Genomic DNA, 144,179 nt, shown 5'->3' with positions numbered 1-144,179 from the left:
ATTCACCACTCGTACCGTTACTGGTTGAGGTAGCATAACCAGGGGTATTGCGTGACGTTGGGCGAAGGCAGAAGACATAAAATTGCCTTCCGCCCCAGAATCCACGCAGAGCTCTACCGAGTGGGAGGATGAGCCAAAAGTTATTGTCCCCTTAAAGGACAATTTGGAGGCAAACGTCGCCGTGTCTAGTGCACCTCCACCTACTACCACTAGACGCTGACGTTTCCTCGACCGCTGGTGACATCTGGTGGCAAGATGTCCTGACTGTTGGCAAACATGGCAAACCTGCAGTGCACGAGCGGTCCGGGACTTAGATCCCGCTCGAGACACTACCTTAGGTTCATGGGACTCAGGAGCCTGGACTGGAGATTCCAAAGGTTTGGCGAAGGTGGGAGCCAGCCGAAACCTCTGCCTACACTGGGCTCGCTCTAACCTCCGCTCGTGAAAACAGAGGTCAATACGAGTAGACACTGTTATTAATTCTTCCAGTGTGGCGGGAATCTCCCTAGTGGCCAGGGCGTCCTTAATGTGGTCAGCCAGCCCCCTCAAAAATATAGGCATAAGAGGTTTATCCGACCACTCCAGCTCAGATGCTAGAGTGCGGAAGCGGACGGCAAAATGGCTGACCAAGGACGAGCCCTGAGTCAATGCCAACAGTTGGAGCGCCGTATCATGGGTGACACAAGGTCCTAAAAAGACCTGTTTCAGAGTGCTCAGGAATAACGGAGCACTCTGCACCACATGATCGCCACACTCCCACAGCGGCGTAGCCCACTGCAACGCCCTGTCTGACAGTAAAGATACGATAAAGCCCACCTTAGCCCGCTCTGTAGGGAAACGAGAGGCCAGAAGCTCGAGATGTATTGAGCACTGACTCACGAAACCCCTACAGGACTTACTGTCACCAGAAAATTTCTCTGGTAGCGGGAGGCGAGATAGCGTCGGTACAGGGGCGGCAGTGGACAAGGTAGCTGCAGCCACACTTGCAGCCTGAACAGCGACAGCAGTAACATCCACAGCTGAGGTTGAACGCTCAAGAGCCGCCAACCTTCCCTCCAGCTGCTGGATGTACCGCTGTAAACGCTGATCGTCCGTCATTACTAGCCAGACCTTGGTGCTAGTATTCTGTTAAGGACCGGCGGAACGCACCAAGTATAGATGATATGAAACTAGGTGTGTTCGCAGTCCGAGGTCCACCGTGCAGGTAAAAGACCCTGCTGCTAGTAAGACGGACTATATGGCGGTACTAAGAATACACACATGGGTTAACTTCACCCTGCGTGAAGGAAGCGATCCTGTTGTGTCACAGGAGCGCAGTACCGCACATAGAGCGCGAGCAAGAAGTCAGCGAACTCAACCCCTACACAGCATTGAAGTCCGATTAGACACTTGCTGGCACAACACCGCAACTGGGTGTGTAAGGAAACTTATTAAATAGAATCTATAGGCACGAGAGTGCGTGCGGTGCCGCACTGACGGACGCCACAAACCACCCAGGCTTGGGTAAGGAAAGCACAGAGGAAGCGCACGGCGCCGTACTGGCGGACACAGCAACAGGACGCTGTGATGTGTGTTACCTGCAGATGGCTAGTCGGGCGCTAGATAGCTACCATCATCCGCGAGCAGTCAACAACTCTAGGGAGGGATACTTAGGAGCTTTCATCCATCCACATACATCCATCTACACACACACATAATATCAAGACAATACTAGCGCATGGCCGTGCGGTCATGCGCAGTTTATATAGTTGCTGCACAGGAAGCAGCTACAGAAGTTTTGCCCTTTCAGGACCTGCCAAGAGGACCAATGGGATGTGCTGCAGTGCCTGAGCATGTGACCCTCGATCTCCAACGGGAGATCTTGCCCTGGGCATGCTCAGTGTGTGCAAATAAGGACTTAGTCCCAGAGAAGCCCGCTCGCCGCAGATCAGTGCAGGGTACAACAGGAGAGCCAGAAAAGGCAGCAGTAACCTCCTGCACAGAATCAGTCCCAGCAAGACGCTGGGAGCGATGCCTCCACTGAGCAGAGCCCACTGCGGCCGAAGCAGAATGGGAGACCGCAGCAGACACGGATCGAGATTCCCCCTGTGCAGCAGAGGAAACTCAACTCCTAACAACCATGCTGTGATTTTAATTACATCCTAACACAGTTGGTTCTGAGCTTCCTATATAAGCAGGCTTTACCACGTTATTAGCCATAGGTAAGTGTTCACACTAGGCAGTCAGCTCAGGTACCCATCCGTTCTGAGATTACCTTGACGATTGGTGGATGGGCTCACAACTTTTGGCCAAATCTTGTGCTAAGAATCTCATGTGTTTTTTCATATATTTCACAAGCCATTATGCTATTCCCATTTCATGTATCGCACATTTCCTTGCTCTAGCACAGATTAATTTTGAGTGCAGCCATTGATCTGTTTGCTAAAAGGGGAAGTCAGCCAGACTCAGGGACAGCTGGCTGACAGGAGGAGGGGAGGGGTTACACACTTTGATACACTTTGATAGGGGGCGGGGCACCTGTCAGATTGAGTTTGACGAATCATCCCGATGCTACACTACTTATGGGAATAATATTTTTTTTTCTTTATTTAGGAATTTTTTTTTTTTTTACACATGTAGGGAATTTTTTTTTTTTTACTTTTTTACTTTGTCCCAGGGGGGACATCACAGATCGCCGATCTGACAGTTTGCACAGCACTCTGTCAGATCTGCGATCTGACATACAGCCGTGCAGCCTTACCAGAGCCTGGTCTGCACCCGGAAGTACTGCCTGCAGGACCCGGATGCAGCCCCCCGGCCATTTTGGATCCGGGGACTGCAGGGAGGAGACGCTCAGTACAAGGTGAGTACATCACCTTGTACCAATCGTCTCAGGGAAGCACGCAGGGAGCCCCCTCCCTGCGCAATGCTTCCCTGTACCGCCGGTACACTGCAATCATGTTTGATCGCAGTGTGCCGGGGGCGGTCCGTGACCACTCCTGGCACATAGTGCTGGATGTCAGCTGCGATAGTCAGCTGACACCCGGCCGCTATTGGCCGCGCTCCCCCCGTGAGCGTGGCCCATCACATATGAAGTACTATCCCGTCAGTGGGAATTAAGGCCCACCCCACCTCGACGGGATAGTACGTCATATGGGATTAAGGGGTTAATATCCCCTATCCTGGTATATATGGTCCCCTCATCCCTATGCTGATACACATGGCTTCCTCATTCATATCCTAGTGTGCATGGATCCCTCATCCCTATACTGGTATGCACGGCCCCATCCTTATCCTGGTATGAAGGGCCCCATCTTGTAGCATGAATGGCACCATCCCTATTCTGGTATGATTGGCCCCCATCCCGGTCCTGGTATGCATGGTCCAATCCTTATAACTGACCCCCACCCCCATCCTGGTATGCATGGCCCCATCAGAAAAAAATCATAGTTACTTACCAATAACGATATTTCTCTAATCCCATGACAACACCACGGAGAGAGGGATCCGCCCTCAGGGACAGGAAACCTATAGGTGAAAAAGGCGTTACCTCTCTCCCACATCAGTTGGTTTACAGAGCATTATACAGAACTTTCAGCTGCAACTCAAATGGTTATACAAAAAAATGATTTAATTTAAGCTTAATAGAGACACTGCGTGACTAATTACTAATAACTAACTAAATCTAGTGTGCTCGCCTAGGCGTGAAGAAAGGGAATGTACGGGTGCTGTCATGGGATCAGAGAAATACCGTTATCGGTAAGTAACTATGATTTTCTCTTTCCCCCATGATGGCACCACGGAGAGAATTACATAGATTTGTAGATTAGGGGGCACCACTGCCTCCAGAACCCTTTTCCCAAAGGTGAGGTCCGAAGAAGAGGTCAACTCTAGCCGGTAATGGTTAAAGAATGTAGAGAGAGAAGACCAAGTAGCGGCTTTACATATCTGCTCTATTGAAGCGCCGGCTCTCTCTGCCCAGGAAGTTGCCACCACTCTGGTTTAATGGGCTCTTATCTCCTCTGGGATGCCTGCTCCACAAGAGGAATAGGATAGGGTGATGGCATCTCTTATCCATCTTGCCAGCATGGCCTTTGATGCTTTTTGTCCCTTTCGTGGACCCTGAAAGCAGACAAACAGAGCCCTATCCTCCCTACACTCCCTCGTAGCTATCAGATACTGGATCAGGCATCTCTTTACATCAAACGTATGCAGTACTACTTCCCCCTTATTTTTGGGATTGGGGCAGAAGGACGTCAAAGAGATTTCTTGGGTCTTATGGAACTGTGTTTCGGGAGGTAAGCTGGGTCAGTCTTAAGAATGACTATCTTCCAGTATCTGTGTGAAGGGTGGGTATGCCGATAGAGCTTGTATATCACTAACCCTACAGGCTGATGTTAAAGCTACAAGAAGGGAGGTTTTAAGAGATATGATTTTCAACAGAACCTCAGACAGAGGTTCAAAGGGAGTCTTAGTTAATGTATTAAGGACTAAGTTTAGGTCCCAGGGAGGAGTAGTATGGAGGGAGATAGGCCTGGATCTACTTGAGGCCCTAATAAATCTTATTATCCAACGATGATTTTTAGCTAGGCCATAGTTGTACAAAGCTCCTAGAGCCGACACCTGTACTTTCAAGTTGCTTGTAGACAACCCCTGTTCTAACCCCTTCTGTAAAAATTCTAAGATTTTGTTTATTGGGACTTCCCCAGTTAGGTCGGCACCTGATACTGAGATGAATTTTTTCCACACCCGCCCATATGCTTTAGTAGTTACTGGTTTCCTACTTTGTAGTATGGTGGATACTAAGTTTGAAGAGAAACCCCTACGGCTTAGGAGTTCCCTCTCAAATGCCAAGCTGTCATGTGTAAGTTATTTATGTGTTGATGATACACTGGCCCCTGGGACAAAAGGTCTGGAGTGTCCGGCAGGACCCAAGGGTCTGAGATGGACATAATCTTCAGCCACGAAAACCATATTCTTCGTGGACAGAAAGGTGCTATTACAATAACCCTTGCATTGTCCTCCCGAATTTTCCTCAACACTAAGGGTATTAGAGCTATTGGCAGAAAAGCATCAGCCAGATGGTAATCCCAGGGTATTGTGAAGGCATCTAGAGCTACTGGGCCCCCCAGGGATCGATTGAGCAGAAGGCTTCTATTTTCCGATTCCGACTATTCACGAATAGGTCTATTTCTGGTTCTACCCCAAAGCTGTACAATCTGATTGAATACTGATTTAGTTCCCACTCCCAATGTTTTAGGCGTGTTCGGCTTAGAAAGTCCACTGTTCGGTTCTCTGTGCCTTTTATGTGGAGAGCTGTCAATGACTCTAAACTGCTCTCTGCCAGATAAAGGATGGATTTTGTTACCTCCATCAAAGCCCGAGATCTGGTGCCTCCCTGGTGGTTTAGGCATGCCACCACCACCTGATTGTCCGAGAACACCCTTACGTGGTGGGATCGAAGAGAGCCCAGAAAGTGGATGAGAGACAATTTTACTGCAAGTACAGTTAAGTCCATATATATTTGGACAGAGACAACATTTTTCTAATTTTGGTTATAGACATTACCACAATGAATTTTAAACAAAACAATTCAGATGCAGTTGAAGTTCAGACTTTCAGCTTTCATTTGAGAGTATCCACATTAAAATTGAATGAAGGTTTTAGGAGTTTCAGCTCCTTAACATGTGCCACCCTGGTTTTAAAGGGACCAAAAGTAATTGGGCAGATTAAATAATTTTAAATAAAATGTTCATTTCTAGTACTTGGTTGAAAACCCTTTGTTGGCAATTACTGCCTGAAGTCTTGAACTCATGGACATCACCAGATGCTGTGTTTCTTCCTTTTTGATGCTCTGCCAGGCCTTCACTACGGTGGTTTTCAGTTGCTGTTTGTTTGTGGCCTTTCTGTCTGAAGTTTAGTCTTTAACAAGTGAAATGCTGCTCAATTGGGTTGAGATCAGGTGACTGACTTGGCCATTCAAGAATATTCCACTTCTTTGCTTTAATAAACTCCTGGGTTGCTTTGGCTTTATGTTTTGGGTCATTGTCCATCTGTAGTATGAAACGACGACCCATCAGTTTGGCTGCATTTGGCTGGATCTGAGCACACAGTATGGCGGCTCTGAAGACCTCAGAATTCATTCTTCTGTCCTGTGTCACATCATCAATAAACACTAGTGACCCAGTGCCACTGGCAGCCATGCATGCCCAAGCCATCACACTGCCTCCACCGTGTGTTACAGATGATGTGGTATGCTTTGGATCATGAGCTGTACCACGCCTTCACCATACTTTTCTCTTTCCATTATTCTGGTAGAGGTTGATCTTGGTTTCATCTGTCCAAAGAATGTTCTTCCAGAACTGTGCGGCTTTTCTAGATTTTTTTTAAGCAAAGTCCAGTCTAGCCTTTTTCTTCTTGATGCTTATGAGTGGCTGCACCGTGCAGTGAACCCTCTGTATTTACTTTCATGCAGTCTTCTCTTTATGGTAGATTTGGATATTGATACGCTGACCTCCTGGAGAGTGTTGGTCACTTGGTCGGCTGTTGTGAAGGGGTTTCTCTTCACCATGGAGATTATTCTGCGATTATCCACCACTGTTGTCTTCCGTGGGCGCCCAGGCCTTTTTGCATTAATGAGTTCAGCAATGCTTTCTTTATTTCTCAGGATGTACCAAACTGTAGATTTTGCCACTCCTAATATTGTAGCTATTTCTCGGATGGGTTTTTTCTGTTTTCGCAGCTTAAGGATGGCTTGTTTCACCTGCACGGAGAGCTCCTTTACCACATGTTTACTTCACAGCAAAACCTTCCAAATGCAGCACCACACCTCAAATCATCTCCAGGCCTTTTATCTGCTTAATTGAGAATCACATAACGAAGGGATTGCCCACACCTGTCCATGAAATAGCCTTGGAGTCAATTGTCCAATTACTTTTGGTCCCTTTAAAAACAGGATGGCACATGTTAAGGAGCTGAAACTCCTAAACCCTTCTTCCAATGTTAATGTGGATGCCCTCAAATGAAAGCTGAAAGTCTGAACTTCAACTGCATCTGAATTGTTCTGTTTAAAATTCATTGTGGTAATGTCTAGAACCAAAATTAGAAAAATGTTGTCTCTGTCCAAATATATATGGACCTAACTGTATCTACAGCATTGCAAAATGCTGTAGATAAGCCCCTGATGCAGGTGGGCTTAGCTCACCATTGATTTTGGGGGTAATATGATCCCTTTAAATCCCTACAAGATCAAACTAAATCCTTTCAAAACGAGGAACATAAAAAATTACAACGAACAATGGATAAAAATTTTATTAAACTTGAAAACACAATAACTGAAACGAAGCGAAGAAAGTTTAAAAGGGATTTGGAGGACTATAAAAACAACATGGTTTATGAGTGGAACAAAACCCCTCGTCCCATTCTTAGAAAGCCGAGAGAGAAAAAACAATAAGAAATATCCTTTTTCCATAGTACACGCCTGCACAAGGCAAGATTGCTTTGCGCAGGTGTGTACCACGGAGGACAGAGAATGAACTTCAATCCAATATTGCAGCCAGCGGGTAAGGAAAGGGTGAATCAAACACCCGAAAACTCCGCCCATATGACCCAAAACCAGTCCCGCCAAATTCAGGTGACAGAGTCCCTTTAAGTTCCTAACATCTAATATGGATTATTATCCGCTGAAGTCAAGACCAGCAATCCTGGATAAATTCCAAGAGGTTGTTGAATTGGAACGGATTGAATTGAGTAAAAATACAACAAACAAATCCAAGGGCAATTTGAGTAGAAAAGAAAAAATAACGTTAGATCAATTAGCACAAAATAAAGATCTTCTAATTAAAAATGTGGACAAAGGTGGGGCGATTGTGGTGATTAATGCTGGACTGTCTAAAATCCTAAACCTTAGAGATCTAGAGAATCCGGATGTTTATTTGGAATTAAAAGAAAATCCTACTGTGAGATTTAACGGTGAACTTCTAAATTTACTCCAGGAAGGTGCAACAACTGGAGCTTTGAAAGAAAAAATAAAGATATTGCTATTTGGACCACCCTGTCATTCCAGTATACTAGTCCCTACCAAAAATTTATAAAAATATATTTCCAGCTCCCATGAGACCCATAGTGGCGGGGAATGGTGCACTGTGTGAAAGGCTGGCTGAGTGGTTGGATGCACATCTCCAGCCACTAGTTTCTTTGACTCCTAGCCATATATGTGACACGAAGGCAGTGGTTACCATGATGCATGCTTTTAAGTGCGAGGCTGGTTTCACATGGTTCTCGTGTGATGTAATTAGACTGTATCCCTCTATTCCCCACAATGTAGCTCTTAAATGTTTATCCTTCTATGGGCTCCTTCTCACTTACTAGAAATACGTCCGAGTCTCGCAGGTTAAAACCCTGCTGTGGCGCCGGCACTCCAGAGTGGAGCGTGGAGCCGCACAGCAATACATGGAGCTGCATGCTCCGCTCTGGAGTGCCGGCGCCACAGCAGGGTTTTAACCTGCGAGACTCGGATGTATTTCTCGCAAGTGAGGAGCCCTATTTCAGGAAATATAGCAGTTATTCGGAGATTTTATGTGATTTTTTACTTGAAGCAACTAATTTCCTCTTGCGTTATAATTATTGCATGTTTGACAATAGGTATTTTTTGCAGACTAGTGGTGTAAGTATGGGAGCAAAATTCTCCCCTTCACCCGCTAATATTGTATGGTAACCTTGGAAGAGAATTTTATCTATATATCTTCAAATCCATTCAGAGACAATCTGGTGTGGATGGGAAGATATATTGATGATCTGGTCTTTGTGCTGAAAGATATGGAGGATGATGCCCAATCTTTTCTCGAATATTTAAACAACAATTATTATAATCTCCAGTTTACTGGTTTTCCTGAGATGTCACAGATTGATTTTTTAGATGCAACGTTTGTTGCTAGTATTGAGGAGAACAGAGTATTGATTGGTACTCCCTTACCGAAAATCAACTGCTTCAAACAGCATACTGGCAGCTACATCTTGCCACCCCCCACGTTATTAGAAACCTACCTGTGGGGGAACTCATCAGGACCAAACGTAATAGTTCTGATGACTCTATATATATATATATATGTGAAAGTAAAAAGTTTGCAGCAGATTACAAAACCGTGGTTACCCTAAATGGTGTTTGGAAAGAGCCCATTCGATTGTCAGGAATGTTAGCAGAGACTCTTTACTTAAACATAAGAAAAATAAAACTGATAGCAATATTATTACATTCACCACGGGGTTCAGTCCACAATTTAACCCAATCACTGACATCATACGGAAGTACATACCTATTTTGCGACAAGATACAATTCTCAGAAACATCTTGGATAATCACATGGTCCGATTTGTGCCAAAAAGAGCAACTACATTAACAAACCTTTTGTCTCTCAGCTTATATGTGGATGTAGAACGAGATCAAAGGAAAAACTGGCTTAGTGCCGTTGGTTTCCACAAATGTGGAGCTAACGTGTGCAAATGTTGCCAGTATGCTACAAATGATACGCAGTTTTATAAATTGCAATACGGACAATGTTATTTGTCTAATTCAGTGCAATATTTGTCAACTTCAATGTGTGGGTTGTAACATGAACCCTCTGAAAAAACGCCTCCGTAAACACTTGTCCGAGGCTGTTAATTTTCCTCCAGCAAGTTTCTCTGCACTTTCACGACATTTCGCCAATTAGCATAATGGGGATCTTAAATCTTTTTCCTTCAAAGGAATAGAGAAAGTGTCTAAGCCCGTTAGGGGGGGCAACTTACACGAAAAAATCTTGGCAAGGGAAACTAGAGTGCCGTGTGGTCTAAATAGCCGCATGGATAACGCAATATTAAATATAAATTAAGATGTTATAATAGAAGTTCTACAGTCACAGTAATTTATTTAATATGAAATAATTCTACTATTTACCATTTTTTTGTGCTGTGAATATCTGAATATTTAATGAATTTTTTTGTATCCTATAGATATGGTTGATTTTAATTTATATTTAATGTGAATTTTAATCATTCTTTTTTTCATGTTGTTGAAACCCTTGGGGAAGGATCAATACCGCAAGGGGTTACTGTTGGCTACGGGGTTAACCAGGTTAAATCAAATCTATTGGAATTCTCTATACACACCTGTGACACCCGGTAACTCATATGGGCCTTTTTTTTTTGCCTCCCCAATACTATATATGCGGTCTTGATTCAGTACTCATTTGGACCTGGAGGAAGACACATGTGGTGTCGAAATATGTCGTCCATACGGGATTGAATGTATGCAATATTGTTACTGAAGAAATCTGGAACTTGTTATTGGATAAATAAAATGTATATTTTACTCTACCATTGGACTGATCGCTGGAGAAAAAGTTTGTTCATATATATATATATATATATATATATATATATATATATATATATATATATATATATATATATATATATATATACAGTACAGACCAAAGGTTTGGACACACCTTCTCATTTAAAGATTTTTCTGTATTTTTCTGTATATTCATGACTATGAAAATTGTACATTCACACTGAAGGCATCAAAACTATGAATTAACACATGTGCGCAAAGCAGTCATCAAAGCAAAAGGTGGCTACTTTGAAGAATCTAGAATATAAGACCTATTTTCAGTTGTTTCACACTTTTTTGTTAAGTATATAATTCCACATGTGTTAATTCATAGTTTTGATGCCTTCAGTGTGAATGTACAATTTTCATAGTCATGAAAATACAGAAAAATATTTAAATGAGGTGTGTCCAAACTTTTGATCTGTACTGTATATATTTGTAAGATCCATCATATCAGTTATATGGTAAATTCTTAATATTTTTCTCTTTAGAAAAATTCCTTGAAAAAGGCCATAAAGGCCGAAACGTTGGGAATATTATTTCTGTTTATTCATTGTTCGGCTACGAACCACAATAAGCTGCAAAATATTTTTTTTTACATCATATGGACAGAGTCTTTTTGGATATATTTTGAATGCTTAAGGTAGTCTTGATTATAGTGACTTTATTTTTCCTTAAAGGGAACCTGTCACCCCAAAAATCAAAGATGAGCTGCGGCCACCGGCATCAGGGGCTTATCTAAAGAATTCTGTAATGCTGTAGATAAGCCCCCGATGTAACCTGAAAGATGAGAAAAAGAGGTTAGACTATACTCACCCAGGGGCGGTCCCGCTGCGGTCCGGGTCTGATGGGTGTCGCGGTCCGGTCCGGTTTTTAGGGCTATTTCGGGGGTATATAGATCATTGTGCTAGGCAGGCAGGGGAGTCTATGTGCACATATCTACATCACTGCAAGGCCTGCAGGCACTGTATGTGAGTCTATAGATCTCCCTGCATACATCAAAAGGCTCCATTACTGTCTGCTGCTGCATATTTTATATATACCTAGCTGCAGGCATCCGTGGCCATGATTGTTTTTGTTTGGCACCTTAAACCTGCAAATTTTAGTACGAAGCAATCCAGAGCCCCATTTTTTTCAACATTTATTTAGGGTTGAGCGAAACGGATCGGTCAATTTCATAAGTCACCGACTTTCGGCAAAGTCAGGTTTCGTGAAACCCGAGCCGATCCCAGTGTGGGATCGGCCACGTGGTCGGCGATCTTCGCGCCAAAGTTTCATATGACACGTTTAGCGCCATTTCTCAGCCAATGAAGGTGGACGCAGATTGTGGGCAGCGTGATGACACAGGTCTCGGTCCACACCATCTTAGAGAAGGGCATGGCAGTGATTGGCTTGCTTTTTGCAGTGTCACAGGGGCTATAAAGGGGTGTGCACGCCGACCGCCATCTTACTTCTGCCGATCTGAGCATAGGGAGAGGTTGCTGTAGCTTCGTCTGAAGCAGGGATATTGTTAGGAAGGGAATATGAACCCCCAAACCGCTTGTGCTGTAGCGATTTCCACTGTCCAACACCACGTTTTCTTTGCAGGGACAGTGGAGGTTTTTTTTGGGGTGCATCAGCTCTGTAGCTTATTAGGCTGCCTTATAAGGCTCCCTGATAGCTGCATTGCTGTTTGTACGCCGCTGTGCAAACCAACTGCTTTTTTCAAAGCAAAAATCCTGTTGCTCCTTCTTTTCTGCACAGTTCTCTTGTTTCTTTGTCCACACTCTTGTGTGCAGCAGTCCTTTTTATTGCTGCCATACCTGTCCTTTGATCATTGTAGGGAGATTGAAATTCTACTACAGCCCTTGTATTTTTTTATATATCTGCCAACCACTTTCTGCCACTCAACCTGTAGTGTAATACAGTGGGCCTGATTTTTTCCAGCTGTCTCCCACACATAAAAAAGGGAGATTTGTATTGCCACTGAGTGCATCTGCGTCAGTCCTGTTTGTGGCATCTGTCATCCACTTTCTGCCACTCAAACTGTAGTGTAATACAGTGGGCCTGATTTTTTCCAGCTGTCTCCCACACATAAAAAAGGGAGATTTGTATTGCCACAGAGGGCATCTGTGTCAGTCCTGCTTGTGGCATCTGTCATCCACTTTCTGCCACTCAAACTGTGTAGTGAAATACAGTGGGCCTGATTTTTTGCTGCTGTCTCCCACACATAAAAAAGGGAGATTTGTATTGCCACTGAGTGCATCTGCATCAGTCCTGTTTGTGGCATCTGTCATCCACTTTCTGCCACTCAAACTGTTGTGTAATACAGTGGGCCTGATTTTTTGCTGCTGTTTCCCAGACATAAAAAAGGGAGATTTGTATTGCCACTTAGTGCATCTGCGTCACTCCTGTTTGTGGCATCTGTCATCCACTTTCTGCCACTCAAACTGTAGTGTAATTTAGTGGGCCTGATTTTTTGCTGCTGTCTCCCGCACATAAAAAAAAGGGAGATTTGTATTGCCACTGAGTGCATCTGCGTCAGTCCTGTTTGTGGCATCTATTATCCACTTTATGCCAGTCAAACTGTTGTGTAATACAGTGGGCCTGATTTTTAACTGCTGTCTCCCACACATAAAAAAGGGAGATTTGTATTGCCACTGAGTGCATCTGCGTCAGTCCTGTTTGTGGCATCTGTCATACACTTTCTGCCACTCAAACTGTAGTGTAATACAGTAGGCCTGATTTTTTCCTGCTGTCTCACACACCTATAAAGGGAGATTTAAACTCACAACAAGTTTATGTACACCTTCTAACTGGTTTTACAGTACCATATAACATTTGTTAGTTTGGTTACATTTTTCCAAGAATGAGAAAGTCTGGTGGAAGAGGTCGTGGCCGTGGTCGGCCATTGCCAGCTGGTAATGATGATAGTGGTGGTGGAGCATCAGGTGGTCGTGGGAAAAGCAATATAGCACCTAAGTCTCGTGTTGTTGAGCCAGCGTCATCGTCTGGCTACACAAGGCCTCGAACGCTCGCTTTTCTGGGAGTCTTTTAAAGCAGGAGCAGCAGGAACAAGTTTTTGCTTTCCTTGCTGACTCTGCCTCTAGCTCTTTCGCCTCCTCTTCGGAAAGTGCAAAATTTAAAAGAAGTGCGTCGTCAGTGGATGCTCCCGGTCAGGAACAAGTCGCTTCCTTGTGTCCTTCACCCAGAACAACAGAGAAGGATGCGTCGGGCAACACAACGGGTTACTCCATGTAGCTCTTTACACATACCGTGCCTGGGTTAGAAAGGGAAATTGTTAACAGGCCATGCCCATTACAAGATGAATCGGACATGGAGTGCACAGATGCACAGCCACATTATTATGCTGTTCCATTGACTCAGATCACAACATTGCCCTCGCAGTGTTCTTATCCAGAATCTGACCCTGATGAGACTATGGTGCCCCGTCCCGAACGCTATAGCACCGGCTTACACGGTGACACAGAGGAAGGTGCACAGGACATAGAAGAGGAGGTGAAGGATGACCCAGTTGTTGACCCCGATTGGCAGCCATTGGGGGAACAGGGTGCCACCGGCAGTAGCTCTGAAGCGGAGGAGCCGCAGCAGGCATCAACATCGCAACAGCTTCCATCTGGCAGGCCTGTATCTGGCCAAAAACGTTTGTCAAAACCAAAAACAGATAGAGGACAGCGTGGCTATCCGGTTAAAGTAGCTCAGTGTGCAATGCCTGAAAAGGTATCCGATAGTAGGAAGAGTGCAGTCTGGCACTTTTTTAAACAAGATCCAAATGATCAGTGCAAAGTCATCTGTAAGAAATGCTCAAGGACCTTCAGCAGAGGTCAGAATGTTAAAAATCTAAATACAAGTTGCATGCGTAGACATTTAACCACCATGCACTTGCAAGCCTGGACTAACTACCAAACGTCCCGTAACGTTGTTGCACCCTCTCCCAATGAAGCTAGTCAGCAACGCTACATTCCTTCCCTCACTGTAAGCCCACCGTTTACCACACCACCTGCAGCAAATGTGGAGGTTTCGTTGCAAGGCCAAAGCAGTCAGGGAATCACCAGGTTCGTGGTAGGAAACACTGTATGTATGCCAACCGCAAGAATACCATCACCAACCCTCTCTCAGTCTGCCATGTCCATCGGCACCCCCGCTAGTTCCACCATATGCAGCTCTCCAGTCCAGCTCACCCTACAAGAGACTCTCGTTAGGAAAAGGAAGTACTCATCCTCTCATCCGCGTACACAGGGTTTGAATGCCCACATTGCTAGACTAATCTTGTTAGAGATGATGCCCTACCGGTTAGTTGAAAGCAAAGCTTTCAAAGCCCTGATGGACTACGCTGTACCACGCTACGAGCTACCCAGTCGACACTTCTTTTCGAGAAAAGCCATCCCAGCCCTCCACCAGCATGTAAAACACCGCATTGTCCACTCAGGAAATCTGTGAGTAGAAAGGTGCACCTGACAACAGATGCATGGACCAGTAGACATGGCCAGGGTCGTTACGTGTCCCTCACGGCACAGTGGGTTAATGTGGTGGATGCAGGGTCCACAGGGGACAGCCATATTGGGACAGTTCTGCCTAGCCCACGGTCTAGGAAACAGTTAGCTGTAGGCATTCGCCCCCCCTCCTCCTCCAGCAGAAGCGAGAGCTCGTCCACAGACCGCAGTCGCACGACCACTCCATCTGAAGCTGCCACTGTTGCACACGAGGTGTCCCACTATGGAACAGCTAGTGGCAAGCGTCAGCAGGCTGTGTTGGCAATGAAGTGTTTGGGCGACAACAGACACACTGTGGAAGTTCTGTCCGAGTTCTTGCAGCAAGAAACTCAGTCATGGCTGGGCAGTGTACATCTTGAGGCAGGCAAGGTAGTGAGTGATAATGGAAGGAATTTTATGGCTGCCATAGCCCTTTCACAACTGAAACACATTCCTTGCCTGGCTCACACCTTGAACCTGGTGGTGCAGTGCTTCCTGAAAAGTTATCCGGGGTTACCCGACCTGCTCCTGAAGGTGCGCAGACTTTGCTCGCACATCCGCCGTTCGCCCGTACACTCCAGCCGTATGCAGAACCATCAGCGATCTTTGAAGCTTTTCCAGCACCGCCTAATCATCGACGTTGCAACAAGGTGGAACTCCACACTGCACATGCTTCAGAGGCTGTGTGAACAGAGGCGTGCTGTTATGTATTTGTGGGAGGATACACATACACGGGCAGGCAGTTGGATGGCAGACATGGAGTTGTCAGGTGTGCAGTGGTCGAAGCTACAAGACCTGTGTCAAGTCCTTCAGTGTTTTGAGGAATGCACACGCCTGGTTAGTGCAGACGACGCCATAATAAGCATGAGCATCCCCTAATGTGTCTGCTGAGGCAAAGTTTGACGCACATAAAGGAGCAGGCGTCTGCAGCCGAGGACGAGGGAAGCCTTGATAACAGTCAGCCATTGTCTGGTCAGGGAAGTCTACTGGACGAGGTGGCGGGCGAAGAGGAGGAGGACGAGGAGGATGATGGGGATGAATATTTTTTGGATGAGGAAGCTTCTCAGGGGGCAATAGAAACTGGTGGTGTTTCAAGGCCAGGGTAAGGGTTTTTGATGGAGACAAGTGACGTTGATTTGCCAGAAAGTGCTCCTCAACCCAGCACAAGCATTGAATTGACACCTGGAACATTGGCCCACATGGCGGATTATGCCTTGCGTATCCTAAAAAGGGACCACCCCCCCCTTATAAAAATGATGACCGATGACTATTACTGGTTGGCCTGCCTCCTGGATCCACACTATAAAGGGAAATTGCAAAATATCATGCCACATGAGAAACTTGAACAAATATTGGCTACCAAACAAGCAACTCTTGTAGACCGTTTGATTCAGGCATTCCCAGCACACAGCGGCGGTGATGGTTCTCACACGAGCTGCAGGGGGCAACAGGGCAGAGGTGTTAGAGGTGCACAAATCAGAAGTGGCGTTGGACAGATGGGTTTTCTGACCAGGTTGTGGAGTGATTTCGCAAAGACCGCAGACAGGACAGGTACTGCAGCATCAATTCAAAGTGACAGGAGACATTTGTCCAGTATATTTACTAACTATTTTTCCTCCCTTATCGATGTTCTCCCTCACCCATCATTCCCATTTGATTACTGGGCATGCAAAATAGCCACCTGGCCTGAATTGGCCGAATATGCATTGCAGGAGCTTGCTTGCCCAGCAGCTAGTGTGCTATCAGAAAGAGTATTCAGTGCTGCTGGTTCAATACTGACCGAAAAAAGGACTCATCTGGCTACCCAAAATGTTGATGATCTAACCTTCATTAAAATGAACCACTCATAGATTTCTAATTATTTTGCCCCACCTTTCCCGGCTGACACCTAGCTTTCCTGTAAAAAGGTCTTGCTTTTGGACTGGTCTCACTGACTGTTCCAATCTCTTAATTTGCAGCTGCTGTATGTCCAGCATAAAACATGTTTACACCTCCCTAAATGGGCTGACTCCCCCCACGGGGCCGTGGTCACCACTTGGCGCAAGCACCCGTGAGAGTGCCGTTTGTCTGAAGAGGTGGGTGTGCCCACTTTTGAGCGACGGCACTGGCACAGGGTCCCTCATAGTACAGTGAAGTGCCTCTGGCGGTGGAGGTGCGCACCCAACGTCAGACACACCGTTGTAACATGACGGGCCCTGGGCCAGTACCGCCAGCCACGAGAGTGTTCCCCCCCCCCCCCCCAGCTCAAACAGTGCTCTACCACTTGCAAAATTATCTCTCACTGCTCCACCACTGTTTAGTCTACGCGGTTAAATCCTTCAATGGCACTGGCAATACCAATTTGTATGATGCTAGTTAAAATATTCAGGGGCCCTGTCCTACATTTACACCAGTAAATACTTTACGCCAAATACCAATGTCTGAAAGTCAGCAAAGGAGCCCACCCCTGTACCTAAGTATTCCACCTGTTTATTTATTTTAGACATTAACATCTATTTATTATTTTGGAGTACTAACTGTGTCAGACACTCCTTCAAATTGTCCTCCGCTGACCACACCAATGCTGCCTGTGTACCCCTGGAACCTATTTAAACCTGCACAGAGCCTACTTTTCTTATTTTAGGCCTAGTCTGCCTGCGGTCCCTCCTTCCAATACTCCTTCGCTGACAACACCAATGCTGCCTGTGTACCCCTGGAATCTATTTAAACCTGCAGAGACTTCTTTTCTTATTTTAGGCCTATTTACTCTGCGGTCCCTCCTTCCAATAATCCTCCGCTGACAACACCAATGCTGCCTGTGTACCCCTGGAACCTATTTAAACCTGCATAGAGCCTACTTTTCTTATTTTAGGCCTAGTCTGTCTGCGGTCTCTCCTTCCAATTGTCCTCCGCTGACCACACCAATGCTGCCCGTGTACCCCTTTAACCTTTTTTAAACTGCATTGAGCCAACTTTGTGGTGTAAGGCCTACTACCAGTGTCTGTCTGCGCCACTCAATACAGCTGTCCTCCTCTTAAAAAAGCTGAGCTGCAATTGTCAGGTTTTCAGCCAATTTTAATCTAACAACTGCATTGGGGCTACAAGTTTGGTTGGGTTCTACTAACGGTGTCTGCCGCTCCAAGGTGTTTTCCAGGTTGCCTTTCCTGAGCTTCAATCTTCAGGTTCTCGTTAAATAGTTTTTAATATAACACTGCATTTGGCCTACTAGTTTTGTTGGCCCTACTAACGGTGTCTGCCGCTCCTTGCTGTTCTCCACTGAACAAAGCAGTGCCGCCTGTTTACTACTGTTACCAATTTTGAACTGCATTTAGCCTACTTACTGATTTGGGCCTACTCACTGTGTCAGCCTCTCATTACAGTTGTCCTCCACTGAACAAAGGAATGCCGCCTGGTTAGTCCTGTTACCAATTTTGAAATGCTTTTAGCCCACTTTATTATTTGGGCTTTTATCTGTGGTTCCTCCTCATCCTGCCCATTGCCCAGCCAGTGCTAGATGAGTCTGCTGGTACATTGACCCAGACCACTACATTCCCCTTGCACGCTACACAGCCAGAATGTGACCCTGCTGAAAGTCAGGTTCCCCTTCCCGCATACCATACCACCTTACACGGGGACAAAGAGGAAGGTGCAGATGAAAGTGCAGGTTCCTTCATCAGGTGTGTGGGGGGGGGGGAATACTCGTTGGCGACGTCACTGGCACAGGGCCTCTCATAGTACGTAAAAGTGTCGCTGCCGGTTGGAGGCGCCCCCACCGTGCAAACACACCGCCGTACTTTGAGGGGCCCTGTGCCAGTGCCAATGTGAACGAGTGGGCCCCCCCTGCTTGCTCAGGATCACAGCACTTGCAAAGTTGTAATACTTACCTCTCCCTGCTCCACTGCCGTGACGTGGTCCAGATTTCCTGGGCCCACTAAATACTTGAACCAGCCTTACCCCCTACAACTTTAGCCAAATGACCCCCAATTTCCAATGCCTAACTATTATTATAAGGTAAATTAAGATTGACAAGCTTCAGTAACAAGAATGGATGTTTGTGCCATTAAAATGGGCACTGTAGGTGGTTTCCTGGCCTCCACTCACTGCAGACTATGCTTCCCCATTGACTTGCATTGAGTTTCGTGTTTCGGTCGATCCCCGACTTTTCGCGATGATCGGCCGATTTCACTCGACTCGACTTTTGAGATAGTCGGGTTTCGCGAAACCCGACTCGATCCTAAAAAAGTAGAAGTCGTTCAACCCTACATTTATTTGCTTGGTCACACTACAGGATACAGTCAGGAAGTTTTAATACAAGAGCATTAAAATTGAACAATTTAAAAAGGTTGTTTTTGTCCCAGGCATCAGATGTGAGTGGGCATAAAATTCTGGCCTTACTATAGTTTTTTTGGGAGTGTCTTACAACATTTTTGGCAACATTTTGGTGACCAAAAAATCTGTAGCTGGCAAAAAAATCTTTAGCTACAGTTCTTATATTTAGCACTGTGATTTGTACACCACACGCATCGCATATCATTGCGCTAATTATTGTACAATTTTATTACTCCAAATTTTTTATTTTAGTGTCATAGCCTACTTATTGACACAATTTGGGTCATCCCCCAAAAAATCAAGGCCAGATTTTAATCAATCTATCATCTCCGTCAGATGCACGCAGGGCTGCCACTAGAAATTTCGGGGCCCCATACTGGCAAAATTTTTGGGACCCCTTGAGACTTCGCCCAGGCTCCACCCCTCGAACTGTCCACAGTCCCACCGCTCTCTCTTGGAAAAACTCCACTTCTCACCTATCACACATTAACAGTTCCCATCACCAGATCACACATATAGCCGGCAGCTTTTGTTATGGCCAAAAGATTTTTTTAAGCCGCCAATATTGACACGGTAGACACTGTTGGCCGGGCCCTACTCTACGCTAACCTATTAAATATTTGTTAAAATATGCAATACAATTTAGGTATATTTTGATTTATTTTTCAATCTTTAAAATGACCAATATCACATCCAAAGGGACAAATACCACCACACCATGTCCAGACCACATATTACCACAGTGATCAAATAATATCAAATACAAGGAACAAATACAACACCATGACCAGACCACATATTACCACCACATATTGACTGAATTATAATTATTTATATAGCGCCAACATATTCCGCAGCGCTTTACAAATTATAGAGGGGACTTGTACAGACAATATACAGGTCCTTCTCAAAAAATTAGCATATAGTGTTAAATTTCATTATTTACCATAATGTAATGATTACAATTAAACTTTCATATATTATAGATTCATTATCCACCAACTGAAATTTGTCAGGTCTTTTATTGTTTTAATACTGATGATTTTGGCATACAACTCCTGATAACCCAAAAAACCTGTCTCAATAAATTAGCATATTTCACCCATCCAATCAAATAAAAGTGTTTTTTAATAACAAACAAAAAAACCAACAAATAATAATGTTCAGTTATGCACTCAATACTTGGTCGGGAATCCTTTGGCAGAAATGACTGCTTCAATGCGGCGTGGCACGGAGGCAATCAGCCTGTGACACTGCTGAGATGTTATGGAGGCCCAGGATGCTTCAATAGCGGCCTTAAGCTCATCCAGAGTGTTGGGTCTTGCGTCTCTCAACTTTCTCTTCACAATATCCCACAGATTCTCTATGGGGTTCAGGTCAGGAGAGTTGGCAGGCCAATTGAGCACAGTAATACCATGGTCAGTAAACCATTTACCAGTGGTTTTGGCACTGTGAGCAGGTGCCAGGTCGTGCTGAAAAATGAAATCTTCATCTCCATAAAGCATTTCAGCCGATGGAAGCATGAAGTGCTCCAAAATCTCCTGATAGCTAGCAGCATTGACCCTGCCCTTGATGAAACACAGTGGACCAACACCAGCAGCTGACATGGCACCCCACACCATCACTGACTGTGGGTACTTGACACTGGACTTCAGGCATTTTGGCATTTCCTTCTCCCCAGTCTTCCTCCAGACTCTGGCACCTTGATTTCCGAATGACATGCAAAATTTGCTTTCATCAGAAAAAAGTACTTGGGACCACTTAGCAACAGTCCAGTGCTGCTTCTCTGTAGCTCAAAAGTGGCTTTACCTGGGGAATGCGGCACCTGTAGCCCATTTCCTGCACACGCCTGTGCACGGTGGCTCTGGATGTTTCCACACCAGACTCAGTCCACTGCTTCCTCAGGTTCCCCAAGGTCTGGAATCGGTCCTTCTCCACAATCTTCCTCAGGGTCCGGTCTCCTCTTCTCGTTGTACAGCGTTTTCTGCCACATTGTTTCCTTCCAACAGACTTACCATTGAGGTGCCTTGATACAGCACTCTGTGAACAGCCTATTTGTTGAGAAATTTCTTTCTGGGTCTTACCCTCTTGCTTGAGGGTGTCAATGATGGCCTTCTTGACATCTGTCAGGTCGCTAGTCTTACCCATGATGGGGGTTTTGAGTAATGAACCAGGCAGGGAGTTTATAAAAGCCTCAGGTATCTTTTGCATGTGTTTAGAGTTAATTAGTTGATTCAGAAGATTAGGGTAATAGGTCGTTTAGAGAACCTTTTCTTGATATGCTAATTTATTGAGACAGGTTTTTTGGGTTATCAGGAGTTGTATGCCAAAATCATCAGTATTAAAACAATAAAAGACCTGACAAATTTCAGTTGGTGGATAATGAATCTATAATATATGAAAGTTTAATTGTAATCATTACATTATGGTAAATAATGAAATTTAACACTATATGCTAATTTTTTGAGAAGGACCTGTACATTACAGCATAACAGAAATCACAGTTCAAAATAGATACAACGAGGAATGAGGGCCCTGCTCGCAAGCTTACAAACTATGAGGAAAATACTGAATACTCCAATACTGATCAGTAATAAAAAAAACCAAAACACTACTATCACCATCAGTGCCATTATACACAGGAGATCTGTACTTAGTATGCAGTGTCTGTGTACAGGTAATCCAGTGATCACTGGTGACATTATACACAGGAGCTCTGTATATATAGTGTATAGGTAATCCAGTGATCACTGGTGATATTATACACAGGAGCGCTGTATATAGTATACAGTGTATAGTGTCAGTGTATAGGTAACACACTGACTCACCAGTGACGTCTCTAGGTGAAGTCCTTCATCTTTGTTTTTCATCTTTCATCCAGCACAGACCGCCATCACTTCTTCCAGCCAGGGCTCATCTCTGCAGGAAATAACAGTTATCTCGAGCTCCGCTTGCAGAACACATTACTTATTTTTCCCAACTTCTACATTACACCACATGAAGAAAAAAAGGCGACATAGTATCACTTTACACCAGTCTTCCCCAACTCCGGTCCTCAAGAGCCACCATCAGGTCATGTTTTCAGGATTTCCTACTTATTGCACAAGTGATAATTGCATCACCTGGACAGGCAAGCATTCAATCACCTGTGCAATACTAAGGAAATCCTGAAAACATGACCTGTTGGTGGCTCTTGAGGACCGGAGTTGGGGAACACTGCTTTACACAGTAACAGGCCTGCCCCCCTATTTAAAACAGTATACTCAAAAAATAAAATAAATACGTCACTGCAGTAATAATATCCTTTATTTAGCCCCTATAGTAATAATATTCCCCATCCTGGCCCCCGTGTGTCTCATTCCTGGCGTCAGCCATGTGTTCTCCCATCCTGCCCTCATGAGTATCTATTCTGCCCCATATGATCTCCCCATCCTGCCCCATCTGTCTCCAATCCTGCCCCCAGTGTCTCCAATCATGCCCGTATCTCCATTCTGCCCCGTCTCCAATCATGCCATGTCTGCAATCCTGCCTCGTGTCTCCATTCTGCCCCATCTGTCTCCAGTCATGCCCCCAGTTTCTCCAGTCATGCCCCCATGTCTTCCATCCTGCCCCGTCTCCATTCTGCCCCAATGTGTTCAGCATTCTGCCCCAGTGTGTCCAGCGTTCTGCCCCAGTGTGTCCAGCTTTCTGCCCTTTTCCCACACAAGGACTTTTTATATAGAGCTAAAAATACAAAAGGGCGTGGCTCACATTGTAATAATGCGGCACAGTCAAAAGGCACACCCTCAGAATATTACTTGGACACACCCCCTTGTAAGACCATGATGACCATCAGCACCATCTACAGAGGCCCATGTCTTTGGGACCAGGGAGTAATAACACAGAGGCAGCATGCCCAGCGGAAATGAGACATGCACTCTGACACAGGCCACTTCCGACCTGGTGACCGACCTCGTATATTCTGCGGTAGGCACGGCCCTGCTCTATCAGCCGTCCACACTAGCGGCTCCCCCATCCTGCATTTCCCACATCCCGCATCCCCCCCACTGTGCATGGACCCGTCCTTCGTCTCTGCGTCCCGTTCTTTCCTCACAGCAGCCACATAAACAGGAAGACTCCGCTCTCTTTTGCTGCCAGAGTCAAGTACAGGCACCCAATAAGCGGCAGTGATGTCAGGATGGGCGGAAACCTTTCACCTCGAGTCTTTTTTTCCCACTCATAAATGATAAGTGGGCTTTGGTTCCGTGCTCAGCCAGTACCCTAAGGGCCCGGTTTAGCCTGCGGCTGCGGGTAGGGGCCTGGTGAGCAGATGAGACAGGGCCCCCTCTGCCCACCGGGCCCCATACGCCAGTCAGGGCAGTAATGCCCTGATTGCACGGTGTATCTGTGGTGTCCAAATCCTTGCTTTGCAGACATACGGACCAGAAACACATGGGCTACTTGCACATTGAACAAGTCTGTAGGAACATGTTCACACACCACCAAGAAACTTGAAGACACAAAAGAGCACAGTGAGGCCAAAAATACTCTGTTGTAAAAAAAAAAAATCACAGTAATAAGCAAGTGCTAGTCAAAAGATGGAAAAAAACAGGGTATTTAGTTGATACTTTTTTTGCAATAAAATGTATACTAAGCTGCTCCACCAATCGTCAAGGTATACCCATATAGAGCAGTCCATGTGTTTCTGGTTCGATAATTGTTCTCGTTTCTACAAGACTGGGGAGTCCACCACTCCTTATGAGTCATTTGCACTAAAGCTGTTCCATCCAGCATGTCCACATGGATATTCCCTCTCTAAACCCTGCTTATACAGGCACTATACAGATGATCAGGTTTTTAAATACATCAGATAGGGACTATATACATTAGTTAGGACTGCTCTATTTGGGTATACCTTGACGATTGGTGAAGCAGCTTTGTATACAAAAAAAGTATCAATTAAATACCCTATTTTTTTTCCATCTTTTAACTAGCACTTGCTTATTACTGTGATTTTTTTTTTTTACAACAGAGTATTTTTGGCCTCACTGTGCTCTTTTGTGTCTTTGCAGGCATACATTGCATTTTTTGGTCCACTACCCTTGCTGTATACAGAATTTTGTTTTTAAATTTTGTACAAAATACAGGCCATTGAAAGTCTGTTACCTCAGTCAGACACCTGGTCTATCTGTGGTCTTCAAATATTGGCTTTTCAGGCATACATTCCAGTTTTTGGTCTGCTAGACTGCTACCCTTGATGTATACAGTATTTTCTTGTTTTTAAAATTGTAAAAAATACAGCCCACATATTGAAACAGTCTTATCTCAGTCATAAGTCTGGTCTATCTGTGGTCTTCAAATCTTGGCTTTTCAGGCACACATTCCAGTTTTTAGTCTACTCTTGGTGTATACAGTATTTTGTTGTTTTTTAAAATTGTGAAAAATGCAGGCCACGTATTGAAACACTCTGTTTATCTCAGTCACACGTCTAGTCTATCTGTGGTCTGCAAATCTTGGCTTTTCAGGCATACATTCCAGTTTTTGGTCTGCTACCCTTGGAGTATACAGTATTTTGTGGTTTTAAAAATATACAGGCCACATATTGAAACAGTCTTACCTACGTCCGATGCCCGTTCTATGTGTGGTCTAAAAATAGTTGTTTTTCATGCATACATTCCAATTTTTGGTCTGTCTAATACCCTAGGTCTATACACTATTTTGGTAAAAAACAAAAAAACAACATATATTACAGTGTGGTACAATAGTTCCGTGACACGCCTCATCTATCGGTGGGCTACAAAGTGTGCTTTTGAGGCTTCCATTCTCCTTTTTCTGTGGTGTGTTACCCTAGCTATAAAAACTATTTAGCAGTAAAAAATATATAGGCCACATATTAAAGAATCTGGTATCTCAAACGCCAGATGAATCTGTGGCCTACAAATTGTGGCATTTCAGAGCTACATTCCACTGTGTTTGCTGCCTTTGACCTGATTTCTATACACTATTTTGGGGCTAAAATAAAAACACAGGCCACATATTTTACAGTGTGGTATCTCCGTGACACGCCTCATGTATCTTTGGTCTACAAAGTGTCTTTCAGGCTCCCATTCACCTTTTTTGCTGTGTGTTACCCTAGCTCTAAACCAGTGTTCCCCAAGTCCGGTCCTCAAGAGCCACCAACAGGTCATGTTTTCAGGATTTCCTTAGTATTGCCCAGGTGATGGAATTATTGCCTGTGCAGGTGAAGCAATTGTCACCTGGGAAATACTAAGGATATCCTGAAAACATGACCTGTTGGTGGCTCTTGAGGACCGGACTTGGGGAACACTGCTCTAAACAGTAAACACTATTTTGGGTTGAATGTAAAAAAAAAAAAAAAAAAATTACCCCATGGGGAAATGTTTGTCAGCCCATACACTTAGGGTATGTGCACACGTTGCGGAAAGAAGTGCGGATTTTTCCGCAATGATTTTGGTAAATCTGCAGGAAATTCGCACTGCGGATTTACTGCGGAATTGTGACAGTTTTTGTGGGGATTCCTATTATGGAGCAGGTGTAAACTGCTGCGGAATCCGCACAAAGAATTAACATGCTGTGGAATAAACAATGCAGCGTTTCCACGCGTTTTTTTCAGCAGCATGTGCACTGCAGATTTTGTTTTCCATAGGTTTACATGGTACTGTAAACTCATGGAAAACTGCTGCGAATCCACAGCGGCCAATCCGCTGCAGATCCGCAGCAAAATCTGCAACGTGTGAACATAGCCTCAGTGTAAGGGCCTTCCTCCACATCTCATCATCCACTGCCACTAGATCACCAGGGTTAACGTGTTCCGTGCTGCTACAGCCAGTCAATTTTTTGGCAAGGGTGTCTATGATCCCCATAAAAAATTGTGTTTAAAAATGTACCCCCATGGTGAAATGGTTGTCAGCCCATACACTTAGTGTATGGGTATTACGAGTCTAGGAGACCCACTCCTTTGTAATGGGACTTTTTTTTATTTTTATGAGGCCCTCCTCCATGTTTCTTCCAAAGGGGGATTGGGGTGCGTGCAAATTTGGGTCAAGGCAGCTCTTGCATTCAATGCATAAGAAAACAGTATGGCAGGACCAACTGAATAATGTGAAGTGGGCTTTCCTGTGACCATCCAGTACCTGGGTGCATAGACTTATTGGGATGCATATGACTTGAAAGCAGGGCAGGCCTTGCTTTCAATTCAACATTTTTTAAGGAAGCCCTCCTGTACCTCTCGTGAAAGGGGTATTGAGGTGCGTTGTAATTCTTGGCAGCCCAGTCACTCACTTCATAGGAAGTAACAGCATAGGCGACTCACTGTTTAATAATGGCCCTTTAAGAATATTAATGCCGCCTGATGCCCCTCTAAAAATAGGCTTTGTGACTTTAAGAGTCCCTCCTTCATAAATGAAACAAGATGTCTCCTTATGTGTCATACACCACATGGCCAGCTAGGGTTGTTAAATCTTACAATGACATTTCCCAGTGAATGCATTTGTATTGGTTGAAAGCAATGTTACAGTTGAAAAACGCATCAAAAACTCTGCGTGTGAACATAGTCCAAGTGATGGAGGAACATTTTGGTCTGGAGTTAATAATTTTGCCTTTTATTCAACTCATTACCCTGGAAAGGATGTACTTTAACATATTTCCCAGCAAAATCCATTTTGGTTTAGTTTTTTGTGCACCTGTAAAAATGGCGTGAAACTCTGACAACATTGCTTACAGCTGTGACCTAGGAGTCAGAAATGCTTCCAGGGGCGATTCCCCATGATGTTCCTGGGTCACTTGAGCAGAGTTTTCATTTTCAGACACTTTTAGACCTTAAAAAGACCCCCGAGGGGGTCAAGGTAAAATTATTCGGGTTTCCCATAGACTTACATTGGGCTGGTTGCTCTGGTCGAGTACGTGAGAATTCCAATTTGCTCGACCCGAGCAACGAGCACCCGAGCATTTTAGTGCTCGCGCATCACTGGTTAAAACTATTCCAACATTCCCCTATGTGATGTCTCTGATGTTTATTAACAGTTGATTTCCAAGTAAAATATTTCCCACATTAAGAAAATGAAAAAGGCTTCTCTTCCGAGTGACTGCTCTGATGTCTAACAAGAAGCGCTTTCCATTTAAAACATTTCCCACATTCTGAACAAGAAAAAGGCTTTTCCCCCGTGTGAGTTATCTGGTGAGTAACAAGCACTGATTTATGTGCAAAACATTTTCCACATTCTGAACAAGAAAAAGGCTTCTCCCCCGTGTGAGTTATTTTGTGTGTAACAAGACTACATTTATAGTTAAAACATTTCCCACATTCTGAACAGGAAAAAGGCTTCTCCCCCGTGTGAATTATCTGGTGATTAACAAGCACTGATTTATGTGCAAAACATTTTCCACATTCTGAACAAGAAAAAGGCTTCTCCCCCGTGTGAGTTATTTTGTGTGTAACAAGACTACATTTATGGTTAAAACATTTTCCACATTCTGAACAGGAAAAAAGCTTCTTCTCCCCTGTGTGGGTTCTTTGATGGCTAGCAAGATGTGATTTCCGGATAAAACATTTCCCACATTCTGAACAGGAAAAAGGCTTCTCCCCTGTGTGGGTTTTTTGATGGCTAACAAGATGTGAGTTCTGGATAAAACATTTCCCACATTCTGAACAGGAAAAAGGCTTCTCCCCTGTGTGGGTTCTTTGATGGCCATCACGAGTGTTTTTGAATTTAAAACATTTCCCACATTCTGAACATGAATATGGCTTCTCCCCTGTGTGAGTTCTCTGGTGAATAACAAGCAGTGATTTACGCACAAAACATTTCCCACATTCTGAACAGGAAAAAGGCTTCTCTCCTGTGTGAGTTCTATGGTGATAAACCAATTCTGATTTATTGCTAAAACATTTCCCACATTCTGAACATGAATATGGCTTCTCCCCCGTGTGAGTTATCTGGTGATTAACAAGCGCTTTTTTATGTGCAAAACATTTTCCACATTCTGAACAAGAAAAAGGCTTCTCCCCCGTGTGAGTTATTTTGTGTGTAACAAGACTACTTTTTTGGGTAAAACATTTTCCACATTCTGAACAGGAAAAAAGCTTCTCCCCTGTGTGGGTTCTTTGATGGCTAGCAAGATGTGATTTCTGGATAAAACATTTCCCACATTCTGAACAGGAAAAAGGCTTCTCCCCTGTGTGGGTTTTTTGATGGTTAACAAGATATGAGTTCTGGATAAAACATTTCCCACATTCTGAACAGGAAAAAGGCTTCTCCCCTGTGTGGGTTCTTTGATGGCCATCACGAGTTTTTTTGGATTTAAAACATTTCCCACATTCTGAACATGAATATGGTTTCTCCCCTGTGTGAGTTCTCTGGTGAATAACAAGCCGTGATTTACGCACAAAACATTTCCCACATTCTGAACAGGAAAAAGGCTTCTCTCCTGTGTGAGTTCTATGGTGATAAACCAATTCTGATTTCTTGCTAAAACATTTGCCACATTCTGAACATGAAAATGACTTCTTTGCTTTAGGAGCAGTTAGTTTTTTAATGCCTTTTTTTTTACTTTGACTTTCCTTAGTAGTCAGTAATGAATCAGAAGATGGGACCTGTTTCATAGGATCAGATGACAAATCTTTGCTGTGAATGGATGATGGTATATCTGGAGTAAAAGCAATCACTTCAGTTGTAACTTGTAGGATTTCAAGATCATCAGATTTAAAAATTGAAGATGTCAGCTGTCCCTCTGATCTCCTGGTACAGTCATCTAAGATAAAAAACAATTATTTTTTTTATAAAAATATTCTTGAATTTTATATTTTTGAACATTTCTACTTAAACAGTCCATAAAATGGCAAGCCATGTTAAAAATACTTTATTTACCAAGACAATGACAGTTCACAGTCTAATAGAAAACCTTGTTGGATGAACAAGTAGTGTGTAGTGATCAACCGTTTGTTCATTCTGCCTCCCAAATATCGAATAAAAAGAAACCAATCAATGTTATGTAGGCGAAAATAATACCAATTCTCTTCTCACAAAAAACAAGTCCCCACTCAGGTCCATTGTCACGATATTGTATGAAATATCATATAAGTTTGTTTCCCTGCCAGCACATAGTGTGGGCGGTGACCTCCCCTTCACTCTGTGTTTAGCTTTCCTTTTCAATGCGTGTGGGGGAGATTTTATTGCCTCTAGCTCTGAGAGCAAAGGAATTTATGACCAGGCTGGAATCTTCCTCTAGCAGAAACTGGATTAGAAGTTTCTAGAATCCATGAGAGTCCTTTGTTCCATTATTGTAAGATATTGGGCCAATGACTGGGGCCAAGAGAATCTTAGATAGATATTGGTAAAGTCCATCGGAGCATCTATCCATCACGGTAAACATGAGCTTCTAACTCCATCAGGGAATAAAGTAGGGATTTCTCTGTAATGACACGACACATAGGACATATTTGATCTCATTAGAATGCCAACGTTAATACGAGATGAATGCTGGGTTTGTTATGACTATGACATGTTCTGGAGCAGAGTTATAGAAATTAGACAAATTTAAGGTTGAATTACTAAGACTGAGGAGGTAGGAGGGACGGAGTACTCCAACCCCTTTCTGTGATGTCACAGGCTGCAGCTATAAGATTTCTGGCCAGATTCCAGCAGTGAGTCTGTCTGCTGGAAGCCATGTGAGTTTGACCTGAAGGGCTGTACCTAACCAGTCCTAATTCATTGGGACAGATGGAAGCCCACTAGCCTGGTTGCCTGAACTGATATGAACTGAGCACATGTAAGTGTTACTTCTCATTTAACACCTGTATATTTTATAATTACCTTGTACATATTTGCAATTGTCTCTTTTGTAACATCCATGTAATATTTTTCGATAAACACTGCCTTAAAATCATTTATGGACACGTGGAAGCTGGGAAGGCATACGGGACGCGGCGCTGCTCTCTGCTGGAGCCGGGTCCCTTTCATCTCAGAAGCAGCGGCGGTGGATGGTGCTGGTGAGCGCGGCGGGGTGCCTGCACGCAAGAGCTATGAGGACTGACAAGTGGCGGTACGTGCCTGGGGCAGCGGCCATCAACTTCGCGCACACCCTGACAGATAGGGAAGTTGCGCTTTTAATCTTATCAGCGGCGCTGGGCGGTGAGTGTGTGCCTGAAGAAGTAGGGGTGGTGCAGCGTGTGCCCTGAGAAAGTGGGACCTGCGCCCCCCTGTCGGGTGGACATTTTCCCTGCTAACGCCATAACGCTAGCTGCTCCCCTTATGGTAACTGTGGAACTGCACGGCTTGTGTGTTACAGCGGCTATCTTTATATACCGGATACCCTAAGCTGCCTTCCCAGCGGACTCTTGTCTTATAACTTTGGGCTTCATAGTACAAGACTAGAAATCTCACTTTGTGAGATCCCCTTGTGAGTACCCACCATGCAGCACTCTAGTGGAGCAACGGCTGTAGAAAAATTAAAAAAATATGCCAAAGACGATCCTCATGATAATGTGCGCAATCTTAGAAATAATCCTGCACCATCCCAGCGTAAAGGTCGCCCCTCTGATAGTAATGAGGAGGGAGGAGAGGATGCACTGACTCTTAAACAGGCATCAGAGCAGTTGATGCAGGCACTAGATCACTCCCTCACTAGATCATTTCTTACGGAGAAAATAGAAGATGTGCATACTGAGGTGGGACGCCTGCGACATGACATGCAAGCTATGAGAGGGCGCATCTCAGAGGTTGAAACAAGGGTGTCTCATATAGAAGACACTATCACCCCTATGGAAGCTAAACTGACTAAAGCTGCTGGATCCGTAAATGCCTGGAAGCAAAAGGCAGACGACTTTGAAAATAGACTGCGCCGCAATAATATCCGAATTATAGGTCTCCCGGAGCGGTCGGAGGGTCAGGAGCCTGAGCAGTTTCTGGAGGAATGGCTTAACCCCTTAGTGACGGAGCCAAATTTTTTAAATCTGACCAGTGCCACTTTATGTGGTAATAACTCTGCAATGCTTCAACATATCCCAGTGATTTTGAGATTGTTTTTTCGTGACACATTATACTTTATGATAATGGTAAATTTAGGTCAATATGTTTTGTGTTTATTTATAGAAAATATCAAAAATTTGAGAAATATGTAAAAAAATTAGCAATTTTCAAAGTTTGAATGATTATTCCTTTAATACAGATGGTCAGACCACAGCAAACCATTAATAAATAATATTTCCCACATGTCTGCTTTACATCAGCACCATTTGTAAAATGTTCTTTTATTTTCTTAGCATTTTAAGAGGTTTAATAATGTAGCAGTAATTTTTCATTTTTTCAAGGAAATTTACAACATTTATTTTTTTAGGGAACTATCCATGTTTGAATTGACTTTAGGGGTCTCATATATTGGGAAACCCCCAAACGTGATACCATTTTAAAAACAGCACCCCCTGACATATTGAAAACTGCAGTCAGGTAGTTTATTAACCCTTCAGGTGCTCTACAGGAATTAATGCAAAGTGGTATGACAGAAATGAAAATGTGCATTTTTACCACCTAAATGCCGGTAACTTCTGAACAGGTTACAACAGCCGACAGACTCTAAGGCCGCTATTTGGTCGTGAATTGCCATGGCAAACATCAGGACCACACAATCATGATCTGAGGGCACCAATTGGGATAAAGAGGAAGCCCCCACACTCTGTTAACCATTTATAATGATGTAGTCACTATTGACAGCAGCATCTAAGGGGTTAAACAGATATGTACAGTGAAAACACTGATCGTGGCTGATACAGCAAGTTGTCAGCTAGAGTGCACAGCCGACAGCTGCTGGATTGTCACCTGTATGGGGAGGCTATTCTCTTATATCTCAGGTCAGTTAAAAGACGTATTGGCGGTCATTAAGGGGTTAAGTCGTCATTGGGAGATGGATTCTCCTCGACATTCTCGGTGGAGGGGGCCCATAGGGTCCCGACGAGACCTCTTCCTCCTGGAGCTCCACTACGGCCTTTCCTGGCACGTCTCCTTAATTGTAGAGACAGAGATGCCATCCTTCGCTTGGCGCGACAGAAGGGCCTCATTAAATTCGATAATGCTACCATATCGATCTTTCCAGATTTTTCCATGGAACTTCAAAAGCAGCGGGCACGATTTATGGATGTCAAGAAACAACTTAGAGATAAGAACATCGTCTACTCCATGCTTTATCCAGCCCGGCTTCGTATCGTCCATAAGGGCTCCTCCTTATTCTTCACGGACCCAGCGGAGGCGACCGAGTGACTGCGGTCTCGCGGGGGGTCGAATGCGGAAGACTCCTAACCTGGGTTCCCTCATTAATGGCAATACAGATAGAGCTTTCTGTCTGGGTGCGGAAAATGTCAACAATACCGGACACTGAATCCAGTGAGGGTATCCCCTTTTCAATTTGACTGTGGGAGTATGGAAATATACTCCCCTACTGTTCAAGTTTTGTTTAGTTCGGTTTTATGTACTAGTTTGGTTGTTTACTAAGTATGGTTGCCTCTAATACTAACTCTTTGCTCTGTGTGATGCCGCTGAACTGAACCCGAACAATAATGATATGCATTAATTCCCCCTTTAAGAGTAAACATGGGGGTTGAACTTATATGTATGACCTGGAACATACGAGGTATAAAAACCCCTCGAAAGAAAATTAAGGTATTTTCGCAGATAAAAAGATATCACCCTCATGTTGTAGCACTAATAGAGACACATTTAACAAGAGACACGGCTCGATGTATGCAAAAGCCATGGGTACAATGGTCCCTACACGCATTCCACACTAGCTATTCAAGAGGGGTCTCTCTGCTGATACACAGATGGGAGGCCAAGGAGGCGAGACGTGATCCAGAGGGTCGTTTCGTCTTTGTGCATGCATTTATTAACTCAAGAGAGTATGTGTTGTTATGTATCTATAACCCCCCTCCTGCTAACATGTCAATCCTACGTATGGCTCTGGGTTTCTCCTTAAAATATCCGGAAGCCAATGTTATTTGTATGGGAGACTTTAATTTAATTATGAATCAATCCATGGATAGATTGAGATTGGACGACGTAGCATCAGGGGAAGCTCTACCTCAACACCCCTTTCAATTAGCATTGTTTATGGAAGGAAGCGGGTGGCTAGATTTATGGAGAATAAATCATCCAAAAGTTAAAAGGTACACCTGCCACTCGTCTACTAGGCAGTCTCTATCTCGAATAGACTATATATTTGGGTCGGGTGGTTTGGCATTACGGGTGGATAGCATTGAACATGGTAATCGGGGGATCTCAGACCATAGCCCAATTATTCTTAAACTTAAATATGGGCAATCCGATAACAACAATAGGTCCTGGAAATTGAGTCCCTTCTGGTTAAAATTGATAGACTCTAGTGATGGGACAGTTGATCAGTTGAATGGTTTTATGCTAACACATTCGGAACTCCAAAACCTTGGTTTATTCTGGGATACCCTGAAGGCATACTTGAGAGGATGCTTGTCTTCTACTATTTCCTATATCAAGAGGGTGACGGCGAGGGAGGACGAGGAGATAGAGCAAAGATTAAAAGACTCGGAGGCCACTTATATAGCCAATCAGTCCAGCAGTAATAGAATTGAGTGGCTTACTTCCCAGAGACTATATACCCAACATGCAGACGCTAATTCAAAACGCAAATTATTTTTCACTCGTCAGTCCTATTTTGAGCTGGGGAATCAGGCCAGCACACTCCTGGCCTTCTTGGTGCGTCAGCATAGCACCTCCAACACAATATTGCAGATCCGGGGGTCCGATGGCTCATTGGTGTCCTCTACTGATGGAATATTTCAGGGCTTTTATGATTATTATACTTCGCTGTACAAGTCTAATAGTGGTTTTGATGTTGATGAATGCTTGGATTATTTATCGGATATACAGGTCCTTCTCAAAAAATTACCATATAGTGTTAAATTTCATTATTTACCATAATGTAATGATTACAATTAAACTTTCATATATTATAGATTCATTATCCACCAACTGAAATTTGTCACGTCTTTTATTGTTTTAATATTGATGATTTTGGCATACAACTCCTGATAACCCAAAAAACCTGTCTCAATAAATTAGCATATTTCACCCATCCAATCAAATAAAAGTGTTTTTTAATAACAAACAAAAAAACCATCAAATAATAATGTTCAGTTATGCACTCAATACTTGGTCGGGAATCCTTTGGCAGAAATGACTGCTTCAATGCGGCGTGGCATGGAGGCAATCAGCCTGTGACACTGCTGAGATGTTATGGAGGCCCAGGATGCTTCAATAGCGGCCTTAAGCTCATCCAGAGTGTTGGGTCTTGCGTCTCTCAACTTTCTCTTCACAATATCCCACAGATTCTCTATGGGGTTCAGGTCAGGAGAGTTGGCAGGCCAATTGAGCACAGTAATACCATGGTCAGTAAACCATTTACCAGTGGTTTTAGCACTGTGAGCAGGTGCCAGGTCGTGCTGAAAAATGAAATCTTCATCTCCATAAAGCATTTCAGCCGATGGAAGCATGAAGTGCTCCAAAATCTCCTGATAGCTAGCTGCATTGACCCTGCCCTTGATGAAACACAGTGGACCAACACCAGCAGCTGACATGGCACCCCACACCATCACTGACTGTGGGTACTTGACACTGGACTTCAGGCATTTTGGCATTTCCTTCTCCCCAGTCTTCCTCCAGACTCTGGCACCTTGATTTCCGAATGACATGCAAAATTTGCTTTCGTCAGAAAAAAGTACTTGGGACCACTTAGCAACAGTCCAGTGCTGCTTCTCTGTAGCCCATTTCGGCACCTGTAGCCCATTTCCCGCACACGCCTGTGCACGGTGGCTCTGGATGTTTCCACACCAGACTCAGTCCACTGCTTCCTCAGGTTCCCCAAGGTCTGGAATCGGTCCTTCTCCACAATCTTCCTCAGGGTCAGGTCTCCTCTTCTCGTTGTACAGTGTTTTCTGCCACATTGTTTCCTTCCAACAGACTTACCATTGAGGTGCCTTGATACAGCACTCTGGGAACAGCCTATTTGTTGAGAAATTTCTTTCTGGGTCTTACCCTCTTGCTTGAGGGTGTCAATAATGGCCTTCTTGACATCTGTCAGGTCGCTAGTCTTACCCATGATGGGGGTTTTGAGTAATGAACCAGGCAGGGAGTTTATAAAAGCCTCAGGTATCTTTTGCATGTGTTTAGAGTTAATTAGTTGATTCAGAAGATTAGGGTAATAGGTCGTTTAGAGAACCTTTTCTTGATATGCTAATTTATTGAGACAGGTTTTTTGGGTTATCAGGAGTTGTATGCCAAAATCATCAGTATTAAAACAATAAAAGACGTGACAAATTTCAGTTGGTGGATAATGAATCTATAATATATGAAAGTTTAATTGTAATCTTTACATTATGGTAAATAATGAAATTTAACACTATATGCTAATTTTTTGAGAAGGACCTGTAACATTCCCCTCGCTAAGCCCATCCCAACGAGCCCTTATGGAGGCTGAATTTACTCTGGAAGAGGTAGAACATGCTATAGCAGATATGGCTACTGGGAAGGCCCCGGGACCTGATGGGTTTCCCATTGAATTTTATAGGAAATACCGTGATAAATTGGCACCTATGTTGCTGAAGGTACTTAGGGGAATATGGGAGGGAGAATCTGTGCCCGAAACGTTTTATGATGCTAATATTATCGTGCTCAGGAAGGAAGGGAAGGATCCTCTGGATTGTGGATCCTATAGACCAATTTCTTTGGTGAATGTGGACTATAAAATTTTTACTAAAATTCTAGCTACTAGATTGAATGCGATCATATTAGATCTCATATACCCAGATCAAACCGGTTTTATGCCCGGGAAAAATACTTCTATTAATATCAGACGGGTACAATCGGTCATTCAATATAGTTCACTAGAACCGGATAACAAGTGGGCATTGGCTTCGCTGGACGCAGCCAAGGCTTTTGACTCCCTTGAGTGGTCCTTTTTAGTTGCATATCTACGGAAATATGGGTTCGGGAATAAATTTCTGAGAGGGATAGGTACACTATATGCGAAGCCTGGGGCACGTATGGTGGTAAACGGCTCTATATCTGCACCATTTTCCTTGCATAGGGGAACTCGCCAGGGATGCCCTCTCTCCCCAGCTCTATTTGCCTTGGCTATAGAAGCCTTGGCAATACGGATGAGGTCCTCTGTAGACATTAAAGGGATACATATTGCTGATCGAGTGGACATTATTTGTCTTTATGCTGACGATATGGTGGCGTTTATGGACCAGACAGAAGATACATTACCAAAAGTAATAACAATGTTTGATAAATTTAGTAAGTTTTCTGGCCTATATATAAATTGGGATAAGTCTGCTCTGATGCCTCTCTCCCATACCCCAATGCCATGCCTTGAAACCCTCTAGCTGCTGCCCATTGTCTCCAATTTTAAGTACCTTGGAATACATATGTCTCAGCGCAGTCACCTAGATCTGCATCTCAATATATATCCACTACTGGACGTGGTTAAATCTAAATTTACTACCTGGGACAAGCTCCCGCTATCTGTGGCTGGTCGTATCAACCTGATCAAAATGATATTGCTCCCAAAATTGAGCTACTGTTTTCAACATAGTGCCGTCTTAATACCTAAATCTTTTTTTGCAACCCTGAATTCCCTTACTACATCTTTCATATGGGGGAAGGCTAGGCCTAAACTTAAATTATCCACCCTGCAGAGACCCAAACAGGGGGGCGGGGCAGCCTTGCCGGACTTCTATCTGTATTACCTTGCTGGGCAGGCTAAAATGATAAATAAGTGGATGCCCGGGAAATCTCTTCCTAACTCTGAAAGCCATATATTACATTCAGCTAAAATTGATTGCCCGCTGGGTTTTTTAGAGATGGAGAAAATTGCCGTCCCTCGTTTGCTTCCTTTGCTCCGATTGGCACGATCGATATGGAGGCAAATTAAAAAAGTAACAAAATTTGTCGATATAGCAGCCGAAATGCCGCTATGGAACAATGGCTATTTTCCGGGATTATTAGGCCACCCGTCTACTGAATTTTGGATATCGTATGGTGTCCTCACAGTGAGTGATATACATAGCCAGGGGATTTTTGTTTCCTTTGAACAATTACAAAATACTCATAATATACCGAGATCTCAATTTTCCGGTACTTACAATTAAGATCTGCTTTCCAATCATAAGTACGGAATACGGGTGCAAGTCGAGCTATTTCAACTCTACCGTTAATAGGAATTCTCAATTCACAGGGTCCTCAGGGACTTATTTCCTCTTTATATACCTGTTATCCATAGGCGAAGAATCTACCATAGATTCAATTAAGGGAAAATGGGGGAGGCTACTTCCAGATGCTCTGGGAGAAGAATGGGATGAAATCTTGGAATCTCCAACTAAGGTCTCCCCATCAATCAATAATAGGATGATCCTACTGTATATCATATATCAATCCTACTTGACCCCGACTCGTCTTTTTAAAATGGGCCGTCTTCATTCATCAGACTGCTTGAGATATCACTCCAGTGACGCAGATTTTATCCATATGATATGGAAATGTCCTGTTTTTCAATATTGGAGAGAGGTGACGGTACTATTGACATCCTTGGTGTCGATCCCTGTTCCACTTGAGCCACTGGTATGTTTGTTTGGAGTATGGGAGGCGGAGGCTTGGGATCACCACACGGGAATTTTTTTGAGGGAATCGCTGTTTATGGCGCGAAAGGTGTTGGCAATGCGTTGGATGGGAGGTTCTTGTCCATCTCTTAGAGCATGGATTGACTTAGTGAACTCAATTATTCCGTATGAGCGGACGCTGTATCAAAATAGGGGTTGTCCAGCCAAATTTGAGAAGATATGGGGAAGATGGAACTCATCCTGTCATACTGTTTAGGTCAAAATAACTCAGTATACGCATAAGAAAAGGGTGTACGATTATGTGGACACTATTTACTCACAGGGCGGAATCTATTTAGAACTCTCCTGCAAGAGGCACTATGTTAGTCTAAGAGGCTTTATTAGAAGTTAGTGTAGTTAAGGTTCAAAATAAGACGTTAATGATCAACATGCACAGTTTATTATCTTTATAATATTTTATACATGGCTATGTATGATAATTTTCTGTAATTAATGTATAATGATGAATACAAGCAAATGTGTGTATGATCTATCCTGTAATCAATAAACGAATTTAAAAAAAAAAAATCATTTATGGAGTATAATATTTAATATACTAGATTCGTTCTCCTGTTCTAAAACGTACCCTGTCTCCTGAAGGGAATTACGCTACTGTTTTGGGTTAGCTTCGTTTAATCGAAGCTGGTGGCAGCTTACCGTGTGCAGGCTTTTGGGTGTTGTCGTAGCGACTGCGGCGTTGATAATTATTGTTCCTGCTTGAGTGGGAGTAGTTCATCGCGTCGCTGCAGCGTGCCCAATAGCCAGTACATAGCAGGCAGCCTTTCTGGCGACTAATTACCCAGGGTGCAGTACCTAATCTGACCTGAGAGTAAGGGGGGGGGGGCGCCAGAGATCTGCAAGTGTCAAGGGGAACTGTAAGCGGGATATACATAAATCCCTGCAGTTCGTGGTATATTGAAGAGCAGTGGGATACCTAAAATAAGCCCCTGCTGTAAACTAAGAGGTCAATTGCCTTGTGTGATTTTTCATCACATTGTGGAGTGGAGGGATAACTAAGATAAGCCCCCCTGCACATGTGATAGCCGTCTGTTGGCCTAAAGTCACCTCGATCCGTGACGTAGGGGTGACGGTCACTGTGTGAATCGTGACAAATTAGTGGCAGCGGTGGGATATTAGAGCATTATTGTTTTGGTTTGAGCATTCATTCATTCATTCCTCTCACTAACAACTTGCAGAAAGTTCTTGCGAGGACTCTGCGCAAATAAGTTTGGAGAATGAACTCAGCGTTTATTAGTCTTGAGACAATTGTGTACTGGTAATTATCCCCTCCCTTTCTCTTTGTTTTTCTGTCCTATCTTTTATTTGGCCACCATGGTTGTGCTGGGAGAAACCTTTTATGAGCAGCAGACCAGAGACACCCTTATTGCCTTATGCAAGTCACAGCACATGGACTTTGCAGGCAAAAACAAAGCCCAACTGGTCACAGATCTGGTGCAATGGGAAGCCGCTCTAGACCACTCTCAGAGCCCAGTGGCCGCAGAAGCCAGCACGAGCAGAGGTGATGCAGCATAGGTCCAACTACTGAATATGGGCCCGACTAGCAACCAGGGCGAATTGGACCCCCACCTGCAGGCGGCCTTGAAAGAATTCCCTACTCACGACCATGAGGGACGTCGGCAGCTGATCCAGCAATACCGGCAGGAGGCCGAGGCCCGAGCCGAGCAAGAGGCCCAGCGAGCCGAGCGGGAGGCTGAGAGAGCCGAGCGCCAAGCCCAGCGAGAACATGAACTGGAGATGCTCCGGCAGGGGGGGGGATGCCCTCCACCGCCCAGAGCCGTGAGCCCAGCAGCGCTCAGATACCTAAGCCCCGGCCCGATCACTTCCCTGTTATGGAGAAGGACGGGGACTTGGACACGTTTCTGCGGGCCTTTGAGAAAGCCTGCAGACAGTACCGGCTGCCTACAGATGAATGGGCCCGATACCTGACACCAGGGCTGAGAGGCAAAGCTCTGGAGGCGTTTGCTGCCCTCCCTCAAGAACAAGATGGTGACTATGAGGCCATCAAGCAGGCTCTGATAGCCAAGTACCAGCTTACACCCGAGGTGTACCGTAGAAAGTTCCGGACACTCCAACGTGGCCCACACGACAGTTACAGTGATGTGGTGCATGGACTGGGGACCCACTTTGACCAGTGGACCCAAGGACTGTCAGTGACCACCTTTGCACAGCTGCGAGACCTGATGATCAAAGACCAGTTCTTCCATCTTTGCCCAGCTGAGGTGCGACAGTTCGTGATGGACAGAGAACCCAAAGACGTGACGAAAGCAGCGCAGATTGCCGATGCCTATGAGGCCAACCGTAGATCGGAAGTGCGGAAGCCAGTCACCACCAGCTGGAGAGGGGGTAAGCCTGCAACCAACGCCAGTACCCCTGCCAGCCAACACACCAGAGGTCCTGTCCCCGTGGCCAACAACACCAGACCTACCACCGAGCCTCGCCAGTGTTACCACTGCAAGCGGCCTGGTCATATCAGTACCTACTGTCCAAACAAGCAGAAGAACCTCCCAGCCAAGGCTCCAGGGCCCAATGCAGCAGTTCTTTTGGTGGGTGGTGTGGTTGGGAGGGTGTGTGACAACGTACAGCACGTCACGGTGGGAGGCCATGTTGCTACACGCCTCAAGGACACCGGGGCTAAACGAACCCTCATCCGACCCGAACTGGCAGCCCCTGAAGAAATCATTCCGGGGAAATCCCTAACTGGCTTCAGGAAAACGGCCGCCACGATCTCCATCTGCGCACGCGCGGCATCCCGCGGCCATTTTACCGGAAGCCGAGCACTACCATCTGCGCAGGCGCGGCCTCCGGGAAAATGGCCGCCGCCAGCGCTAATCCATACTATAGCGCAGATCGCGCTTTTTCTTCAGCTGCCCAGTGGATTGGGCAGCTGGGCATGCGCAAACCACTACGCCACCAACGGAAAGATGAGCAAGAACTGGGGGACAAACAGGGATGTCACCACGCCCATATGACCAGACCAGCGTGAGTGACAGCCCAAAACGGCGACTTTACAAAGGTATTTCGGCAGCATAGGGGGTAATAAAGGCACAAAATATACACTAATGTAAAGCACAGCTCTGCCCCTATTTAACGCTATTTTTATCTCATCTTCAAAAAACGGGGTGACAGGTTCCCTTTAAAGCTTTACACCCCAACAGAAAACATTTCCATTGATGAGTCCTGTTGTGAATTCTGTGGCAGAGCTCCCTCCTGTGGTCACAAGTGGTACTTCGGCTGATTCTCTCTGGGAGCTTCCGTTTGTGGAGGAAAGTGGTACTGCGGCTTCTGAGTTTCCTCCCTCAGGTGATCTGGTGAGGTCGTTAGGTGCTTCTCTACTTAACTCCACCTAATGCTTTGATCCTGGCTTCCTGTCAATGTTCCAGTGTTGGACTTGTTTTTCCCTGGATCATTCCTGTGGCCTGCTGCTCTGCATAGCCAAGTGCTTCTTTGCTATTTGTTTGCTATTTTTTCTGTCCAGCTTGTCTAATTGTTTTGCTGGAAGCTCTGGGACGCAAAGGGTGTACCTCCGTGCCGTTAGTTCGGTACGGAGGGTATTATTGCCCCATTTGCGTGGTTTTCTTTAGGGTTTTGTGTAGACCGCAAAGTTATCTTTCCTATCCTCGCTCTGTTAAGAAAGTCGGGCCTCACTTTGCTGAATCTATTTCATCCCTACGTTTGTCTTTTCATTTTACTCACAGTCATTATATGTGGGGGGCTGCCTTTTCCTTTGGGGTATTTCTCTGAGGCAAGGTAGGCTTATATTCTATCTTCAGGCTAGTTAGTTTCTCAGGCTGTGCCAAGTTGCATAGGCAGAGTTAGGCGCAATCCACGGCTGCCTCTAGTGTTGTTTGGAGAGGATTAGGGATTGCGGTCTGCAGAGTTCCCACGTCTCAGAGCTCGTTCTATTATTTTGGGTTATTGTCAGATCACTGTATGTGCTCTGACCGCTATGTCCATTGTGATACTGAATTGCCTATCACAACAGTACAGGAAGCCCAAAGTGCTAATGATTCTCAATAGAGGGAAAAAAGAAGTTCTGAGACCAATTTTTTTTCTTTGCACTGCGTTTTGCCTTTTTTTTCCCCTAGACATTTGGGTGGTTCAGGACACAGGTGTAGCAATGAACATTAAAGGTCTGTCTTCATGTGTGGATCAGCTCACGGCAAGAGTTCAAAATATTAAAGATTTTGTGGTTCAGAATTCTTTGTTAGAACCGAGAATTCCTATTCCAGATTTGTTTTTTGGAGATAGAACTAAATTTCTGAGTTTCAAAAATAATTGTAAACTATTTCTGGCTTTGAAACCTCGCTCCTCTGGTGACCCAGTTCAACAGGTTAGGATCGTCATTTCTTTTTTGCGTGGCGACCCTCAGGACTGGGCATTTTCTCTTGCGTCAGGAGATCCTGCATTAAGTAATATCGATGCGTTTTTCCTGGCGCTTGGATTGCTGTACGATGAGCCTAATTCAGTGGATCAGGCAGAAAAAAATTTGCTGGCTCTTTGTCAGGCTCAGGATGAGATAGAGCTATATTGCCAGAAATTTAGAAAATGGTCCGTGCTCACTCAATGGAATGAATCTGCGCTGGCAGCTATATTCAGAAAGGGTCTCTCTGAAGCCCTTAAGGATGTCATGGTGGGATTTCCTATGCCTGCTGGTTTGAATGAGTCTATGTCTTTGGCCATTCAGATCGGTCGACGCTTGCGTGAGCGTAAATCTGTGCACCATTTGGCGGTATTACCTGAGCTTAAACCTGAGCCTATGCAGTGCGATAGGACTTTGACCAGAGTTGAACGGCAAGAACACAGACGTCTGAATGGGCTGTGTTTCTACTCATGCCATCTCTGATTGTCCTAAGCGCACTAAGCGGTTCGCTAGGTCTGCCACCATTGGTACAGTACAGTCAAAATTTCTTCTGTCCGTTACCTTGATCTGCTCTTTGTCATCGTATTCTGTCATGGCGTTTGTGGATTCAGGCGCTGCCCTGAATTTGATGGACTTGGAATATGCTAAGCGTTGTGGGTTTTTCTTGGAGTCCTTGCAGTGTCCTATTCCATTGAGAGGAATTGATGCTACGCCTTTGGCCAAGAATAAGCCTCAATACTGGACCCAGCTGACCATGTGCATGGCTCCTGCACATTAGGTTATTCGCTTTCTGGTGTTGCATAATCTGCATGATGTGGTCGTGTTGGGATTGCCATGGCTACAAGCCCATAATCCAGTATTGGATTGGAAATCCATGTCGGTGTCCAGCTGGGGTTGTCAGGGGGTACATGGTGATGTTCCATTTCTGTCAATTTCGTCATCCACCCCTTCTGAGGTTCCAGAGTTCTTGTCTGATTACCGGGATGTATTTGATGAGCCCAAGTCCGATACCCTACCTCCGCATAGGGATTGTGATTGTGCTATCAATTTGATTCCTGGTAGTAAATTCTCAAACGGACGACTGTTTAAGTTATCCGTGCCTCAGCACACCGCTATGCGCAGTTATGTGAAGGAATCCCTGGAGAAGGGGCATATTCGCCCGTCATCGTCGCCATTAGGAGCAGGGTTCTTTTTTGTAGCCAAGAAGGATGGTTCACTGAGACCTTGTATAGATTACCGCCTTCTTAATAAGATCACGGTTAAATTTCAGTACCCCTTGCCATTGTTATCCGATTTGTTTGCTCGGATTAAGGGGGCTAGTTGGTTCACCAAGATAGATCTTCGTGGGGCGTATAATCTGGTGCGAATCAGGCGAGGCGATGAATGGAAAACTGCATTTATTACGCCCGAGGGTCATTTTGAGTATCTAGTGATGCCATTCGGACTTGCCAATGCTCCATCAGTGTTTCAGTCCTTTATGCATGACATCTTCCGAGAGTACCTGGATAAATTCCTGATTGTGTACTTGGATGACATTTTGATCTTCTCGGATGATTGAGAGTCTCGTGTGAAGCAGGTCAGAACGGTTTTTCAGGTCCTGCGTGCTAATTCTTTGTTTGTGAAGGGATCAAAGTGTCTCTTCGGTGTGCAGAAGGTTTCATTTTTGGGGTTCATCTTTTCCCCTTCTACTATCGAGATGGATCCTATTAAGGTCCAAGCCATCCATGATTGGACTCAGCCGACATCTCTGAAAAGTCTGCAAAAGTTCCTGGGCTTTGCTAATTTTTATCGTCGCTTCATCTGCAATTTTTCTAGTATTGCCAAACCATTGACCGATTTGACCAAGAAGGGTGCTGATGTGGTCAATTGGTCTTCTGCTGCTGTGGAGGCTTTTCAGGAGTTGAAGCGTCGTTTTTCTTCTGCCCCTGTGTTGTGTCAACCAGATGTTTCTCTTCCGTTCCAGGTCGAGGTTGATGCTTCTGAGATTGGAGCAGGGGCTGTTTTGTCGCAGAGAGGTTCTGATTGCTCAGTGATGAAACCATGCGCTTTTTTTTCCAGGAAGTTTTCGCCTGCTGAGCGAAATTATGATGTGGGCAACCGAGAGTTGCTGGCCATGAAGTGGGCATTCGAGGAGTGGCGTCACTGGCTTGAAGGAGCTAAGCATCGCGTGGTGGTATTGACTGATCATAAGAACTTGACTTATCTTGAGTCTGCTAAGCGGTTGAATCCTAGACAGGCTCGTTGGTCGCTGTTTTTTGCCCGTTTTGACTTTGTGATTTCGTACCTTCCGGGCTCTAAAAATGTGAAGGCGGATGCTCTGTCTAGGAGTTTTGTGCCCGACTCTCCGGGTTTGTCTGAGCCGGCGGGTATCCTCAAGGAAGGAGTGATTGTGTCTGCCATCTCCCCTGATTTGCGGCGGGTGCTGCAAAAATTTCAGGCTAATAAACCTGATCGTTGTCCTGCGGAGAAACTGTTTGTCCCTGCTAGGTGGACGAATAAAGTTATCTCTGAGGTTCATTGTTTGGTGTTGGCTGGTCATCCTGGAATCTTTGGTACTAGAGAGTTAGTGGCTAGATCCTTTTGGTGGCCATCTCTGTCGCGGGATGTGCGTACTTTTGTGCAGTCCTGTGGGATTTGTGCTCGGGCTAAGCCCTGCTGTTCTCGTGCCAGTGGGTTGCTTTTGCCCTTGCCGGTCCCGAAGAGGCCTTGGACACATATCTCTATGGATTTCATTTCTGACCTTCCCGTTTCTCAAAAGATGTCAGTCATTTGGGTGGTCTGTGATCGCTTTTCTAAAATGGTCCATCTGGTGCCCTTGGCTAAATTGCCTTCCTCCTCTGATTTGGTACCTTTGTTCTTTCAGCATGTGGTTCGGTTGCATGGCATTCCTGAGAATATTGTTTCTGACAGAGGTTCCCAGTTTGTTTCAAGGTTTTGGAGAGCCTTTTGTGGTAGGATGGGCATTGACCTATCCTTTTCCTCGGCTTTCCATCCTCAGACTAATGGCCAGACCGAACGAACCAATCAGACCTTGGAAACATATCTGAGATGTTTTGTTTCTGCAGACCAGGATGATTGGGTGTCCTTTTTGCCGTTGGCTGAGTTCGCCCTTAATAATCGGGACAGCTCGGCTACCTTGGTTTCTCCATTTTTTTGCAATTCTGGGTTCCATCCTCGTTTCTCTTCAGGACAGGTTGAGTCTTCGGACTGTCCTGGTGTGGATTCTGTGGTGGATAGGTTGCAGCAGATCTGGACTCAGGTAGTGGACAATTTGATCTTGTCCCAGGAGAAAGCTCAACTTTTCGCTAATCGCAGACGCCGTGTGGGTCCCCGACTTCGTGTTGGGGATCTGGTTTGGTTATCTTCTCGTCATATTCCTATGAAGGTTTCCTCTCCTAAATTTAAACCTCGTTTTATTGGTCCGTATAGGATTTCTGAGGTTCTCAATCCTGTGTCTTTTCGTTTGACCCTCCCAGACTCCTTTTCCATACATAATGTATTCCATAGGTCGTTGTTGCGGAGATACGTGGCACCTATGGTTCCATCTGTTGAGCCTCCTGCCCCGGTTTTGGTGGAGGGGGAATTGGAGTATATTGTGGAGAAGATTTTGGATTCTCGTGTTTCTAGACGGAAACTCCAGTATCTGGTTAAATGGAAGGGTTATGCTCAGGAAGATAATTCCTGGGTTTTTGCCTCTGATGTTCATGCTTCCGATCTTGTTCGTGCCTTTCATGCGGCTCATCCTGGTCAGCCTGGGGGCTCTGGTGAGGGTTCGGTGACCCCTCCTCAAGGGGGGGGGTACTGTTGTGAATTCTGTGGCAGAGCTCCCTCCTGTGGTCACAAGTGGTACTGCAGCTTCTGAGCTTCCTCCCTCAGGTGTTCTGGTGAGCTCGTTAACTGCTTCATTACTTAACTCCGCCTGATGCTGCTATACTATCCGCACTGAAATATTGATTTTGGGCTTTTTTGGTCTATGGGGATTAACCCTGTGTGTGTGGAGTAGATATGAGGAAGGGAGCACGGCTCCTATGTGCAATATGATTGGTTCCTAGTATTATACCTTCTGCTCCGAGATAGTGATCTCGGGCTTCTCTGTCTATGAGGATTAACCATTTGTGTGAAGAGCAACTATAATTGGTATGGTCAAATGGGAGGGACATTTCCTTACTGTAGTGACGACTGCTGGGGATATTTTCCCCTTTAGCCTCAATTATAAAATATATTTAAAGAGTACTTACCTGTAAATCATGCCGCTCACCTTGATTGAGTATTTCATCTGATTGTGAGGCACTTTTATATTTGTATGTATTAGGTATGTTAATAAAGATTGTGTTTTAAAATATACACTTCGTGACTAAGGTTTTCTATCCGGTAGTCAATATGTTTATATTGCATCTGAGGATGCCTGAGTATGGACATTGTAATGCTTTGAAAAGGTGTGCAGGCTAGACCAGGTCACAGCTTTTCAAACCTGCTCTGCATACGCTTGATTCCGAATGGCCCAGGAAGCACCCACCGACCGAGTGGAGTGTGCCCTGAGGCCCACAGGGATAGGCTTGCCTCTGACGTGGTAAGCCTCTTGAATGGTCGACCGAATCCATCCGTCGATTGTCTACTTAGAAGCGGCCAGTCCCTTCCGGTGTCCCGCCGGGAGCACGAACAGAGCATCCATCTGACGAAAAGATGCCGTCCTGGACACGTACTTCCTGAGAACTCTGACAAGATCCAAGGAGTGAAGAGCCTTCTCCACGCGGTGCGTTGGAGTAGGGCAAAGAGACGGAAGTACGATAGCTTAATTGAGGTGGAAGGAAGACACCACCTTCGGGAGGAAAGTAGGGGACGGTCTGAGGACCACCTTGTCTCGGTGGAACGTAAGGAACGGCGTCCGACAGGAGAGCAGCCAACTCCAAGACTCCTCTGATCAAGGTAATGGCGGTGTGGAAGGTCACCTTCCATGAAAGAAGAGATAGAGGGATGTCCTGCAACGGCTCGAAGGGAGATTCCTGCAGGACACCTAGGACCAGATTAAGGTCCCAAGCATCTAGAGGCGCTCTGTAGGGAGGCACCACATGAGAGACTCCCTGAAAAAGCGTTCTGACCTGAGGCTTGGAAGCAATTTTTCGTTGAAAAAAGGACTGACAAGGCCGAGACCTGCCCTTTAAGGGAACTCGGCGAAAGCCCCAAGTCCAGACCGGATTGGAGGAAATCCAGGATGGTAGGGATGTTGAAAACCATCAGAGGGCGACCTCTGCTTCTGCACCAATCGAAGAAGATCCTCCAGATCCGATGATAGATGCGCGATGACTTGGCTTTCGGGCATTGATCAAGGTGGAAACTACCTCATGGGAAAAACCTGCTTGAGTCAGAATCCAGGATTCAATAGCCATGCGGTCAAACACAGGGCCCCTGAGTTCTGGTGGTAAATCTGGCCCTGAGAAAATAGATCTGGATGATCTGGTAGGCGCCAAGGAACGTCTGCGAGGAGCTGGACCAGCTCTGCATACTACGCCCTGCGAGGCCAATCCAGGGCAATGAGAATCACAGGGACATCCTCTGTCCTGATCTTCCTGATTACTCTGGAAAGCAGGGACAGTGGGGGAAATAAGTAAGGGAGGCAAAACGGACTCCATGGAAGGACTAGCGCATCCGCCCCAATTGCTCTGGGGTACAGGGCTACAAACTGAGGTACCTTGGCATTGAACCAGGAAGCCATCAAGTCTACGTCCGGAGTACCCCAACGAAGGCAAATCTGTTGGAATATGTCCTGATGGAGAGACCACTCTCCTGAGGCAAGACCTTGCCTGCTGAGGAAATCCACGGCCCAATTCTCCACTCCTGGAATGTGAACGGCCGATATGACCGAGTGGTTGTTTTCGGCCCAGCGAAGGATGTGCTCTACCTCGCCCATTGCAGCTCTTCTGCGGGTTCCCCCTTGATGGTGATATAAGCCACAGCCGTGGCATTGTCCGACTGGATACAGATGGGGCGACCTGCTAGGAGATGATGGAACCGCTTTAGGGATAGCCGAATCGCACGTATCTCCAGGATATTGATGGGAAGACGAGACTCGTGAGGAGTCCAGGTTCCCTGCGCAGTGTGATGGCGAAAGACCGCACCCCAGCCTAGGAGGCTGGCGTCGGTAGTGAATACCAGCCAATGGACTGGGAGGAAGGACCTCCCTTGGAGGAGAGAGGAACGGAGCATCCACCATTGGAGTGACTGCTTGACCCGAGGAGAGAGAGGACACGGTCGAGGGAAAAGGGACTCCCGTCCCATGCGTCCAGCAGAGCATGCTGTAGGGGACAGAGGTGCAGTTGTGCAAATGGAATTGCCTCCATTGCGGCCAACATCTTCCCGAGAATCCTCATGCCGAAACGGATGGAACAAGGGGACGGCTGAAGAAGCTTCCAGACCCCCTGTTGAAAAACCAGGACCTTGTCCTGAGGAAGAAACACCAACCCTAGGGAGGTATCCAGGGTCATGCCCAGGAAGGAGATCCGTTGAGCTGGAACAAGAGATGACTTTTTTAGATTGATCAACCAGTCCAACCGAGAAGAGTATCCAAGGAAATGCGGATGCACTCCTCGCAGGATCGGAAAGATGGGTCTTTGACCAGTAAGTCGTCTAGGTAGGGAAGCACGACTAGACCTCGAGAATGCAGAATGGCCCTGACAGCCGCCATGACCTTTGTGAAAACTCTGGGGGCGGTGGCGAGGCCGAAAGGCAAGGCCGTGAACTGAAAATGTTCTTCGCCGACGGCGAAGCGAAGGAACCTTTGATGAGGTGGGAAGATTGGGATGTGGAGGTACGCATCCCAGATGTTGATGGATGCTAAGAATTCACCTTCTTCCATCGAGGCAATGACGGAACAGAGATTCCATCCTGAAATGACGGACTTTGACTAATCTGTTCAACAGCTTTAGGTCCAGGATGGGCCCTACTGTTCCATCCTTTTTGGGGACCATAAACAGATTTGAATAAAAACTGCGGAACTTTTCGTCCTCTGAGACAGGGACAATCATTCCGTCTTGTCTGAGCGACTGAGTGGCCTTGGAAAAAGCCCGAGCGCGCATTCCTGCTTTGGGAGGACGGGTAGCGAAAAACCAGGTTGGGGGGGGGGGGGGGAGGAAAAAAATCGATTTTGCAACCGGAGGACACCAGATCCCTGACGCACTCGTCGTGAACGACTGCGAGCCATGCATGACGAAACAAGAGAAGGCGTCCGCATACTTTGCTAGTGTCGTCCGGAAGAGATTGCGAGTCATTTAGAGGAAGACGGTTGGGGTCTGGATCCCCTGGATCTAGACTGTGTGGAGCAGCCCCTCCAGGAATGGTTGTGTCTCCCCTTTTCCTCATAGTTTGTAAGCTTGCGAGCAGGGCCCTCATTCCTCCTGGTATCTGTTTTGAACTGTATTTCTGTTATGCTGTAATGTCTATTGTCTGTGCAAGTCCCCTCTATAATTTGTAAAGCGCTGCGGAATATGTTGGCGCTATATAAATAAAAATTATTATTATTATGGTTGGTCCTGTATGGAGCCTGAGGGCTTTTGTCTCTGCCGGCGCGGCGCCCCGAGCCAGGGGAATTGGCTGAGGAATGTCATGCGAAAGGGCCGAAAACGAGCCTGCGGCTGTTGTCGGAACGGTTGTCTGAACCTCTGATGGGGAAGGGAAGTACTCCCCCCCTCCCCCCGTGGTGTCTGAAATCAGTTTGTCCAGCTTTTCACCAAATAGAAGGCCACCGAGATATGGCAGAGACGTGAGGGACCTTTTAGAGACGGAGTCCGCTCGGCAATTTCACAGGCATAGCGCTCTCCTAATCGCCACAGCGTTTGAAGCCGTAAGTGCAGAGCAGTTCGCCGCGTCCAAGGAAGCGTTTAATAAGTAATTGCCCACCAGGGAAATTTGATTTGCTAGCTCCGCTAAGTCAGAAGGAAGATCACTGCTTTGTAAGGCCTGGTGCAGGGAGTGTGCCCAAGAAGTCACAGCTTTGGCTACCCAGGTAGCAGCGAAGGAGGGAAAGAGTGCCGAGCCTGAAGCCTCGAAAGCTGAGCGAGTGAGACTGTCAACTAGGAGATCTGTGGGATCTTTGATCAAAGATCCGTCCGGCACGGATAGGACAGTTTTTAGAGGACAAACATGACACAGTAGGATCCACAGGAGGGGATTCTGTCCATTGTTTGCGGAGATCAGGAGAAAAGGGTATTTGGACTCCAGAGATTTCTGGCTCTGAAAGCGTTTGTCTGGACGCTCCCTATGTCCCTGGACTATGTCTGGGTGATTGGCGAACACCCTGTGAGTACGTTATGGCGAACACCCTGTGAGTACGTTAGGTCCTTTTGAAAGACACCGAATTATCCGTACTGATGGTCGCCGGTTCCTCATCAACCTGAAGGGACTGGTTGACAGCCTCGATGAGACTATCTATAGTGCTCTGATAACCTGGCAACTCCAGATCTAGAGGCCCATCAGACTCAGGATCAGAGTTCTGGTCGGAAGAGGTGCTTGGGGAGCGAGAGCGGGAAGCAGAGCTAACGGACGCCGAGGCACCAGAGGGCCTGGGGGACGAGCTACGGACGCGCTTCATAGATGACCGCTTGTGCTTAGAATGAGAGCGGCCCCTGCAGGCTGAAGATTCCGCAGCCGTAGGGGAAACATCCTGAATATGCGGATTAGTGGTCCGGCTCCAGGTTGGATCCTGGAGGGACTCGATAGCTTTGGTCAAAGAAGCCATAGATTGCGAAAGTGAAAAAGCCCACTCAGGGGGACTGGTCACCGCGAGCTCGTTTGCGGCGGGGGTGCTCCTGAGCGCATTTAGGGTCACAAGCATTACAGAGCGGAGCAGTATGCCCGCTTGGTAGCGCAGCCTGACAGGTGCAAGAAGTGAAGAACACTGTTTTTGCAGACTTTTTGGGTTCATGCAGAGACATGTTGTCAGTTAACCTCCGTGCAGGGCTGTAGGGCACCTGTGCAGCTAGTGAGCGGAGCACTGTTTACAGGAGTAGGAGGGCCTGTGTTAAGTGTGCAGCGCACCTTCCTAGGTCCTGTGTCCGGATGCCGCAGAGACCGGAGAGGGACGTACTCCTTGATTTGGTGGCGTTCTGAGGCTCCAGAGACACCGGGAGCTCTATCTTCTGTCCAAGATGGCCACCGAGAGTTGAGAAGCGCTGGGCGGGGCCTCGCGAGTGACGCGCGCTATGAGCGGAACGCGGCCTAGCTGAGGCTGAAGCCGGGGACTAAATTAGCGATGCCCGGCCGCGAAATGCGACTCACCGCTTGTGGTCCTTTTCAGGTGAGGTACGAGGGAAGGTGCAGTCAACCTCAATCCACCCCCCTCTTGATGAGGGGGTGGAGAGGGACTGAGGAGCGCCATGCAGCACCGCTGTTCCACAGTGGTGGTGCAGAGGGAGGGCGGCCGGACTGCTCAGGGAAAGTGCCTCTGTGTATCCTAAGGGTTCGCTCCCCTAGGATTTCACAGGGCCAGTTCAGGGCCGAACATCCCACGTCGCAGGAAAGGGTATGGGGAGTAAACTCGCCATGCTCGCCTGTTGGTGTTTCGGGGGAGATCGGCCCCCTTAACCCCTTCATGACCCAGCCTATTTTGACCTTAATGACCTGGCCGTTTTTTGCAATTCTGACCAGTGTCCCTTTATGAGGTAATAACTCAGGAATGCTTCAACTGATCCTAGCGGTTCTGAGATTGTTTTTTCGTGACATATTGGGCTTCATGTTAGTGGTAAATTTAGGTCAATAAATTCTGCGTTTATTTGTGATAAAAACGGAAATTTGGCGAAAATTTCTAAAATTTCACAATTTTCACATTTTGAATTTTTATTCTGTTAAACCAGAGAGTTATGTGACACAAAATAGTTAATAAATAACATTTCCCACATGTCTACTTTACATCAGCACAATTTTGGAAACAAAATTTTTTTTTGCTAGGAAGTTATAAGGGTTAAAATTTGACCAGCGATTTCTCATTTTTACAACGAAATTTACAAAACCATTTTTTTTAGGGACCACCTCACATTTGAAGTCAGTTTGAGGGGTCTATATGGCTGAAAATACCCAAAAGTGACACCATTCTAAAAACTGCACCCCTCAAGGTGCACAAAACCACATTCAAGAAGTTTATTAACCCTTCAGGTGCTTCACAGCAGCAGAAGCAACATGGAAGGAAAAAATGAACATTTAACTTTTTAGTCACAAAAATTATCTTTTAGCAACAATTTTTTTATTTTCCCAATGGTAAAAGGAGAAACTGAACCACAAAAGTTGTTGTCCAATTTGTCCTGAGAACGCTGATACCTCATATGTGGGGGTAAACCACTGTTTGGGCGCACGGCAGGGCTTGGAAGGGAAGGAGCGCCATTTGACTTTTTGAATGAAAAATTGGCTGCACTCTTTAGCGGACACCATGTCGTGTTTGGAGAGCCCCCGTGTGCCTAAAAATTGGAGCTCCCCCACAAGTGACCCCATTTTGGAAACTAGATGCCCCAAGGAACTTATGTAGATGCATAGTGAGCACTTTAAACCCTCAGGTGCTTCACAAATTGATCCGTAAAAATGAAAAAGTACTTTATTTTCACAAAAAAATTCTTTTAGCCTCAAGTTTTTCATTTTCACATGGGCAACAGGATAAAATGGATCCTAAAATTTGTTGAGCAATTTCTCCTGAGTACACCGATTCCTCACATGTGGGGGTAAACCACTGTTTGGGCACATGGTAAGGTTCGGAAGGGAAGGAGCGCCATTTGACTTTTTGAATGGAAAATTAGCTCCAATTGTTAGCGGACACCATGTCGCGTTTGGAGAGCCCCTGTGTGCCTAAACATTGGAGCTCCCCCACAAGTGACCCCATTTTGGAAACTAGACCCCCAAGGAACTTATCTAGATGCATATTGAGCACTTTAAACCCCCAGGTGTTTCACAGAAGTTTATAACGCAGAGCCATGAAAATAAAAAATAATTTTTCTTTCCTCAAAAATTATTTTTTAGCCTGGAATTTCCTATTTTGCCAAGGGTAATAGGAGAAATTGGACCCCAAATGTTGTTGTCCAGTTTGTCCTAAGTACGCTGATACCCCATATGTGGGGGTAAACCACTGTTTTGGCGAACGGCAGGGCTCGGAAGGGAAGGCACGCCATTTGGCTTTTTAAATGGAAAATTAGCTTCAATCATTAGCGGACACCATGTCGCGTTTGGAGAGCCCCTGTGTGCCTAAACATTGCAGATCCCCCACAAATGACCCCATTTTGGAAACTAGACCCCCAAAGGAACTAATCTAGATGTGTGGTGAGCACTTTGAACCCCCAAGTGCTTCACAGAAGTTTATAACGCAGAACCATGTAAATAAAAAAAAAAATTTCTTTTCTCAAAAATGATTTTTTAGCCCGCAATTTTTTATTTTCCCAAGGGTAACAGGAGAAATTTGACCCCAAAAGTTGTTGTCCAGTTTCTCCTGAGTACGCTGATACCCCATGTGTGGGGGTAAACCACTGTTTGGGCACACGTCGGGGCTCAGAAGGGAAGTAGTGACTTTTGAAATGCAGACTTTGATGGAATGGTCTGCGGGCGTCACGTTGCATTTGCAGAGCCCCTGGTGTGCCTAAACAGTAGAAACCCCCCACAAGTGACCCCATTTTGGAAACTAGACCCCCCAAGGAACTTATCTAGATATATGGTGAGCACTTTGAACCCCCAAGTGCTTCACAGATGTTTACAACGCAGAGCCATGAAAATAAAAAATCATTTTTCTTTCCTCAAAAATGATGTTTTAGCAAGCAATTTTTTATTTTCACAAGGGTAACAGAAGAAATTGGACCCCAATAACTGTTGCGCAGTTTATCCTGAGTATGCTGGTACCCCATATGTGGGGGTAAACCACTGTTTGGGCACACGTCGGGGCTCGGAAGTGAGGGAGCACCATTTGACTTTTTGAATACAAGATTGGCTGGAATCAATGGTGGCGCCATGTTGCGTTTGGAGACCCCTGATGTGCCTAAACAGTGGAAACCCCTCAATTCTACCTCCAACACTAACCCCAATACACCCCTAACCCTAATCCCAAAGGTAGCCATAGCCCTAACCACAACCCTAATTCCAACCCTAACCCTAAGGCTATGTGCTCACGTTGCGGATTGGTGTGAGATTTTTCCGCACCATTTTTGAAAAATCCGTGGGTAAAAAGCACTGCGTTTTACCTGTGGATTTACCGCGGATTTCCAGTGTTTTTTGTGCGGATTTCACCTGCGGATTCCTATTGAGGAACAGGTGTAAAACGCTGTGGAATCCGCGCAAAGAATTGACATGCTGCGGAAAATACAACGCAGCGTTTCCGCGCGGTATTTTCCGCACCATGGGCACAGCGGATTTGGTTTTCCATAGGTTTACATGGTACTGTAAACCTGATGGAACTCTGCTGCGAATCCGCTGCGGATCCGCAGCCAAATCCGCACCGTGTGCACATAGCCTAATTCCAAAGGTATGTGCACACACTGCGGAAAACGCTGCGAATCCGCAGCAGTTTCCCATGAGTTTACAGTTCAATGTAAACCTATCGGAAACAAAAATCGCTGTACACATGCTGCGGGAAAACTGCACGGAAACGCAGGGGTTTACATTCCGCAGCATGTCACTTCTTTCTGCGGATTCCGCAGCGGTTTTACAACTGCTCCAATAGTAAACCGCAGTGAAATCCGCAGAAAACCGCGGTAAATCCGCAGCGGTTTAGCACTGCGGATTTATCAAATCCGCTGCGGAAAAATCCGCAGAGGACCAGAATACGTGTGCACATACCGAAACCCTAACCCTAACCCTAGTTCTAATCCCAACCTTAGTGGAAGAAAAAAAATTTTTTTCTTTATTTTATTATTGTCCCTACCTATGGGGGTGACAAAGGGGGGGGGGGTCATTTAGTATTTTTTTTTATTTTCATCACTGTGAGGTTTTATCACAGTGATCAAAATGCACTTGAAATGAATCTGCCTGCCGGCAGATTCGGCGGGCGCACTGCGCATGCGCCCGCCATTTTGGAAAATGGCGGCGCCCAGGAAAGAAGACGACGGACCCCGGGAGGCTCGGTAAGTATGATGGGGTGGTGGGAGGAGCACGGGGAGGTGGATCGGAGCATGGGGGAGTGGATCGCAGTGCGGGGGGGTGGATTGCAGTGCGGGGGGATGGATCGGAGTGCAGGGGGGTGGGATTGGAGCACGGGGGGTGGGATTGGAGCACGGGGGAGCGGAGCACAGGACGGAGGGGAGCGGACCACAGATCGGAGGGCTGGGGGGGCGATCGGTGGGGTGGGGTGGGTGCACATCAGTGTTTCCAGCCATGGCCGATGATATTGCAGCTTCGGCCATGGCTGGATTGTAATATTTCACCAGTTTTTTAGGTGAAATATTACAAATCGCTCTGATTGGCAGTTTCACTTTCAACAGCCAATCAGAGCGATCGTAGCCACGGGGGGGTGAAGCCACCCCCCCTGGGCTAAAGTACAACTCCTCCTGTCCCTGCAGGCCGGGTGAAATTACAGTTAACCCTTTCACCCGGCCTGCAGGAGCCCAATCCGGCCATGACGCATATGCTGCGTCACAGGTCGGAACGGCACAGGTTTTCATGACGCATACGGTGTGTCAAAGGTCGGGAAGGGGTTAAAAGGGTTCCTTCGCCCCTTTCGTCCTCTTGCGCAAAGATAAAAATAAAAATGAAAAAATAAAACGTCTGGAAAAAAATCCAGACACCGTGTGCCTCCTACGGACACTAAGCAAGAACTGGTATTATCTGGAGCCAGTGGGCGGTGTATACTGCAGAGGAGGAGCTAACCCGTTTTGTATTTGCTTGGTGTCAGCCTCCTAGTGGCAGCAGCATACACTCCCGGTCCTGTGTCCCCCAATGTGGCGATGGAGAAAGAGGTCATCAGAATTGGGCTTTGGAAAAAGCAAAAAAAAAAAAAAAAAACTGGTGAAAAAAATACCCAGAACTGACCTGGTAAAATTGCATAAAAAAAGAACAAAGAAACAAGAGGATCAAAAACCCACATTTGTCACCACCTATAGCAGAGAATACACCCAAAGATGATTCTCAATAAATACTCACCAATGCTCAGAAGCGATCCTGCTCTGGAGAGTATTCTTCAGGAGGGGATTTATTCTCCACAAGGAGAGCTCTCACCCTTCCTAATCTGCCACCACCATGTTTGACAGTGGGGATGGAGTGTTCAGGACGATGAGCTGTGTTGCCTTTACGTCAAACATATCGTTTAGCATTGTTGCCAAAAAGTTCGATTTTGGTTTCATATGACCAGAGCACCTTCTTCCACATGTTTGGTGTGTCTCCCAGGTGGCTTGTTTCAAACTTTAAATGTCACTTTTTATGGATATCTTTGAGAAATGGCTTTCTTCTTGCCACTCCTCCATAAAGGCCAGATTTGTGCAGTGTACAACTGATTGTTGTCCTATGGACAGACTGTCCCACCTCAGCTGTAGATCTCTGCAGTTCATCCAGAGTGATCATGGGCCTCTTGGCTGCATCTCTGATCAGTCTTCTCCTTGTTTGAGATGAAAGTTTAGAGGGACGACCAGGTCTTTGTAGATCTGCAGTGGTATGACACTCCTTCCATTTCAATATGATCGCTTGCACAGTGCTCCTTGGGATGTTTAAAGTTTTGGAAGTCATTTTGCATCCAACTCCGGCTTTAAACTTCTCCACAACAGTATCACGGACCTGCCTGTTGTGTTCCTTGGTCTTCATAATGCTCTCTGTGCTTCAAACAGAACCCTGAGACTATCACAGAGCAGGTGCATTTATACAGAGACTTTATTACACACAGGTGGATTATATTTATCATCATTAGGCATTTAGGACAACATTGGATCATTCAGAGATCCACAATGAACTTCTGGAGTGAGTTTACTGCATTGAAAGTAAACGGGCTGAATAATAATAATCTTTAATCTTTATTTTTAGATACCGCTAACATATTCCGCAGCGCTTTACAGTTTGCACACATTATCATCACTGTCCCCGATGGGGCTCACAATCTAAATTCCCTATCAGTATGTCTTTGGAATGTGGGAGGAAACCGGAGTGCCCGGAGGAAACCCACGCAAACACGGAGAGAACATACAAACTCTTTGCAGATGTTGTGCTTGGTGGGGTTTGAACCCAGGACTCCGCCCGAATAATATTGCACGCCCCACTTTTCAGTTGTTGTATTTACAAAAAAAATTTAAAATAACCAATACATTTCTTTCAACTTCACAATTGTGTTCCACTTGTTGATTCTTCACCAAAAATTTACATTTGGTATCTTTATGTTTGTAGCATGATATGTGGGAAAAGGTTGAAAAGTTCCAGGGGGGGGCAAATACTTTCGCAAGGCGCTGTACATGGTTACCTGAAGTATCTGATCTCTCCTATATCGGCTGCACAACACGAGAACTCCGGCAGCCTCAGTGAACATCTCAGGGATCCAGTGACCAGAGACCTAATCCCTCTAATGTTTCCAGACATTTTATCAGGTGCACGGTGGCGATTTGAGCGGTTTCCAGTTTTTCAGAAGGGAATGGGTCAGCAAGCCCAGAAGGGGCGGAACTCGGCAACAAAAACTTCTTAGCCAAGAAACCACTTTATCCTAATGATAGAGACCGCACGTCCCACCGATCCAAATCAGCGCACAGATAGAATATTGTTTTGTTAACCCCTTCATGACTCCAGCTTCTCGGATTTTCGCTCCCCTCACTCAGAGTCATAACTTTTTAATCTTTCCATCAATTTGGCCATGTGAGGGCTTATTTTTTGCGGGACAAGTTGTACTTTTGAATGACATCATTGGTTTTACTATATCATGTACTAGAAAACGGGGGAAAAAAATTCAAGTGCGGTGAAGTTGCAAAAAAATTGCAATCCCACACTGGTTTTTTGTTTGGCTTTTTTGCTAGGTTCACTAAATGCTAAAACTGACCTGCTATTATGATTCTCCAGGTCATTACGAGTTCACAGATACACAAAAGAACCTGGCAATCAACTTAAGTGTGAGTAACTCCGTATTTTTATTGTAGTACCAATAAAAAGTTTTGGTCTAGGAGACCTTCCTCATTTGCTACAATAATCAAGAGAACAGTAATTCAGAGGTACAGATAATGTGACATACCACAGTTCATAAAATGTTACAGACATGGTGTACAGACTAAGCTGTCTGTTAACATGAAAAATAAGAAAAACTGAAAAGGGGGGGGGGGGGGGAAGGGGGGCGGGAAAGGGAAAAAATAGGGATTTTTGCGTTATTCACCGTAAAATCCTTTTTCCGAGACGTTCATTGGGGGACACAGGACAGTGGGTGTATGCTTCTGCCGCCAGGAGGCTGACACTAAGTAAACCTAAAAAAAAAAAAAAAGTTTAGCTCCTCCTCCGTCATATACACCCTGACACTGGCTACCAGAGAATCCAGTTTGATGCAAAAGCAGTAGGAGAACAAAAAACTTGAAATGTAACAGCATAAATACAGAAAACTTATGTCTAGAAAAGACCTACTGACTGATAAATTCAGAAACAACAAAAGCAGCCATCAGGCTACCAGGGAGGGAGCTGTGTCCCCCAATGAGCGTCTCGGAGAAAAGGATTTTACGGTAACACAAAAATCCCTATTTCTCCTTCGCCTCATTGGGGGACACAGGACAGTGGGATGTCCTAAAGCAGTCCCTGGGTGGGGAATTAACTCACCGTTATAATTATCCAAGCAGCTGTCGTTATAAGTGCGTTACTGCTGCCTGAAGAATCCTTCTGCCCAGACTTGCATCTGCAGAGATCTGGGAGTGGACATTGTAATGCTTGGCAAAGGTATGCAGACTAGACCAAGTCGCAGCTCTGCAAACCTGTTCTGTTGAGGCCTGGTGCCGAATCGCCCAGGAAGCCCCCACAGCTCTAGTGAATGAGCTTTGATTCCAGCCGGGACCGTCATGCCCTTGGCGCAGTAGGCCTCCTGAATAGCTGAACGTATCCACCTGGCCAAGGTGGATTTCGAGGCTGCGAATCCCTTCCTGCGACCCTCTGGGAGAACAAACAGAGCATCTGTCGAAAAGGAGCTGTTCGAGAAATGTACCTCCTCAGCGCTCTCACTAGGTCCAACGTATGGAGAGCTTTTTCCACACGGTGCGTCGGTGGCGGACAAAAAGAAGGAAGAACTATATCCTCGTTAATGTGGAATGAGGAAACAACCCTCGGCAAAAAGGAGGGCGCTGGTCTGAGCACCACCTTAGCCTGATGAAACCGTAAAAAAGGAGCACGACAGGAAAGGGCTGCCAGCTCTGATACCCGCCTCATGGAAGTTATGGCCACTAAGAAAACGACCTTCCAGGAAAAGAAAGTTAAGGAAATATCCTGAAGAGGTTCGAAAGGAACTTCCTGTATAGCCCTTAAGATCAAACTAAGGTCCCAAGCTTCCAACGGAGTGTTATAAGGAGGGACCTTATGAGCAACTCCCTGAAAAAAATGTCCTTACTTGCAGGTTAGTAGCAATCCTGTGCTGAAAAAGGACCGACAAGGCTGAAATCTGCCTTTTAAGAGTACTTGGAGCCAGTCCTGAATCCAGGCCTGCCTGGAGAAAAGCAAGAATATTTGGAACGGAAAAACGCAGAGGAGGCAGCCCGCGCTCTCTGCACCACGAAATAAAAACCCTCCAAGTATGATAATAAATCCGAGCCGAAACGGTCTTTCGGGCACTGATCATGGTATCAGCCACCTCTTGGGAGAACCCGGCCTGAGTTAACACCCAAGATTCAACAGCCAGGCCGTCAAACGCAGGACTCCTGAGTTCTGGTGGTAAATCGGCCCTTGAGATAAAAGATCTGGACGGTCGGGGAGCCACCACGGAGCTCCGGAGAGAAGCTGTACTAGGTCTGCGTACCATGACCGCCGCGGCCAATCCGGGGCGACCAGAATAGCAGGCACTCTCTCGGACTTGATTTTCTTGATTACTTTCGGGAATAGTGCCAGAGGGGGAAACAGATATGGGAGATGAAACTGGTTCCAGTTCAGATCTAGCGCATCCACGGCGATTGTCTGTGGATATCGATACCGGGCGACGAATCTGGGTACCTTGGCATTCCTCCCGGATGCCATTAGATCCACATCCGAAGTCCCCCATTGATGGCATATTTGCTGAAATACCTCGTGATGGAGGGACCACTCCCCAGAAGCCAGGCCCTGCCGACTGAGGAAGTCCGCCGCCCAGTTCTCCTCGCCCGGAATGTGGACTGACGAAATCACTGAGTGATTCCTCTCGGCCCAGTACAGAATTTGCTTTACTTCCTGCATGGCCGCCCTGCTGCGGGTGCCCCCCTGATGATTTATGTATTCCACAGCTGTGGCATTGTCTGATTGAATCTGGACAGGGCGACCCGCCAGAAGATGATGGAAACACTGTAGAGCCAGTCGAACTGCCCGAATCTCCAAGAGATTGATAGGAAGAGCTGACTCCCGGGGGGACCAACGCCCCTGAGCAGTGTGGTGAAAGAACAACTCTCCCCAACCTAGGAGACTGGCAACCGTTGTAACCACTAGCCAATTAGTTGAAGGAAAGGGTTTCCCATTTCGTAGGGACGAGCTGTTTAACCACCATGAAAGAGCTTGCCTGACCTGGGGAGACAACCGGAACCTGAGTTTGAGGGAGAATGGATTCTTGTCCCATGCTTCTAAAAGTGCATGCTGGAGAGGCCGAAAATGAAGCTGTGCAAATGGTACTGCCTCTATTGTTGCAACCATCCTTCCTAAGACCTTCATGCATGACCGGATTGTACGAAAGTATGGTTGTCGAAGGATCCTCACCTCTCGCCGAAGGGCTAGGACCTTGTCCTGGGGCAGGATCGAGAGGGTTTGAGGTGTCGAAAATTATCCCTAGAAATGAGATTCTCCGGGATGGTACCAGGGATGATTTCTTTAAATTCACTAGCCAACCCAGACGAAAAGTGTGTCTAGAGAAATGCTGACATTCTCCTCGCAGGCACAAAAGGACGGCCCTTTGATGAGAAGGTCATCTAAATATGGCAAGACTACAATGCCTCGAGAGTGCAGAATGGACACCACAGTTGATATGACCTTTGTGAACACCCTGGGGGCGGAGGCCAGCCCGAAGGGTAAAGCCGTGAACTGGAAGTGTAAGTTGTTTATGGCAAACCGTAGAAATCTTTGATGGGAAGGAAAAATGGGAATATGCAGGTAGGCATCCTGAATGTCTATCGAAGCCAAGAACTCCCCCTTTTCCATCGACGCAATGACTGACCGGAGAGATTCCATCCGAAAGTGACGAATCTTGACAAACTTGTTTAAGCTTTTTAGATCCAGAATGGGCCTTACTGATCCGTCCTTTTTGGGTACTACAAATAGGTTGGAATAGAACCCCTGAAATCTCTCCTCCCTTGGAACAGGACTGATGACCCCGTGGAGACGAAAGGGACTCTATAGAATCAAAAAGGGCTTGACGCTGGGACTCGAACCTGGGAAGACGGGATGGGAAGAACCGGTGTGGGCGTTGACAAACCAGCTCTATCTTGTACCCTGAGGACACGAGCTCTCCTACCCACATGTCGTGAATTGAATGGAGCCAGGCCTGGTGAAACAAAAGTAGGCGCCCGCCTACTCTGTTGGCAGCAATCCGAGGATGCCTCCAGTCACTTAGCTGAAAACCTTTAACCCCTTTCTGCCATTAGACGTACTATTGCGTCCATGTGGGGTGGGCTTTACTTCCCAAGGACGCAATAGTACGTCATATGCGATCGGCAGCGCTCACGGGGGGAGCGCCACCGATCGCGGCCGGGTGTCAGCTGCCTATCGCAGCTGACATCCGGCACTATGTGCCAGGAGCGGTCAAAGACCGCCCCCGGCACATTAACCCCCGGCACACCACGATCAAAGATGATCGCGATGTGCCGGCGGTGCAGGGAAGCACCGCGCAGGGAGGGGGCTCCCTGCGGGCTTCCCTGAGCCCCCCGCAGCAACGCGATGTGATCGCGTTGCTGCAAGGGTCTTACCTCCCTCCTTCCCTGCTCCAGGCCCGGATCCAAGATGGCCGCGGATCCGCGTCCTGCAGGGAGGGAGGTGGCTTCATAGAGCCTGCTCAGAGCAGGCACTGTGAAGCCTGCACTGCTGCTTGTCAGATCAGTGATCTGACAGAGTGCTGTGCAAACTGTCAGATCACTGATCTGTGATGTCCCCCCCTGGGACAAAGTAAAAAAAATTTTTTCCAAATGTGTAAAAAAAAAAAAAAAAAAATATTCCTAAATAATGAAAAAAAAAAAAAAAAAATATTCCCATAAATACATTTCTTCATCTAAATAAAAAAAAAAAACAATAAAAGTACACATATTTAGTATCGCCACGTCCGTATCGACTCGCCCTATAAAATTGGCACACTAGTTAACCCCTTCAGTAAACACCGTCAGAAAAAAAAAAAAAAAACGAGGCAAAAAACAACGCTTTATTATCATACCGCCGAACAAAAAGTGGAATAACACGCGATCAAAAAGATGGATATAAATAACCATGGTACCGCTGAAAGCGTCATCTTGTCCCGCAAAAAACGAGCCACCATACAGCATCATCAGCAAAAAAATAAAAAAGTTATAGTCCTGAGAATAAAGCGATGCAAAAATAATTATTTTTTCTGTAAAATAGTTTTTTTCGTATAAAAGCGCCAAAACATAAAAAAATGATATAAATGAGGTGTCGCTGTAATCGTACTGACCCGAAGAATAAAACTGCTTTATCAATTTTACCAAACGCGGAACGGTATAAACGCCTCCCCCAAAAGAAATTCTTGAATAGCTGTTTTTTGGTCATTCTTCCTCACAAAAATCGGAATAAAAAGCGATCAAAAAATGTCACGTGCTCAAAAATGTTACCAATAAAATCGTCAACTCGTCCCGCAAAAAACATGACCTCACATGACTCTGTGGACCAAAATATGGAAAAATTATAGCTCTCAAAATGTGGTAACGCAAAAAATATTTTTTGCAATAAAAAGCGTCTTTCAGTGTGTGATGGCTGCCAATCATAAAAATCCGCTAAAAAACCTGCTATAAAAGTAAATCAAACCCCCCTTCATCACCCCCTTAGTTAGGGAAAAATTAAAAAAATGTATTTATATCCATTTTCCCGTTAGGGCTAGGGTTAGGGCTAGGGTTAGGGCTAGGGTTGGGGCTAGGGTTGGGGCTAGGGTTGGGGCTAGGGTTGGGGCTAGGGTTGGGGCTAGGGTTGGGGCTAGGGTTAGGGTTGGGGCTAAAGTTAGGGTTAGGGTTTAGATTACATTTACAGTTGGGAATAGGGTTGGGATTAGGGGTGTGTCAGGGTTAGGGGTGTGGTTAGGGTTACCGTTGGAATTAGGGTTAGGGGTGTGTTTGGATTAGGGCTTCAGTTATAATTGGAGGGTTTCCACTGTTTAGGCACATCAGGGGCTCTCCAAACACGACATGGCGTCCGATCTCAATTCCAGCCAATTCTGCGTTGAAAAAGTAAAACAGTGCTCCTTCCCTTCCGAGCTCTCCCGTGTGCCCAAACAGGGGTTTGCCCCAACATATGGGGTATCAGCGTACTCAGGACAAATAGGACAACAACTTTTGGGGTCCAATTTCTCCTGTTACCCTTGGGAAAAAACAAACTAGGAGCTAAAAAATAATTTTTGTGGGAAAAAAATTTTTTTTTTCTTTTCACGGCTCTGCGTTATAAACTGTAGTGAAACACTTGGGGGTTCAAAGTTCTCCCAACACATCTAGATGAGTTCCCTGGGGGGTCTAGTTTCCAATATGGGGTCACTTGTGGGGGGGTTCTACTGTTTAGGTACATTAGGAGCTCTGCAAATGCAATGTGACGCCTGCAGACTATTCCATCTAAGTCTGCATTCCAAATGGCACTCCTTCCCTTCCGAGCCCTCCCATGCGCCCAAACGGTGGTTCCCTCCACATATGGGGTATCAGCGTACTCAGGACAAATTGGACAACAACTTTTGGGGTCGAATTCCTCCTCTTACCCTTGGGAAAATACAAAACTGGGGGCTAAAAAATAATTTTTGTGGGAAAAAATTTTTGTTTTATTTTTACGGCTCTGCATTATAAACTTCTGTGAAGCCCTTGGTGGGTCAAAGCGCTCACCACACATCTAGATAAGTTCCTTAGGGGGTCTACTTTCCAAAATGGTGTCACTTGTGGGGGGTTTCTACTGTTTAGGTACATTAGGGGCTCTGCAAACGCAATGTGACACCTGCAGACCATTCCATCTAAGTCTGCATTCCAAATGGAGCTCCTTCCCTTCCGAGCCCTCCCATGCGCCCAAACAGTGGTTCCCCCCCACTTATGGGGTATCAGCGCACTCACGACAAATTGGACAACAACTTTTGGGGTCGAATTTCTCCTCTTACCCTCGGGAAAATACAAAACTGGGGCTAAAAAATAATTTTTGTGGGAAAAAATTTTTGTTTTATTTTTACGGCTCTGCATTATAAACTTCTGTGAAGCCCTTGGTGGGTCAAAGCGCTCACCACACATCTAGATAAGTTCCTTAGGGGGTCTACTTTCCAAAATGGTGTCACTTGTGGGGGGTTTCAATGTTTAGGCACATCAGTGGCTCTCCAAACGCAACATGGCGTCCCATCTCAATTCCTGTCAATTTTGCATTGAAAAGTCAAACGGCGCTCCTTCCCTTCCGAGCTCTCCCATGCGCCCAAACAGTGGTTTACCCCCACATATGGGGTATCAGCGTACTCAGGACAAATTGTACAACAACTTTTGAGGTCCAATTTCTTCTCTTACCCTTGGGAAAATAAAAAATTGGGGGCGAAAAGATAATTTTTGTGAAAAAATATGATTTTTTATTTTTACGGTTCTGCATTATAAAGTTCTGTGAAGCACTTGGTGTGTCAAAGTGCTCACCACACCTCTAGATAAGTTCCTTAGGGGGTCTACTTTCCAAAATGGTGTCACTTGTGGGGGGTTTCAATGTTTAGGCACATCAGGGGCTCTCCAAAAGCAACATAGCGTCCCATCTCGATTCCAGTCAATTTTGCATTGAAAAGTCAAATGGCGCTCCTTCGTTTCCGAGCTCTGTCATGCGCCCAAACAGTGGTTTACCCCCACATATGGGGTATCGGTGTACTCAGGACAAATTGTACAACAACTTTTGCGGTCCATTTTCTCCTGTTACCCTTGGTAAAATAAAACAAATTGGAGCTGAATTAAATTTTTTGTGAAAAAAAGTTAAATGTTCATTTTTATTTAAACATTCCAAAAATTCCTGTGAAGCACCAGAAGGGTTAATAAACTTCTTGAATATGGTTTTGAGCACCATGAGGGGTGCAGTTTTTAGAATGGTGTCACACTTGGGTATTTTCTATCATATAGACCCCTCAAAATGACTTCAAATGAGAGGTGGTCCCTAAAAAAAAATGGTGTTGTAAAAATGAGAAATTGCTGCAAAACTTTTAACCCTTATAACTCCCTAACAAAAAAAAATGTTGGTTCCAAAATTGTGCTGATGTAAAGTAAACATGTGGGAAATGTTACTTATTAAGTATTTTGTGGGACATATCTCTGTGATTTAATTGCATAAAAATTCAAAGTTGGAAAATTGCAAAATTTTCATAATTTTCGCCAAATTTCCGTTTTTTTCACAAATAAACGCAAGTACTATCAAAGAATTTTTACCATTGTCATGAAGTACAATATGTCACGAGAAAACAATGTCAGAATCACTGGAATCCGTTGAAGCGTTCCAGAGTTATAACCTCATAAAGGGACAGTGGTCAGAATTGTAAAAATTGGCCCGGTCATTAACGTGCAAACCACCCTTGGGGGTAAAGGGGTTAAAACATGGACTCCCTGGATCTAGGCGGCTGGGAACGTATTCTTCCCCCGGGTTGGCTCTATAGGAGATCCAATTGTCTCGGTCCAGATTGGGTCAAACCTGCGTAGCGGAACATGATGCTGGGGTCCATCTGGTATTGCGAAAGGGTTTGAAACGAGCATGAAATTGGCGACGAAAAGGCTGTCTAGTCTTCTGCTGTGGGAGAGAATTGCATTTCCCCCCTGTGGTATCAGAGATAAGCTGATCCAGCTTCTCTCCGAATAAGCGACCCCCCTGATACGGGAGGGTTGTAAGAGATTTTTTAGAGGTAGAGTCTTCCCGTGAAGTTCTTAACCAGAGAGCCCTTCTAATGGCAATTGCATTTGCTGTTGCAGAAGCAGCACAGTCTGCCGCATCTAAGAATGCATTAATCAGATAGCTCCCAGCAAGGGTTATCTGACTTGACATTTCTGTCAATTCCGCTGGCAATTCTCTCTCTTGAAGAGCCTTTGTCAAAAATTCTGACCAAGACATCATAGCCTTAGCATCCCAAGTTGCCGCAAAAGAGGAAAACAGGGCTGAACTTGAAGATGCAAAAACGAAACGGGCCAAACTTTCTCTAAGACGATCCGTGGGATCCTTAATAGAACAGCCGTTTGGAAGGGATAACAGAGTGTTAGAGGCTAAGCGGGACACAGGCGGATCTACCGAAGGAGATTCCGCCACACGGCCCCAATTGGACAGACCATTCCGCAGATTTGGCTTTCAGTACCATCTTTATGCTGATGACACACAACTATACACATCATCTCCTGACCTTACCCCCGCTGTACTACAGAATGCCACTGACTGTCTGTCTGCAGTCTCCAACATCATGTCTGCTCTCTATCTGAAACTCAACCTCTCCAAAACTGAACTTCTTCTGCTCCCGCCATCTACTATCCTCCCTAAATCTGACATTTCCCTCTCCGTGGGTGGCACCATAATAACACCCCGATAGCAGGCGCGCTGTCTGGGTGTTATGTTTGACTCCGATCTCTCCTTCATCTCCCACATACAATCTCTTGCCCGCTCGTGCCGCTTACACCTAAAAGAACATCTCTAGAATTCGCCCTTTTCTCACCATGGAAACAACAAAAACCCTCACTGTCGCCCTGATCCACTCCCGCCTGGACTACTGTAACGCTCTATTAATTGGCCTCCCCCTCACTCGACTTTCCCCTCTCCAGTGCATCCTTAATGCAGCAGCCAGGGTCGTCCATCTGGCTAATCATTACTTGGACGCGTCCGCTCTTCGCCAGTCGTTACACTGGCTGCCCATTCATTACAGCAGTGGTCCCCAACTCCAGGCCTCGAGGGCCGGCAACAGTGCAGGTTTTCAGGATTTCCTTAGTATTGCACAGGGGTTGGAATCCAACCCCTGTGCAATACTAAGGAAATCCTGAAATCCTGCACTGTTGGCGGCCCTCGAGGCCTGGAGTTGGGGACCACTGCATTACAGGATACAATTCAAAGTACTTTTTCTCACCCACAAAGCTCTCCACAGTGCGACACCCCCATACATCTCCTCCCTCATTTCTGTCTATCGACCTAACTGACCGCTGCGCTCTGCAAATGACTTCGACTAAGGCTAGGTTCACACTAGCGTTGCGCCGCCCTGCGTCGGCGACGAAACGCGCGACGCACGTAAAAACGTTTTGCGACGCGTGCGTCGTTTTTGACGAAAATCGGACGCACAGAAAATGCTACATGTAGCGTTTTCTTGCGTCCGACGCTAGCGTCGGAAACGACGCACGTGGCGAAAAACGCCACCAAAACAACGCACGCGTCCCCTATGTTAAACATAGGGGCGCGTCGCCGCTGCGTCGCCGACGCAACGGCGGCGCAACGCTAATGTGAACGTAGCCTAACCTCTGCACTAATCCGTACCTCCCACTCCCGACTCCAAGATTTCTCCCACGCTGCGCCAATCCTCTGGAATGCTCTACCCCAAGATATTAGGACCATCCACAATTTGCATAGTTTTAGGCGCTCGCTCAAAACACATTTGTTCAGAGCGGCCTATCACATTCAATAATCAGTCATTTTATGTTTGTGTGTGCGTAGCCCATTCACCATCTCCATCTATCACCCACCCCCTGAAGATGGCTAGACCATCATTGTAAATACATCATTGTAACTACAAACCTGTGCTTTGTATCTCCCGCACCTCATTGTAGATTGTAAGCTCTCATGAGCAGGGTCGTCTTATTTCGCTTTAATTATTGTATTGTTAATGTTGTTACTTGTGACTGTTGTGTTTGAAACTGTTAAACTAAAGCGCTGTGGAATATGTTGGCGCTATATAAATACAAATTATTATTATATTATTATTATTATTCACTACGTAGCTCAGGAGAAAAAGGATATCTTGCTTTCAAGGCCTTCTGCCCTGAAAAACGTTTGTCCGGGTGCTCCCGGTTTCGCTGAACCAGGTCCTCAAACTCGGGGTGAGAGGAAAACACTGACAGTCTGGCCCGCTTAAAAGAAACCTTGTGATCCGAGGGTAAGACAGGTTCGTCTTCTATTCCCAGGGTCTGATTGACAGCCTCAATCAGGCTATCTACTGACTCCTGAAACCCAGGAGTCTCTAAATTAAGGGACACCTCTGAATCATATTCTGACCAGAGTTCCCCGCTTTCTGCTAGAGAAGGAGAGCGCGAGACGGAACTCCAGGATGCTGATGCACCTGATGTCCCGGGAGACGCTCTGAGATTTCGCTTCCCCTGCGTCTGCCTAGTGTGAGCGCGGCCCCTGCAGGCCGGAGGCCCCTGAGAATCCGAGGCTCTCTCTAAGACAGATGAACTGCTGTCCCTGACTCCAGCCGGGGACTGAAGGGACTCGATCGCTTTAGTTAGGGACGCCATAGATTGCGATAATGACGTGACCCATGCCGGTGGAACCACCCCAGTCTCTGCCAGAAAGGCAGGAGTACCCGCCGGGGAGATTGCAGGGGAACTAGCAGAGGGGGGCTCCTGAGCGCGTTCGGAGTCACAGGCCTCACAGAGACAATTACTCTGGGCATGCGGGAAGGCAGAACGACAGGCTACACAAACGGTATATAGGACCGTGTGAGACTTGATCCCTCTAGACATAGTGATCTGTAAATGCTCTACCCATGGCCTTAGACTGGGAAAAAATAATGCTTCTGCTGTCAGGAGAAGCACTTACCCCAGTCCTGTGTCCCCCGCATACAGTCCGAACACATAAAGATGAACAAATGTGCCACCTTTATCTTCACTTGACCTCAGGGGGCCGAAGCCGGGGCCTCGATTTGCCCCAGCGAGGAGAGGAGGGGGAGGACCGGAAGAAGATGCGCCGGAGGGGGCGGAGCCTCACAGCGCCGTCTGTCCAGGACGGAAGGCGGGCCTAATTGACCCGGAACTGTATCCGGGATGCTAGGCCAGAGCCTGGACAGCTGCAGCACTGACAAGCGTCGGACGAACAGCAGAACCGACCGGAGCTTTGGAGGACTGCGGCGCCGCATATTAACCCGGCGCCAGACCGGCGCAGGGATGCTCGAACCTGCCTAAAAGGTAATCGGTGCTACATCAGGAGCCCCTCTTTTGCAAGCTGAACCCTCTGTGAAAAGAGGACCAGAGTGGGTTTTAAAAATCTAGCGGGGGGAGAGCAGAATACATGACGGTGCAGGAACTTTAGCTCCATTTTCTGCCCTGGGATAAGGAGAGGGACCGTCCACCACCCCGCTATCACCGCTGCCGAAACATAGGTGTAAAAAGCAGGGGGGTCACATGGACATCTGTGGGCACCTTTACAGCCTATGGTCTTAAATATCTTAGGGTGGTCAGGGCCAAGTCCGGTTTGCAATCCCACGTCTTGGGAAAGGATACGTGGAGGATACTTGCACGTGCTTGCCCGTTGCTGGTTTGGGGAGAACGGACCCCCTCAAAAAAGGGTCCGTCGCCCCTCTCAATCCATATGATGTAGAGATGAAAAAAGGGTCCAAAGGATCCGGGACCCAGAAGTGTGCATCCTTCAGACACTAAGCATGAACTGGATTCTCTGGTAGCCAGTGTCAGGGTGTATACGATGGAGGAGGCGCTAAACTTTTTTTTTTTTATGTTTACTCAGTGTCAGCCTCCTGGCGGCAGAAGCATACACCCATAGTCCTGTGTCCCCCAATGAGGCGAAGGAGAAAATAGAAAAGCAGGAAAACCAGAGAAAAACCGAACAAAAGTATATACACAAATAGTAATGCGGTCCTATGTTATATATGGAAATCTCAACTCCGCGATAGGGAGCCATGAAATATTCTGTAATCACATGTATATAGCATATATAACACATTCATAAGTAAATGGGTAGCATACCGACTGCAATTTTAGGAGTGAGAATGCCGCTGCTTGGTCAGAGTCTAACGTGAGCCACCTACTCTGTAGATATAATAAAGTATATATGTGCACGTGCTGTTATTCAGAGGTCGGTGGTGGTGAGTAGTGCTCACTACTAGGTAGGATTACCTTGGGTGGTTATGGTAAGTATGACCCTCCGGTCAGGTGGAGAGGGGTGAAATATCGCAAGATGCTGTAAAATCAAGCATGAAAATTCCCCTCAGATCGTGCCTGTATATAGACATCACATAGCTGTGGGAGAGAGTCCGGGTGTCCATTACCTTGCTGGCTGTGTGTCCTCGGCCTGACGCGGTGTCCACCGCTTGTCAAAGGAGTGAGGGATGTGTGTCCTGCCCCGTGCAACCGCCAGTGAAATAGTGCGGTAATCCTGTGTTCGCTAGACCGGATGTGACGTTCCGGAGCCTTGCTGGCTGTGTGTCCTCGGCCTGACGCGGTGTCCACCGCTTGTCAAAGGAGTGAGGGATGTGTGTCCTGCTCCGTGCAACCGCCAGTGAAATAGTGCGGTAATCCTGTGTTCGCTAGACCGGATGTGACGTTCTGGAAGTGAGTCCTGCGCTCAAGTGGGTGGGCGTGCAGCGTTCCAGTGAGGTCACAGGAGGGAGGTGGTGCTCCTGTGGTCTTAGTGACGGAATGCCTCACCGCCGGAGCCCGCATCAAAGTGGGGGTTCTGACCTCAGACGTACTATCCCGTCTGAGGTCAGAAAGGGGTTAATATTGTTCACCAACCTCTTGACTGTATAATCACAGCAGCATATTGTTGGTTTTAAGTTTGTATTTTTTGTACTGGTCAAAGTTTTAATGTTGTGGATGTGAAATAACTGAACCATGTGATGGGGCGTTTTATATAAACCCTGACTCAATGGTATAACACTAGGTTATGACTAAGGGGCATATTTGGCCCTGAAACGCGTAAACCTGTGTCTGGGACCCCTGCTATTTATGCCATTTTTCTATTCTCGGTTGTCCATGCTTTTAATGAAGATTTTGCAATAAAGCTTATTGGACTGCAACCTCTTGGTACCTCATTGAAATTCTTGTTTTTGAAAATATTATCCCCGCCAATCCTTTAGAATCTGAAGATGTCAGAAGACTCATTGAGCGACATTTTATTGCACTTATCCCAGCAACTGAAACAAGAAAGATCCCCCAGAGAAGATGTCGTGTATGTTCCAAGAGAGGAATGAGGCATGATACCCGCTATTATTGCCCACAATGCCCATTGCCGGCCTTATGCCTCCATGACTGATTTACAATCTTCCACACAGAACCACGGTTTTACACTGTTTTGACATTCAAGCATTTGGTTTATTTAGTGACAGACACATCTGAGTAGAGCTGACAATTTCCAGGGGTAGGTGGGGGGATGTCTCCAGAGACCCAAGCTGGGCACAATATATTGGGCACTACAATGACATTTTTGCAATTTTTGCTCTAAAACTTCCACTACGTGTTTCTGGAAATCAACCATGTAGAGAAAATGGTCACTTTATCCATAGATGAATTCCCAGAGGGGTGTCATTTCCAAAATGGGGTCACTTCAGGGGGGATTCTGTTACTTAGCGGCTCTCCAAAGTGCCGTAACAGCAGAATCCCCCCTGAAGTGACCCCATTTTGGAAATGACACCCCTCTGAGAATTCATCTATGGGTATAGTGACCATTTACCTATCTACCTATTTTCCAATGTAAAATCTGGGGTTAAAACAACATTTTAGTGGTAAAATGTTATTTTTTCTTCACTGCCCAATGGTACAATTTTCTATGGAACAGCTGTGGTGTCAGTTTGCTCACTGCACCACTAGAAGAATTCATTCAGGGAAGTATTTTGTAAAATGCAGTCACTTTTGGGGGCTTATGCTGTTCTGGCACCTCAGGGGCACTGACAATGTGACAGGTCACCCACAAACAATTCCATAAAATCTGCTCTCCAATATGGCCCTCCTTCCCTTCTGAGCTCTGCCATGTGCCAAAACAGTGGTTTACCCCCACATATGGGATGTCAGCATACTCAAAGGAAATTGAGCAACAACTTTTGTGGGTCCAATTTCTCCTGTTACCCTTTTGAAAAAAAAAAATTGAGGGCGAAAAGATCATATTTTTTCCACAAAAAAATATTTTTTACTTTCACGGCTCTACGTAATTAACTTCTGTGAAGCACCTGAGGGTTCAAAGTGCCCACCACACATCTAGATAAGTTCCTTGGGGGGGTTTAGTATCCAAAATGGGGTCACTTGTTGGGGGTTTCCACTGTTTAGACACCTCATGGGCTCTGACAATGTGACATGTCACCCACAAATTCCAGCAAAATCTGCTCTCCAATATGGTGCTCCTTCCATTCTGAGCTCTGCCATGCGCCCAAACAGTAGTATTCCCCCACATATGGGGTATCGGCGTGCTCAGGAGAAATTGCACAACAAATTGTATGGAGCAATTTCTCCTGTTACCCTAATGAAAATGCAAAATATGGAGCTAAAAAGATTTGTGAAAAATGTTATTTTTTTCTTCTTTCCACAGCTCTACATTATAAGCTTCTGTGATGCTCCTCTGGGTTCAAGGTGCTCAATACACATCCAGATAAGTTCCCTAAGGGGTCTAGTTTCCAAAATTGTGTCACGTTACTCTTGCGTTAGTAAAAAAAAATTAGGTCTAAAAGAAAATTTTTGTGAAAGAAAAGTAAATGTTTATTTTTACCTTCCACATTCCATTCATTCCTGTGAAGCACCTGAAGGGTTAATAAACTTCTTGAATGTGGTTTTGAGCACCTTGATGGGTGCAGTTTTTAGAATGGTGTCACTTTTGGGTATTTTCTGTTACATTGACCCCCCAAAGTCACATCAAATGTGAGGTGGTCCCTAAAAAAATTGTTTTGTAAATTTTGTTGTAAAAATGAGAAATTGCTGGTAAATTTTTAACCCTTATAACTTCCTAACAAAATTTTTTTCCAAAAATTGTGCTGATTTAAAGTAGACATGAGGGAAATATTATTTATTAACGATTTTGTGTGATATGACTGATTTAAGGGCATAAAAATGAAAATTTTGAAATTTTCAAAATTTTCGCTATATTTCCATTTTTTTAACAAATAAACGCAAGTTCTATCAGAGAAATTTTACCACTATCATAAAGTACAATATGTCCCAAGAAAATCTCAGAATCACCAGGATTCGTTGAAGAGTTTTAGAGTTATGACCTCAAAGTGACACTGGTCAGAACTGAAAAAATTGGCGCAAAAGGGTTAATATTTTGCTGCACAATCTTTTTTTCCAACAATAAATTTTTACTGAAAATTTGCAATTTACATATGGTGCAGTAATAAAGTATCGTTACAAAGCTGTAAATACAATATGTGCAGAAATGCATGTAAACGAGTAGTACGCAATCCTATATACTAACAACAATGGGGGATAAAGGGAGGAGGGGGTAAGGAAAGGGGGGTGGGGGGGTGAGAAAATAAGTGGGGGGAGGGGAGGAAGGGGGAAAGGGGGGCCCGGGGGTAAAATCACTGTGAGCGATAATTGCGGAAAATCATTCTGAGTCAGATGGTTCAGGGTTAGTTAAGTAAAACGTAGGTACGGCAAAGGCAGTGTGATTACTATATTCCGCCCAAGGTAGCCATACTTTCTCAAATTTACCCACTTTGTCCATAAGAATAGCTGACCGTTTTGCATTGACCATGTACCAAGAGAGGCGTGTTTTAACTGCGGAGAAGTCTATGGTTGATTTTTTCCAAGCCAAAGCTATAGTTTGCTTGGTTGCTAAAAATATGAATGATATAAGAGCCTGGGTGTGTTTGGGAATGTTGGAGATGCGTTTGTTGAGTACGGCCTCCCAAGGGTTTTTTCTGAGATTTATATTTGTGACAGAGAACACTAAATGGTAGATTCTGATCCATAGTCTCATAACAGTTGGGCATAGCCACCAGATATGGAACATGTCTCCATTAGAGTTACAACCTCTAAAGCAGTTTGGGGAGTAGTTGGCAACTGCCTTGGCCACTCTAGCTGGGGTCAGATACCAACGGGTCAGAACTTTATAGTTGGTTTCCAGCATGAGGGTATTTAGTATTGAAACTTGAGGTTTTGAAACTTGGGCTAAATTTTGTTTCCACTAATCAATTTGATCTTTTTTCAGCTGTTAAGGATACCCATCTGTTCTGCCGTAAACTGCTCCTTAAGAGACTGCATGGCCAGAAAAACCTTGATGCTAACTCTCTAAGTGAGGCGGAGGCCATTGCCTTATCGGCCTTGGAGGACCTACTCAGAGAGCAACAGCCAGATCCTATAGGTAAATTTCCCTCTTCTCTCACACCCAGGTCATCTACGTTCCCCCCTTTGTCCCTATGCCCCCAGGTCGATATTTTTTGTAAATTGGTAATTGAAGATCTTATGAAGATACCGCAGGGGGTATATAATGATAATCTAACGATTAACCAAAGACGAGCATTGGGAGAACTACAAGCTCTGGATACGGTGGTTATTAAACCAGCGGACAAAGGGGGGGAATGTAGTGATCTGGCCAATTGATAAATATGAAAGAGGTCCTGCGACAACTTAGGAATAAAGATACGTATCGCACACTACCTCAGGATCCCACTCAAATTTTTGTTGGCAAACTGGCACGCATCCTGGATCTGGTTGGTGAGTCGGGTATTGTCCCGAAAAAAGTACTTGATGGACTTCTGCCTAAGTTCCCTAGGATTGCTACCTTCTATGCCCTGCCCAAGGTACACAAGGAGGCTGTTAATCCACCAGGGCGCCCCATTGTCTCTGGCATAGGGGGGTTGTGTGAAAACATTTGTAAATTCGTGGATTTCTACTTGAAACCCTTAGTGGAGACACTCCCCTCCTATGTCAGGGACACTACTGATGTATTAAGAAGGGTCGATGGGTTGTCTCTCGAGGCGGGTATGATCCTTGTCACTATTGACATTGAGTCTTTGTACACATCGATTAGACACGAAGATGGTCTAAGGGCTGCCCGCTTTTTCCTTGAATCTGCCAACTGGGATGGACATCTTTCTGAATTTATTTTGGAGCTACTTGAGTTTATTTTACATCATAATTATTTTGTTTTTAAAGGGACACTGTCACCTGAATTTGGAGGGAACAATCTTCAGCCATGGAGGCGGGGTTTTTGGGTGTTTGATTCACCCTTTCCTTACCCGCTGGCTGCATGCTGGCTGCAATATTGGATTGAAGTTCATTCTCTGTCCTTCATAGTACACGCCTGCGCAAGACAAGATTGCCTTGTGCAGGCATGTACTACGGAGGACAGAGAATGAACTTCAATCCAATATTGCAGCCAGCATGCAGCCAGCGGGTAAGGAAAGGGTGAATCAAACACCCAAAAACCCCGCCTCCATGGCTGAAGATTGTTCCCGCCAAATTCAGGTGACAGTGTCCCTTTAAGGACAGATTCTACTTGCAATTACAAGGTACTGCAATGGGTGCGGCGTGTGCTCCGTCATATGCAAATCTGTTCGTGGGTTATTGGGAAAGACATCTTCCAGGGGGACGGAGCACACGCCGCAGACCCAGTGGTGGGCTGGTTTCGCTACATTGATGATGTTCTGATGATCTGGAACGGTGGCGAGGCCGGCCTACCCAAATTTATGCAGGAGTTGAATAATAATAACTTCAACTTAAAATTTACTTACACCTGGCATGCAAGTAGAATCAATTTTTTGGACATTACCCTATATGTTGCCGAGGATGGCTCTGTTGAAACTGACCTCTATCGCAAAGAATCATCTGTCAACTCATTGTTGCACGCCTCCTCGGCACATAACTACTCCACCATTAAAGCCATCCCAGTTGGGCAGTTTTTGAGGACTAGGCGGGTATGCTCCACAGAGACCCGCTTCGAGAGACAATCCGCTATCCTTATGGAGCGCTTTCAAGCACGGGGATACAGCCGCAGGTGTGTCAGGGCAGGGTATGGAAGGGCTAAATCCACACGAAGGGAGGATTTACTCTCTCAGCCAAAGAGGCCCAGATCGAATAATGAGCTCGGGGTAAGATTTATCTCGACCTCAAACTGTCAATGGGGTCGCATCCGGGAAGTATTCAATAAACATTGGTCTGTGTTACAGACGGATGGGATTTTGGCCTCACACTTAACAGAGGTTCCTCTAATGACGCAACGGAGGGGAAGAAATTTGAAAGATACTCTGGTGAGGAGCCATTATGTGGCGAGAAATGATAATAGAAACTTCCTGGGTGCGAGTAGCCCAAGACAGGGGTGCTTTCCTTGCGGCTCATGTGTCGCGTGTCCGAACATCCTTAGATGTGGGACCTTCAGGACCACAGATGGGAGCAGGGAATTCAAAATACGGGAATTTATCTCATGTAACACATCATTCGTTATATATTACACCACCTGCCCCTGTTCTTTGGTCTATGTCGGTCACACATCTAGGGAGTTAAAAGTTCGGACACGCGAACATGTACGGGACATTCTGGCCGCTAAGGAAGCAGTAGATTTGTCGAGTCTTAAGACCTTGCCGAGACATTTTCGGACTTTTCATGGCTCTGATCCTCGAGGCCTTAAAGTTAGAGGCATCGACAGGATACACGGAGGTATCAGGGGCGGTAATATGGTCAAACTACTAGCACAACGAGAGTGTAAGTGGATTTTTACCCTTGATACCTTGACTCCGAAGGGCCTAAACGAGAAGTTAAGCTTCGCCCCCTTCCTTTGACTGGTTTGGCCCTGTGGTGCTTGGGTATTATGGTACACCGTATTTTTGCCTCGCCGTGCCCGTGGGACATGTGTAATATTGGGGACCTCTATCCTCTTCTCTCTCTGAAGTAAAAGGAGTATATCCAACATTGTTTTTAGTATATGTTGTTATTAACTGTTTTGTGTGTTTTTTTATCTTCATTTCCAGTCTATTTCCTATAGAACCACGGTTTTTGGACGCTATATGGGCTACATTGGACTCCCTCTATCACAGTTGGACGTCAAGATACTGAAGCCGTCATTTATGTCTATATGTCTATCTCGGCCATACATCTTAGCACGTTATATACTGCACTGTCACTTTAATTGTTCACTGTACTATTTCTTGATAATGTTAGTGCTTTAACCCCAGTTGGGGTAGATTTTTTAGCCTTCTCTCTGATAAATGTATTAATAATTATGTTTCTCATTATAATTGTCCTTATGGATGCACTGTTTCTATGTAACAGCACCTTGTAGGAGTATGTAGCGATTTCTTCTTCCATAAAATGGCCGCCACCGTGGTCTTCTTAAAGATGGCCACCGGCAGTGCGCATGCCCGCTGTGGCCTGGTTTGCCCGTCCTGGCTGCCGCCGCCGATACGGGCTGGGCGTGCTTGTCACCCGACGTCACATGGTGGAGTTCCACCTACATGCACGCCCAGCTGCAGCGGCCTCGGCGAAGACGCGCGCCGGTATGTCCGGCGCTACTTCCGGTTCTATTATTATTTAAACAGCATGGGACGTGTCACTTGTGAACCCTGTTGAGAAAGCCATTTGGCGAAACGTGCGTTCGGGGGTGTTGTGAAGGAGGGGGCGCGCTTCCTGAGACTTATAATGGGTAAGCCTGCAATGTGTTACCAGTAACTTTTTGCCAGTTATGTATATGTGATACCTGTGGGACCCTGTATAGAAAGAATGCATTAGCACTTCCTCACCGATATAAGGATATACTAGGAGCGTTCCCTCCTTTGCTCCATTTCCGTCATGTCTCCTCCTTACTGTCCCTCCCTAGCTTTCATGGTGCATACAGCACACTTTTGCAGCATATGACTCATGTCTTATATGTTTGTTGGTATATTCTGTTTATAATAAAAATATTATTGATATTTTAATAGAATTATGTCTTTGTGGACTTTATCACTATCTATTCGTATTTATCCTTGCTTGCAGTGGTCCCAGTGATAGGACACCCTGTTGGTGTCTAGGGAGAGCAGAGCCCTTTCGCTCTCCGGTACATCATACTCGAGTGCTTCTTGATTGTATGAGTAACAACAATGGGGGGTAAAGGGAGGAGGGGGTAAGGAAAGGGGGTGGGGGGTGAGAAAAAGGTGGGGGGAGGGGAGGAAGGGGGAAAGGGGTGCCCGGGGGTAAAATCACTTTGTGAGCGATAATTGCGGAAAATCATTCTGAGTCAGATGGTTCAGGGTTAGTTAAGTAAAACGTAGGTACGGCAAAGGCAGTGTGATTACTATATTCCGCCCAAGGTAGCCATACTTTCTCAAATTTACCCACTTTGTCCATAAGAATAGCTGACCGTTTTGCATTGACCATGTACCAAGAGAGGCGTGTTTTAACTGCGGAGAAGTCTATGGTTGATTATTTCCAAGCCAAAGCTATAGTTTGCTTGGTTGCTAAAAATATGAATGATATAAGAGCCTGGGTGTGTTTGGGAATGTTGGAGATGCGTTTGTTGAGTACGGCCTCCCAAGGATTTTTTCTGAGATTTATATTTGTGACAGAGAACACTAAATGGTAGATTCTGATCCATAGTCTCATAACAGTTGGGCATAGCCACCAGATATGGAACATGTCTCCATTAGAGTTACAACCTCTAAAGCAGTTTGGGGAGTAGTTGGCAACTGCATTGGCCACTCTAGCTGGGGTCAGATACCAACGGGTCAGAACTTTATAGTTGGTTTCCAGCATGAGAGCATTTAGTATTCCTCCAGTGGAGGAGGACCAGATTTGGGACCACTCTGAGTCAGACATGGCAGACCCAATATCGGACTCCCAGCGAGAGGTGTATTTCAAGCAGCTTCTATGTGAGGGGGAGTTTATTTGTGAGTAGAGGAGAGATAGTACCTGAGGCGTGGGGGCTTTGACGACACCTTTGTTCAAATGAGGTAAAGGAGTATGGAGGGGTAGAATTTTTTAATAAAGAGCAGACAAAGTTCTTTAGTTGTAAGTATCTAAATATCTCTCCAGGGGGAAAACCGTGTTTTTCTTTAAGAGCCAGGAATGGGATAATCCCGTCCACATTGAAGAGATGGTGAACTCTAGTTATCCCCGCTTCAACCCACTTATGGAAGTATCTAAGGGATCTCATGCCTGGGGGGAATAGGATGTTGTCCCATAGTGGAGCGAGGGGCAAAAAGGGTGAAATTAGTTTTGAAGAATATTTATGTGAGTCCCAGATTGCAAGAGAGTTTCATAATGGGGTTCGAGATATGTTTTCGTTGGGTTGGGAGAATCCATAATATTGTATCTATGGTGTCGGGTTGTGGATTATGGATAGCCATAATGGAGGTTCAGTGTAGGCGTGGTATAGGGTCAGTTGGCCCAACTGGGCGGCGCGGTAATACTCAGAAAGGTTGGGAACACCCAAGCCCCCTTTCAGGCGGTGACGGTAGAGGGTGGCTTTATTTACTCTGGGGAGACCTCCCCTCCTAACAAAAGTATCTATTAATCTTTGGGCCATTTTAAGGAAGTGTGAAGGGATAGGGATTGGCAGGACACGGAATAGATAAAGTAGCTTAGGAAGAATCGACATCTTCAAGGCACGCACTCGGCCTAGCCATGAGAGGTGCAGCTTCTCCCAGGATTGAAGCAAAAGGCGAAGTTTTCGGAGCATGGGTGGATAATTGGCTGTGTAGAGGGAGTCTAAATTAGTCGTCAGTTTTACTCCTAAATAATCTAAATGTTTAGTAACCCACTGGAACGGAAAATCTTTTTGGAGATGTGTTATAGTTGATTGCGGGAGGGATATATTCATTGCGTAAGATTTGGCGGTATTTATTTGCAGACCGGATATAGATTCAAAATCTTGTAAGGTCTGGAGAAGGGCCGGTAAGGACGTCTGAGGGGACGATAGAAGGAGTAGAATATCATCTGCAAACATGAATAGCTTGTGTGGGACTGTTGCCACTTCTACGCCCTGTATTTTGGAGTTGAGTCGCAGCTGGATAGCCAGTGGTTCGAGCGCTAGGAGAAACAATAGGGGTGAGAGGGGACAACCCTGTTGGGTACCTCTGCTTAGTGTAGAGGAGAAGCCGCTGTAGCGCACGTAGGTGGAAGGGGAACTATAGAGAGCGTAGATCCAGGAGAGGAAGTGGTCCGGAAACTTCCATCTCCGCAAACAGGTAAGGCCACGATGCAGAGTCGAAGGCTTTTTTGATGTCTAATGACAGTAACATGCTTGATATGCTGCGATGCTTACAGAGATGTAGTAAGTGGGAGACCCTCCGTATGTTGTCTAAGGCTTGTCGGTGCGGGACGAAGCCTACTTGGTCTTTCTGTATTAATGCACCTAAGCCTGAATTCAACCTTTGGGATAGGATTTTAGCCAGTATTTTAAGATCTATGTTAACTAAAGATATTGGTCTATAATTGGACCAAAATAAGTGATCTGAGTTGGGCTTAGGTATCATGGATATTGCAGCCATTAATGAGGCTGTGCCTGGTTTATTACCATCTCTCAGGGAGTTGAAATAATTAGTGAGGTGCGGGGTCAGTGCCGGGGCATATTTTTTATAATGAAGGGCCATAAACCCATCAGGGCCTGGTTTTTTGTTAATTTTCAAATTTTCAATGGCTATCTCGATTTCATTAGCGGTTATGGCTTGGTCAAGAAGTTCGACCATATCAGAACTAAGGGCCGGGAGGGGGACAGAGTCTAAAAAGTTCTCCACGGTATCTATATTTGTGGTAGATGGGGCGTTATATTATACAGCTGTTTTAGTTTTTGCTGGAAAACATGAATAATTTGCTGTGGGTTAGTTGTAACACCTGTGGATGTGCGCAAGCGTATGGGGGTCTAGGTAGAAAATTGCATTTTAAGCGGCGGGTGAGGTTAGAATTATTTTTATTATTAATGGCGTAGAAGCGTTGCTGTGACCAACGTATAGCACGGTCGGCGTTCTCGGAGAGGTGAAGGTCTAGTTCTGTCCGAGCGTGGAGGAGGTCTCGATATGTGGTGGGTGAAGGTGTGGTTTTCATCTGGGACTCCAAAGCTGACACCCTGCTCTCCAAATCGGCTATTTTCGCATTTCTATCTTTTTTCTTGCGAGAGGCTTCTTGGATGCAGAGACCTCTAAGTACTGCTTTGTGTGCCTTCCATAAGGAAATCGGCGAAGAGGCTGATTGTTTGTTCAAAGAGAAATATTCATCGATATGATTTTTCAATTTTTGGGCGATTTCAGGATAGGAGAGCAGTGAATCATTAAGGGTCCAGTTGAATGAGCGGGGCCGTGGGTGGAGTGTTGAGCATGTGATTAGATTTGGGGAATGGTCCGACCAGGGAGTAGATTGGATTGAGATATTTGATACATTTGGGATAAAGGAAGGATGAACCAGAATATGATCAATTCTAGTGTACACTAGGTGGCGTGCGGAGAAAAGGTGAAGTTCCCTTCATAGGTCTATCCAGTGGTATTGGGAAAGGAGTTTGTTGAGGGCGGCTGAGACTGCAGAAGGGTATGGTGGCGGAGGAGTTGATGAGTGGCGGCTTAAGGACTTGTCTAGGCTAGCTTTAAGTACACAATTGGAGTCTCCGCATAAGATTGTGGTGCCTTGGGCATACTCTGAAATCAATTCTAGTAGTTGAGAAAAGAAGGCGGCTTGGTGGGTATTAGGGGCATAGTAGGAAACAAAGGTCACCAATTCGTCAGTTATTGTGCCCGTCACCATGATATAGCGACCTTCCTTTATCGGCTACTGAAGATTTAAAAACAAACGGGACAGATTTCTTAAAACAGATAGCTACGCCTTTAGTTTTGTTTGGGGCGTTTGCTGTATAGAAAAGCAGGTAAGAAGCGGCCAAAAATCTAGGGCAAGATTTAGTTGAAAAGTGCGTTTCTTGAAGACATACCACATCTGCCTGCTGGGATCTATAGTAGCGGAAGGCCTTGGTGCGTTTATGTGGGGAGTTAAGTCCCCTCACATTGTGCGATATGATTTTGAGTGGCATTTTAGAAGGTTGTGTGATTTGCTTGTGGTTATCGTTGATTGTGGTTTATCAGTAGGAGCAGAGGAGGCATTGCAGAATGAACTAAGCAGGTAGTTTGGGCCCGGGTAAGTGGTTGGGTTGGGGAATAGGGTAGATTGAAAGGTGTCTGTAGTTTGGGTAGGGTGAGAAAGTCTGTAAAGGGGGAAGGGGTAACTGTAGTGTTGGCTAAGCACTATGTGCTGAGCGGCAGTGTGTGAGGACACTGTGGGGTCATAAAGGTCTGCTAGGGGCAGCGCAAGAAAAAAACTTTATGTGATCGTAACGGAAAACGGAAATGTAATCAAGTACGTGATAAAGTCGAACTGGGGGCCTGATTCAACCTTCTAGGGGGTGTTCAATGATGTTCTATCTTATCAACCTATTGTAGCGGCTAGTAAATAGAGGGCATAGGTCAGGTTACAAAAGATAACAACTACGCCCAATAGCATAACTAACTGAAGCCGTTATAAAACTTTGTGTTGTATTTGAAACATTGCGGTAGAATAGAATATATATATATATATATATATATATATATATATATATATATATATATATATGATCGGCAACTCTCTGGCCGAGGCTGAGCGGAAGCAAGCGGGGGGGCAAAGAGGGATCCATGATTTGTAGTTTAGCCAAGCAACGGCTCGCTACTTCGGCAGAGAAAACTGTGTGGGTCATATAAAGGTGGGAGAATATGAATCTAAAGGGGAATCCCCAGCGATATTTGAGGTTATTGGATCGTAGAATCTCCAGGTATGGCTTTATAGCTCGTCGCTTGGCGATGGTGGTAGGGGCCAGGTCTGAGAACAGCTCGTATGGGTGGCCTTGGAATGATAGCGGTGCAGATTTTCTTGCCGCTTGTAGGAGCTGTTCCTTAGTTTTGTCAAAGTGCATTTTAAGGATGATGTCTCGCGGCGGACCATTTGTCTTACATCTACTTAAGGCTCTGTGGATGCGGTCCATTTCTAAGCGCTCGATGGAGATCCCCGGTAGTAGTTCTTGAAACAGAGCTGTCGCAGTGGACTGGAGGTCGGTGACCGTTTCTGGTATTCCCCTAATCCCAGTATTGCTCCTACGGTCTCGGTTTTCAAAGTCTTCTAGCTTGCTGTTTAGGGTGAGGATCTCGTCCTGTAACATTTCAATATCTTTTTCATGGGTTGCTAGATTTACAAGGGTCGACTCCATTTTATCTTCAAGGTCGGAAGTACAGGAACCAAGTTCTCTGATCTCTTTGGTTATGTCCTTAGTCAACTTGTCCGACATCTTGAGCAATTCAGAATGTAAAATAGATTGGAACTGCGAAAGAACAGTTTGGTCCGGAGTAGGGGTGTTTGGGGTTTTGGTGGTAGAAGCCGGAATCATCTCAGACTCTGCTCAGTCAGGCATGGAAGAGTTGGAGGACTCCGACTGGGAAAATGGTCCACAAGACATGTCGGCGTCCAAGTCTGTTAATGCGGCAAACCTGTTACTAGGTTGTTTTGAATTGGCTCCACGCGCTTTAGGCATGAGGGCGATTAGAATATGGGTGGAAGTAGATCCCCGTGATGTATATTCCATATTAACCCCCTTCTGACCTCGGACGGGATAGTACGTCCGAGGTCAGATCCCCTGCTTTGATGCAGGCCTCCGCGGTGAGCCCACATCAAAGCCGGGACATGTCAGCTGTTTTGAACAGCTGACATGTGCCCGTAATAGGCGCAGGCAGAATCGTGATCTGCCCGCACCTATTAACTAGTTAAATGCCGCTGTCAAACGCAGACAGCGGCATTTAACTACCGCTTCCGGCTGGGCGGCCGGAAATGATCACATCGCCGACCCCCGTCACATGATCGGGGGTCGGCGATGCTTCAGAATAGTAACCAGAGGTCCTTGAGACCTCTATGGTTACTGATCCCCGGCAGCTGTGAGCGCCACCTTGTGGTCGGCACTCAAAGCACACCTGCAATTCTGCTACATAGCAGCGATCTGATGATCGCTGCTATGTAGCAGAGCCGATCGTGCTATGCCTGCTTCTAGCCTCCCATGGAGGCTATTGAAGAATGGCAAAAGTAAAAAAAAAAAAGTAAAAAAAAAAATGTGAAAAAAATACCGGTTTTTACGTACCGGTAATAGGATTTTACGGAGCCACGACAGCACCCCTACGAGAGAGGGGATCCGCCCACCTTCCGGACAAGAACCTACAGGATTTAAAGGGGCGGTCCCCCTCACCACTCCAGTTTGTGTTTCAGAGTATAAGGGACATAAACATATACACTTAAACATTACTAAATACCATCACCTTCTAAAGAGTGATTTTTTAAAAGCACACTTTCCCAAAGAGGTGCAGAAACCAGTAATCAACTACGGGGGGAGAATGTGCGGGTGCTGTCGTGGCTCCGTAAAATCCTATTACCGGTACGTAAAAACCGGTTTTCCTATCGCCACGACAGCACCCCTACGAGAGATTTTCAAAGATCAATCACCTGGGAGGGACTACAGCACTAAGTACTGTACGGCCAAAAACTAAATTGGCCTCTGAAGATAAATCAAGACGATAATGTCTATAAAAGGTGGAAGGAGATGACCACGTTGCCGCCTTACATATTACGTCTATGGAGACGTCCGCTCTTTCCGCCCAGGATGAGGCCATGGCTCGAGTGGAGTGGGCCCTGATGCCATCTGGTGGTGTCTGGCCTTTAGCAGTATAAGCAAGACATATGGCATCTCTTATCGATCTGGCGATAGACGCTTTTGTTACACTCGCCCCTTTCCTTGGATTCTGAAAGGAAACAAACAGAGCCCTACTCTGCCTCCATGGTTCTGTTTTGTGTAGGTACTCTAATAGAGTTCTTCTGACATCTAACGTGATATTTCTGCTCGTCAGCTGAATTCGGATTGTCACAGAAAGATGATAAAATTATTTCCTGACTTCTATGAAATTTGGAAGCTACTTTTGGTAGGTATGCTGGATCAGGTTTTAACACTACCCTGTCCTGAAAGACCTTTAAATAAGGAGGATCTATCGACAAAGCTTGTAAATCACCCACTATCCTAGCAGAGGTCAGGGCTACTAGGAAGGCTGTTTTTAAGGTTAAATTTTTTATGGAGACAGAATCTAATGGCTCAAAGGGGGGTTCTGTTAAGGCGTCTAAAACCAAATTTAAATCCCAGGGTGGTAATCTAGGAATATACACTGGGTTACTACGTTCAGTGGCCCTAATAAATCGGGAAACCCATCTATTTCCCGCCACATCGCTGTTATACAACGCCTCCAAAGCTGATACTTGGACTCTAAGGGTATTTACCGCCAAGCCCAATTCTCGGCCTTTCTGTAAAAACTCCAGAATAGCCGGAATTGGGACCTTGCCAGAAAAGGGATTTTGGTAGAAGGCAAGGAACTTTTTCCAAGTTTTAGCATACATTTTAGTGGCAACTTCTTTCCGGCTATTTAAAAGGATAGATATGAGAGCCTCTGAAAACCCTCTTCTCCTCAATAACTCCCTCTCAAATTCCACGCCGTCAGATGCAGGGATTCCACATTGGGGTAAAGGAATGGACCCTGAGAAAGAAGCTCCGGGTTGGTTGGCAGTACCCAGGGGTTGGACACAGACATTGCCATGAGTAGCGAGAACCATGCCCTCCTGGGCCAGAAGGGGGCAATCAGGATCACTCTCGCCCCCTCTTCTCTGATCTTCCTGAGTACTATAGGGATCAGACACATTGGGGGAAACGCATAAGCCAGAGGGAAATCCCAGTGTATTTGAAGGGAGTCTATTATACAGGGCTTGTCCGCCACCTGAAGAGAAGCGAACTTCCTGGTCTGCCTGCTCTCTCTTGTTGCAAATAGATCGATAACGGGCAATCCCCACAGGTCTACTATCTGTCTGAACACCCGTCGATTTAGAACCCATTCTCCCTGACGTAGAGAATGATGGCTGAGGTAATCTGCCTCCGTGTTGAGCTCTCCCCGAATGTGAACAGCTGATAGAGAGCGAAAGTGGGCTTCGGCTACATTGAGTATGTCTGTGGCGGTGTTCATTAGGGATCTTGACCTTGTACCCCCTTGATGGTTGAGATACGCCACTACTGTTGTGTTGTCTGTCTGGACTCTTACATGTGAATCCTGCAGAGATGGAAGCAACCTGAGTAAGGCCTTCTTTACTGCCGTGAGCTCTTTCCAATTTGAGGACTCTTGAGCCTCTAAGAGAGACCATTGCCCTTGAGTCCAAACATCTCCTATATGAGCTCCCCAACCTATTGGACTGGCATCGGTTGTGACCGTGTTGTCTGGCACTACACTCCAGCGTACTCCTTTTTCTAAATGTCTCCTGTTTAACCACCATCTCAGACTGTGTAGAGTGGCGGTAGACAGCCTGAGTCTTCCGCCTAATTGCCCTTGAAGACTCCTCTCTGTATCCAAGACTTGGGCCTGCAACACTCGAGTGTGGAATTGAGCCCACTGGACGGCTGGTATGCAATACGTTAGGGATCCCAGAAGGGACATAGCGTCTCTTAAAGTCAGATCTGGCTTCCTTGTTACCGTACTGACTTTGTGTACAATCCTCTGCTTTTTTTCTTCCGGAAGGAAACATTGTTGCTCTTCCAAATCTAGCAGAATACCTAGGAAAGTCTGAGTTGTTGATGGTTCGAGTCTTGACTTCTCCATATTGACTATCCAACCCAAGTCCTGTAAGGAAGATATTACATGATGTAGGCGAGTACTACACTGGTAAAAGGAATTCCCCACTACCAGGAAATCATCTAAGTAGGGTATAATTAACGTATCCTGTTCTCTGACATAGGCCATTACTTCTGCCATGACTTTAGTAAACACCCTCGGTGCCATAGATAGACCAAAGGGCATTGCAGCAAACTGAAAATGTCTGACCTGGTCGTTTAAGCGCACCGCCATTCTGAGGAATTGTTGATGATCCTGGTGAATGGGCAGATGGTAATACGCATCTTTTAAATCCAGGACTGTCATATAACATCTGGGAAAAAGAAGTTTAGTCGCCGTTTTAATAGATTCCATCTTAAAGGCATGATACTCTAGATGTTTGTTCAATCTCCGTAAGTTTATGATGGTTCGAAAGGATCCATCTGGCTTGGAGATTAAAAATAAAGGGGAATAAAACCCTTTCCCCCGCTGATGTTTTGGAACCTCCACTATGACTTTCTTCCGTCTTAACATTTGGACCTCTTTTTCAAGGGCCTTTTGTTGGTCTAAGGAATCAGGGGCAGTCAAGATATAAAATTCAGAAGGTCTTTCCCGGAACTCTAATTTTAACCCTGAATTAATTATACCCAGAACCCAATTGCTCGAAGTTATTTTGGCCCACTGAGCATAGAAGTATTTTAACCTGCCCCCTACTGGAAGATCTTTATTAACGATAATTCCTTCTTCTTCTTGAGGAAGATGTTGAAGCATTAAAGTCCGAACCTTTCTTTTTCGGGTCTGATGGTTCCCAGTCTCGGTTGTGGTAAGGTCTTCTGTATTGGAAGCGTCTCCTGAAGGTATTCCTAAAGGTAGGATTGAAAGCTTTAGGAAAACCTTTCTCCCTATCCTCAGCCTTAGCTAGGATGTCATCCAATACCGGGCCAAACAGGTACTCACCCCTACACGGTATTGTACACAGTTTAGCTTTCGCCTGGGCATCCCCTTTCCAGGTCTTAAGCCATAAGGCACGGCGAGCAGCGTTTGAGAGACCTGCTGATCTTGCCGCCAATTTTAAAGAATCCACTGATGCATCCGCTAAATACGCTACCCCTTCACGTATTTGCGAAAGGGAGTTCAGCATCTTGTCTCTGGGCACCTTGGACTTCAGCTGTTCCTCCAGCTGGGATATCCACACCATGACGGATCTAGCCGTACACGTGCTAGAGATTGCAGGCTTGAACGCCCCTGCAGTTGACTCCCATACTTTTCTCAAAAACATGTCTGCCTTCCTATCTGACGGATCTTTCAGAAGGCCCACGTCCTCCAGCGGCAAAGTACCGGCTTTAGAAGTAGAAGTCACCGCTGCATCCACTTTCGGGACTTTCATCCACTCTGCCAGATCATTGTCTTCAAAGGGATACCTTCTTTTGGCTGATGACGGGAGGAAGCCTTTATCCTGTTTATCCCATTCTCTCTTTATAAGAGTCTTAACCGTATCCACAACCGGGAATGCCTTACGACTCCTCTGGCACAAGCCCGCAAACATTATGTCCTGTGCGGACCTTGGTTCCTTGCTCTCTGCAACACCCATGGTAGCCCGGACTCCTTTAACTAACATGTCCATGTTATCCACCGAGAAACAAGGCCTTCCCTCTTCATCTGAGGATGATGGAGATGAGGAGCGGGAACATTCCCCTTCTTGCAGGGACAGACTAGATCCTGGCGATATATCCCTGCCCGACCTTTCCTGGCGGCTGCTTCTAAGGGAATAGCTAATTTCCTCCCTGATGACCGCTCTAAGGTCTGATGACCGAAAGGGAGCTTCCTCTTCTAAGGTCTGAGAGATGCAAGCCTGACTCAGCCTTTTGGTATAACTGTCAGGCATTGGAGTCATGCATAGAGCACATTGCTTATGTTTAGATTTAGCGTTTTTTTTCCCCTACAACAAAGCACAAATAACAGACCATATCAGCACCATGTGTCTGATTTAACACTCACCATAAGGCTGATTCTGTGAATACCGGTTCTGGAGGAGTAGGATCCAAATGTGACGCTGGGGCGCTCGCACGCTGCTGCCCCCCGTACCACGCTGCTGCTGCTTCTCCTTGAGCGGCCGCTACCGCTCTTACTGCGCTGTTCCGTTCCCTCTCCATGAGGGTGCTCGGCGTCCCCTACTGAGGACATGGCTGCGCTCCTCCCCCGGCTTACCCCGGAAGTGTACCAACTACTTCCGGGTTCACCAGCGCCGGTGTGGACGCTGCACACCGCGCTCCACCGCGGACCAGGACGGCACTGCCCGACTCCTGGGACGCGCTCCACATGGCCAGACGAGGGGGGGTCTGCACGCAGGACACCCCCGACGCTGCTTCCGAGCCCCCGATTCTGCCGTTCTTAGAAGATACCGCGCAGAGGCATGGAGGCCCGGGTAAGCTGCTGTCTGCAGGCTCCCGCCGTCCGGACAGGAACCCAAAACTGGAGTGGTGAGGGGGACCGCCCCTTTAAATCCTGTAGGTTCCTGTCCGGAAGGTGGGCGGATCCCCTCTCTCGTAGGGGTGCTGTCGTGGCGGTAGGAAAAAAAAAATATAAAAGTTTAAATCACCCCCCTTTCGCCCCAATCAAAATAAATGAATAAAAAAAAAATCAAATCTACACATATTTGGTATCGCCGCACTCAGAATCGCCCGATCTATCAATTAAAAAAAAGCATTAACCTGATCACTAAACGGCGTAGCGAGAAAAAAATGCGATACGCCAGAATTACGGTTTTTTGGTCGCCGCGACATTGCATTAAAATGCAATAACGGGCGATCAAAAGAACGTATCTGCACCAAAATGCTATCATTAAAAACGTCATCTCGGCACGCAAAAAATAAGCCCTCAACCGACCCCAGATCATGAAAAATGGAGACGCTACGAGTATCGGAAAATGGCGCAATTTTTTCACCACTTAGGTAAAAAATAACCTAGTCTTGTTAGGTGTCTATGAACTCGTACGGACTTGGAGAATCATAATGGCAGGGCAGTTTTAGCATTTAGTGAACCTAGCAAAAAAGCCAAATAAAAAACAAGTGTGGGATTGCACTTTTTTTTGCAATTTCACCGCACTTGGAAGTTTTTTTCCCTTTTCTAGTACACGACATGCTAAAAACCAATGATGTCGTTCAAAAGTACAACTCGTCCCGCAAAAAATAAGCCCTCACATGGCCAAATTGACGGAAAAATAAAAAAAAGCTATGGCTCTGGGAAGGAGGGGAGTGAAAAACGAACACGGAAAAATGAAAAAATCCCAAGGTCATGAAGGGGTTAAAGAGAATGAAGTCTAGGATATGGCATATTGCGCTGTATCCCCTAGCAGGTGTATGAGGTTAGGGCATTGCAGCGATTTCGGGGTATTTTGTAGGCTGGGTCTTACTAGGCAGGTGTTGCATTAGAGAATAGTCCCCTGTACAATTGTGCCAGTGGAGAAGGATTAACAGATCGGGAGGCCGGTGGCGTGGGGTGCTCTCTGCGGGAGCCAGAACACCGCAAAAGTTCCAGACTCTCACGGGTCGTGTGCGCCTAGCCGAGGGGGATGACAGTTCCCCAGCCTCCAGATCCCACTCTCCTCACAGGTAGTTCAAGCGGGGGGGGGGGGGGGGGGGGGGGTTGTGTAGCAAAAGTCTCTCACCTTTGCTATTGGGTGCTGATAGGCCTGCCGTCCACCAGGGGGTGCTGGGTCTCCTATGGCAGAGCAGCCCCAGGGATTCGGTGTGCTGCGCCCGCCAGTCCGTAGCTAGTGGCTGTGTGTCTCCTGGGCAGTCGGCTTCCAGCGTGGGCTACCCGCCTCCCAGCGGCAGCAGCGATCTCCGCAGGGCCCGCACTTCAGAGGAGAGCGCGTGGGGGAGCGGGCGGTACAGTCCAGCAGAGGTTCCGGGACCGCCGCCGGCAGGTAAGCACCGCCGATGCTCCAGCGGCACGAGCCGGGGTCCGCGACTTCACCACCAAGAAGCGGGAGGAGGCGGAGCAGGGCGCGGTCTCGCGGCGCTGCCGCGACTTACTGTGCGGCGGCCTCCGGTTCCCTCCGCTCCGGGGTGGCTGGTACAGGCTTCCCGGGGAGGCACAGTATGGGCTGCTCCAAGAGGGCGGGGAGACGCCAAAAGCCTCCCAGCCAGAGATGGGCTGCGCCAGCGTCTCTCAGGCTTCAGGCCTGACAGTAGGCCCCAAACCGGCGCCGCAACTCCAGTCTGCCTCTCACCAACGCGGCCCAGTTTTATTTCTGTGGCCTAGGGGCTATATGCTGCTGCTTTTTGCAGCTTGGATGGGCCTCTAAAGTGCCGAAAAACCGGCGGATTGTCCCCGCAGCTTAGGGAGCTCAGAGAGGCACGTCCTGCTCCTTTGGCTGCTGGCCACGTCCCCTCTTACTGCACAACCTTTTGAGGCAATCACTGCAATCAAACGATTCCTGTAACTGTCAGTGATACTTCTGCACCTCTCGACGGGTATTTTGGCCACTGCTCAAGAGTAAACTGCTCCAGTTGTCTCGTGTTTGAAGGTTGCCGTTTCCAGACGGCAGGTTTCAGCTCTTTCCAAAGATGCTCAATAGGATTTAGGTCAGGGCTCACAGAAGGCCACTTCAGAATAGTACAATGTTTTCCTCTTAGCCATTCTTGGGTGCTTTTAGCTGTGTGTTTTGGGTCATTATTCTGTTGCAAGACCCATGACCTGCGACTGAGACCAAGCTTTCTGACACTGGGCAGCACATTTCTCTCTAGAATCCGTTGATAGTCTTGAGATGGGGCTGTGGGCGGGGCTTTATGTGGTGTGCTGATTACATATGCATCTGTATTGGCTTATGACAGGTCGCTGGTCCCTCACTACATGGGCCGACAGCCCCTCTGCCTTTGGATCCTAGACCCTGTGGCATGACGAGTGGTGTCGATCACTGCCATGGAGACCCCATGTAGTCATGACGACATCCGGGTCTCCAGACCTGAGAGGCTTCCTCTCATGCGCAGTGATGATCAGGAAGCCTCTCAGGTCAGTGTATAGAAGGAGAATGTTGTGGTCTAGAGGCAAAATGGCAATCATGGTAATACGGCCGGACTACACCACCGATAAAGCAGCCACAGCCGGTGACTGAGAAGAATCTGTGACTTCTCTGCATTTAGTGGTTACTACTCACCTGGGTAGTCATATGTAGGAATCTCCTCTTTACACCACTCATCCCCCCTCACATATGTCTCTGTAGTATTAATATGGGTCAGATCTTCACCCTGAAACAAATATTTTAAAAGTCACCGACAGATGGAGAAGTCACATCTATGATCAGCTCTAATCCTGCCATCTCCACCGTTCTCATTACACAAGTATAAAACATATAATACTGGTGGATAAAACAAGACTGAGCACAAGACCTTCACCGGCGTCTACACATCATAGTGGAAATCTCCTGACACCTTCGCTCCATCTACCTGATCATCCTGAGGAGCATTGGGATCTTCTTGTTTACAGTCCTGTGGAAGAAGAGGACGGGGACATCTCTCTGGTGTTGTCCTCTTACTGGATAGATCTGGAGGAAACACATACAGGGAGTGAATTCATTCTTTACATACAGATAATTATAGGCCGTGTGTATTTAGTCCTATTACCTGGAGATGTGAGGGGCTGGGGAACCTCCATTATGACGTCCTTGTACAGATCTCTGTGTCCTTCTAAATACTCCCACTCCTCCATGGAGAAATAGACGGCGACATCCTGACACCTTATAGGAGCCTGACAACATACAATGATACCGTCATCCCCCCGATCCCTTCATAGTGTTACTGTATAATGTCCCAGCATTCCCAGCAGTGTCACCTCTCCAGTCAGCAGCTCAATCATCTGGTAGGTGAGTTCTAGGATCTTCTGGTCATTGATGTCCTCATGGATCAGGGGGTGAGGTGGAGGCCCCGTGATTGGGCTCAGGGGTCTTCCCCATCCCTCAGACACAGGGTCCTGACAGCGATCACTAGAGGTCTTCTTCACCACTGTGTAATCCTGGTAATGGAGAGACACATTAATAAATCTCACTACAGACATTTCCAGAGTCCTCACCTCTCCAGTTCTGTCCATCTGTTATTCCCATAGATAAGAATGATGTAATGTGACGTCATCAGAATCTCTCACCTCTCCAGTAAGCCGGAAGAGGATCTCTAGGGTGAGGTGTAATATCCTCTCCGCCATCTTGTCTCTGTCCATATCCATCACTGATGGGTAAATCAGGAAAATTCTCTTCTATAGAAGATCTTCACTGAGAGGATCCGATATTGTAGAGACCTGAATGAGAAGATGAGCCGATGTAACATTATAAAAATCCTGTGTAATAATACAATTACTGGAGATAATAAGGGAAACATATGAGATTTATTATTTTACAGGATTTAGTTTCCTTCTTTACATCCACTAATAAATCCTATATATTTAGGCCACAGACAACAAGCAGTTTCCTCCTCGGAGTCGGCAGCTGAATACGTTCCTCATAGACTCATCTTCCATAACGCTAATTCTCGTCTCATTTACCGACCCTGGAATCGGCATTAGCAATACTGCAGGAGATATTCATTACCCGCGACATGAGAAATAACTACTCCATGATGAGGACGATCATCTTCATCTTCTACTAGGGCTCTAGAGACAGATTTGGCCAGAGTCGGTCACTGACTCCATCACCACCGGCCTCTATATGAAGGTTTCCCGTCTTCCCCGCACTGGAATCTTCTATCACGTTACATCTCAGCTCTGACAGAGTTTGGCTGAACGCCCCCCCGCCCCCAAGTACTGGATAGTATGGGGCGGCCTAGTTATTACGATACTTTCATGCCTAATAATGGGGTCTGGGCTGCAATGTATGAAGGTCTATTAGGCCAGAGGCGGCGTCCAATAAGTTACCTTTTACCGCCCCCATACACATTAGACTAAAGTTCCAGGAAATCACTGATTTCGGGGGTTTGGGCGACGATATAATGTATTTGGGGGCCTCCCAGCTCGGGACTATGGGATGGATGTATGTTGGGTATATGGGCACTGGACTATGGGATGGAGGATGTGTGATGGGTAAATGGGCACTGGACTATGGGATGGACGATATGTATGATGGGTATATGGGCACTGGACTATGGGATGGATGTATGTTGGGTATATGGGCACTGGACTATGGGATGGATGTATGTTGGGTATATGGGCACTGGGCTATGGGACGGAGGATGTGTGATGGGTAAATGGGCACTGGACTATGGGATGGAGGATATGTATGATGGGTATATGGGCACTGGACTATGGGATGGAGAATATGTATTATGTATGATGGGTATATGGGCACTGGACTATGGGATGGAGGATGTGTGATGGGTATATGGGCACTGGGCTATGGGATGGAGGATATGTGTGATGGGTATATGGGCACTGGACTATGGGATGGAGGATGTGTGATGGGTATATGGGCACTGGGCTATGGGATGGAGGATGTGTGATGGGTAAATGGGCACTGGACTATGGGATGGAGGATATGTATGATGGGTATATGGGCACTGGACTATGGGATGGAGAATATGTATTATGTATGATGGGTATATGGGCACTGGACTATGGGATGAAGGATGTGTGATGGGTATATGGGCACTGGGCTATGGGATGGAGGATATGTGTGATGGGTATATGGGCACTGGACTATGGGATGGAGGATATGTGTGATGGGTATATGGGCACTGGGCTATGGGATGGAGGATGTGTGATGGGTAAATGGGCACTGGACTATGGGATGGAGGATATGTATGATGGGTATATGGGCACTGGACTATGGGATGGAGAATATGTATTATGTATGATGGGTATATGGGCACTGGACTATGGGATGAAGGATGTGTGATGGGTATATGGGCACTGGGCTATGGGATGGAGGATATGTGTGATGGGTATATGGGCACTGGACTATGGGATGGAGGAAATGTATGATGGGTAAATGGGCACTGGACTATGGGATGGAGGATATGTATGATGGGTATATGGGCACTGGACTATGGGATGGAGAATATGTATTATGTATGATGGGTATATGGGCACTGGACTATGGGATGAAGGATGTGTGATGGGTATATGGGCACTGGACTATGGGATGGAGGATGTGTGATGGGTATATGGGCACTGGACTATGGGATGGAGAATATGTATGATGGATATATATGCACTGGACTATGGGATGGAGAATATGTATTATGTATGATGGGTATATGGGCACTGGACTATGGGATGAAGGATGTGTGATGGGTATATGGGCACTGGACTATGGGATGGAGGATGTGTGATGGGTATATGGGCACTGGACTATGGGATGGAGGATATGTGATGGGTATATGGGCACTGGACTATGGGATGGAGAATATGTATGATGGGTATATGGGCACTGAACTATGGGATGGAGGAAATGTATGATGGGTATATGGGCACTGGGCTATGGGATGGAGGATATGTATGATATGCATATGGGTACTGGACTATGGGATTCAGGATGTGTGATGATCTCCCGCTTCGACTACTTCAACATCCTTTTCTGTGGCCTCCCTGCTAAAACCCTTGCACCTCTCCAGTCCATCCTTAACTCTGCTGCCCGACTAATTCCTCTCTCTCCTTGCTACTCCTCTGCTTCTGCCCTCTGCAAATCTCTTCACTGGCTCCCATTCCCTCTTGCCTTGTCCATGTATGGTTTTGGTCCAGTAGACCATTTATCATCAGATTGTCCTGGTTCCTCGACATCTGACGCGGACCTTGTTAATCCAGGCGACGTCTGAGCCGGCATGACTCTCTTTGCTTGTGACATCATGTTTACTGAGGTAGGCACCCAATATCTTCCCTCACGTAATCTCAGATCCTCCCAAGACCTCCTACTCTCCTCCACAATTACTCGTTCCTCACACAACCGCCTCCAAGATTTCTCCCGAATATCCCCCATCCTCTTGAATTCCACGCCTCAACACGTCCAACTATCCACCACCCTCAGACAGAACCAGAAAACCCATCTTTTCAAGAAAGCCTACAGCCTGCAATAACCATTCTGCCGCCTCGCCCCGACCTTCTGTCTCTTCTCCACTATCCCATAGAATGTAAGTCCACAAGGACAGGGTCCTCTCCCCTCTGCACCAGTCTGTCATTGTAAACCTGTTTACTGTAAACGATATCTATAACTATATGTAACCCCTTTCTCATGTACAGCACCATGGAATTAATGGTGCTATATAAATAAATAATAATAGTGTTATGGACCACTACTGGTATATTATGTCCACAGGGCAGAGCCAGGATTTGAACCCCAGTCTCCCACATTGGTGGCTGTGATTTTACTAAACGAGGCACATGTATTGCCGGGCCTCTATTATGTCTTTTACCTAATGTTACGGACTTTTTCAGATCTTAAGGAAAATGCTCGTCTTACCGAGAATGAATCCGAATGTACCATATTCGTGCCCGATTTATGTTTGGCGATCATTTTTCGAACATATTCGCTCCTCTCTAATTATGGCCACCACAAGGTGCTACACAAAATAAATCCCCACTCAGTATGGAGGCATTTACAGTCCACCACAACCCCAGTATAATGGCCCCTACCAGCCACACAGTCAGTATGAGAGTCCCAATAGCTCTTCTCTTAATATGATGCCGCCACAATTCCTGATATCTATAATATAACGCTGGGAGCGTCACTCTGTCCGAAGCCTTTATAGACTGCCCCCACAGAGTGACGCTCCCAGGAGATTGCGGTATGCGTAAGCACCGAACGCATACCGCGATCTCCACCGGAGAGTCAGGGACCGCCAGGAGGGTAACTATATTCACCTTTCCCCGTTCCAGCGCTGCGTGCGGCTCCGTCTCCCGGCTCCTCTGCTGTGACAGTTCAGAGGGCGCGATGACGCGCTTAATGCGCGCCGGCGCCGCCCTCTGACTTACCAGTCACAGGCAGAGGAGCCGGAGTGTGTCTTCAAGAAAATGGCGCCGGAAAGCGCGGAGTGCGCAGGCGCCGATTCCTGCTGCCGGAATCGGCGCCTGCGCAGTCCGCGCTTTCCGGCGCCATTTTCTTGAAGACTTACCTGCAGTGGAGCCGGACGATAGGTGAGTATGGTATATATTTTTTTTTATATGGCAGCAGCATACGGCGGCATACACACTGGAGCGTCTTATGGGGGGCATATAATACAATGGTGGCGCAGGATGGGAGCAGCACATGACAGAACAGGCGCAGAATGGCAGCAGCACATGACAGAACGGGCGCAGGATGGGAGCAGCACATGACAGAACGGGCGCAGGATGGCAGCAGCACATGACAGAACGGGCACAGGATGGCAGCAGCACATGACAGAACGGGCGCAGGATGGCAGCAGCACATGACAGAACGGGCGCAGGATGGGAGCAGCACATGACAGAACGGGCGCAGGATGGGAGCAGCACATGACAGAATGGGCGCAGGATGGCAGCAGCACATGACAGAACGGGGGCGCAGGATGGGTGCAGCACATGACAGAACAGGCGCAGAATGGCAGCAGCACATGACAGGATGGGAGCAGCACATGACAGAATGGGCGCAGGATGGCAGCAGCACATGACAGAACGGGGGCGCAGGATGGGAGCAGCACATGACAGAACGGGGGCGCAGGATGGGTGCAGCACATGACAGGATGGGAGCAGCAAATGACAGAATGGAGGCGCAGGATGGGAGCAGCACATGACAGAACGGGCGCAGGATGGCAGCAGCACATGACAAAACGGGCGCAGGATGGCAGCAGCACATGACACAACAGGGGAGCAGGATGGGAGCAGCACATGACAGAACGGGGGCGCAGGATGGGAGCAGCACATGACAGAACGGGGGCGCAGGATGGGAGCAGCACATGACAGAACGGGCGCAGAATGGCAGCAGCACATGACAGAACGGGCGCAGGATGGGAGCAGCACATGACAGAACGGGCGCAGGATGGGAGCAGCACATGACAGAATGGGCGCAGGATGGCAGCAGCACATGACAGAACGGGGGCGCAGGATGGGAGCAGCACATGACAGAACGGGGGCGCAGGATGGGAGCAGCACATGACAGGATGGGAGCAGCAAATGACAGAATGGAGGCGCAGGATGGGAGCAGCACATGACAGAACGGGCGCAGGATGGCAGCAGCACATGACAAAACGGGCGCAGGATGGCAGCAGCACATGACAGAACAGGGGAGCAGGATGGGAGCAGCACATGACAGAACGGGGGCGCAGGATGGGAGCAGCACATGACAGAACGGGGGCGCAGGATGGGAGCAGCACATGACAGAACGGGCGCAGAATGGCAGCAGCACATGACAGAACGGGCGCAGGATGGGAGCAGCACATGACAGAACGGGCGCAGGATGGGAGCAGCACATGACAGAATGGGCGCAGGATGGCAGCAGCACATGACAGAACGGGGGCGCAGGATGGGAGCAGCACATGACAGAACGGGGGCGCAGGATGGGAGCAGCACATGACAGGATGGGAGCAGCAAATGACAGAATGGAGGCGCAGGATGGGAGCAGCACATGACAGAACGGGCGCAGGATGGCAGCAGCACATGACAAAACGGGCGCAGGATGGCAGCAGCACATGACAGAACAGGGGAGCAGGATGGGAGCAGCACATGACAGGATGGGAGCAGCACATGACAGAACGGAGGCGCAGGATGGGAGCAGCACATGACAGAACGGGGGCGCAGGATGGGAGCAGCACATGACAGAACGGGGGCGCAGGATGGAAGCAGCACATGACAGAACGGGGGCGCAGGATGGGAGCAGCACATGACAGAACGGGGGCGCAGGATGGGAGCAGCACATGACAGGATGGGAGCAGCAAATGACAGAATGGAGGCGCAGGATGGGAGCAGCACATGACAGAACGGGGGCGCAGGATGGGAGCAGCACATGACAGGATGGGGATGCAGGATGGAGCAGCACGTCAGAATGGGGACGCAGGATGGAGCAGCACATGACAGGATGGGAGCAGCAAATGACAGAATGGAGGCGCAGGATGGGAGCAGCACATGACAGAACGGGGGCACAGGATGGGAGCAGCACATGACAGAACAGGGGCGCAGGATGGGAGCAGCACATGACAGGATGGGGATGCAGGATGGACCGGCACGTCAGAATGGGGACGCAGGATGGAGCAGCACATGACAGGATGGGAGCAGCAAATGACAGAATGGAGGCGCAGGATGGGAGCAGCACATGACAGAACGGGGGAGCAGGATGGGAGCAGCACGACAGGATGGGGATGCAGGATGGAGCAGCACATGACAGAATGGGGACACAGGATGGAGCAGCACATGACAGGATGGGGACGCAGGATGGAGCAGCACATACCAGGATGGAGACCATATACCAATATAAATGCTCGCCACCCGGGCGTAGAACGGGTTCAATAGCTAGTTTGATATAAACACACACTACTCACCCAACCCGGATCCTGAGGAGCGCTGCTCTGGTCTGTGCGGTGTGAGTACTGAGGCTCCGCACTACAGGTGTGATGTAGTGACGTCATTGGGCCTGCAGTGCACGGAGTCTCAGACTCAGAAGTGAAGGCTGAATGGTGGATCAGGAGCTTTCCTCTCCCTGATCCACTAATCTATTCAGCGGTATCACCGTCATGGGAATGTGGATATCGCTGACATTGTGATGATGGGAAGGAGAGGGTGACCAATACCGCACCCCACCGAGCCCTGTCAATTCATAGGCATCATAGCAACCGAGTGGGCTACCTTTATGGATGATACACTCCTGCCTATCCAACTATTGTATGGTAAATATCTCATAGATCCTGGGTTCATTAGTATCTGCACCAAGAATGAGGCTAAGTGAGTATTTATTAATTGTCGGTGGTCGGAGGTAGTCAGTGAGGTGGATGGTACCATATTGTGCATGTAGGGGGCAGTACAGTGGGAACATTAGAAAGTGTGCGGTTGGCAGTACCGTGGGGACACACTGTGTGTGAGGGGGAGGCCAGGCCTGTGGAAATGCAACACCCCAGGTAACAGGTTGTTGCAGTGATGTTGCCTTCCTTTTGGGGTGGGCGATGTCATGCGTGGAGGCAAGGAGGATTCTCTTTACCAGATAAGCACACGCATTCAACACATTCTGAATCCAGGCCAGGAGAGGGAGCTCAGGACCTGGATTCATGGGAGCTTCCCTCATATGGATATATATATCCTGGTCTGGAGGAGGAGTTAGGCAGTCTGAGAGAGACACAAAAGGAGAAGGAAGTCTGAGACAGCAGACATTGGAGCTGGCAGCCAGGATTGTGCTGCGGCTCCAGGGAAGAGAGAGAACCTGAAAGGTTGTTGCATGCAGTGGAGCATTGAGGAAAGGAGCACAGGAGTGGAACAGGGCTCAGAGGGGAACTAGACCGGGCACCCTCAGAGCCAAAGCACAGAAAACGGGTACCGGGAGCCCGAGGCTTTTATTGGACTTTAAGACACAAAGCAGAACAGGAGGGCACTAGACTACACGTTAACTGCCTACACCAACCAAGCAAGAGGTACAGCAGTACTCTAAGAGCCCGAATCGTGGTAGAGACCCTATAAAAAGGCTCAAACTGCCTACCGTTCAGGCATCTGTTCCAGCACGGGAGAGAGAGGATTCCTTGCCAGCAAGCTACAAGCAGCAGGGTCCTCGCCAACTAAGAGCAAGTAGGAAAGGCTTACGGACCTCCCCTGAGAGAGGGATCACCTTTGCCTCCAAGCCGGCCGGACCACATCATCACCCGTGCCTGGTATCCTGGACTGTGGCCTGCTAATAACAGTAAACCAGGTAAAGATTTTACAACTTGTGTCCTCTACTTATTCGTTGGCATACACCATCTTTGCCACACACCTTGGGAGCCCTGTGGACCCCGCTTCACCTGTGGGAAGTGTCACCATCATTGCTGCAACAACATCCACCAGAAGACCCCTTTAAAGCAGCGTCGGTCCCCCTGACCGAAAACCACAGGTGGTGTCACGACAGACTATCACAATTCCTCTTTAAAGCAGGTTCCCCTTTTACAGTGAGTCCCAGGGCAACGGACCGGGTCGCATCCACCATGACATCCCCTTTAACAGCGACTGGACCCGATGCAGAGTATCCTGCTGCCCTGTGCCTGTGGTTAGCCACTATTGTGGGAACAAAATACTAAGTTTGGTGGGATGATGGTACTGAGGGAGCTTTATGCTGTGTGTGGGGGTATGGCGGTACTGTGAGATTATACTGTGTGTGGGGGTATGGCGGTACTATGAGAAGATTATACTGTGTGTGGGGGTATGGTGGTACTATGAGAAGATTATACTGTGTGTGGGGGTATGGTGGTACTATGAGAAGATTATACTGTGTGTGGGGGTATGGCGGTACTATGAGAAGATTATACTGTGTGTGGGGGTATGGCGGTACTATGAGAAGATTATACTGTGTGGGGGTATGGTGGTATTGTAGGAACATTAATTATACTGTGTGTGGGGGTATGGCGGTACTATGAGATTATATGGCTGGATTTCTTTTAATTATTGCCATGGCGGTCCGGGCCCGCACAGAATTAGAGCTTAACCAAACCGGAATCTCAGATACAGGTTCAGGTACCGAACCGTCAAGATCCTGCCACTGGGGCCATATGACCAGAAGAGACGGGGCCCGATGTGGGCCCTCTCGTCATCGGGCCCCATACGACAATCAGGGCAGTAATGCCGGTGGTGGCCCTGACAGTGCGGGAAAAGTAAAAAGCTCAAAATTGGGACTGTCCCGCTGGTTCCAGGACGGTTGGGAGGTATGCCCGTGAGGCGGCAATGAGGCACCGGTGAGGCGGCAATGAGTAGTGATGAGCGAGTATACTCATTACTGGGGTTTCTCGAGCATTATCGGGTGATCTCCGAGTATCTGTTAGTGCTCGGACATTTAGTTTTCATCACCTCAGCTGCATGATTTGTGGCTGCTAGACAGGCTGAATACACGACGGAATTCTCTAACAGGTATTTCTCATGTAGTCAGCCTGTCTAGCACCCGCAAATCATGCAGCTGAGGCGACGAAAACTAAATGTCCGAGCAGTCACAAATACCGTACTCTGAGACCATCCAAGCATGCTTGGGAAAACCGAGCAACGAGTATACTCGCTGATCACTAGTAATGAGGTACACACGGTAATATGAGGTGGCGGCGAGACAGCATGAGCGGTAATATGAGGTAATGAGGTACACGCGGTAATATCAGGTGCCGGCGACGCAGTATGATCGGTAATATGAGGTAATGATGTACATGCAGTAATATGAGGTGCCGGCGAGGCAGTATGATCGGTAATAAGAGATGAGGTACAGGTGAGGCAGTATGATCGGTAATATGATGTAATGATGTACATGTGGTAATATGAGGTGTCGGCGAGGCAGTATGATCGGTAATATGATGTAATGATGTACATGCGGTAATATGAGGTGCTGGCGAGGCAGTATGATCGGTAATATGAGGTGTCGGCGAGGCAGTATGATCGGTAATATGAGGTAATGAGGTACATGCGGTAATATGAGGTGCTGGCGAGGCAGTATGATCGGTAATATGAGGTAATGAGGTACATGCGGTAATATGAGGTGCTGGCGAGGCAGTATGATCGGTAATATGAGGTAATGAGGTACACACGGTAATATGAGGTGCCGGCGAGGCAGTATGATCGGTACTATGAGGTAATGAGGTACACGCGGTAATATGAGGTGCCGGCGAGGCAGTATGATCGGTAATATGAGGTAATGAGGTACACGCGGTAATATGAGGTGCTGGCGAGGCAGTATGATCGGTAATATGAGGTAATGAGGTACACACGGTAATATGAGGTGCCGGCGAGGCAGTATGATCAGTAATATGAGGTAATGAGGTACATGCGGTAATATGAGGTGCTGGAGAGGCAGTATGATCGGTAATTTGAGGTAATGAGGTACACGCGGTAATATGAGGTGCTGGAGAGGCAGTATGATCGGTAATATGAGGTAATGAGGTACACACGGTAATATGAGGTGCCGGCGAGGCAGTATGATCGGTAATATGAGGTAATGAGGTACACGCGGTAATATGAGGTGCCGGCGAGGCAGTATGATCGGTAATATGAGGTAATGAGGTACATGCGGTAATATGAGGTGCAGGCGAGGCAGTATGATCGGTAATATGAGGTAATGAGGTACATGCGGTAATATGAGGTGCCGGCGAGGCAGTATGATCGGTAATATGAGGTAATGAGGTACATGCGGTAATAGGAGGTGCCGGTGAGGCAGTATGATCGGTAATATGAGGTAATGAGGTACATGCGGTAATATGAGGTGCCGGCGAGGCAGTATGATCGGTAATATGAGGTAATGAGGTACATGCGGTAATATGAGGTGCTGGCGAGGCAGTATGATCGGTAATATGAGGTAATGAGGTACATGCGGTAATATGAGGGGCCGGCGAGACAGTATGATCGGTAATATGAGGTAATGAGGTACATGCGGTAATATGAGGTGCTGGCGAGGCAGTATGATCGGTAATATGAGGTGCTGGCGAGGCAGTATGATCGGTAATATGAGGTGCAGGCGAGGCAGTATGATCGGTAATATGAGGTACATGCGGTAATATGAGGTGCTGGCGAGGCAGTATGATCGGTAATATGAGGTACATGTGGTAATATGAGGTGCCGGCGAGGCAGTATGATCGGTAATATGAGGTAATGAGGTACATGCTGTAATATGGGGTGCAGGCGAGGCAGTATGATCGGTAATATGAGGTAATGAGGTACATGCGGTAATATGAGGTGCCGGCGAGGCAGTATGATCGGTAATATGAGGTAATGAGGTACATGCGGTAATATGGGGTGCAGGCGAGGCAGTATGATCGGTACTATGAGGTACATGCGGTAATATGAGGTGCCGGCGAGGCAGTATGATCGGTAATATGAGGTAATGAGGTACATGCGGTAATATGAGGTGCCGGCGAGGCAGTATGATCGGTAATATGAGGTAATGAGGTACATGCGGTAATATGAGGTGCAGGCGAGGCAGTATGATCGGTAATATGAGGTAATGAGGTACATGCGGTAATATGGGGTGCAGGCGAGGCAGTATGATCGGTAATATGAGGTAATGAGGTACATGCGGTAATGAGGTGCCGGCGAGGCAGTATGATCGGTAATATGAGGTAATGAGGTACATGCGGTAATATGAGGTGCTGGCGAGGCAGTATGATCGGTAATATGAGGTACATGCGGTAATATGGGGTGCAGGCGAGGCAGTATGATCGGTAATATGAGGTAATGAGGTACATGCGGTAATATGAGGTGCCGGCGAGGCAGTATGATCGGTAATATGAGGTAATGAGGTACATGCGGTAATATGGGGTGCAGGCGAGGAAGTATTATTGGTACTATGAGGTAATGAGGTACATGCGGTAATATGAGGTGCCGGCGAGGCAGTATGATCGGTAATATGAGGTAATGAGGTACATGCGGTAATATGAGGTGCCAGCGAGGCAGTATGATCGGTAATATGAGGTAATGAGGTACATGCGGTAATATGAGGTGCAGGCGAGGCAGTATGATCGGTAATATGAGGTAATGAGGTACACGCGGTAATATGAGGTGCCGGCGAGGCAGTATGATCGGTAATATGAGGTAATGAGGTACAAGCGGTAATATGAGGTGCCGGCGAGGCAGTATGAGCGGTAATATGAGGTAATGAGGTACATGCGGTAATATGAGGTGCCGGCGAGGCAGTATGATCGGTAATATGAGGTAATGATGTACATGCGGTAATATGAGGTGCCGGCGAGGCAGTATGATCGGTAATATGAGGTAATGAGGTACATGCGGTAATATGAGGTGCCGGCGAGGCAGTATGATCGGTAATATGAGGTAATGAGGTACATGCGGTAATATGAGGGGCCGGCGAGGCAGTATGATCGGTAATATGAGGTAATGAGGTACATGCGGTAATATGAGGTGCTGGCGAGGCAGTATGATCGGTAATATGAGGTGCTGGCGAGGCAGTATGATCGGTAATATGAGGTGCAGGCGAGGCAGTATGATCGTTAATATGAGGTAATGAGGTACACGCGGTAATATGAGGTGCCGGCGAGGCAGTATGATCGGTAATATGAGGTAATGAGGTACATGCGGTAATATGAGGTGCCGGCGAGGCAGTATGATCGGTAATATGAGGTAATGAGGTACATGCGGTAATATGAGGTGCCGGCGAGGCAGTATGATCGGTAATATGAGGTAATGAGGTACATGCGGTAATATGAGGTGCCGGCGAGGCAGTATGATCGGTAATATGAGGTAATGAGGTACATGCGGTAATATGAGGTGCAGGCGAGGCAGTATGATCGGTAATATGAGGTAATGAGGTACATGCGGTAATATGAGGTGCACGCGAGGCAGTATTATCGGTACTATGAGGTAATGAGGTAAATGCGGTAATATGAGGTGCTGGCGAGACAGTATGATCGGTAATGAGGTAATATGGAGTGCAGGCGAGGCAGTATGATCGGTAATATGAGGTAATGAGGTACATGCGGTAATATGGGGTGCAGGCGAGGCAGCATTATCGGTACTATGAGGTAATGAGGTACATGCGGTAATATGGAGTGCAGGCGAGGCCGTATGAGCGGTAATATGAGGTAATGAGGTACATGCGGTAATATGAGGTGCCGGCGAGGCAGTATGAGCGGTAATATGAGGTAATGAGGTACATGCGGTAATATGAGGTGCTGGCGAGGCAGTATGATCGGTAATATGAGGTAATGAGGTACATGCGGTAATGAGGTGCTGGCGAGGCAGTATGATCGGTAAGATGAGGTGCTGGCGAGGCAGTATGATCGGTAATATGAGGTGCAGGCGAGGCAGTATGATCGGTAATATGAGGTAATGAGGTACACGCGGTAATATGAGGTGCTGGCGAGGCAGTATGATCGGTAATATGAGGTAATGAGGTACATGCGGTAATATGAGGTGCCGGCGAGGCAGTATGATCGGTAATATGAGGTAATGAGGTACATGCGGTAATATGAGGTACAGGCGAGGCAGTATGATCGGTAATATGAGGTAATGAGGTACATGCGGCAATATGAGGTGCCGGCGAGGCAGTATGATCGGTAATATGAAGTAATGAGGTACATGCGGTAATATGGGGTGCAGGCGAGGCAGTATGATCGGTAATATGAGGTAATGAGGTACATGCGGTAATATGGGGTGCAGGCGAGGCAGTATGATCGGTAATATGAGGTAATGAGGTACATGCGGTAATATGAGGTGCCGGCGAGGCAGTATGATCGGTAATATGAGGTAATGAGGTACATGCGGTAATATGAGGTGCAGGCGAGGCAGTATGATTGGTAATATGAGGTAATGAGGTACATGCAGTAATATGAGGTGCAGGCGAGGCAGTATTATCGGTACTATGAGGTAATGAGGTACATGCGGTAATATGAGGTGCTGGCGAGGCAGTATTATCGGTAATATGAGGTACATGCGGCAATATGGAGTGCAGGCGAGGCAGTATGATCGGTAATATGAGGTAATGAGGTACATGCGGTAATATGAGGTGCAGGCGAGGCAGTATGATTGGTAATATGAGGTAATGAGGTACATGCGGTAATATGGGGTGCTGGCGAGGCAGTATTATCGGTACTATGAGGTAATGAGGTACACGCGGTAATATGAGGTGCTGGCGAGGCAGTATGATCGGTAATATGAGGTAATGAGGTACATGCGGTAATATGAGGTGCAGGCGAGGCAGTATGATCGGTAATATGAGGTAATGAGGTACATGCGGTAATATGAGGTGCAGGCGAGGCAGTATGATCGGTAATATGAGGTAATGAGGTACATGCGGTAATATGAGGTGCCGGCGAGGCAGTATGATCGGTAATATGAGGTAATGAGGTACATGCGGTAATATGGGGTGCAGGCGAGGCAGTATGATCGGTAATATGAGGTAATGAGGTACATGCGGTAATATGGGGTGCAGGCGAGGCAGTATGATCGGTAATATCAGGTAATGAGGTACATGTGGTAATGAGGTGCCGGCGAGGCAGTATGATCGGTAATATGAGGTAATGATGTACATGTGGTAATATGAGGTGCCGGCGAGGCAGTATGATCAGTAATATGAGGTAATGAGGTACATGCGGTAATATGAGGTGCAGGCGAGGCAGTATGATCGGTAATATGAGGTACATGCGGTAATATGGAGTGCAGGCGAGGCAGTATGATCGGTAATATGAGGTAATGAGGTACATGCGGTAATATGAGGTGCCGGCGAGGCAGTATGATCGGTAATATGAGGTAATGAGGTACATGCGGTAATATGGGGTGCAGGCGAGGCAGTATGATCGGTAATATGAGGTAATGAGGTACACGCGGTAATATGAGGTGCCGGCGAGGCAGTATAATAGGTAATATGAGGTGTCGGCGAGGCAGTATGATCGGTAATATGAGGTAATGAGGTACACGGTAATATGAGGTGCCGGCGAGGCAGTATGAGCGGTAATATGAGGTAATGAGGTACACGCGGTAATATGAGGTGCCGGCGAGGCAGTATGAGCGGTAATATGAGGTAATGAGGTACATGCGGTAATATGAGGTGCCGGCGAGGCAGTATGATCGGTAATATGAGGTAATGATGTACATGCGGTAATATGAGGTGCCGGCGAGGCAGTATGATCGGTAATATGAGGTAATGAGGTACATGCGGTAATATGAGGTGCTGGCGAGGCAGTATGATCGGTAATATGAGGTAATGAGGTACATGCGGTAATATGAGGGGCCGGCGAGGCAGTATGATCGGTAATATGAGGTAATGAGGTACATGCGGTAATATGAGGTGCTGGCGAGGCAGTATGATCGGTAATATGAGGTGCTGGCGAGGCAGTATGATCGGTAATATGAGGTGCTGGCGAGGCAGTATGATCGGTAATATGAGGTAATGAGGTACACGCGGTAATATGAGGTGCTGGCGAGGCAGTATGATCGGTAATGAGGTACATGCGGTAATATGAGGTGCCGGCGAGGCAGTATGATCGGTAATATGAGGTAATGAGGTACATGCGGTAATATGGGGTGCAGGCGAGGCAGTATGATCGGTACTATGAGGTAATGAGGTACATGCGGTAATATGAGGTGCAGGCGAGGCAGTATGATCGGTAATATGAGGTAATGAGGTACATGCGGTAATATGAGGTGCCGGCGAGGCAGTATGATCGGTAATATGAGGTAATGAGGTACATGCGGTAATATGAGGTGCAGGAGAGGCAGTATGATCGGTAATATGAGGTAATGAGGTACATGCGGTAATATGGGGTGCAGGCGAGGCAGTATGATCTATAATATGAGGTAATGAGGTACATGCGGTAATATGAGGTGCCGGCGAGGCAGTATGATCGGTAATATGAGGTAATGAGGTACATGCGGTAATATGAGGTCCCAGCGAGGGAGTATGATCGGTAATATGAGGTAATGAGGTACACGCGGTAATATGAGGTGCCGGCGAGGCAGTATGATCGGTAATATGAGGTACATGCGGTAATATGAGGTGCCGGCGAGGCAGTATGATCGGTAATATGAGGTAATGAGGTACATGCGGTAATATGAGGTGCCGGCGAGGCAGTATGATCGGTAATATGAGGTAATGAGGTACATGCGGTAATATGAGGTGCCGGCGAGGCAGTATGATCGGTAATATGAGGTAATGAGGTACATGCGGTAATATGAGGTGCAGGCGAGGCAGTATGATCGGTAATATGAGGTAATGAGGTACATGCGGTAATATGAGGTGCAGGCGAGGCAGTATTATCGCTACTATGAGGTAATGAGGTACATGCGGTAATATGAGGTGCTGGCGAGGCAGTATGATCGGTAATATGAGGTAATGAGGTAATATGGAGTGCAGGCGAGGCAGTATGATCGGTAATATGAGGTAATGAGGTACATGCGGTAATATGAGGTGCAGGCGAGGCAGTATGATCGGTAATATGAGGTACATGCGGTAATATAGAGTGCAGGCGAGGCAGTATGATCGGTACTATGAGGTAATGAGGTACATGCGGTAATGAGGTGCTGGCGAGGCAGTATGATCGGTAATATGAGGTAATGAGGTACATGCGGTAATGAGGTGCTGGCGAGGCAGTATGATCGGTAATATGAGGTGCTGGCGAGGCAGTATGATCGGTAATATGAGGTGCAGGCGAGGCAGTATGATCGGTAATATGAGGTAATGAGGTACACGCGGTAATATGAGGTGCTGGCGAGGCAGTATGATCGGTAATATGAGGTAATGAGGTACATGCGGTAATATGAGGTGCCGGCGAGGCAGTATGATCGGTAATATGAGGTAATGAGGTACATGCGGTAATATGGGGTGCAGGCGAGGCAGTATGATCGGTACTATGAGGTAATGAGGTACATGCGGTAATATGGGGTGCAGGCGAGGCAGTATGATCGGTAATATGAGGTAATGAGGTACATGCGGTAATATGAGGTACAGGCGAGGCAGTATGATCGGTAATATGAGGTAATGAGGTACATGCGGCAATATGAGGTGCCGGCGAGGCAGTATGATCGGTAATATGAGGTAATGAGGTACATGCGGTAATATGGGGTGCAGGCGAGGCAGTATGATCGGTAATATGAGGTAATGAGGTACATGCGGTAATATGGGGTGCAGGCGAGGCAGTATGATCGGTAATATGAGGTAATGAGGTACATGCGGTAATATGAGGTGCCGGCGAGGCAGTATGATCGGTAATATGAGGTAATGAGGTACATGCGGTAATATGAGGTGCCGGCGAGGCAGTATGATCGGTAATATGAGGTAATGAGGTACATGCGGTAATATGAGGTGCAGGCGAGGCAGTATGATCGGTAATATGAGGTAATGAGGTACATGCGGTAATATGAGGTGCAGGCGAGGCAGTATTATCGCTACTATGAGGTAATGAGGTACATGCGGTAATATGAGGTGCCGGCGAGGCAGTATGATCGGTAATATGAGGTAATGAGGTACACGCGGTAATATGAGGTGCCGTCGAGGCAGTATGATCGGTAATATGAGGTAATGAGGTACATGCGGTAATATGAGGTGCAGGCGAGGCAGTATGATCGGTAATATGAGGTAATGAGGTACATGCGGTAATATGAGGTGCAGGCAAGGCAGTATGATAGGTAATATGAGGTAATGAGGTACATGCGGTAATGAGGTGCTGGCGAGGCAGTATGATCGGTAATATGAGGTGCTGGCGAGGCAGTATGATCGGTAATATGAGGTGCAGGCGAGGCAGTATGATCGGTAATGAGGTACACGCGGTAATATGAGGTGCTGGCGAGGCAGTATGATCGGTAATATGAGGTAATGAGGTACATGCGGTAATATGGGGTGCAGGCGAGGCAGTATGATCGGTACTATGAGGTAATGAGGTACATGCGGTAATATGGGGTGCAGGCGAGGCAGTATGATCGGTAATATGAGGTAATGAGGTACATGCGGTAATATGAGGTGCAGGCGAGGCAGTATGATCGGTAATGAGGTACATGCGGCAATATGAGGTGCCGGCGAGGCAGTATGATCGGTAATATGAGGTAATGAGGTACATGCGGTAATATGGGGTGCAGGCGAGGCAGTATGATCGGTAATATGAGGTAATGAGGTACATGCGGTAATATGGGGTGCAGGCGAGGCAGTATGATCGGTAATATGAGGTAATGAGGTACATGCGGTAATATGAGGTGCCGGCGAGGCAGTATGATCGGTAATATGAGGTAATGAGGTACATGCGGTAATATGAGGTGCCGGCGAGGCAGTATGATCGGTAATATGAGGTAATGAGGTACATGCGGTAATATGAGGTGCAGGCGAGGCAGTATGATCGGTAATATGAGGTAATGAGGTACATGCGGTAATATGAGGTGCAGGCGAGGCAGTATTATCGGTACTTTGAGGTAATGAGGTACATGCGGTAATATGAGGTGCTGGCGAGGCAGTATTATCGGTAATATGGAGTGCAGGCGAGGCAGTATGATCGGTAATATGAGGTAATGAGGTACATGCGGTAATATGGGGTGCAGGCGAGGCAGTATTATCGGTACTATGAGGTAATGAGGTACATGCGGTAATATGAGGTGCTGGCGAGGCAGTATGATCGGTAATATGAGGTAATGAGGTAATATGGAGTGCAGGCGAGGCAGTATGATCGGTAATATGAGGTAATGAGGTACAAGCGGTAATATGAGGTGCAGGCGAGGCAGTATGATCGGTAATATGGAGTGCAGGCGAGGCAGTATGATCGGTAATATGAGGTAATGAGGTACATGCGGTAATATGGGGTGCAGGCGAGGCAGTATTATCGGTACTATGAGGTAATGAGGTACATGCGGTAATATGAGGTGCTGGCGAGGCAGTATGATCGGTAATATGAGGTAATGAGGTACATGCGGTAATATGAGGTGCCGGCGAGGCAGTATGATCGGTAATATGAGGTAATGAGGTATATGCGGTAATATGGGGTGCAGGCAAGGCAGTATGATCGGTAATATGAGGTAATGAGGTACATGCGGTAATATGGGGTGCAGGCGAGGCAGTATGATCAGTAATATGAGGTAATGAGGTACATGCGGTAATATGAGGTGCAGGCGAGGCAGTATGATCGGTAATATGAGGTAATGAGGTACATGCGGTAATATGAGGTGCAGGCGAGGCAGTATGATCGGTAATATGAGGTAATGAGGTATATGCGGTAATATGGGGTGCAGGCAAGGCAGTATGATCGGTAATATGAGGTAATGAGGTACATGCGGTAATATGGGGTGCAGGCGAGGCAGTATGATCAGTAATATGAGGTAATGAGGTACATGCGGTAATATGAGGTGCAGGCGAGGCAGTATGATCGGTAATATGAGGTAATGAGGTACATGCGGTAATATGAGGTGCAGGCGAGGCAGTATGATCGGTAATATGAGGTAAAGAGGTACATGCGGTAATATGGGGTGCAGGCGAGGCAGTATGATCGGTAATATGAGGTAATGAGGTACATGCGGTAATATGGGGTGCAGGCGAGGCAGTATGATCGGTAATATGAGGTAATGAGGTACATGCGGTAATATGAGGTGCTGGCGAGGCAGTATGATCGGTAATATGAGGTAATGAGGTACATGCGGTAATATGAGGTGCTGGCGAGGCAGTATGATCGGTAATATGAGGTAATGAGGTACATGCGGTAATATGAGGTGCAGGCGAGGCAGTATGATCGGTAATATGAGGTAATGAGGTACATGCGGTAATATGGGGTGCAGGCGAGGCAGTATGATCGGTACTATGAGGTAATGAGGTACATGCGGTAATATGAGGTGCTGCCGAGGCAGTATGATCGGTAATATGAGGTAATGAGGTACATGCGGTAATATGAGGTGCCGGCGAGGCAGTATGATCGGTACTATGAGGTAATGAGGTACATGCGGTAATATGAGGTGCCGGCGAGGCAGTATGATCGGTACTATGAGGTAATGAGGTACACGCGGTAATATGAGGTGCTGGCGAGGCAGTATGAGCGGTAATATGAGGTACACGCGGTAATATGAGGTCCCAGTGAGGGAGTATGATCGGTAATATGAGGTACACGCGGTAATATGAGGTGCTGGCGAGGCAGTATGATCGGTAATATGAGGTAATGAGGTACATGCGGTAATATGGGGTGCAGGCGAGGCAGTATGATCGGTAATATGAGGTAATGAGGTACATGCGGTAATATGAGGTGCCGGCGAGGCAGTATGATCGGTAATATGAGGTAATGAGGTACATGCGGTAATATGAGGTGCCGGCGAGGCAGTATGATCGGTAATATGAGGTAATGAGGTACATGCGGTAATATGAGGTGCAGGCGAGGCAGTATGATCGGTAATATGAGGTAATGAGGTACATGCGGTAATATGAGGTGCAGGCGAGGCAGTATTATCGCTACTATGAGGTAATGAGGTACATGCGGTAATATGAGGTGCTGGCGAGGCAGTATGATCGGTAATATGAGGTAATGAGGTAATATGGAGTGCAGGCGAGGCAGTATGATCGGTAATATGAGGTAATGAGGTACATGCGGTAATATGAGGTGCAGGCGAGGCAGTATGATCGGTAATATGAGGTACATGCGGTAATATAGAGTGCAGGCGAGGCAGTATGATCGGTACTATGAGGTAATGAGGTACATGCGGTAATGAGGTGCTGGCGAGGCAGTATGATCGGTAATATGAGGTAATGAGGTACATGCGGTAATGAGGTGCTGGCGAGGCAGTATGATCGGTAATATGAGGTGCTGGCGAGGCAGTATGATCGGTAATATGAGGTGCAGGCGAGGCAGTATGATCGGTAATATGAGGTAATGAGGTACACGCGGTAATATGAGGTGCCGGCGAGGCAGTATGATCGGTAATATGAGGTAATGAGGTACATGCGGTAATATGAGGTGCCGGCGAGGCAGTATGATCGGTAATATGAGGTAATGAGGTACATGCGGTAATATGGGGTGCAGGCGAGGCAGTATGATCGGTACTATGAGGTAATGAGGTACATGCGGTAATATGGGGTGCAGGCGAGGCAGTATGATCGGTAATATGAGGTAATGAGGTACATGCGGTAATATGAGGTACAGGCGAGGCAGTATGATCGGTAATATGAGGTAATGAGGTACATGCGGCAATATGAGGTGCCGGCGAGGCAGTATGATCGGTAATATGAGGTAATGAGGTACATGCGGTAATATGGGGTGCAGGCGAGGCAGTATGATCGGTAATATGAGGTAATGAGGTACATGCGGTAATATGGGGTGCAGGCGAGGCAGTATGATCGGTAATATGAGGTAATGAGGTACATGCGGTAATATGAGGTGCCGGCGAGGCAGTATGATCGGTAATATGAGGTAATGAGGTACATGCGGTAATATGAGGTGCCGGCGAGGCAGTATGATCGGTAATATGAGGTAATGAGGTACATGCGGTAATATGAGGTGCAGGCGAGGCAGTATGATCGGTAATATGAGGTAATGAGGTACATGCGGTAATATGAGGTGCAGGCGAGGCAGTATTATCGCTACTATGAGGTAATGAGGTACATGCGGTAATATGAGGTGCCGGCGAGGCAGTATGATCGGTAATATGAGGTAATGAGGTACACGCGGTAATATGAGGTGCCGTCGAGGCAGTATGATCGGTAATATGAGGTAATGAGGTACATGCGGTAATATGAGGTGCAGGCGAGGCAGTATGATCGGTAATATGAGGTAATGAGGTACATGCGGTAATATGAGGTGCAGGCAAGGCAGTATGATAGGTAATATGAGGTAATGAGGTACATGCGGTAATGAGGTGCTGGCGAGGCAGTATGATCGGTAATATGAGGTGCTGGCGAGGCAGTATGATCGGTAATATGAGGTGCAGGCGAGGCAGTATGATCGGTAATGAGGTACACGCGGTAATATGAGGTGCTGGCGAGGCAGTATGATCGGTAATATGAGGTAATGAGGTACATGCGGTAATATGGGGTGCAGGCGAGGCAGTATGATCGGTACTATGAGGTAATGAGGTACATGCGGTAATATGGGGTGCAGGCGAGGCAGTATGATCGGTAATATGAGGTAATGAGGTACATGCGGTAATATGAGGTGCAGGCGAGGCAGTATGATCGGTAATGAGGTACATGCGGCAATATGAGGTGCCGGCGAGGCAGTATGATCGGTAATATGAGGTAATGAGGTACATGCGGTAATATGGGGTGCAGGCGAGGCAGTATGATCGGTAATATGAGGTAATGAGGTACATGCGGTAATATGGGGTGCAGGCGAGGCAGTATGATCGGTAATATGAGGTAATGAGGTACATGCGGTAATATGAGGTGCCGGCGAGGCAGTATGATCGGTAATATGAGGTAATGAGGTACATGCGGTAATATGAGGTGCCGGCGAGGCAGTATGATCGGTAATATGAGGTAATGAGGTACATGCGGTAATATGAGGTGCAGGCGAGGCAGTATGATCGGTAATATGAGGTAATGAGGTACATGCGGTAATATGAGGTGCAGGCGAGGCAGTATTATCGGTACTTTGAGGTAATGAGGTACATGCGGTAATATGAGGTGCTGGCGAGGCAGTATTATCGGTAATATGGAGTGCAGGCGAGGCAGTATGATCGGTAATATGAGGTAATGAGGTACATGCGGTAATATGGGGTGCAGGCGAGGCAGTATTATCGGTACTATGAGGTAATGAGGTACATGCGGTAATATGAGGTGCTGGCGAGGCAGTATGATCGGTAATATGAGGTAATGAGGTAATATGGAGTGCAGGCGAGGCAGTATGATCGGTAATATGAGGTAATGAGGTACAAGCGGTAATATGAGGTGCAGGCGAGGCAGTATGATCGGTAATATGGAGTGCAGGCGAGGCAGTATGATCGGTAATATGAGGTAATGAGGTACATGCGGTAATATGGGGTGCAGGCGAGGCAGTATTATCGGTACTATGAGGTAATGAGGTACATGCGGTAATATGAGGTGCTGGCGAGGCAGTATGATCGGTAATATGAGGTAATGAGGTACATGCGGTAATATGAGGTGCCGGCGAGGCAGTATGATCGGTAATATGAGGTAATGAGGTATATGCGGTAATATGGGGTGCAGGCAAGGCAGTATGATCGGTAATATGAGGTAATGAGGTACATGCGGTAATATGGGGTGCAGGCGAGGCAGTATGATCAGTAATATGAGGTAATGAGGTACATGCGGTAATATGAGGTGCAGGCGAGGCAGTATGATCGGTAATATGAGGTAATGAGGTACATGCGGTAATATGAGGTGCAGGCGAGGCAGTATGATCGGTAATATGAGGTAATGAGGTATATGCGGTAATATGGGGTGCAGGCAAGGCAGTATGATCGGTAATATGAGGTAATGAGGTACATGCGGTAATATGGGGTGCAGGCGAGGCAGTATGATCAGTAATATGAGGTAATGAGGTACATGCGGTAATATGAGGTGCAGGCGAGGCAGTATGATCGGTAATATGAGGTAATGAGGTACATGCGGTAATATGAGGTGCAGGCGAGGCAGTATGATCGGTAATATGAGGTAAAGAGGTACATGCGGTAATATGGGGTGCAGGCGAGGCAGTATGATCGGTAATATGAGGTAATGAGGTACATGCGGTAATATGGGGTGCAGGCGAGGCAGTATGATCGGTAATATGAGGTAATGAGGTACATGCGGTAATATGAGGTGCTGGCGAGGCAGTATGATCGGTAATATGAGGTAATGAGGTACATGCGGTAATATGAGGTGCTGGCGAGGCAGTATGATCGGTAATATGAGGTAATGAGGTACATGCGGTAATATGAGGTGCAGGCGAGGCAGTATGATCGGTAATATGAGGTAATGAGGTACATGCGGTAATATGGGGTGCAGGCGAGGCAGTATGATCGGTACTATGAGGTAATGAGGTACATGCGGTAATATGAGGTGCTGCCGAGGCAGTATGATCGGTAATATGAGGTAATGAGGTACATGCGGTAATATGAGGTGCCGGCGAGGCAGTATGATCGGTACTATGAGGTAATGAGGTACATGCGGTAATATGAGGTGCCGGCGAGGCAGTATGATCGGTACTATGAGGTAATGAGGTACACGCGGTAATATGAGGTGCTGGCGAGGCAGTATGAGCGGTAATATGAGGTACACGCGGTAATATGAGGTCCCAGTGAGGGAGTATGATCGGTAATATGAGGTACACGCGGTAATATGAGGTGCTGGCGAGGCAGTATGATCGGTAATATGAGGTAATGAGGTACATGCGGTAATATGGGGTGCAGGCGAGGCAGTATGATCGGTAATATGAGGTAATGAGGTACATGCGGTAATATGAGGTGCTGGCGAGGCAGTATGATCGGTAATATGAGGTAATGAGGTACATGCGGTAATATCAGGTGCCGGCGAGGCACTATGATCGGTAATATGAGGTACTGAGGTACACGCGGTAATATGAGGTGCTGGCGAGGCAGTATGATCGGTAATATGAGGTAATGAGGTACATGCGGTAATAAGAGGTGCAGGCGAGGCAGTATGATCGGTAATATGAGGTAATGAGGTACACGCGGTAATATGAAGTGCAGGCGAGGCAGTATGATCGGTAATATGAGGTAATGAGGTACATGCGGTAATATGAGGTGCCGGCGAGGCAGTATGATCGGTAATATGAGGTAATGAGGTACATGCGGTAATATGGGGTGCAGGCGAGGCAGTATGATCGGTAATATGAGGTAATGAGGTACACGCGGTAATATGAGGTGCCGGCGAGGCAGTATAATAGGTAATATGAGGTGTCGGCGAGGCAGTATGATCGGTAATATGAGGTAATGAGGTACACGGTAATATGAGGTGCCGGCGAGGCAGTATGAGCGGTAATATGAGGTAATGAGGTACACGCGGTAATATGAGGTGCCGGCGAGGCAGTATGAGCGGTAATATGAGGTAATGAGGTACATGCGGTAATATGAGGTGCCGGCGAGGCAGTATGATCGGTAATATGAGGTAATGATGTACATGCGGTAATATGAGGTGCCGGCGAGGCAGTATGATCGGTAATATGAGGTAATGAGGTACATGCGGTAATATGAGGTGCTGGCGAGGCAGTATGATCGGTAATATGAGGTAATGAGGTACATGCGGTAATATGAGGGGCCGGCGAGGCAGTATGATCGGTAATATGAGGTAATGAGGTACATGCGGTAATATGAGGTGCTGGCGAGGCAGTATGATCGGTAATATGAGGTGCTGGCGAGGCAGTATGATCGGTAATATGAGGTGCTGGCGAGGCAGTATGATCGGTAATATGAGGTAATGAGGTACACGCGGTAATATGAGGTGCTGGCGAGGCAGTATGATCGGTAATGAGGTACATGCGGTAATATGAGGTGCCGGCGAGGCAGTATGATCGGTAATATGAGGTAATGAGGTACATGCGGTAATATGGGGTGCAGGCGAGGCAGTATGATCGGTACTATGAGGTAATGAGGTACATGCGGTAATATGAGGTGCAGGCGAGGCAGTATGATCGGTAATATGAGGTAATGAGGTACATGCGGTAATATGAGGTGCCGGCGAGGCAGTATGATCGGTAATATGAGGTAATGAGGTACATGCGGTAATATGAGGTGCAGGAGAGGCAGTATGATCGGTAATATGAGGTAATGAGGTACATGCGGTAATATGGGGTGCAGGCGAGGCAGTATGATCTATAATATGAGGTAATGAGGTACATGCGGTAATATGAGGTGCCGGCGAGGCAGTATGATCGGTAATATGAGGTAATGAGGTACATGCGGTAATATGAGGTCCCAGCGAGGGAGTATGATCGGTAATATGAGGTAATGAGGTACACGCGGTAATATGAGGTGCCGGCGAGGCAGTATGATCGGTAATATGAGGTACATGCGGTAATATGAGGTGCCGGCGAGGCAGTATGATCGGTAATATGAGGTAATGAGGTACATGCGGTAATATGAGGTGCCGGCGAGGCAGTATGATCGGTAATATGAGGTAATGAGGTACATGCGGTAATATGAGGTGCCGGCGAGGCAGTATGATCGGTAATATGAGGTAATGAGGTACATGCGGTAATATGAGGTGCAGGCGAGGCAGTATGATCGGTAATATGAGGTAATGAGGTACATGCGGTAATATGAGGTGCAGGCGAGGCAGTATTATCGCTACTATGAGGTAATGAGGTACATGCGGTAATATGAGGTGCTGGCGAGGCAGTATGATCGGTAATATGAGGTAATGAGGTAATATGGAGTGCAGGCGAGGCAGTATGATCGGTAATATGAGGTAAATGCGGTAATATGAGGTGCAGGCGAGGCAGTATGATCGGTAATATGAGGTACATGCGGTAATATAGAGTGCAGGCGAGGCAGTATGATCGGTACTATGAGGTAATGAGGTACATGCGGTAATGAGGTGCTGGCGAGGCAGTATGATCGGTAATATGAGGTAATGAGGTACATGCGGTAATGAGGTGCTGGCGAGGCAGTATGATCGGTAATATGAGGTGCTGGCGAGGCAGTATGATCGGTAATATGAGGTGCAGGCGAGGCAGTATGATCGGTAATATGAGGTAATGAGGTACACGCGGTAATATGAGGTGCTGGCGAGGCAGTATGATCGGTAATATGAGGTAATGAGGTACATGCGGTAATATGAGGTGCCGGCGAGGCAGTATGATCGGTAATATGAGGTAATGAGGTACATGCGGTAATATGGGGTGCAGGCGAGGCAGTATGATCGGTACTATGAGGTAATGAGGTACATGCGGTAATATGGGGTGCAGGCGAGGCAGTATGATCGGTAATATGAGGTAATGAGGTACATGCGGTAATATGAGGTACAGGCGAGGCAGTATGATCGGTAATATGAGGTAATGAGGTACATGCGGCAATATGAGGTGCCGGCGAGGCAGTATGATCGGTAATATGAGGTAATGAGGTACATGCGGTAATATGGGGTGCAGGCGAGGCAGTATGATCGGTAATATGAGGTAATGAGGTACATGCGGTAATATGGGGTGCAGGCGAGGCAGTATGATCGGTAATATGAGGTAATGAGGTACATGCGGTAATATGAGGTGCCGGCGAGGCAGTATGATCGGTAATATGAGGTAATGAGGTACATGCGGTAATATGAGGTGCCGGCGAGGCAGTATGATCGGTAATATGAGGTAATGAGGTACATGCGGTAATATGAGGTGCAGGCGAGGCAGTATGATCGGTAATATGAGGTAATGAGGTACATGCGGTAATATGAGGTGCAGGCGAGGCAGTATTATCGCTACTATGAGGTAATGAGGTACATGCGGTAATATGAGGTGCCGGCGAGGCAGTATGATCGGTAATATGAGGTAATGAGGTACACGCGGTAATATGAGGTGCCGTCGAGGCAGTATGATCGGTAATATGAGGTAATGAGGTACATGCGGTAATATGAGGTGCAGGCGAGGCAGTATGATCGGTAATATGAGGTAATGAGGTACATGCGGTAATATGAGGTGCAGGCAAGGCAGTATGATAGGTAATATGAGGTAATGAGGTACACACGGTAATATGAGGTGCCGGCGAGGCAGTATGAGCGGTAATATGAGGTAATGAGGTACACGCGGTAATATGAGGTGCCGGCGAGGCAGTATGAGCGGTAATATGAGGTAATGAGGTACACGCGGTAATATGAGGTGCCGGCGAGGCAGTATGAGCGGTAATATGAGGTAATGAGGTACATGCGGTAATATGGGGTGCAAGCGAGGCAGTATGATCGGTAATATGAGGTAATGAGGTACATGCGGTAATGAGGTGCTGGCGAGGCAGTATGATCGGTAATATGAGGTGCTGGCGAGGCAGTATGATCGGTAATATGAGGTGCAGGCGAGGCAGTATGATCGGTAATGAGGTACACGCGGTAATATGAGGTGCTGGCGAGGCAGTATGATCGGTAATATGAGGTAATGAGGTACATGCGGTAATATGGGGTGCAGGCGAGGCAGTATGATCGGTACTATGAGGTAATGAGGTACATGCGGTAATATGGGGTGCAGGCGAGGCAGTATGATCGGTAATATGAGGTAATGAGGTACATGCGGTAATATGAGGTGCAGGCGAGGCAGTATGATCGGTAATGAGGTACATGCGGCAATATGAGGTGCCGGCGAGGCAGTATGATCGGTAATATGAGGTAATGAGGTACATGCGGTAATATGGGGTGCAGGCGAGGCAGTATGATCGGTAATATGAGGTAATGAGGTACATGCGGTAATATGGGGTGCAGGCGAGGCGGTATGATCGGTAATATGAGGTAATGAGGTACATGCGGTAATATGAGGTGCCGGCGAGGCAGTATGATCGGTAATATGAGGTAATGAGGTACATGCGGTAATATGAGGTGCCGGCGAGGCAGTATGATCGGTAATATGAGGTAATGAGGTACATGCGGTAATATGAGGTGCAGGCGAGGCAGTATGATCGGTAATATGAGGTAATGAGGTACATGCGGTAATATGAGGTGCAGGCGAGGCAGTATTATCGGTACTTTGAGGTAATGAGGTACATGCGGTAATATGAGGTGCTGGCGAGGCAGTATTATCGGTAATATGGAGTGCAGGCGAGGCAGTATGATCGGTAATATGAGGTAATGAGGTACATGCGGTAATATGGGGTGCAGGCGAGGCAGTATTATCGGTACTATGAGGTAATGAGGTACATGCGGTAATATGAGGTGCTGGCGAGGCAGTATGATCGGTAATATGAGGTAATGAGGTAATATGGAGTGCAGGCGAGGCAGTATGATCGGTAATATGAGGTAATGAGGTACAAGCGGTAATATGAGGTGCAGGCGAGGCAGTATGATCGGTAATATGGAGTGCAGGCGAGGCAGTATGATCGGTAATATGAGGTAATGAGGTACATGCGGTAATATGGGGTGCAGGCGAGGCAGTATTATCGGTACTATGAGGTAATGAGGTACATGCGGTAATATGAGGTGCTGGCGAGGCAGTATGATCGGTAATATGAGGTAATGAGGTACATGCGGTAATATGAGGTGCCGGCGAGGCAGTATGATCGGTAATATGAGGTAATGAGGTATATGCGGTAATATGGGGTGCAGGCAAGGCAGTATGATCGGTAATATGAGGTAATGAGGTACATGCGGTAATATGGGGTGCAGGCGAGGCAGTATGATCAGTAATATGAGGTAATGAGGTACATGCGGTAATATGAGGTGCAGGCGAGGCAGTATGATCGGTAATATGAGGTAATGAGGTACATGCGGTAATATGAGGTGCAGGCGAGGCAGTATGATCGGTAATATGAGGTAAAGAGGTACATGCGGTAATATGGGGTGCAGGCGAGGCAGTATGATCGGTAATATGAGGTAATGAGGTACATGCGGTAATATGGGGTGCAGGCGAGGCAGTATGATCGGTAATATGAGGTAATGAGGTACATGCGGTAATATGAGGTGCTGGCGAGGCAGTATGATCGGTAATATGAGGTAATGAGGTACATGCGGTAATATGAGGTGCTGGCGAGGCAGTATGATCGGTAATATGAGGTAATGAGGTACATGCGGTAATATGAGGTGCAGGCGAGGCAGTATGATCGGTAATATGAGGTAATGAGGTACATGCGGTAATATGGGGTGCAGGCGAGGCAGTATGATCGGTACTATGAGGTAATGAGGTACATGCGGTAATATGAGGTGCTGCCGAGGCAGTATGATCGGTAATATGAGGTAATGAGGTACATGCGGTAATATGAGGTGCCGGCGAGGCAGTATGATCGGTACTATGAGGTAATGAGGTACATGCGGTAATATGAGGTGCCGGCGAGGCAGTATGATCGGTACTATGAGGTAATGAGGTACATGCGGTAATATGAGGTGCAGGCGAGGCAGTATGATCGGTAATATGAGGTACACGCGGTAATATGAGGTGCTGGCGAGGCAGTATGATCGGTAATATGAGGTAATGAGGTACATGCGGTAATATGGGGTGCAGGCGAGGCAGTATGATCGGTAATATGAGGTAATGAGGTACATGCGGTAATATGAGGTGCTGGCGAGGCAGTATGATCGGTAATATGAGGTAATGAGGTACATGCGGTAATATCAGGTGCCGGCGAGGCACTATGATCGGTAATATGAGGTACTGAGGTACACGCGGTAATATGAGGTGCTGGCGAGGCAGTATGATCGGTAATATGAGGTAATGAGGTACATGCGGTAATAAGAGGTGCAGGCGAGGCAGTATGATCGGTAATATGAGGTAATGAGGTACACGCGGTAATATGAGGTGCTGGCGAGGCAGTATGATCGGTAATATGAGGTAATGAGGTACATGCGGTAATATGAGGTGCAGGCGAGGCAGTATGATCGGTAATATGAGGTAATGAGGTACATGCGGTAATATGGGGTGCAGGCGAGGCAGTATGATCGGTACTATGAGGTAGTGAGGTACATGCGGTAATATGAGGTGCAGGCGAGGCAGTATGATCGGTAATATGAGGTAATGAGGTACATGCGGTAATAAGAGGTGCAGGCGAGGCAGTATGATCGGTAATATGAGGTAATGAGGTACATGCGGTAATATGAGGTGCAGGCGAGGCAGTATGATCGGTAATATGAGGTAATGAGGTACATGCGGTAATATGAGGTGCAGGCGAGGCAGTATGATCGGTAATATGAGGTAATGAGGTACATGCGGTAATATGGGGTGCAGGCGAGGCAGTATGATCGGTAATATGAGGTAATGAGGTACATGCGGTAATATGGGGTGCAGGCGAGGCAGTATGATCGGTACTATGAGGTAATGAGGTACATGCGGTAATAAGAGGTGCCGGCGAGGCAGTATGATCGGTAATATGAGGTAATGAGGTACATGCGGTAATATGAGGTGCAGGCGAGGCAGTATGATCGGTAATATGAGGTAATGAGGTACATGCGGTAATATGAGGTGCAGGCGAGGCAGTATGAGCGGTAATATGAGGTAATGAGGTACATGCGGTAATATGGGGTGCAGGCGAGGCAGTATGATCGGTAATATGAGGTAATGAGGTACATGCGGTAATATGAGGTGCCGGCGAGGCAGTATGATCGGTAATATGAGGTAATGAGGTACATGCGGTAATATGGGGTGCAGGCGAGGCAGTATGAGCGGTAATATGAGGCAATGATGTACATGCGGTAATATGAGGTGCCGGCGAGGCAGTATGATCGGTAATATGAGGTAATGAGGTACATGCGGTAATATGAGGTGCCGGCGAGGCAGTATGATCGGTAATATGAGGTAATGAGGTACATGCGGTAATATGAGGTGCCGGCGAGGCAGTATGATCGGTAATATGAGGTAATGAGGTACATGCGGTAATATGAGGTGCAGGCGAGGCAGTATGATCGGTAATATGAGGTAATGAGGTACATGCGGTAATATGAGGTGCAGGCGAGGCAGTATTATCGCTACTATGAGGTAATGAGGTACATGCGGTAATATGAGGTGCTGGCGAGGCAGTATGATCGGTAATATGAGGTAATGAGGTAATATGGAGTGCAGGCGAGGCAGTATGATCGGTAATATGAGGTAATGAGGTACATGCGGTAATATGAGGTGCAGGCGAGGCAGTATGATCGGTAATATGAGGTACATGCGGTAATATAGAGTGCAGGCGAGGCAGTATGATCGGTACTATGAGGTAATGAGGTACATGCGGTAATGAGGTGCTGGCGAGGCAGTATGATCGGTAATATGAGGTAATGAGGTACATGCGGTAATGAGGTGCTGGCGAGGCAGTATGATCGGTAATATGAGGTGCTGGCGAGGCAGTATGATCGGTAATATGAGGTGCAGGCGAGGCAGTATGATCGGTAATATGAGGTAATGAGGTACACGCGGTAATATGAGGTGCTGGCGAGGCAGTATGATCGGTAATATGAGGTAATGAGGTACATGCGGTAATATGAGGTGCCGGCGAGGCAGTATGATCGGTAATATGAGGTAATGAGGTACATGCGGTAATATGGGGTGCAGGCGAGGCAGTATGATCGGTACTATGAGGTAATGAGGTACATGCGGTAATATGGGGTGCAGGCGAGGCAGTATGATCGGTAATATGAGGTAATGAGGTACATGCGGTAATATGAGGTACAGGCGAGGCAGTATGATCGGTAATATGAGGTAATGAGGTACATGCGGCAATATGAGGTGCCGGCGAGGCAGTATGATCGGTAATATGAGGTAATGAGGTACATGCGGTAATATGGGGTGCAGGCGAGGCAGTATGATCGGTAATATGAGGTAATGAGGTACATGCGGTAATATGGGGTGCAGGCGAGGCAGTATGATCGGTAATATGAGGTAATGAGGTACATGCGGTAATATGAGGTGCCGGCGAGGCAGTATGATCGGTAATATGAGGTAATGAGGTACATGCGGTAATATGAGGTGCAGGCAAGGCAGTATGATAGGTAATATGAGGTAATGAGGTACACACGGTAATATGAGGTGCCGGCGAGGCAGTATGAGCGGTAATATGAGGTAATGAGGTACACGCGGTAATATGAGGTGCCGGCGAGGCAGTATGAGCGGTAATATGAGGTAATGAGGTACATGCGGTAATATGAGGTGCCGGCGAGGCAGTATGAGCGGTAATATGAGGTAATGAGGTACATGCGGTAATATGGGGTGCAAGCGAGGCAGTATGATCGGTAATATGAGGTAATGAGGTACATGCGGTAATGAGGTGCTGGCGAGGCAGTATGATCGGTAATATGAGGTGCTGGCGAGGCAGTATGATCGGTAATGAGGTACACGCGGTAATATGAGGTGCTGGCGAGGCAGTATGATCGGTAATATGAGGTAATGAGGTACATGCGGTAATATGAGGTGGTAATATGAGCGGTAATATGAGGTAATGAGGTACATGCGGTAATATGAGGTGCCGGCGAGGCAGTATGAGCGGTAATATGAGGTACACGCGCGTTATAAACACAGATCTGTCGCTGCGGCTCTTGGGCGCTGGTCACACACGAGCCGCTCTCGCACACGCGGCCGCACTCACTCTAGAAGGCCTGCAGGAGACGTTCGTGCTCCATCTCGGGTCTCTTTACCGGGCGCATGGCCGCTGCTCCGCCACCAGAAGGGTAAATGCTAGAGTGTATGGGCTCCTTCCAGGTGTGACGTCATTTCCGGGGGCGTGTCCTATCGGGAGGGGGCGTGTTTTCAGTCACATCATGAACTTCATGAAGGCGGCAAAGCAAAGCAGCAGGATTGATTGTAGCTTGTGGACGCCATGGCACATGGAGGTTGGTGGTTTCAGGGTGAAAAAATGCTACTTGCTGCTCGTTATTGGGGGGAGGCGCTGTGGTGGGCGACCTGCTTGTCTGTGTGGGGGGCACCGCTGCTGCTGTGGGGATCCCCGTGTTGGGCTTTGTGGGGGGGCACCGCTGCTGTGGGGGACCCCCGTGGTGGGCATTGTGGGGGGGCACCGCTGCTGCTGTGGGGGACCCCCGTGTTGGGCTTTGTGGGGGGGCACCGCTGCTGTGGGGGACCCCCGTGTTGGGCTTTGTGGGGGGGCACCGCTGCTGTGGGGGACCCCCGTGGTGGGCTTTGTGGGGGGGCACCGCTGCTGCCGGCTGTTGTGGGGGCCCCCCGTGGTGGGCTTTGTGGGGGGGGCACTGCTGCTGCTGTGGGGGACCCCCGTGGTGGGCTTTGTGGGGGGGGCACTGCTGCTGCTGTGGGGGACCCCCGTGGTGGGCTTTGTGGGGGGGCACCGCTGCTGCTGTGGGGGACCCCCGTGGTGGGCTTTGTGGGGGGGCACCGCTGCTGCTGTGGGGGACCCCCGTGGTGGGCTTTGTGGGGGGGCACCGCTGCTGCTGTGGGGGACCCCCGTGGTGGGCTTTGTGGGGGGGCACCGCTGCTGCTGTGGGGGACCCCCGTGGTGGGCTTTGTGGGGGGGCACCGCTGCTGCTCTGGGTGACCCCCGTGGTGGGCTGTTGTGGGGGGCACCTGCTGCTGCTGGCTATTGTGGTGGGACCCCTGTGGTGGGATTTTGGGGGCACCTGCTGCTGCTGACTATTGTGGGGGACCCCTGTGGTTGGATTTTGGGGGGCACCTGCTGGTTGTTGGGGGGGACCCCTGTGGTGGGGTTTGGAGGTGACCTGCTGCTTACGGGGTGGACCCCTTTTAGTGGGGGAGACCTGTGGTGGGGTTTGAGGGTGACATGCTTGTGGTTCGGTTTGGGGTGGCATGACCTGTCTATTGGGGGGACCCCTGTGGTGAGATTTGAGGACTATCTGCTTGTGGGATGTGGGGGGAGACCTGCTGCAGGCTATTGGGGGACCCTTGTGGTGGGATGTGGTGGTGACCTGCTTGTGGTGGGACGTGGGGAGGCGACCTGCCTGTGGTGGGACGTGGGGAGGCGACCTGCCTGTGGTGGGACGTGGGGAGGCGACCTGCCTGTGGTGGGACGTGTTGAGGCGACCTGCCTGTGGTGGGACGTGGGGAGGCGACCTGCCTGTGGTGGGACGTGTTGAGGCGACCTGCCTGTGGTGGGACGTGGGGAGGCGACCTGCCTGTGGTGGGACGTGGGGAGGCGACCTGCCTGTGGTGGGACGTGGGGAGGCGACCTGCCTGTGGTGGGACGTGGGGAGGCGACCTGCCTGTGGTGGGACGTGGGGAGGCGACCTGCCTGTGGTGGGACGTGGGGAGGCGACCTGCCTGTGGTGGGACGTGGGGAGGCGACCTGCCTGTGGTGGGACGTGTTGAGGCGACCTGCCTGTGGTGGGACGTGGGGAGGCGACCTGCCTGTGGTGGGACGTGTTGAGGCGACCTGCCTGTGGTGGGACGTGGGGACCCCGTGGTGGGATTTGGGGGCGACCTGCTGCTTACGGAGGGATCCCCTTTATTGGGGGGCGACCTGCTTATCGGTTGGGTTTGGGGGGGCTGATGAGGGCTTAGGCTGGGTCGGGGGTGGACGTCCGATGGGGGGTTTGTGCTGGGTGGGGTGTCCGTGTCTGATGGGGGTGTGTGCTGGATGGGGGGGTCCACGTCCGGTGGGGGGTCGGCCGTCCGGTGGGGGTTTATTATTGGGTGGGCGTGGTGTACGATGGGAGTAATGCTTGGAGGAGGGGTGGACGTCCGATGGGGGGTTATGCTGGGGGGTTAAGCTGGGGTGGCATCCGATTGGGGGGGTGTCTGATGGGATTTATGGTTGGGGGCAGGGGGCGTCATATGGGGATTTACGCTTGTGGGAGGGAATGTCTGGTGGGCTCTGGGTTTATCCTGTGGGGTCCGCTGGTTAATGTGAGGTGGAGGTTTCTGACTGGGGGAGCGAGGTTATGCTGTGTGGCCTTCTGGTTGATGTGGGGGCGCTAATGCTTCATTGGGGTACACAAAAAAAAATGGGTGTATGCTGCTTATGCTATGCAAAAAATTTTTTTAGGTATTTCCTGTAGAGGAGGGTACACCACCAACTAGCACGAAGCTAATCTGTTTTAGCTTAATGTCAGTAGGAGGAAGACATGGGTCTGGACCGCCCAGCCCAGTTTAGGCCTTAGGTTTTGGGAGGTTTTTTAATTAACGATTTTTCTTATTAATTTTTTTTTTCTTCCCAGATACGGCTTTTGAGGGCGACAGTGGAATTGTCACTCTAATCTCCCACTTAGAATTGTCACTACCATATCATCTGTGGTCTACGAGGCAAGGCCCTAACACATCAAGAGTGTTTGGGGTTCCCCGGAGGACCGTTCATGCCACGAATCGCCCTACCCTCTCGCCTCTCTGCGTCCAGGTTATTCCATGCCCATCTTCATCATCGCTCTGCGAAAAAGGATTTGTGATCATAAGGACTGGTATATCCTACGAGGCAGTAAGGGGGCTACTTTAAAAAAAAAAAAAAACACAGGACAAATATGTCCTAGTTTTCCCCTGAGCAATGTGGACGTCTCCTGAGGAAACCTTCCTATTCATGCAGCCTCCACGTTTTCCAGAGGCTCCTGTGACCTTGCTCTTAAAATATCCAGGCATTGGTCTAGGCCTTCTCTGGTGGCCGGTCCACACCGCCAGCGCCCTGAACAATTGGTTCTCTGGTTCTCTAGGAGCAACATGGCAGATGTGACAACCTACATGGTGAGCTGCAGCATGTGCTACATGTTCACAGATCGACCAGAAGAAGAATCCAATTTCACCTGTCAGAAGTGTAGACTAGTGGCCCTTTTAGAAGAAAAGGTGCGGGGTCTGGAAGAAAGAATAGCAACTTTGAAACTCATCAAAGAGAATGAAGACTTTCTAGACAGAACAGAAGCATCTCTACTGGTCACAGAAGGTGCAAAAAGTGTCAGAGAACCTCCAAAAGCAGATGAGTGGAAGCATGTGACCAAAAGAAGCAAGAAGACCATGGAGAAATCACCAACCACACAACTGAAGAACCGATATCAAATCTTTGTAGAGGATGAAGATGGCACACCTAAGGATGAAGCAATACCAGCAAGCAAAAAAGAAAAGGGCACACAGCAACAAGTGACAGCAAAAAGTACAGCCAAGAAGCAACGAAGAGTGGTGGTGGTGGGAGACTCACTACTGAGAGGCACCGAAGCAGCCATCTGCAGACCGGACATAACTGCAAGAGAAGTATGCTGCCTTCCAGGTGCGATGATCAAGGATGTGACCGATAGGATACCAAAGCTCTTCAGCTCCAAGGACGTCCACCCATTTCTTCTGATACATGTTGGCACCAATGACACGGCAAGGAAGGACCTACCGACAATCTGCAAGGACTTTGAAGTGTTGGGGAAGAAAGTAAAAGAACTGGATGCACAGGTAGTTTTTTCTTCTATCCTTCCAGTAGACGGGCATGGCACCAGGAGATGGAACAGGATCCTTGATGCAAACAACTGGCTAAGACGATGGTGCAGACAACAAGGATTTGGATTCCTGGACCACGGTGTGAATTACTGGTATGATGGACTCCTCGCCAGAGACGGACTACACCTCAACAAACCTGGGAAACACACATTCGCCAGAAGACTCGCTACACTCATCAGGAGGGCGTTAAACTAGAAGAAGAGGGGACGGGAAGAAAAACATTAGACTCGAACAAAGACGACCCAGGAAAACATACTCAGAAGGGAGGTAAGAACATTTCTAAAACAATCCACAGTGAGGAGATTGGAACAAAACAAAATCCTCTAAACTGCATGCTCGCAAACGCCAGAAGCCTGACAAACAAGATGGAAGAACTAGAAGCAGAAATATCTACAGGTAACTTTGACATAGTGGGAATAACCGAGACATGGTTAGATGAAAGCTATGACTGGGCAGTTAACTTACAGGGTTACAGTCTGTTTAGAAAGGATCGTAAAAATCGGAGAGGAGGAGGGGTTTGTCTCTATGTAAAGTCTTGTCTAAAGTCCACTTTAAGGGAGGATATTAGCGAAGGGAATGAGGATGTCGAGTCCATATGGGTTGAAATTCATGGAGGGAAAAATGGTAACAAAATTCTCATTGGGGTCTGTTACAAACCCCCAAATATAACAGAAACCATGGAAAGTCTACTTTTAAAGCAGATAGATGAAGCTGCAACCCATAATGAGGTCCTGGTTATGGGGGACTTTAACTACCCGGATATTAACTAGGAAACAGAAACCTGTGAAACCCATAAAGGCAACAGGTTTCTGCTAATAACCAAGAAAAATTATCTTTCACAATTGGTGCAGAATCCAACCAGAGGAGCAGCACTTTTAGACCTAATACTATCTAATAGACCTGACAGAATAACAAATCTGCAGGTGGTCGGGCATTTAGGAAATAGCGACCACAATATTGTGCAGTTTCACCTGTCTTTCACTAGGGGGACTTGTCAGGGAGTCACAAAAACATTGAACTTTAGGAAGGCAAAGTTTGACCAGCTTAGAGATGCCCTTAATCTGGTAGACTGGGACAATATCCTCAGAAATAAGAATACAGATAATAAATGGGAAATGTTTAAGAACATCCTAAATAGGCAGTGTAAGCGGTTTATACCTTGTGGGAATAAAAGGACTAGAAATAGGAAAAACCCAATGTGGCTAAACAAAGAAGTAAGACAGGCAATTAACAGTAAAAAGAAAGCATTTGCACTACTAAAGCAGGATGGCACCATTGAAGCACTAAAAAACTATAGGGAGAAAAATACTTTATCTAAAAAACTAATTAAAGCTGCCAAAAAGGAAACAGAGAAGCACATTGCTAAGGAGAGTAAAACTAATCCCAAACTGTTCTTCAACTATATCAATAGTAAAAGAATAAAAACTGAAAATGTAGGCCCCTTAAAAAATAGTGAGGAAAGAATGGTTGTAGATGACGAGGAAAAAGCTAACATATTAAACACCTTCTCCACGGTATTCACGGTGGAAAATGAAATGCTAGGTGAAATCCCAAGAAACAATGAAAACCCTATATTAAGGGTCACCAATCTAACCCAAGAAGAGGTGCGAAACCGGCTAAATAAGATTAAAATAGATAAATCTCCGGGTCCGGATGGCATACACCCACGAGTACTAAGAGAACTAAGTAATGTAATAGATAAACCATTATTTCTTATTTTTAGGGACTCTATAGCGACAGGGTCTGTTCCGCAGGATTGGCGCATAGCAAATGTGGTGCCAATATTCAAAAAGGGCTCTAAAAGTGAACCTGGAAATTATAGGCCAGTAAGTCTAACCTCTATTGTTGGTAAAATATTTGAAGGGTTTCTGAGGGATGTTATTCTGGATTATCTCAATGAGAATAACTGTTTAACTCCATATCAGCATGGGTTTATGAGAAATCGCTCCTGTCAAACCAATCTAATCAGTTTTTATGAAGAGGTAAGCTATAGGCTGGACCACGGTGAGTCATTGGACGTGGTATATCTCGATTTTTCCAAAGCGTTTGATACCGTGCCGCACAAGAGGTTGGTACACAAAATGAGAATGCTTGGTCTGGGGGAAAATGTGTGTAAATGGGTTAGTAACTGGCTTAGTGATAGAAAGCAGAGGGTGGTTATAAATGGTATAGTCTCTAACTGGGTCGCTGTGGCCAGTGGGGTACCGCAGGGGTCAGTATTGGGACCTGTTCTCTTCAACATATTCATTAATGATCTGGTAGAAGGTTTACACAGTAAAATATCGATATTTGCAGATGATACAAAACTATGTAAAGCAGTTAATACAAGAGAAGATAGTATTCTGCTACAGATGGATCTGGATAAGTTGGAAACTTGGGCTGAAAGGTGTCAGATGAGGTTTAACAATGATAAATGTAAGGTTATACACATGGGAAGAGGGAATCAATATCACCATTACACACTGAACGGGAAACCACTGGGTAAATCTGACAGGGAGAAGGACTTGGGGATCCTAGTTAATGATAAACTTACCTGGAGCAGCCAGTGCCAGGCAGCAGCTGCCAAGGCAAACAGGATCATGGGGTGCATTAAAAGAGGTCTGGATACACATGATGAGAGCATTATACTGCCTCTGTACAAATCCCTAGTTAGACCGCACATGGAGTACTGTGTCCAGTTTTGGGCACCGGTGCTCAGGAAGGATATAATGGAACTAGAGAGAGTACAAAGGAGGGCAACAAAATTAATAAAGGGGATGGGAGAACTACAATACCCAGATAGATTAGCAAAATTAGGATTATTTAGTCTAGAAAAAAGACGACTGAGGGGCGATCTAATAACCATGTATAAGTATATAAGGGGACAATACAAATATCTCGCTGAGGATCTGTTTATACCAAGGAAGGTGACGGGCACAAGGGGGCATTCTTTGCGTCTGGAGGAGAGAAGGTTTTTCCACCAACATAGAAGAGGATTCTTTACTGTTAGGGCAGTGAGAATCTGGAATTGCTTGCCTGAGGAGGTGGTGATGGCGAACTCAGTCGAGGGGTTCAAGAGAGGCCTGGATGTCTTCCTGGAGCAGAACAATATTGTATCATACAATTATTAGGTTCTGTAGAAGGACGTAGATCTGGGGATTTATTATGATGGAATATAGGCTGAACTGGATGGACAAATGTCTTTTTTCGGCCTTACTAACTATGTTATAAACTATGTTATAAACCCACCAGCACTGGTCTGCTAGGCCTGGATCTAGCAGACTCTCTTCGACATGATGGGGCGTTCCCACCTTGGATGTTTCTCAGGATCGGCTGCCGTGTCCTTCACAATTCAAGGCCGGTATTATGATCTCTGGTCCGGGACACCGAAACCTCAGACACCAGTGGCAGGCCGGGGGGGTACTTCAGAGCCGCATACCCTACCGACAGTCCTGCCCGCATGCACCAACAGCATATTACATTTTTACAATACTTTAGAAATGCATAAAATGAAACAAGGAAAGGCATAAAGTTTTTCTATGCAAAAAAAGGCAGTTTTATAAAATTAGAAATATTTCTATATCTAATGTTAAAATGATATTTATCCAGTATTTCTATAAGTAAAAGTCTGAGATTTCTGTGAGAAATGGTAATTGTTTACCTCTAAAACCAGTTCTGAATGTAAATAAAACATTGCTCTAATTAAGTCTCCACATTGTATTTGTCTTTCATTTCATGCGTAGGGCAGGACAAGCCCATGATGTATCTGTGTAAAGCTAGGTTCACATTGCGTTAATGGGTTAACGCTAACGGACTGCGTTGCACGGCAAAAATGTCGCAATTAACGCCGTAGAGCGGGTCCGTTAGCGCACCCATTGACAGCAATGTTAGTTTTAGCTGAAGCGCATCGCTAGCGCATGCCATTTTCGGCACGCGCTAGCGATGTGCCGTTCTTTTGTGACGGACCTCGGACGCTGCGTGCAGCATCTGAGGTGCGTCCAATGCCCGTTCCTCGCTACCGCAGATCGGGGATCTGCGCTAGCGGGGAGGGTGAACGCCGACCCTCTAGAAACATTGCGTTAGCGCTATGCGCTTAACGGATTGCACTAACGCAATGTGAACCTAGCGTAAGACGTAAGGTGCTATAATAACAGCCTTGGGCTGGTTTCACACCAGCATTCGGCAGGGCTGCGGATGGCAGCCTTCTTCCTCCATTAAGCCCCGCCCAATGCCGCACCTCTTCCTTCAGTTCCGCCTACGTCTGCATGCGTCCTGCATACCCAGTCTTTAACATTGGGTACGCAGGCCAAGTGGATGCCTCCGCATGCGTTGTTTTAACGCGCCGACCGCAACAAAATGCAACATGTTGCGTTCGACGCAGTTCAGCGCAAAACGACACGTGCCTGTGTACCCAATGTTGAAGATAGGGGATGCATGCAGATGTAGGCGGAGCTGAAAGAAGAGGTGCAGCAGTGGGCGGGGCTTAACGGAGGAAGAAGGCTGACAAACTGGTGTGAAACCAGTCTTAGACAGGTAAACCACTTTTGAAACAATGTTCACTTGTACAAGCATTTAACCCCTTAGTGATGGGGCCAATTTTTTAAAGCCTGACCAGTGTCACTTTATGTAGTAATAACTCTGGAATGCTTCAACATATTCCATTGAATTTGAGGTTGTTTTTTTTTCCTGACATATTAGACTTTATGATAATGGTAAACTTGGGCTAATATGTATTTCTGATTTTTTGTAAAAATATCAGAAATTTAAAAAAAATAGAAATTTTCAAATTTTTAATGATTTTCCGTTTGAGGCCGGAGTCACACTAGAGAGGAATACGGACGAGTGCTATGTGAGAAAAAAAATTGCATAGCACTCGGACCAATGTTAATCTGTTGGGCAGCTCCCATCACGTTTTTTTTTTTTTTTTTCACGGCCGTATTATATGTGCGAGTGAAATTGCACTATGCTGCGATTTGCACCGTATATCAGCCGAGAATCCCCAATGAAAGTCTGTTTATGCAAGAAAAACTCATACCACACGGGCCATCAGTGTGACTTGCGAGAAATACGCAACGGTGTCCTTTGAAAGGCTGGCAATTCAGGTGCAATGTACAGTAAAATCACACTGACAGCTTACAATACTTACAAATAGTTAATTTGTCGGCTTCTGTCAAATCATTGCAGGATAGGAGACATGGTTTACATACAGTAAACCATTGCAGAACGGTTAGATTTATATAGGTCAGTGACTAATACGGTTAGTAGTATGTGTGTGTGTAAAGTTTGGGACCTGTATGTATTTAATAAAAAGGTTTTCACTGAAAAAACTGGCGTGGGCTCCCACACAATTTTCTGTGCCACAGAGGGAAAGCCAGTGACTGAGGACAGATATTATAGCCTAGAGAGGGACCATGGTTATTGCCACCCCAGAAAAGGTGCATCTGTAAGATGCGCCAATTCTGGCACTCAGCCTCTGTTCTCACTGCCCTGTAGCGGTGGCATATGGGGTAATAAGGGGTTAATGTCACCTTTGTATTGTAAGGTGACAGTAGGCCAGCTTACTAATGGAGAGGTGTCTGATAGATGCCTCTCCATTACTAACCTGTGGGCTTGATGTTACTTGACAATAAAATGGTGACATCAACCCCACAAATATGAACTCCGCTGCTACAGGGCAAGTTGGAAGAGCGAGGCTAAGTGCCAGAATTGGCAGCTATATAAGATGCGCCATTTCTGGGATGGCTGAGAGCTGATGGTTTTTAGCCTCGGGCTGCCAATATCCATGGCCTCTTCACAGGCTATTAATATCAGCCTACAGCTTTTATAGGGGGACCCCATGTCAATATTTTGTGTCCCACTGTAAAATAGCCAGTAAAGGCTAAGCAAACAGTTGTGAGCTGATATTAATAGCCTGGGAACCTTTATGGTTATTGGCTCCTCCAGAATATTAACATCAGCTGTCAGCTTTCCCTCTGCTGGTTATGAAAATTATGCGGGAGTCCATGGAGGTTTTTTTTATTTTTTGAAAAATAAGCATTACATTTCACGCAGGTTTCTTAGTTGAATTTTTTTTTTTTACAGCATATGTAGGTTAATTATGTTAATGCTCCTACATGGGTGTGTGTGTTTGTCTTTAGTTAATATTAACCCCTTAGTGACAGCCAATTTGGTACTTAATGACCGAGCCAATTTTTGCAATTCTGACCACTGTCACTTTATGAGGTTATAACTCTGGAACGCTTCAACAGATCCCGCTGATTCTGAGATTGTTTTTTCGTGACATATTGCACTTCATGTTAGTGGTAACATTTCTTCGATATTACTTGCGATTATTTATGAAAAAAAACGGAAATATGGCGAAAATTTTTAAAATTTTGCAATTTTCAAACTTTGTATTTTTATGCCCTTAAATCAGAGAGATATGTCACGAAAAATAGTTAATAAATAACATTTCCCTCATGTCTACTTTACATCAGCACAATTTTGGAAACAAAATTTTTTTTTGTTAGGGAGTTATAAGGGTTAAAAGTTGACCAGCAATTTCTCATTTTTACAACACCATTTTTTTTTAGGGACCACATCACATTTGAAGTCATTTTGAGGGGTCTATATGATAGAAAATAATGAAGTGTGACACCATTCTAAAAACTGCACCCCTCAAGGTTCTCAAAACCACATTCAAGAAGTTTATTAACCCTTTACGTGCTTCACAGGAACTGAAACAATGTGGAAGGAAAAAATGAACATTTAACTTTTTTTCGCAAACATCTTAATTCAGAACCATTTTTTTATTTTCACAAGTGTAAAAACAGAAATGTAACCATAAATTTTGTTATGCAATTTCTCCTGAATATGCCAATACCCCATATGTGGGGGTAAACCACTTTTTGGGCGCACCGCAGAACTTAGAAGTGAAGGAGCGCCGTTTGACTTTTTCAATGCAGAATTGGCTGGAATTGAGATCGGACGCCATGTCACGTTTAGAGAGCCCCTGATGTGCCTAAACAGTGGAAACTCCCCACAAGTGACACCATTTTGGAAACTAGACCCCTTAAGGAACTTATCTAAATGTGTGGTGAGCACTTTGAACCCCCATGTGCTTCACAGAAGTTTATAATGTAGAGCCGTGAAAAAAAAAAATCACATTTTTTCTACAAAAATGATCTTTTTGCCCACAAATTTTTATTTTCACAAGGGTAACAGGAGAAATTAGACCACAAAAGTTGTTGTGCAATTTCTCCTGAGTACGTTGATACCCAATATGTGGGGGTAAACCACTGTTAGGGCGCACCGCAGAGCTTGGAAGAGAAGGAGCGCCGTTTTACTTTTTCAATGTAGAATTGGCTGGAATTGAGATCGGACGCCATGTCGCGTTTGGAGAGCCCCTGATGTGCCTAAACAGTAGAAATCCCCCACAAGTGACCCCATTTTGGAAACTAGACCCCCCATGGAACTTATCTAGATGTGTGGTGAGAACCTTGAATGCCCAAGTGCTTCACAGAAGTTTATAATGCAGAGCCGTGAAAATAAAAAATATTTTGTTTTCCACAAAAAAGATTTTTTAGCCCCCAAGTTTTTATTTTCACAAGGGTAACAGGAGAAATTGGACTGCAATAGTTGTTGTCCAATTTATCCCGAGTACGCTGATGCACCATATGTGGGGGTAAACCACTGTTTGGGCGCACGGCAGAGCTCGGAAGGGAAGGAGCGCCTTTTTGGAATGCAGACTTTGATACAATGGTCTGTGGGCATTATGTTGCGATTGCAGAACCCCTGATATACCTAAACTGTAGTAACCCCCCACAAGTGACCCCATTTTGGAAACTAGACCCCCCAAGGAACTTATCTAGATGTGTGGTGAGAACTTTGAATGCCCAAGTGCTTCACAGAAGTTTAGAATGCAGAGTCGTGAAAATAAAAAATATTTTTTTTTCACAAAAAAGATATTGTAGCCCCCAAGTTTTTATTTTCACAAGGGTAACAAGAGAAATTGGACCCCAGAAGTTGTTGTCCAATTTATCCCGAGTACGCTGATGCCCCATATGTGGGGGTAACCCACTGTTTGGGCGCACGGCAGAGCTCAGAAGGGAGGGAGCACCATTTGACTTTTTGAGCGCAAAATTGGCTGTCGTGTTTGGAGACCCCCTGATGTACCTAAACAGTGGAAACCCCCCAATTCTAGCTCCAACCCTAACCCCAACACACCCCTAACCCTAATCCCAACCTGATCCATAATCCTAATCACTAACCATAATCACAACCCTTACTGTTATGAAAGGTAATTCAGTACCACAATGGACATAGAGGTCAGCGCACATACAGTGACCTGGCAATAACCCAAAAAACAAGAACGAGCTCTGAGACGTGGGAACTCTGTTGACCGCAATCCCTAATCCTCTCCAACCACACTAAAGGCAGCCGTGGATTGCGCCTAACGCTCCCTATGCAACTCGGCACGGCCTGAGAAACTAGCTAGCCTGAAGATAGAAAATAAGCCTACCTTGCCTCAGAGAAATACCCCAAAGGAAAAAGCAGCCCCCACATATAATGACTGTGAGTTAAGATGAAAAGACAAACGTAGAGATGAAATAGATTTAGCAAAGTGAGGCCCAACTTTCTGAACAGAGCGAGGATAGGAAAGGTAACTTTGCGGTCAATACAAAACCCTACAAAAACCACGCAAAGGGGGCAAAAAGACCCTCCGTACCGAACTAACGGCACAGAGGTACACCCTCTGCGTCCCAGAGCTTCCAGCAAGCAGAAAAAAAAACAAATTGACAAGCTGGACAGAAAAAAAACAGCAAACAAATAGCAAAGAGGAACTTAGCTATGCAGAGCAGCAGGCCACAGGAACGATCCAGGAGGAAACAGGTCCAATACTAGAACATTGACTGGAGGCCAGGATCAAAGCACTAGGTGGAGTTAAATAGAGCAGCACCTAACGACTTCACCACATCACCTGAGGAAGGAAACTCAGAAGCCGCAGTACCACTTTCCTCCACCAACGGAAGCTCACAGAGAGAATCAGCCGAAGTACCACTTGTGACCACAGGAGGGAGCTCTGCCACAGAATTCACAACACCTTACCCCAAAACAACCCTAATGTCAACCCTAACCATAACCCTAATCAAAACCCTAAATCCAACACACCACCATCCTGAAAAATTTTCGAGATTGTTTGTGAATGGGCACATGGTAATATGCATCGCTTAGGTCTAACACGATCATGTAGCAGTTCGGGAAGAGGATTTTTATGGTGGATTTTATTGTTTCCATTTTGAACTTTTGTTTTTTTACATATTTGTTCAGGTTTTTTAGATTTATTATCGTTTGATAAGTGCCATCCGGTTTTGGTACTAGGAATAATGGGGAGTAGAATCCCTTCCCTATCTCTTGAGGGGAGATCTCCTGAATTACAGACTTCTGTAACAGAGTTATTATTTCCTTTTCTAGTGCGGTTTGCTCCGCTGCTGAGAACCTTGTTTTCGTTATTATGTAATTTTTGGGGGGGTAAAGAGAAAAATCTATTTTTAGTCCGGACTGTATTAGATTTAAAATCCAAGAGTTGTTGGATAGTTTCTTCCAGGCGGGAAGGAACAAAGTGAGTCTTCCCCCCACCTCGGGGAAAATGTCATTTAGAGGTTTTTTGTCACGGGAGGTGTTGCCAAAGAGGAAACCCCTGTCCTTCCTTCTTCCTTCATCCCATCAATTTTGTTCTCTGGGGGGCCTCCTGCGAAATAATTTCTGGTTCTGAAAGGACTGTCTAAATGGAGTTGGTCCTAGGTTTGGGAACCCTTTTTTTAATCTCCTGCTTTCTGGAAGATGTCATCCAGGGTCTCCCCAAACAAAAAATTTCCTTTGCATGGGATAGAACATTGTTGTGAATTCTGTGGTCAAGCTCCGTCCTGTGGTCATGAGTGGTACTTCGGCTGGTTCTGTCTATGAGCTTCCTCTGGTGGATGTGAGTGGGGCTGCGGCTTTTGAGTTTCCTTCCTCAGGTGACGAGGTTAAGTCGTTAGGTGCTGCTCTACTTAACTCCACCTAGTTCTTTGTTCCTGGACTCCAGTCTATGTTCCAGTATTGGCCTTGCTATCTCCTGGATCGTTCCTGTGGCCTGTCTGCCTTGCATGAGCTAAGTTTTGCTTATGTTACTTTTGTCCCCTCTGCGTGCTTATTTGTAGGTTTTTGTGCTGACCGCAAAGTTATCTTTCCTATCCTCGGTCTATTCAGTAAGTCGGGCCTCACTTTGCTAAATCTATTTCATCTCTGTGTTTGTATTTTCATCTTACTCACAGTCATTATATGTGGGGGGCTGCCTTTTCCTTTGGGGAATTTCTCTGAGGCAAGGTAGGCTTATTTTTCTATCTTCAGGGCTAGCTAGTTTCTCAGGCTGTGACGAGGCGCCTAGGTTCTGGTCAGGAGCGCTCCACGGCTACCTTTAGTGTGGTGTGATAGGATTAGGGATTGCGGTCAGCAGAGTTCCCACGTCTCAGAGCTCGTCCTATGTTATTAGTAACTATCAGGTCACTTTGTGTGCTCTTAACCACTAGGTCCATTGTGGTTCTGAATCACCTGTTCATAAAAGTACTGGAGGCCCAAAGTACTAATGCTTCTCAATAGAGGGAAAAGGGAAGTTCTGAGACCATTTTTTTTTCTTTGCACTGTGTTTTGTCGCTCTGTTCCCCTAGACATTTGGGTGGTTCAGAACACAGGTGTTGTGATGGACATTCAAGCTCTGTCCTCTTTGATGGATAATCTCGCTATAAGTGTACAGAACGTTCAAGATTTAGTGGTTCAGAATCCTATGTTAGAACCTAAAATTCCTATTCCTGAGTTATTTTCTGGAGATAGAACTAAATTTCTGAATTTCAAAAATAATTGTAAACTATTTCTGGCTTTGAAACCCCGCTCGTCTGGTGACCCAGTTCAACAAGTAAAGATCATTATTTCTTTATTACGCGGCGACCCTCAAGATTGGGCATTTTCTCTTGCGCCAGGAGATCCTGCATTATGTAATATTGATGCGTTTTTTCTGGCGCTCGGATTGCTGTATGATGAACCTAATTCAGTGGATCAGGCAGAGAAAAATTTGCTGGCTCTGTGTCAGGGTCAGGATGAGGTAGAGATATATTGTCAGATGTTTAGGAAGTGGTCTGTGCTCACTCAATGGAATGAATGCGCGCTGGCAGCAATTTTCAGAAAGGGTCTCTCTGAAGCCCTTAAGGATGTCATGGTGGGATTTCCTATGCCTGCTGGTTTGAATGAGTCTATGTCTTTGGCTATTCAGATCGGTCGACGCTTGCGTGAGCGTATAACTGTGCACCATTTGGCGGTATTATCTGAGCATGTACCTGAGTTTATGCAGTGCGATAGGACTTTGACCAGAGCTGAACGGCAAGAACACAGACGTCAGAATGGGCTGTGTTTTTATTGTGGTGATTCCACTCATGCTATCTCCGATTGTCCTAAGCGCACTAAGCGGTCCGCTAGGTCTGTCACCATTGGTACTGTAGTCGAAATTTCTTTTGTCAGTTACTTTGATCTGCTCTTTGTCATCCTATTCCGTCATGGCATTTGTGGATTCAGGTGCTGCCCTGAATTTGATGGACTTGGAGTATGCTAGGCGCTGTGGGTTTTCCTTGGAGCCCTTGCAGCATCCTATTCCATTGAGAGGAATTGATGCTACGCCTTTGGCCAAGAATAAGCCTCAGTATTGGACCCAGCTGACCATGTGCATGGCTCCTGCGCATCAGGAGGATATTCGCTTTTTGGTGTTGCATAATCTGCATGATGTGGTCGTGTTGGGGTTGCCATGGCTACAGGTCCATAATCCAGTATTGGATTGGAAATCAATGTCTGTGTCCAGCTGGGGTTGTCAGGGGGTACATGGTGATGTTCCATTTCTGTCTATTTCATCATCCACCCCTTCTGAGGTCCCAGAGTTCTTGTCGGATTACCGGGATGTATTTGATGAGCCCAAGTCCAGTGCCCTACCTCCGCATAGGGATTGTGATTGTGCTATCGATTTGATTCCTGGTAGTAAGTTTCCTAAAGGTCGACTGTTTAATTTGTCTGTACCTGAGCACGCCGCTATGCGGAGTTACGTAAAGGAATCCTTGGAGAAGGGTCATATTCGCCCGTCGTCATCACCATTGGGAGCAGGGTTCTTTTTTGTGGCCAAGAAGGATGGTTCGCTGAGACCTTGTATTGATTACCGCCTTCTAAATAAAATCACGGTCAAATTTCAGTACCCCTTGCCCTTGCTGTCTGATTTGTTTGCTCAGATTAAGGGGGCTAGTTGGTTCACCAAGATAGATCTTCATGGTGCGTATAATCTTGTGCGTATTAAAAGGGGCGATGAATGGAAAACAGCATTTAATACGCCCGAGGGCCATTTTGAGTACCTGGTTATGCCATTCGGGCTTTCCAATGCTCCATCAGTATTTCAGTCCTTTATGCATGACATCTTCCGAGAGTACCTGGATAAATTCCTGATTGTATACTTGGATGATATTTTGGTCTTCTCGGATGATTGGGAGTCTCACGTGAAGCAGGTCAGAATGGTGTTCCAGATCCTGCGTACGAATTCTTTGTTTGTGAAGGGGTCTAAGTGTCTCTTTGGTGTTCAGAAGGTTTCATTTTTGGGTTTCATTTTTTCCCCTTCTACTATTGAGATGGACCCTGTTAAAGTTCGAGCCATTCATGATTGGACTCTGCCGACATCTCTGAAGAGTCTGCAAAAGTTCCTGGGCTTTGCTAATTTTTATCGTCGCTTCATCAATAATTTTTCTTGTATTGCTAAACCGTTGACTGATTTAACCAAGAAGTGTGCTGATGTGGTCAATTGGTCTTCTGCTGCTGTGGAAGCTTTTCAAGAGTTGAAGCGTCGTTTTTCCTCTGCCCCTGTGTTGTGCCAACCAGATGTTTCGCTCCCGTTCCAGGTCGAGGTTGATGCTTCTGAGATTGGAGCAGAGGCTGTTTTGTCGCAAAGAAGTTCTGATGGCTCGGTGATGAAGCCATGCGCCTTCTTTTCCAGGAAGTTTTCGCCTGCTGAGCGTAATTATGATTGTCATGCCCTCAGCCGCAGGTTCGGTCTCCGCTGTGCAGGGAGACCGGCACCTATCACACAGCCTTACTCACCCTGTCCGTGGCTCCAGACGATCTGCGGCTTCTTTCTCTGCTAAGAACCTGCATCCTCTTGGCAGGTCTCCTGGAAATGCTCTTAGGAGCCGCGCCCCGCTTCCTGCACATACTTGAAACAGCAGGACACCTGTTCGCTATTAGGGCGGTCTGTGTTATGATGCTCTGTGCATAAAAAGCACCCTCCCCTTTAGGGAGGTGCCTGGGCTATGTGTTCATTCTTTGGATTGTTGCTGCAGCTTTAGGCCACGCTCTGCTGTGCTCTGCACTTTACTTATGTCTCTATTTTCACAGAGTCCTCTTCTGGTGAATCCCATTCTGGACTTCTCTGGTCTCTCCGGTTCTCACTCCAGGTTGTCTTGCCTCTCCTCACGGAATCCTCCAGACCCTGCTACCAGTGGAAACTACCTTGCTGGATTTCATGGAGCTTCTGGGATTGTCCCCACCAGCTGGCTCAAGTATTCTACTGTGTTGCTAGTTTGTCAGTATGGGTCGTCCTCTGGTCCTGGATTCGTAGCATTCAGGCCACCTGGTGTTGTGACGGGGGAATCCCTGTATAGGGGTACACCTTGCCCGGTGCTCCACTACGTGGTACAGTGCTGTGATCCAGAGGTTCTCTCCCTCTGACACCTGTTTCCTTTTTGTTAATAAATATCTTTTGGTTTATGAGATCTACTCTCCTGTCTTTTGAGTATCGGGTATACAGCCGCCACTGCACCATCAGTGGTCTAGTGAGTCCACTTTACCTTGTCACACCCTGTGGGCGTAACAGTTAGCCCAGGCCATGGACTCCGCTGATACCCGATTCTCAGTCCAGAGAGAGCTAGCTGCGCTTTGTCAAAGCCAGGATCAGCTAGTTTCCTTCATGCAAACTCTGGATACCCGCTTATCTACACTACAGGCTACCGAGTCCACCAACGTGACCCAGCTAGCAGAGCTCCGTCTGGAATTCAATCGCCAACATGAGACGCAGGCCCGCTTGTTGGACTACATGACCTCTGTGGATGACCGGTTAACTAAGGTACAGCATCCTACGCTTGAGCCCACCATGAGAGACTATCCTCCTCGTCTCTGCAAGCCTCCTCGTTACTATGGTGACCCCAAGTTGTGCAGAGGATTTCTTAACCTATGCTTGCTGCATTTTCGTTTTTTGCCTCAGCATTTTCAGACAGACATGGCCAAGGTGGCTTTCCTTGCCTCTCATCTGCAGGGAGAGGCTTTAGCTTGGTTCAACCCCCTAATGGAGCGGAATGATCTGCAGGTATTCTTGGACACGTTCCGCAAGATATTTGATGAGCCTGGTCGTGTCACATCTGCCATGGAGTCTCTCTTTGATTTGCAACAGGGCTCTCTCTCTGTCGGTCAGTATGTCATCCGTTTCCGTACCTTGGCTTCGGAGCTCTAGTGGACCAATGAGCCCCTGGTCGGAGTCTTCCGGCGACGGTTGTCTGGAAGAGTCAAGGACGAATTGGCAGGCAGGGACCTACCCGAGACCCTGGATGATCTCATATCCCTCGCCATTCGGATTGACATGCGTCTTCAGCAGCGCTCCAGAGAGAGGCTTCTCGAGAAGCAATTTCCTCATCCAGTGTCTTC

General features: G+C 46.9%; 2 protein-coding genes across 2 annotated transcripts; one reads left to right on the top strand and one right to left on the bottom strand.

Annotated features, from left to right (window-relative positions):
- Positions 1–26,716: 26,716 nt before the first annotated feature.
- LOC138657424 (zinc finger protein 665-like) lies at positions 26,717–125,796 on the bottom strand. Its single transcript, XM_069745206.1, has 7 exons — positions 125,662–125,796; positions 93,133–93,282; positions 92,824–93,003; positions 92,616–92,739; positions 92,439–92,536; positions 92,150–92,240; positions 26,717–28,878 (listed from the first exon to the last, which is right to left on the bottom strand). Exons 2-7 carry the CDS (start codon positions 93,208–93,210, stop codon positions 27,182–27,184), a joined length of 2,268 nt encoding a protein of 755 aa, XP_069601307.1. The 5' UTR covers positions 93,211–93,282; positions 125,662–125,796; the 3' UTR covers positions 26,717–27,181.
- A 23-nt stretch (positions 125,797–125,819) lies between these two features.
- Positions 125,820–133,156, top strand: LOC138657460 (uncharacterized). The gene is made up of 2 exons (XM_069745255.1): positions 125,820–125,905; positions 128,216–133,156. Exon 2 carries the CDS (start codon positions 128,706–128,708, stop codon positions 129,657–129,659), a length of 954 nt encoding a protein of 317 aa, XP_069601356.1. The 5' UTR covers positions 125,820–125,905; positions 128,216–128,705; the 3' UTR covers positions 129,660–133,156.
- Positions 133,157–144,179: the final 11,023 nt, after the last annotated feature.

Source organism: Ranitomeya imitator, chromosome 1, assembly GCF_032444005.1.
Source record: "Ranitomeya imitator isolate aRanImi1 chromosome 1, aRanImi1.pri, whole genome shotgun sequence".
Taxonomy (NCBI): Eukaryota; Metazoa; Chordata; class Amphibia; order Anura; family Dendrobatidae; genus Ranitomeya; species Ranitomeya imitator.
This window is presented reverse-complemented; position numbering and strand designations above follow the sequence as displayed.

What these genes read in the sequence shown, in the direction of transcription:
- LOC138657460 (XM_069745255.1), top strand. Translation starts at nt 128,706, where the DNA reads ATGGCAGATGTGACAACCTACATGGTGAGCTGCAGCATGTGCTACATG.
- LOC138657424 (XM_069745206.1), bottom strand. Translation starts at nt 93,210, where the DNA reads ATGGATATGGACAGAGACAAGATGGCGGAGAGGATATTACACCTCACC. An exon ending in TTGAGCTGCTGACTGGAGAG is followed by an intron (nt 92,740 to 92,823) that starts GTGACACTGCTG and finishes GTATGTTGTCAG; the next exon opens with GCTCCTATAAGGTGTCAGGA. An exon ending in CCAGCCCCTCACATCTCCAG is followed by an intron (nt 92,537 to 92,615) that starts GTAATAGGACTA and finishes TGTTTCCTCCAG; the next exon opens with ATCTATCCAGTAAGAGGACA.